This window comes from Staurois parvus, unplaced genomic scaffold, assembly GCF_062004578.1.
Source record: "Staurois parvus isolate SC_StPar_1 unplaced genomic scaffold, SC_StPar_1.0 ptg000446l, whole genome shotgun sequence".
NCBI classification, from domain to species: Eukaryota; Metazoa; Chordata; class Amphibia; order Anura; family Ranidae; genus Staurois; species Staurois parvus.
Window position 1 is genome coordinate 2,993,144 of NW_028318242.1, and position 144,179 is coordinate 3,137,322.

General features: G+C 42.9%; 2 protein-coding genes across 5 annotated transcripts; one reads left to right on the top strand and one right to left on the bottom strand.

Annotated features, from left to right (window-relative positions):
• Positions 1 to 3,120: 3,120 nt before the first annotated feature.
• LOC149453615 (F-box only protein 36-like) lies at positions 3,121 to 69,397 on the bottom strand. Of its 3 annotated transcripts, none has more exons than XM_089688135.1 (9): positions 69,349 to 69,397; positions 59,719 to 59,841; positions 51,975 to 52,153; positions 51,806 to 51,855; positions 28,216 to 28,276; positions 27,749 to 27,994; positions 24,251 to 24,359; positions 10,198 to 10,370; positions 3,121 to 3,791 (listed from the first exon to the last, which is right to left on the bottom strand). In XM_089688135.1, exons 6-9 carry the CDS (start codon positions 27,842 to 27,844, stop codon positions 3,627 to 3,629), a joined length of 543 nt encoding a protein of 180 aa, XP_089544261.1. In that variant the 5' UTR covers positions 27,845 to 27,994; positions 28,216 to 28,276; positions 51,806 to 51,855; positions 51,975 to 52,153; positions 59,719 to 59,841; positions 69,349 to 69,397; the 3' UTR covers positions 3,121 to 3,626. The 3 variants fall into 3 exon arrangements, with proteins under 3 accessions (XP_089544261.1, XP_089544259.1, XP_089544260.1); XM_089688133.1 differs by having other exon boundaries at positions 27,749 to 27,997; XM_089688134.1 differs by lacking the exons at positions 59,719 to 59,841; positions 69,349 to 69,397 and having other exon boundaries at positions 27,749 to 27,997; positions 51,975 to 52,441.
• Positions 65,067 to 78,518, top strand: CHAMP1 (chromosome alignment maintaining phosphoprotein 1). Of its 2 annotated transcripts, none has more exons than XM_089688131.1 (2): positions 65,067 to 65,126; positions 75,708 to 78,518. In XM_089688131.1, exon 2 carries the CDS (start codon positions 75,756 to 75,758, stop codon positions 77,898 to 77,900), a length of 2,145 nt encoding a protein of 714 aa, XP_089544257.1. In that variant the 5' UTR covers positions 65,067 to 65,126; positions 75,708 to 75,755; the 3' UTR covers positions 77,901 to 78,518. The 2 variants fall into 2 exon arrangements, with proteins under 2 accessions (XP_089544257.1, XP_089544258.1); XM_089688132.1 differs by having other exon boundaries at positions 65,099 to 65,185.
• Positions 78,519 to 144,179: the final 65,661 nt, after the last annotated feature.

Sequence of the window (144,179 nt, forward strand, 5' to 3'; positions counted from 1 at the left end):
TGATATTTTTCTTGGTCTTCCAGATGTTGCTTTAACTTCCACTGTTCCTGATGACTGCCATTTCTTAATTACATTCCGAACAGAGGATATTGACATCTGAAAACGTGTTGCTATCTTCTTATAGCCTTCTCCAGCTTTGTGAGCGTCAACTATTTTCAGTTTCAGGTTTCTAGACAACTGCTTAGAAGAACCCATGGTGCTGATTGTTGGGGCAAGGTCAGATGAGTCTGGGCATTTAAAACCTTTGAGATTGACATCACCTGGTCTTCCCAGACAATGATTGAGAACAATCCATGACACTGGCAGGTCTCAGCTTTGCAAAGGGTGCAGTGCATGCTACAAATTCTGCAGGGTGCCCAAACTTTTGCAGACGCCATTTTTTTGTTTTCTGTTATTTTGAAAGTGTAAATGATGGAAATAAAATCTAACTTTTGTTGACATATTGTCAGATGAGTCTGGGCATTTAAAACCTTTGAGATTGACATCACCTGGTCTTCCCAGACAATGATTGAGAACAATCCATGACACTGGCAGGTCTCAGCTTTGCAAAGGGTGCAGTGCATGCTACAAATTCTGCAGGGTGCCCAAACTTTTGCAGACGCCATTTTTTTGTTTTCTGTTATTTTGAAAGTGTAAATGATGGAAATAAAATCTAACTTTTGTTGACATATTATAAGAATGTCTAATCTGTAATTTGATGCCTTTTGGAGATTTTTCCATCTTTCCTTGGCTTCTTTATGCACATTAATACAAATTTTTAGCTGGAGTGCCCAAACTTTCGATCCCCACTGTACATCAGTAATATAAACACTGATCTTAGTGCTATTCATTTTTCTACTGATTGCACTTACAGAGAGTAAAGACATCTTTTACATAAGCAGACCCATGCAGACAACAGGATTTACAGTGCACTGTATCATTTGTACAAATATTGTTTAATGCAAATGCCATACCTGTAGGTCTTGTCTGTCATGCATGAAGCCTGTCCCAGATACTCCAAGAGTTTACATTCCTTTGTAAAAGAAAAGAAAAGCATCTCTAAGTGCAGTATTAAAAGGATTTATTGAGACACAAGAGAAAGGCTACTCACATGTAAGAGGTAATAGGCACACTCATCTGTATATGGAGGTCCAGGGCTCTGTAGTGGATGCCTTGTGACCGCTGTTATTGCCGGAGGAAGACCGAGGGAGATGGACGCTGACTGGTCACTCTGTAATGCGCAACGGCGGCGTGATTCCTGTTTTATATATATATAAAGGCTCTCATAGTCTTGCACTATGGCTTGAGAAAGGGGCGCGTATGCCCACTCATGGCACGGCACTTGCTCTGAAACGTGTTGCATTACATTGTGAACTTGCTTATGTCATCACCTTTATGTCAGACCTGTGGATATACAGAGAGTAACAGGACGGCCTCCATCTCCCTCAGTATTCCTCTGGCGATAACAGCGGTGACAAGGTATCCACTACAGAGCCCTGGACCTCCATATACAGATGGGCCTGCTGATTACCTTTTACATGGGAGTGGCCTTGCTCTTGTGTCTCAATAAATCCTTTTAATACTGCACTTAGAGGTGCTTTTCTTCTCTTTTATGTTTACACTCCAGAGTCTGCTACAGCTTTTGAACAAGCCTGCCCTAGTGCAATATTTCCACGGACAGTTATTATATGGCATTGGACTTTATAATGAGGATAATTTGATTGTTTGCGCCTTATACCTCACGTTTACATTCCTTCATCCTGGCCTATTTCCAGAACATGGTAGCCATTTTTCTGCATGGGTCAGTTTATGTAAAAAGTGAACTTAGCCTTTAATAAGCCTACCATCTTATATCTTTCTCTCACAGTATGTCTGAAATTTTACATTGAGCACAAAGTGTTTGATGCCTGTTGCATTGGATTACATTGCTGTACTTATCAAGAAATGTTAACCATCTGTTTCTGGCTAGTTGACCATCATCAGTACAGTTTATAGAAAAGTTGAGATGAGTTGGGCTTGGCTTGGAGAAACTCCACTGAACCAGTGGGAGGAACAGCCATCTTAATAGATAAGTTCACCTTTGGGAACATGTTACATGTTCCATCTGTTTTTAGGGTGGAACATGTAACATGTTCCTAATGCTGCAGCCGCTGCCTGATCTCCCCTCCCTGTGACAGCAGTATGGGGAGAAGTTCCCTGTACTAGTTGTCACTTTTTTAAAACAGCAGGGCCGTGCGTGGCTCTGCCAACACAGCTGCATCATTCATTCAGGGTGTTCTGTGAATGAATGAACTACAAGTCCCGACAGCGTTAGTGGCTATCAGCTTGTAGCTCTCAATGAACTACCACGGCGGTGTGAAGCGCTGCAATAGTTAATTGAATCTTCCTGTCAGTATATCCGCTTGCCAGTACATCCCATACAGGCAAGCGGATATACTGACAGGTCTGCAGGAGACCTGCATGGCACCAGCAATCTGCTGATCACTGGTGCAATGCTTTACAGGCTCCTGCAACCAAAAATAATAAATGCACATTTTTTACATTTGTGCAAAAAAAAGTTTCATTTATTATTTTTGGTCAAAGGGTGAAATTATCTTTTAAAGTGCATGTTTGGAAAAGACATATTTAGTACGTCTCTGGAATACATGAACATTTTTCCACTCAGCACTCCAGCATAAACACTTCACTTCATAGTATCCATGTCAATAGTAAGACAGGAACAAAATAGGAATTTTCTCCAGAGCTTAGTAAATGAGGCGAAGCTCTGCAATGGCCCATCATCAAATCGTGCAGGCAAATTTTTTTTCCCTTGTTCTTTTTTCCTTTGCTTCCTCTAAGCTCAGGGGAAAATTCCTTTCTTAATGTTGGCATTGATTCTATGGAGTGAAGAGTTTTGTGCTTATCCCACAGGTAGCATGGACACTGGGAAGTGGGTAGTTTGTGCTAGTACACAGTTGTCATTGTTGGCAATAGATGTTAGCTTGTAAGCCAAGTGTATTGGAGTGTAAATCCATTCCTGTGTGTACAGTCCCTCTTCTCTGACATTCCACTGATGCATGCAAGAAATCAGTGATTTTTAGAATCTTAGGTGATATAGATGTAATTAGTAGACAACACATTTAAAGTCATACGGCAATCTACTTGTCATTTTTCTTCCAGTTCTTTTTTCCTATTACAATAAATGACAGTGATAAGTACTACAGCAGACAGTTATATATCTGCGCCTTAGTAATGTAACTGTTGGTACAGATTTAAAGGGCACTCAGAAGTTCAAAAAGGTCTCCCAGTCACAGGAAAGCCAGGTCACGTTACCTGCAGTATATCATTACAGAGGTTGGTCATTTTCAATAATTTGTCCACATTAAATATTTGATTTCAGCTGGTAATCCCAGATGAACAATATTTTTAGATTGATCTGAATGGCTGGCTTGCATATTTCAGTTGAGCTTTACACACAAATACCAGTGCAACAGGGAAGGAAAATTAGTTTTCAGTGTCCTCATTACAAATGTCAAACTTGAGATGGGTGAGGTGATTGCACTACCTGTTCATACAGACTCAGAATGGTACATGCGGGTAAGCAGTCTTCTATTTTTATGTTTTTATAAACTGCATATGCATACAGAATATTTTCTTTGCTTGGTCTTCTAAAACAAAGTATTCCTTCTTCTGTGCATCCAGACTGGTCGACCATTTTTCGGGTTCACTTTGCTGGTCTTCACTGAAACTGAACCTTCTTTTCTTCTAACAGCACTGATATTTATCTCTGGCCCTGGTTTGATTTGTTCCCAGAATTCCTCACTGTTGCACAGCTGCATTAGAAATGTTTACAGAAAACAATAATCTGCAAGAATCCATACTTTGTATAAAGTAATATAAACATAGCATAACAAAACTATACTGTTATTGCAGGTGTTTAACCACCTTCCGCCCGCCCTATAGTACAATGACGGGCACAAGGTGGTTCTCTCATTCTGATAGGACGTCATATGACGTTCTACCATTCTCACTGCGCATGCGCAGCTCAGGGAGCGTGCAGCGCGACGATCGCCGGTGCGCTGTGTCCCTCGGACACAGCGGATCACGGAAAGAGCCGAAGATGTCGGCTCGGTCATGTGATCAGCTGTGTCCAATCACAGCTGATCACATGTAAACACGGAAATGCCGGTTATCGGCATTTCTCTCCTCTCGAGCTGTCACGCTGACAGCTCGAGAGGAGAGAAGAGCCGGTAATCGGCTTTCTGCAGAGGGGACATGTACACTGATCATCAGGGCACTGATGATCAGTGTGCCCTGATGATCAGTGTGGCCCCAGAAGTGCCACCTGTCAGTGCTCATCAGTGCCACGTGCCAGTGCCCATCAGTGCCACATATCAGTGCATACCAGTGCACATCAATACCACATATCAGTGCCCATCTGAGCTGCCTTTCAATGTCACCCATCAGTGGCAGTCAGTGCCACCTATCAATGCCAATCAGTGCCGCCTATCAGTGCCACCTATCAGTGCCAATCAGTGTCATGTATCAGTGCTGCCTTTCAGTACCCATCAGTGATGCCTGTCAATGCCCATCAGTGCAACCTACCAGTGCCTCCTCATCAGTGCCACCTATCAGTGCAGCCTATCAGTGCTCATCACTGCAGCCTCATTATCGCACATCAGTGAAGAAGAAAAATCACTTATTTACAAAATTGTATAACAAAAGCTAAGAAAAAACTTTTTTTTTCAAAATTTTCAGTGGTTTTTGGTTTCTTTAAGAAAAAATAAAAATCCCAGAGGTGATTAAATACCACCAAAAGAAAGCTCTATCTGTCTCAAAAAAATGATAAAAAATTCATATGGGTACAGTGTTGCATGACCGCGCAATTGTCATTCAAAGTGTGACAGCGCTGAAAGCTGGAAATTGGCCTGGGCAGGAAGGGGGTATAAGTGCCCTGTAGGCAAGTGGTTAATGAACCAAGAAGCCCATAAAGGGACCATTTATCAGCAAAATGTGATTTTAAGATACACTATATTGCCAAAACTATTGGGCCCCCCTCCAATAATTGGGTTCAGGTGTTCCAATCACCTCCATGGCCACAGGTGTATAAAATTAAGCATCCAGGCATGCAGACTGCTTCTACAAACATTTGTGAAAGAATGGGTCGCTCTCAGGAGATCAGTGAATTCATGAGTGGTACCGTGATAGGTTGTCACCTGTGCAATAAGTCCATCCATGAAATTTCCTTGTTACTAAATATTCCACGGTCAACTGTTAGTGGTATTATAACAAAGTGGAAGCAACTGGGAACAACAGCAACTCAACCACAAAGTGGTAGGCTACATAAAATGACAGAGTGGGGTCAGCACAAGCTGTAGCGCACAGTGCGGAGAAGTCACCAACTGTCTGCAAAGTCAATAGCTAAAGACCTCCAAACTTTGTGTGGCCTTCAGATTAGCACAACAGTGCGTAGAGAACTTCATGAAATGGGTTTCCATGGCCGAGTCTCTGCATCCAAGCCTTACATCACCAAGTGCAATGCAAAGCGTTGGATGCAGTGGCGTAAAGCACCATTGGACTCTAGAGCATTGTAGACATGTTCTCTGAAGTAATGAATCACGCTTCTCTGTCTGGCAATCCGATGGACATTTATGGGTTTGGCAGTTGCCAGGAGAACAATACTTTCCTGACTGCATTGTGCCAAGTGTAAAATTTGGTGGAGGGGGGGACTATGGTGTGGCTTCTTAGTTCCAGCGAAAAGAACTCTTAAGGCATCAGCATACCAAGACATTTTGGACAATTTCATGCTCCCAACTTTGTGAGAACAGTTTGGGGATGGCTCCTTCCTGTTCCAACATGACTGTACACCAGTGCACAAAGCAAGGTCCATAAAGACATGGATGAGCAAGTTTGGGAAGGAGGAACTTGACTGGACTGCACAAAGTCCTGACTTCAACTCGATAGAACACCTTTGGGATGAATTAGAGCGGAGACTGCGAGCCAGGCCTTCTTGTTTGACATCAGTACCTGACCTCATAAATGCTCTTCTGGAAGAATGGTCAAACCTTCCCATAGACACACTCCTAAACCTTGTGGACAGCCTTCCCAGAAGAGTTGAAGCTGTTATAGCTGCAAAGGTTGGGCCAACTCAATATTGAACCCTACGGACTAAGACTGGGATGCCATTAAAGTTCATGTGTGTGTAAAGGCAGGCCAACCAATACTTTTGGCAATATAGTGTATGTGAAAATGCATTAAATTGTATTCATTTGGTCAACATTTAGAGGTCTATGGATAAAACGTTTGCAGAATGAAAGTGACGCACATCCACTCAGCTTCAACTAAACTTGCTCTATTGTATGTTATAGAACTACAGTATCTCATATGATCAAAGTGCCATCTAGTTGCCTAAATTCCTTTTTTTCTCCAGTTTGAGGTACACAAAAATAAATACTGCATTTTGTCCACTAGATGGTGCTTTGATCATATGAGACAGTTCTAGAAAATAGAATATGGCACGTTTCATTGCAGCTGATGTGGATGTGTGTCACATTTCTTCAGGAAACTATTTCTACAGGTCATAGACCCCGTTTCTTCCAATAACAATATCCTGAAAACAAAGGGGTTGTTGTGTTTAAACTAGAAAATAAATTTAACACAAAACTGGCACTGATGCCATGGGCAAATAATCAGTTTTCACCTTTATGGAGTTTATAGAAAATTAAAAAGGAATTTTAATTGAATGACACTGCCAGTCTTTTAAACTCATTGTCTTTTCTCCAATTTTAATGCATCAATTCACAATTCTGCCCCCACCCCAACACACCCGAACCGTGATATATGAAGACATTTTAATCAAACAAGTAAAGTCACACATACTACATGTAAATGTTAGGCGGTCCTGTGTGGTGACATTAGTTGGGGTATGCTGTGGCAGACACCTTTTGCTCTGTAAGGAGGCAGAGAATATGCCAAAGAGGTGTTTCCCTGCTATAGGGGAACATGGTTCTGAGAACCCTGAAGTACTGAATATTTATTTATTTATTTCAGGTACTTATATAGAGCCGTCAATTTACGCAGCACTTTACATATATAGTGTACATTCATTCACATCAATCCCTAACCCTCAAAGGGCGTACAATCTAAGGTCCCTAACTCACATTCATACATACACATACTAGGGCCAATTTACACAGGAGCCAATTAACCTACCAGCATGTCCTTGGAGTGTGAGAGGAAACTGGAGTAACTGGAGGAAACCCACGCAGGCACAGGGAGGACATGCAAACTGAATAGAAATGATAATGCTCTGACACTGAAAGAGTGCACATTTTTTGTCTGAGAAAAAGACACAGAAGTGAAGATCATGTTATTGAAATTCATGAGTATTTTTCAGGTGAAAGTTGAGAAAACAGTTAAAGTGTACTATTATTTCTGCATCATTCAGTTGTGTGGACACCTGTTCAATAATGGCACCATAAAAGATTCCACATCATGATAGGATAGGCACTGTTACAGAAGGGGATAAAGTGGTTGCAAACCCTCAAGTATACCCAGTGAAGTGACTAGCCTCAGGTGATACACAGAGATGAAAAAAATCCTCCTACATAAGTTGGAGGACACCTATATAAATTAACATATATATTGGTAAGCTTTGGGGAAAGGCAAACACAATATAAATCCCATCAATATAATTGAGCACATACAGTTGCAAGAAAAAGTATGTGAACCCCTTAGGATTACGTGGAGTTTTGCATGAATTGGGCATAAAATGTGCTCTGAACGTCATCCAAGTCACAACAATAGAAGAACACAGTCTGCTGAACATAATACTACACAAACATTAGATGTTGCCATGGTTTAATTGCACATAACATGTAAACATTCACAGTGCAGGGAGGAAAAAGTATGCGAGGCCCTAGCTTAATGACTTCTTCCAGAGCTCATTGGAGCCAGGAGTGAGCCAACCTTGACTCCAATCAGTGTGATGATATTGGATGTGTTGCTGACAGCTGTCCTGCCCTTAAAAAACACACACCTGTTTTGGGTTTACTGGTTTCAAGAAGCACTGTCTGATGTGAACCTTGCCTCGCAGAAAAGAGCTCTCAGAAGACCTACGATCAAGAATTGTTGACTTGCATGAAGCTGGAAAGGGTTACAAAAGTATCTCCAAAAGTCTTGATGTTCATGTGTCCACGTTAAGACAGACTGTCTACAAATGGAGAAAGTTTAGCACTGTTGCTACTATCCCTAGGCGTGGTCGTCCTGTAAAAATGACTGCAAGAGCACAGCGCAGAATGCTGCATGAGGTAAAGAAGAATCCCAGAGTGTCAGCTAAAGACCTACAGAAATCTCTGGCACATGCTAACATTTTTGTTGACACATCTACAATAGGGAAAACATTAAACAAGAATGGAGTACATGGAAGGACACCACGGAGGAAGCCATTGCTGTCCAAAAAGAATATTGCAGCACGTTTGAAGTTTGCAAAAGAGCACCTGGATGTTCCACAGCACTACTGGCAAAATATACTGTGGACAGAATAAACCAAGATTGAGTTGTTTGGGAAGAACACACAACACTATGTGTGGAGAAAAAAAGGCACAGCACACCAACATCAAAACCTCATCCCCACTGTAAAACATGGCGGAGGGAGCATCATGGTTTGGGGCTGCTTTGCTGCCTCAGGGCCTGGACGGATTGTTGTCATTGATGGGAAAATGAATTCCAGAGTTTATCAAGACATTTTGCAGGAAAACGTATGACCATCTGTCCGCCAACTGAAGCTCCGCAGAGGATGCATGATGCAACAGGACAATGACCCAAAGCATACAAGTAATTCAACAAAACAATGGCTGCAACAGCACAAAATACGCCTTCTGGAGTGGCCCAGTCAGAGTCCTGACCTCATCCCGATTGAAATGCTGTGGCATGACCTTAAGAGAGCGATCCACACCAGACATCCCAAGAATATTGCTACCCTGAAACAGTTTTGTGAAGAGGAGTGGTCCAAAATTACTCCAGATCGTTGTGCAGGTCTGATCTGCAGCTACAGGAATCGTTTGGTTGAGGTTATTGCTGCCAAAGGAGGGTCAATCAGTTATTTAGTCCAAAGGTTCACATACTTTTTCCTCCCTGCACTGTGAATGTTTACATGTTATGTGCAATTAAACCATGGCAACATCTAATGTTTGTGTAGTGTTATGTTCAGCAGACTGTGTTCTTCTATTGTTGTGATTTAGATGACGTTCAGAGCACATTTTATGCCCAATTCATGCAAAACTCCACGTAATCCCAAGGGGTTCACATACTTTTTCTTGCAACTGTAGTTATTGTATATGGGTGAGAGAACATTTGCAAATAAACAGAATTTTGCAATACATTTTTTTACTTTTACCAGAAGGACTTTGGAAAACAGAGTAAAAGTGATATTAAAGGCAATTATATATATATATATATATATATATATATATATATATATATATATAAACAAGTTATACTTACCTACTGTGTATAAGAGCAGCCCCAATCCTGCTCTTCTCAGGTACCCCGCCTGCACTCCTGGCCCCTCCCTTCTGCTTAGTGCCTCCAGTGCAATGGGGGGGGGGGGTACCCAGGCAGGCTTGCTCCCAAGCCACTGCTCTGCATGTCAATTCACACACAGAGTGTCTCTCTGCCCTGCCCCCACTCATTTGCTCACTAGCTGTGATTGCCAGCTGTGGGAGCCAATGTCTCCTGCTGCTGTCTCAACCAATGAGGAGGTAGAGTCCTCAAAGAGCTAAGGCTCTTGTGTACATCGCTGGATCGCAATGGGGCTCAGGTAAGTATTAGGGGGAGTTGGCAGAGGGGAGCTGAACACAGAAGGTCTATGCATGAAGGCAAAAAAGCCTTGAGCCTTTACAACCACTTTAAGTAAATCTTACACAAGCAGAGGGTGCTGCCAACTTGCCCTAAATAAGCCTGGAACTTGCATGCAATATTCAAAATCATTTGTATACCTTGCCTGGATATGGATTTATAATCCATAAAGTTACTCATGGGGAACAAACATCAAATTCGGCAACAAGTGCACATTTTGGTGAATTCAATGTGCATGTACTCTGTTTCAGTTATACTGTACTGTGTCTTTGGGTACCTTTCAGGAAGACTTTAAAGAGTAAGCAAAATATGTGGCTGGTTACTAGAACATGATCTCTAAAAAAGACTATACTTAATACAAAACAGCTGCGGATTGCTTACCTTCTGGTATGTCTTGCATGTCTCTGACAGCTGCTTAATGTCTTGTGTATCAAGAAAGGATAAGATACGAATCTTAAGGCTATCAGGTATCCGAACAATGAAATCAAATTGCCCTCTACACAAATTCAACACATATTCCATTGTGGCTTTGCCAAAGATCTTTTCTAATGACTCTAGATGATGGAGAAAGCAAAGTGGTTAATAATTTATTGTGAAACCGAGCAATGCTTTATAGTCTAGGACTATAGTCTAGGACAGTGTTTCTCAACCTTTTTTTCATTCAAGGCACCCTTTAAAATCATGGACAGTCCCGAGGCACCCTTTATAATTATGGACAGTCTTGAGGCACCCCATTCTAAAATGTGAAAAACTATTCTAATAGTTTTATACAACACAGCAACATCCACACACGTAGGACACCCAGCATTAGAGGGGATTTATTCTTCCAAAGCAAATACACTTTTACACACTGGTACTGACTAGTATTCCAGGCTTTCTCTTCTCCCTCAGTTTTTCTCCATCACTGAGCTAATGTGACCCCAGCAATGATGGAGAGGGGCAGGGGAGTGTCAAACTAGGATTCTGTGCAGGCAGCTGACATCCTCCTTATCAACTGATGATGTAATTGGTTGTTGGGATGCCAGCAGCTAGAAGGTCGTAATGGTGCACATTGAAATCTTGTAATTTTGTGTAACTGAAAGGCAGGCTTGTTCCATCCGCTGGCTTGTATACAAGTTTTGGGCAATTTTTAGACATTTTGCAAAGGCACCTCTGAAGAAACCTCAAGGCACCCCTGAAGAAACCTCAAGGCACCCCAGAGTGTCTGGGCACCCTGGTTGAGAAAGGCTGGTCTAGGATACAGAAAATAATTCCACAAGATTTTGGAGTAAAGTTTCAAGTGAATGAAAAATGCCTTCAGCAAACCACAGTATACATATATAATGTACTGTAGTTGAGTGAAAATAATGCTAAATTCTGTTTAAATCTAAAATGGTCATATAACATTATACTTTTCATAAACAAACAACCCTCCCTTAAAATAACTTACCTTCTATGGTGCCTCTTGGTTATGATAGAATGTGTAGAAGTTTATTGCTTCTTCTCCAAATGTCATAGATGTCTTTTTATCATGCAGTGGTAAATAACTGCTGCTCAGTTCTCTGGCATTCTCAGAGGATCAGTTCTCCTCTGAATGCCTGTTTATGAAGCGGTGTAGATCGCTTCTCCTAATGAGGAGAGAAGCGATTTACAAACGCTTTGAACTCTAGAAACCGGCTGCTGTTACTCGCGAGATTACAGTAAGAGATCAGTCCAACACACAGTTAACTAAGCAGTTACTGCTGCTTCATTTGCTGCTCCCCCGATTCTCCACCTCTGGGCTGGAAAATCTGGAGGGAGAATTTTCACACAGATTGCCAGTAAAGGGTTGACATTGCTCCTTCATACACTGGCTGTTTCTGACAGATTCTCTGTGTGCTGAGATGACCAGTGAAGAACATGTTCTCCGCTGATCATCTGTTTCCTAAACCACTAGTGATCTGAGATCACCGCTGGACACTATAGTTAGGTAAATATGTGCCCTTTCAAACAAACTCAATTCCACATTCCAATGCAATGATTGTTTTAGTCTGTATGCATGTTCATGGTGATGGAGGTGGTCAGAGGTACACAGTTTCCATGTGTGCACTGTGTATATAGGTCCAGTATCTTGAGCTCAAATGCATGAATTACTTTCAAAGAATAAGACTAAAATCAACTTGATTATATGCAGAATACATTATTTGCCAGATATTGTATCCAACTAGGTAGATTTTTATCAAGGCAGATGGTAGTATTTAATAAAGAGAACTAGTCCCTGACTGAGCCCATATAAGAATATGTACTGTATATTCAGACTAAAATTTGTATAAAAGTGCAAGCTTCCCTAATAAAGATTTTTAAAGTGGTAGTACACTCCTCTGTAAATTATTTTATTTTGGGGCCCCCCAGGTAGATTATGCCATAATATGCTAGTATGCATGGCATATTAGTAAATTATGGCAGACTTACCTGTCAAACGGTGCCCTCCAGTGCTGTAGTGGGATCAGTCTGGAGTGCCCCCGGTGCTTCCATCTTTGCTCGGTCTTCCTTCCAGGTCCTGTACCTTCAGCGTTGCAATAGCACTAGCTGCGATAACATCACTCCCGCGCATGCACACAGGAGTCACATCACTGTGGCATGGATCTGGGCCGTAAATGTTTGCTGAGCTGAGCTGAGCATGCGCAGCTCAGTGTACATGACAGCCGACAAGCAGTAGGATGCATTCATGGCAGACGAAACCAATAGGGTCTTTTCTGTCATAAATACCTTGCATTTGAGCAACTTTTTGGAAATTGACTTTACTTCCACTTTAAGTGCCCCTTTATTTAGGTTTAGCTTTTCTGTCTGAGCTTGACTCACAGCTTGGGTTCACACTGATGCGGTGCGGAATTTGCAGCATTTTCTGTGCGAATTCCGCACCACATCAGAATTGCACCCCGTTCATGTAAACCACTGCGAGTGTGTATGTTGAGTTAACAACACCCCATAATCGGTCCGCAGAATGCGGTGCGATGTGCAGAATCAGATTGCATGGGTGTGAATACCCATGCTATCTGATTCTAGTGCAGACCAAAAAAAGGGTCCTGCACATTTTTGGTGCGGGTGCGGTGCTATTGGAGCCATACAAAACATATTGCTCCAATCGCACCGCACACAATTCGTATGTGATTTGCACAGGAATGTGGTGCGGTTCCTGTGCAAATCACATGTGATATGCCGCACTGCATATGTGTAAACCTGGCCTGAAAGTCATTGGTGACAGATCACATGAGGTCTGATAGTTAATGCTATGTCAACTGACAATGTGTATTATCAGCATGAGGTCAAATAGTTGACAGGGTAAAAAATAATGTTCTGTAACTTTTAATGTTCAACATCAGGTATAATCTTTATTGCCTGCTTACATTGGTCCAGTTTGGACCAAAGTAAGTATGCATATCTCATACCTAAGGGGTCGTTGGGGGTGTTGACAATTACTCTAGTAGTCAGCACTACTATAGTGATAGCTGCGATTTTCCTGATTTTGTACCATGCACCTTTCCCTCTGCACACTGACCAGAGGGGTCACTCACTTTTTTAAATTATTACAAGGTGTTCTCTGATTAGATGAGGTGGAGAGGAAGGGTAGTAGCTTCACTTACTGATATAGATGCAGTGGAATGTTTCTGTATCATTCACCAGTTGGGTTAATATTTCCAGTCAGGTTTTCACAAGATATACAGTCCGCATATCCATAGCCAGACTCACATTTAATGAAAACATAAATATGTTTTTCTAGTAATTGTTCTCATTTTGCCTTTCATTAAAGGATAAGTTCACCTTTCCACAAAAAACAATAAATGTATATAAGTACCTGTAATAAATAAATAAATACATGCATATTTTTTGTAGGTAAAGCAATGTAGGAGCCTTTAAAGCATTACACCAGCGATCAGCAGATGACTGATGCCATGCAGGTCTCCTGCAGACCTGTCAGTTTATCTGTTTCCTCATACATCCTGTATAGGGAAGCCGATATTTCTGACAGGAAAAAACATCCGCAGAGCTTGCAGTGCTGTGGTAGTTCATTGAGAACTACAAGCCGACAGCTGCTATGGCTGTCAGGACTTGTAGTCCATTCATTCACAGAACACTGTGAGTGAATGACGCGACCCCGCACAGCCGCGCTGTTCTTGAAAACTGACAGATTGTATGGGGAACCTCTCCCTGATCTTCGGGGAGGGGGGGGGGGGCAGTGGGTGGCAGGTGCAAAATTGAGAACATGTTACATGTTCCACCCTAACAACGGATGTAACATGTAAAGGTGAACTTATCCTTTAAGGAATAGTTCCGAATCTTATACAGGGAGTTGATGTTTGTTTGCTGTCCCAGACATCCTTAAATTCTGCAATGTCAGAGCAAAACATATCCTTTAGACAGCATTACTTTCTAGCTTGCTTCTGGTGAGCTGTGAACATCTTACTCCTCTCAAGAATTTCCTATTTAAGTGATGCCTTTGCACTTATATCTTGCTTGTTACACTCCTGATGTCGGCTTTATCTTCACGTTACTGATCTTTGACTTGTTCCTCAACTACATGTCCGCTTGATCTCAACCTGCAAGCACTTGTTATTGACCTTTGGCTTGTTTATTGACTATGCTTCTACTTGATCCCTAACTGCTTCATCTGCTACTGGTGGCTACTCACCTCCTGGTAGGGCAATGCTGACCTGGTACTAGCATGCAGAAAAACCTATCTCCACCATCAGGAGCTCTGGTGAAGACCAGCTAGTGCTTAGACCCTGCGCCTTAGGGGTGAGCCTGCATCACCCACCAGGGGAACCAGCTTGTGCATTTATCCTGCCGGTTTGTATGTGAACCTTTCCACTGCTATAGCTCCTGGCCTTCATGCTTGACCCCTGACCGTGACACAGCAGCTTCTGCATGGATCTTCATGTGTTTAATTCTGTCTTTATTTCCTGGAAACCTCCTTTATAAAACATCACAGTCCTCCAATCAGGGCTTCTGATCCAGTTAGCAGTGACAGGAAATACCTGTCTATAACCAACTATCTCTGTTGTAGATAACAAGCACAGCTATTTACAAATACCGACAGTATAGGGCAGCAGATTCCTACAGACATCTTTCTCATCCCTCCCCATTTGAGGAGCAAAAACTACCTAAATGTCTTCTTTATACAGAAACAAGAAAAAATGCCCATTGTGTACTACCACATCCAAGCAGTGTCAGATAATTGGGAAAGTGGCTCAATCAAGAGAATGAAAAGACACAGCAAAAATGTAGCTAATGATGTGTTGTATGGGTTGGTAATGTAACAAATTATAACTCACCACAAAAAAACAATGTAGCCAAAACTGATCAAAATTAAAATTGAAAAAATAATAATAAACTGCTATGACAGAAGCAAACATTATTACTAAATTCCAGAGGTTTAGCTTAAAACTAGACAAATAACACTGTAAATGGCCAGATCAAGGCTGCCTCCTCAGGTTCAGGCTTGAGGAACCAGCATCTGCCGCATTATAAACAAACAGAGAATGGCCCCAAGTAGCCATGTAGTGTGGTAAGTCCATTTATTAATTGTAAAAAACTCCTCTGCTGTGGAAAGCTGCTGGAACCACCAGTGAGCTGGAAGCTAGTACTAGGACTGCAGCTTCTGGTTCACTGGCGGCTCCAGTGGTTTTCCAAGGCAGAGGAGTTCTCACATCCTGCCTAACCAGCCAATCTATCCATCCATGCTCTGGACTTTTGCCATTCAGTAACATGCCCTGATCATTGTACATAAGGTTTGTTTTAAATTAAATGGCTACTTGGTGCCATTCTCTGTTTGTTTATACCTCTAAATGCCTTTTTTATCTGCAATTCTAGCAGATGGGACCTTCCCCTTTCTTTCCTGTACTAGGCTCGATCCTTAATTCTTAACAACTAATTTCTGGTTCAGCCACCCAGTTTAAGATTTGCTACTTCTACCTGGGTTGTTTTAAACTTCATGACAGCACAGAGCGGTGCCATAGATGTGTTCTGAGCTACGTAAAACATTAGCATAACTGGGAATGTTCTCAGAGTCCTTTTAAACTCTATAAAACGCTTGCGAATTGCAGGTGGTAGTGCAGCATCTCTGTAAATTCCCTCTGATATGTAAGTGATTTTATTAGTACTAGAATGCTAGAATTTCTCAATGGAGGTAGTTATAATTGTTCTGCATGCTTCTACTTCTAGCGTGTTTAAATCCACCTCCACTTTAAGCTTCTGGATTAATGAAATGTTCAACCTTTGCCCTGGACTTTTTCAGCTCAGTCACTCAAAGCCATGTTGTAACCATCATATTTTGTGATTGGCACTAGTGCTTTTTTTAATAAAAATAACTATCAGCTGCATCACTTACTGAAACTCCATACCCAAACCTTTTTCTCACAATTACAACTGTCAAAAAAGGCTTCAAGCTGCCCAGGCAGGTGCCCTAAATAATGTGTCCAACATATTTTATACCAACAAAGAGTAAACAGTTGCACATCTATTGCCACTGCATTTATCATAAACATCATGGGATTTATCTATTGCAAGTTCATGTTTGGTTTTCATTAAAGAGTAGCTACAATCATTTGAAGAAAAAGTAAAAGTCAGCAGCTATGAATTCTGTAGCTGCTGACTTTTAACCGTTTGGCACCCACCACCTCCTGGCCCTTTAACCACTTGCACTCCTGAGGATTTACCCCCCTTAATGACCAGGCCTCTTTTTGCTACTCAGCGCTGCACTAATTCAACTGATAATTGAAAATTTTGAAGAAAAACGATATTTTTTACTTTCAGCTATAACAAATATATAGTAAACTCAAGGTTAGTTATAAATTTAGACCAAAATGTATTCTGCTACATGATTTTGGTAAAAAAAATCCCAATAAGTGTATATTGATTGCTTTGTGTGGAAGTTATAGCGTCTACAAACTATGGTATAAATACTGCAATTTACGCCATTTTTTGCTATACAGCGCTGCGCTAGTTTAACGGACAATTGCGCGGTCATGTAATACGGTACATAGATGAAATTTACGTACTTTTTTCACACAAATAGAGCTTTCTTTTGGTGGTATTTGATCACCTGTGCACTTTTTATTTTTTGCGCTATAAACAAAAAAAAATTTAAAAAAAAAACAATATTTTCTCATATCGGTCATAAAAAATATCCAAAAACTAAAATTTCGTCATAAATTTAGGCCAAAATGTATTCTGCTACATGTTTTTGGTTAAAAAAAATCCCAGTAAGTGTATATTTATTGCTTTGTGTGAAAGTTATAGTGTCTACAAACTATGGTATAGATAATGGAATTTACACAGCTTTTAATTTCTGACTGTCTATCACATTTCCTGAGGTGCTAAAATACCAGGAGAGTACAAACACCCCCAAATGACCCCTTTTTGGAAAGTAGACACTCTAAGCTATCTGCTGAGAGGCATATTGAGTCCATGTAAGATTCATTTTTTTTTCCACAAGTTTCTGGAAAATAACAAAAACATTTTTTTTTTTACACAAAGTTGTCAATTAAATGATTTATTTCTCGCACAAGCCATGGTTATATGTGGAATTACAGCCCAAAATACATTCTGCTACTTCTACCGAGTGTGGGGATACCACATGTGTGACACTTTTTGGGAGCCTAGCCACAAAAAAAATAAAAACATTTTTGTCATTTTCCAAAAACTTGTGGTAAAAAAATAAATTCTTCTATTGATTCTACATGCCTCTCAGAAAATAGTTTGGGGTGTCTACTTTGCAAAAAGGGGTCATTTTGGGGGGTGGGGGTGTTTTATGCCCAGCATTAGAAGTTTATGCCACACATCACTCACTCTTCTAACCACCTGAAGATCAAGCCTTTTCTGACACTTTTTGTTCACATGAAAAAAATCTGTATTTTTTTCTAGAAAATTAATTTAAACCCCCAAACATTATATATTTTTTTAAAGCAGACACCCTAGTGAATAAAATGGTGGGTACTACAATTTTTTTTATGGCACATAGTACTCGCGCAGCGATTTTTCAAAAGCTATTTTTTTTTTAAATACACTTTTTTTTACTTTTAATGCACAAAAACACAATATATTGGCCAATTATTTGGTAGGATATAAACGATGATGGTATGCCGAGTAAATAGATACCAAACATGACATGCTTTAAAACTGCGCGTGCCCCATGCAATGGCGACACACTGCATAGTCTATTATGAATGCTGCTGCTAGACTCATACACCTTACCAACCAATCAACGACTGCTACCCCTCTCTGCCAATCCCTCCACTGGCTTCCACTAACCCAACGTATAAAATTCAAAACACTAACCACAGCTTACAAAGCCATCCACAACACTGCCCCTAGCTACATCACCAACCTCGCCCACAGATACCGCCCAAATCGCCCACTCCGCTCCTCCCATGATATCCTCCTCTCTATCTCCCTCATCACTTCTTCCCACACTCGCCTCCAGGACTTCTCCAGAGCCTCTCCCATCCTCTGGAACTCCCTACCACAGCATGTCCGGTCAGCCCCCACCCTGTCTGCCTTTAGGCGATCTTTGAAAACTCACTTCTTCAGGGAAGCCTACTCCACCTCCACCTAAGAACTGTACTTGAATCACCTCCGCCAGATCATCCCCCGCAGCTATCACCTTTTGTATCACCTCCCCTTTCCTTTAGATTGTAAGCTCCATGAGCAGGGCCCTCCTATTCCTTCTGTACTGAAATGTATTGTAATTGTACTGTCTCCCTTATATTCTAAAGCGTTGCACAAACTGTTGGCGCTATATAAATCCTGTATAATAATAATAATACATTTTTAATATCCATAGGCAACGCTTTAAAAGCTACCATTTTAGATTAACAGAGGAGGTCTAGTGTTAGAATTACTGCCCTTGAGCTGACGTTCATGGCGATACCTCACATGTATGGTACAACCGCTGTTTACATACTGGTACAAGGTGATCAGATGCTTTACCAATTTACAAATGGCGCTGTTTATATCCTGAGAAACTGAAGTGATGAAATGCTCGTAGCTTCCGAATTCTTAGACTATAGAGATGATTGGCACTACTCTGGTCTCCAATCAGCTCTACAGTATGGTCAGCTGGCAGAATCACCGGCTGCATTTTCAGGTTCCCCCAATGGCACGGGACTGCCTGAGAAGGCAGTGGAAGGCAGTAGGGGAGGGGGGGCATCATATCGCGCTGCTTGTAAAAGTAATCCTGCAGCTAATTAGCCACTAGGATTGCTTTTACATGAAAGCTGATCGCCGGCTGAAAAAAACAAAACCAGGATTATGTCTGCAGCTGTAGGCATCATCCTGGTATAACCATTCAAAGTCCAGTGATGTACCAGTACATCGCTGGTCCTTGTTGGGTGTATATGCTATGTTCTTTTTTTTTTTTTTGTATGCAGCCAGTGGACTGAATGAAAAAAAGAGAAGAAATCTCTGCCAGAAAAAGTGTGTGATATGCCCACCATTAGAATATACCGCCCTGCATCCACCCACTTCTAATGGTGGGCACACATTAGGTCACACTTTGCCACATGCGCCAGTTCCAAGATTGTACAAATGTCTAAATAGTGGCACGCTTGAATAAAAATTGTCCACGTATAAGTGGTACCCCATATGGAGAAATGATGACACCAAGTCCCAAACTATCTTGTCACTGCTCCACAAACAAGAGATCCCCTATGCTAGCATTGTGTCCACAGTAGCATTTGCGTAGGCAAGGCAGAGTAGGACTGGCCATAGAGGGATTACTTTGACGCAGTTGGCCAGCTTAAGCATGTATTGCAATATGTGTGAACTAAATATCCCTATTTATTGCATAGTCTGCTGGAAAGGGTATATACCAGTGTGCAGAGGGTCCTTCAGAATTTCTAGTGTTAATATGTGGTTACACCCCTTTAGCACCTGATGGATAAATGCATGCACTAGCTGTATGGATTTGAGCACAGGGATCTCTTGTTTCTTGGTGACTGCGGGACAATACTTGTGCTCGCTACCGCACCGGCTTGTACTGGACTTATGGGACTCGCCACGTCACCAAGTCATACTGCAGTGCTGGTATTATTATTATACAGGATTTATATAGCGCCAACAGTTTGCTCAGCGCTTTACAGTATAACGGGAGACAATACAGCAACAATACAGTTCAATACAAGAGGGTTAGGAGGGCCCTGATCTGGTAGCTTACAATCTAAGAGATATGTAAAATATCAAGATGTACTAGACCGCTGGTACTCGCCAGTTCACCAAAAGGTAGCACGGCACTAGTACTGGCACTCTGATGCATATGAGAGTCATCAAAATTTACCGACAAGTGCTAACAGAGATCAGGCCTGATTCTGCCAACACTGCGGTTTTGTGTGCAATGTATCAAGTGACAGTGACCTACTGACATTGCACTTTCTGGTTGAGAAGGGGGGTAAGCTGTTCACTGATTGGTTGCTAGAGGTTACTGCACATCATTATCACTTACTTATTGATTGCTAGAGGTTATAGCATATCATTACAACTCACTGATTGGTTGCTAGAGGCTATATAAAGAGGAGTTTCTACACTGATCACCTTAGGCAAACATGTGAATTCTGCCATTATTTACATATGAATGCCACATTGCTGCTACTATTTACATATGAAGTGTGCCGCTATTTACATATGAATGCAGGTTATTTACATATGAATGCTGACATGGTCTGCACACATGAGGGCAGAGCTGGGCAGCATAGGGCAGAGCTGGGCAGCATAAGTGATAGAACTTCACACTTAGATATCAGGACACAGAGCAGGAGGAAGACTTCAAGAGACAAGAGAAAGTATGGGGCAGTTGTTTTGGGCCCCAAAGCAATGACTGGGCCCAGGACAGCTCTCCCTTTTGCCCCTCCCTAAAGATAGCCATGACTCAGTGGGAGGATTCCCCTAACCACATTGAATGTGTAGATAGGGGAATTGGATCCTTTGTTTATATTGTGCAACCCGCTGGTTGAACAAAAAAAAAGTGATCAACATATGTGCTGCGGCTGCCTAAGTGCTAACTGGAACTGAGCAAGTTTGTAAAGCTCCTGGAAAGACAGAGAGGGGGAGGGAGACAGGTGGGGGGGGAGGGGAGAAGGGAGGGAGATGGGAAGAATTCGGTGATCACAGTGTTCTGCATTGAGCAGTGTTCACTCACCAGAGAACCAAGGTGGCTTAGGCATCATTCATACAGCCAGGTATCTATAGCTGCCAGCTGCTGTTTTTCATATTTCCCGCCCACACATCTCCTTTTTCTCAGATACAGCTGCACACTGTGGATAGGAGAGTGAGCGGGCCGGGGAGACAAGGGGGAACAGGGGAGGGAGGAGAAGCAGCAGGTCTATTCCACTTTTATTTCCTATCCCAGCAGGGAAGGGGGAGTGTGCTGGCTGGGATCAAACATACACTCGGCTTTAGCTTCAGTGGGCCCTCCCACACACAATGCCAGGGCCCAGTCACAAGTGCAAACTTTGTGACTCTGGTAGTTCCGCCACTGTTGTGCAAGAATACATTATTTTTCCCAATAATACAGAGAAAGTATTCTGCTGAGTTCCCTTTACCAGTGTTTTGTGTTATTTTGCATTTTTTGGGTGTTTATTAAGCAGGATCAAGTTACACAGATAGGAGATAACATGAGGGGGTGGTCACCCTGGAGAATGAAAGACCGAAAATTGAATGTTAAAAGCAAACAAAATTTTGTATTTTAATTAAGTATTTTTACCCGACACTCATCAACCTATTTAATGTACATTTAGTTTTTAGTTTCTAAGTTTTGTATCGAATATTCGTACAGGGGGTATGATGTACGGGTATGTCTTTCTGGAACTAGAGAGCAACCGCCCGGTTGTTTATCTACATTGGCCGGGTGTGAAGTGGATAAAGACGTCCCTTATTAGTGGACATCTTTTCCTTTTTAGAGTGATGTCCTTTGATTCTAAAGCTGGCTATACAGTTGTAGGTTTTAGAACGAAGGTTTGTAAGAATATTCGTACAAACATTCGAACTAAAACCTAATTGTAAATTCAATGGGTTGATGCGTGTCCGTCGAAAATACTTCAAAATGTTGTTTGCTTTTAACATTCAATTTTAGAATAAATGGGCTTACTGAACGAAAAACCACATACACTGTTAGAAATTTGTTTGTCAAAGAAATATTTTCCATCCTGTGCCTTCAAATTTTCTAATCACTGCGGTCAAAAATGAATGTCGATTTGACCCCACTAATGATTAGGAATTTGAGAAGATCCTAACAAGAAACATTTTGAAAAAAATTCTACTAGTGTATAGCCAGCATATGGCTGCAATATAATAGTGTCATTCAATTTGCTTCAGTCAGATTGTTTAGTACCAGTAACTGCCCTTTAGTTGTTCTCAACTCTGGCTTGGCTGCCCTAGTGGCTATTGAACCCTGGCTGATCCTGACCTCAAGTAGAGCTGAATAGAAAAGGTGCATCTAAAAGAGGACTGTTACAGGTATCAGATCATGAACATTCATGTAGACCAATCAATACACAAATTATATATTGGCAACTTTAACTTTGACTGTCCCCTATTTTTCCCAGAATGAGTGATCAAACCTGAAACTCTTTGGAAGGCAATTGTTCAAATCTCTTTTCAATGCTTCGGCTGGCACTAATCGTTATTGTAAAATAAAATGTTACTTGAGAAATAAGTGCCCAGGCATGCCTTGGCATTGTGAATTGTGCAAGGTGTTAGACCATTTGGATACAATAGACAGTAAACAAGAAGACTCTCATATTTATATAAACAATGTATGTCTGCACTTGTAAGTTATGAGTATATTCATTACAGTGCAGGGGGTTGAAATACTTTGGAAGTAGCCTGAATCATTGATGTTGTAATGTCCTGCTTTCTTCGCTGCACTATGGCAACTGATACATTACAGTTCTGTGGCTAATGTAATATACCAGGCTACATCATTTACTTGTCAAAGATGCATTGAGAGTCTGTGATGTTTGGCAATGAAATCATTATTATAACAACTTAAACCTTGACAGTGTGGTTAGTATGTCAACATTTTCCAAATATCAAAATGACGTATGAAATTCTGGCATACAGAACCAGTATCAAGGACATTTCTAAAAGTGAAACAATTATGTTTTTTTTTTACTTTTGCTTTGTACATCACTAATGCATTCTAATGTCGTAAATAACTTCAAATTGCATCCATACCATTTTAAACTATTAGCTATTAACTTTGTTCATCACCAAAAGCTCTTTTTTGAATATTTTTGGTAATTTTGTTATGGGATCCTGACTAAGGTTGAGCAAATTTGTCTGGGTTCAGTTCATGAACAGTTTTGCAAATTTTGCTATGGGTTCTAAGGGGGGGTCAATTGTAAGGCTAATAAGGCTAATAAGCAAGCTATTGCCAAACAAACAAAAGGCATGGGAAGCAGGGCATGGAAGCTATAACAATGCCAAAATTCAGTATATAAAAAAAATAAAAATAAAAAACAATATCTCTCCCCACACAGAACTGGCAACTCTCCCCAGCAGTCAAAACACACTGATGACATGGCTGCTGTGAACTAACCCATTTATTGAAAGTGACTGGGAAATTTGGGTCTTGTGACTCAGCTGATAAAGGGGAAAGGCTTTGCATTGCATTATAGGCTGTTTTTTGTTCTCATTGTCAACCTGCAAGGTTTTTGGCCAAAAGTTTGTGAACATTGTGAATCCTGGAGATTCATCATGAACTCATAATAGCAGTCAACTCAAACCTCATCCATAATCATGACTTACCCTGATTTCATGGCTAGCCCTGCCATTGCCATTCTGCTGTGCAGTAGATTGTAGTTACTGGCCACCACAGCTGCCGCAGTAGGCACGGCAATGGCAGTTGTCAGGGCTTAGCCAATCCAGAAAAGTCAGACACTGTAACAAAGTAAATCTATGTAAGAAAGGGATAAAAGGAGCCTTTCTGGCTAAAGGTAATATTAGTACACATCTTGTCATGTCTGCCCCTAGGCAGGATTTTTAAAGTTTGAATTACTGTACAGCAACATTTTAAGATGTAGCCAAGGAGAAACAAGCTACAAATCTGCGCTTTCTAGTCTTTTTACATCTAAAACTTGGTGTCAGGCAATACACAAATGCTGGAGACTAAAAGGGACCATGCACAATAATGGGACATTTATACCACAACTCCATCTAAGTTTGTCAAAAATGTTAGAAAGCAATCTGACTCTAGATGTTTATTTTCCAACATGTAGATATACATATAGACATGGAGCAATATGACTTTTACATCTGAACTAAGCTACCATGTAAACAGGTCTGGTTCCATTGAAATCTCCAATATTGGACCATAGGACACAATGTCTATGGATAGCATTATTCACAGGACAAATTAAGATTATAAACATCTGGCCTTTTTAAAACTACTACATTCACTTAGCCCTGTCCTTCTATGGCTTACTGTGCATTGTGATCATTTGCAGGAATTCACTGTGTGTTTTCTTTATTTCCCATGGCAGCATTTTTCTGTGCTCAGTTCGTACTGAAATCTTCCAGGATCTTAAGATAATCTAAGAAAAAATCAGAATGGTTGAATAACAATTGATGATTTACCTTTGTAGGCTACTATGTTACCATTAATGCAATTGGTATACTGCAGTATTAGTTATCATTTCAGAATGATGTGGGACTAAATGGTATGGTTGAGGGTGAGGCAATGTTGATGTGATCCATGGTGTAAATAATGTAAAAATGACTGTATAACATGATAGGAGTAAAACTGCAGACAAATATAGAAAACACAGTTTTGTTCATATTTGTATTCATCTGAAAAGATTCTGCAGTTTATGTGGTTTATTTATTTCAAATATGTCTTATACTACCATATTAGTAAAATGATAATGAAGCACTAGACATGTATCTAAATATGTGTATATATTACACCTGCAGTGCTATGTATTTGCATATCGGTCACAAAGTCAATAATATATAAACAAAGCATGCATATATACGGTAGTTAATAAAATACTATAACTGGTGCTTTTACATCATGCTTGAATTACTGGATGACTGCTGATAAAGTGTAAGCAGGTCAGTCAAACACTGGCCTATATCCTATGTGCCAACAGAGGAACCCTCAAGGGGGTAAGATGGATGGGAAGGTAAATATATCACACTCTATTGTAAAGTGACAAGTGCTGTCAGTGGATGCTGAGTGGAGCCATAGGAGCCAATTACCTGATATCCCCAGTGCTGCGGAGCACATACTGTTCAATGTGTTGTGGCCCCTAGGGGTCGCTTCCAGGAGGTGAGGAGGCACTCTAGCCACTTTGGGATAGTGATACACACATGTCACAGAAGCACACATTATGTTTGGAGTGAAATATAGAAGCACTACTATTGCCTAATTTGCACATCAACCTTTATGCACATTTTATTGCACTTTATTGTGAACTTTTGATCTATAGATTTATTTATTGTTTTTGCAGTTTGAGCACTTGTCACTTTACAATAGAGTGTGATACATTTACCTTCCCATCCATCTTACCCCCTTGAGGGTTCCTCTGTTGGCACATAGGATATAGGCCAGTGTTTGACTTACCTGTTTACACTTTATCCCTAGTCATCCAGTAATTCAAGCATGATGTAAAATTACCAGTTATAGTATTTTATTAACTATATATGCATGCTTTGTTTATAAATTATTGACTTTGTGACCGATATGCATATACATAGCACTGCAGGTGTAATATATACACATATTTAGATATATGTCTAGCGCTTCACCATCATTTTACTAATATTGTGTATCCTCAGGTATAAGGAGAAGGTAATAGCAGCTTACATAGATTTGTTTGGTCATATAATTACCAGTGGAGCGCAGGGGGATTATTATATATATTTGTCTTATACTACCACTCCAGATGAAATCAGGCTTGCAATGGAAATAATTATTTTGGAAGCTGTTGAAGGGGAAATCCTTAGTTGGATGTACAGCAGAGAAGGCGTTTAGGGTGGGTATTGTCAATATAGTGTTATTCACTAGCATTCCAAAAAGAAGGCAGGAGGCAGAGCATTAACTTCCCAACTGTCCCGATTTGACCGGGATAGTCAGAGATTTTTAAAAGCTGTCCCAACATGACCTTGTCCTGGGCTGCATCCTGGAAACCAAGGCCGATCACGGACACTCAGTGCTACAGGTGCCCACACACATCGCAGACAGTTTTTCACATTGGGGCACGTGAGGAGCTCAGTGTGCTGCCGGGCAGGGTCCCAGTGCCCACTTACAGAGAAGAACACATGCAGGGGACAGATCCCTACCTCCTCCCCCAAGTAACTGACCATGTAGCGCTCTCATTGGGGACTCTCTCCTACAGAGAATGTCCCTGAGGTGGAGCCTGCTGAGAAACTCCCAGTTTGATTGGGTGGAACGCAGAGGGTGTGTGGCAGGCCTGTGAGCTGATCACACCTAGCCCGCTTCTCTGGTGCAAATGTGAGGCTCAGGCTAGGAGAGAACAACACAGATGGACGAAAGTTAGTGATCTGGCAGCCCCTATGCTTCCAAGTGGAGGTGTCAGCTGAGAGAGGTCCTATCTTAAAATGGGCAGACTGATATTCTATAGTAACATAACTCCTCCAGGTGAGGAACAGCATTTTGGAAGAATATCAAAATATATTTAAAATGCCCACCTCACATACACTACAGAGACTTCCTGACTGGGGTCACCTCCTATACAGTACAGAGACTTCCCTGACTGGGGTTACCTCACATACTGTATAGAGAAGTCTATGATCGGGAGTCACCTCATACAGTACAGTCAGGGACATCTCTGTACTGTATGGGAGGTGACCACAGTCAGGGACTTCTTTGAACTGTATGGTGAGGTTTTTTTCATTGGCTAGGTAGTCAGCTTAGTGTGGGACTGTTGTTGCCTGCTATACTTTCATTTGTAATACATTTTGATATTCTTCCAAAATGCTCAAATATTTAACCTTGAAACGTATTACATTTTCTTTCATACAAATCAGTGTAAAAAATGAAAATACCTGAAACAAATAAATTAATATGTTAATGATATGCTTCTTGTAGAACTATGTCCATTTAAAATGAATGCCCCACCCCTAATTAAAGTACATGCTCTGCCTACAATGGATTTCTGGACACACAGAAAATAAATGTGTCCCTAGAACGTTTTTTGAAATGTTGGCAACTATGCATTGGTACAGAAAGTTGTATCATTACCATGCAGCCATATAATCAAAAGGATTCATAAGGATCATAAGTAATTTTGCATTATTTAAAAGTGTTTTGGTAGGTAAAATAGCTGCGTTTCAGTTACATATTTATTTGTTCACTTTGTCCTTTGAAGGTTGATGTCAGAAAGCCACACTAACATTAGTAATTCCAAAAGGCAAATATTCTCTAAAGATACGTTTGTGTTATTTACTAAAGGACATAGTATACAACAAATATCTATTCCATCTTAATAGGAACCAATTCTGACTTTGCTGTGCAAGAATCTTAATATTCTGTTTGAAATGATTCATTATTGTGCAGGCTCACATATACAAAAATAACAAAATGCCCCGTTTGATCTTTATTTGCTTTGCCTGTGATTGATTCTTCAGCAGACCTCAAAAACTGTCTTCCACCTCCCGAGTGTATGTTGTGGTCAGCTATCAGCCTTTAGGTGACCTTCTACCACCTGAGTAAAATTAATGCATCAGACAGCAAGTAGGGCTAAATAAGAGAGGAGAAAGTTCAATATTTTATCAATTAGCCTGCACAAATAGAATAATTTAATAATCAAACATTATACTTCATTGGTATTACTGCTACAAAATATCTAATTGGCTGCCATGATAAGCAGCACTTTGCACCATTTTATTGCTCATTGTAGGTCTTAATTCATTACTGAGGTTTGCTAATACATATTATAAAATGAAGTAAAGCCCTTACCTCTTTTTTTGTTATGACAAAATGATGGAAATCTTTGCTAGGAGCAGGCGCCTGGCACTGAATTTCATACAACGTGTCTTGTAGAAGAGATGCCATAGGAATATATATGTTATCTGCTGCAAATCTTTGTGGTTTATAGAGGCTTGTGCTCAATGTGTACTGAGATCTAGTACTTCAAACTCTGTTCTCTTCACGTGGTCTGGCAAACTGAAGTTGACTTGGGAGCGTTGTCTTCTTAGGTTCCGCCTGCTGAATACAAGTGCTAATCTTTTATTCACTAAGCAAAGCTTACTTTGTTTACAAAGAAACCTGCTCAGTTTCTGGCAAGGGGACAATAAATGGATATCCAGACCTTTAAATGAAAACCTAAAGACATATTAAACTTTACAATGTAACGGCTTTTAGCTTTATTGTAAATGGAGCATAATCCTTGGGCAGAAAGAATATGAATTTACATAATGACTTACTAGCACATAAGATCAGTCTTGTTTCTTGACAGGTGTATTTGTACATGCCTTTACATGATCCCTATACACAAATGAAATAAGAATTATTATTTATTTAACACATTTATATAGTGCAAATATGTTTTTCCTAGCACTTTACAAAGAACATCCAAACATTTAATTTAGTCCCTGCCCACGAAGGAGTTCACAGTTCAGGGTCAATACCGAAGTTATATAAAGGTAGAATTTTTGCTAAAGGCCATGTATAATTAAAGATTCCAGACTGCTGCCCAGCCTACCACAGAAATCCTGCCAGGTCTCCATTGTACAGTAGTTGTTCCTGCACAGTCCCTTGGTGGAATACTGTACTATTTACTTACAGGTTGCCCCGTCAGCTATACCTAGATCTGGGTGAGCAGCGGGTAGTATAGGGTGACAGTTCGTCCTGTTATTCTAGGTGATATTTGTGTTGAGTGTGAGAACTGTCTTCTCAGTTTCTCTCCCTTCAGCTCTGATGTGCATTGTGTAATTTTGGTGACTGTTCTTGTTGTAGGTATCATACTAAAGCTGGCCAGAGATGGACCCAAATTTGGTCGGTTCAACAGGGACCAGATTCATTTGGATCCGTATATGGCTGTTCCTGCTACAGAGAAGTCTCTTGAACAGGAAAATTGGAAATGTTTCACTCAATCAGCACTGCAGAAAGTCCGCAGTAGCATTGATCAGTGTAATCTGACAGAGGAGGAGTCCCCACAATCAGAATACAATAGCACAGCGGACAGGATTCCTTCATCCACCTTGAATGTGTGGATGGAAGAATCTGTTGGGTTTTTTTTATCACTTTGCTGGCTAAGCACAAAAAAAAAATCTATGCCCAGGTTAAGGCTAGTTAGTTGTTTGGGGTGGGCATGCAACAGAACAGTTGACTAGGTGGACAAAATATAAAACCAATCGGCCTGGATGGCAATTTCTGCATCACCATATTGAGAACATATTTAACAAAATTTTTATGAATCTTATGTAGTGCTATCGCCTTAAAATCCGCTTTGTATTTTGGATCTTCTGTTCGTTCTGAGCCTTTTTAGAGCCTAACTCCTGCTGACACCACCGTATACCATTGAACAGAAGGACCCCTGGCTGTAAAACACAAAATAATCACATAGTTTAACCACTAGCCTACAGGGCACGTATACCCCATCCTGCCCAGGCCAATTTCCAGCTTTCAGTGCTGTTGCACTTTGAATGACAATTGCGCGGTCATGCAATACTGTACCCATGACATTTTTATCATTTTATGTAACAGATAGAGCTTTACTTTGGCGGTTTATAATCACCTCTGGGTTTTTTTCTTTCATAAACAAACCAAAAACCACTGAAAATTTTGAAAAAAAAAGTTTTTTTCTTAGTTTTTGTTATAAAATTTTGTAAATAAGTGATTTTTCTCCTTCACTGATGTGCGCTAATGAGGCTGCAGTGATGGGCACTGATAGGCTGCACTGATGGACACTGATAGGTGGCACTGATGAGGAGGCACTGGTAGGTGGCACTGATGGACATTGACAGGCATCACTGATGGGCACTGAAAGGCAGCACTCATATATGGCACTGATAGGGGGCACTGACTGGCACTGTTAGGTGGCACAGACTGGCACTGTTAGGCGGCACTGATGCACACTGATTGGTGGCACTGATAGGCGGCACTGAGTGGCAGCACTGATAGGTGGCACTGACTGGCACTGATGGGTGACACTGAAAGGCAGCTCAGATGGGCATTGATGTGCACTGGTAGGCACTGAAATGTGGCTTTGATGTGGCACTGATGGGAACTGGCATGTGGAATGGATGAGCACTGACAGCTGGCACTGATGGACACTGACAGTTGGCACTGCTGGAACTACACAGATCATCAGTGCCCTGATGATCAGTGTACAGTGTCTTGTACGGCTCCGGCTCGAGGGCCACTGAAGGTGGGACAGCAACCACAAGAGCACGACGGGCTATGAGTGCCTGGTCAGTCCTGTAGTCTGTGCGGGAATTGCTGGCACTTCACTGGCAGATAGGATGGCTGGACCGGCTGGCAGCAGAGCAGGCTGGTAGCAGGCAGATGTCACATTTGGACTGGCTGGTGGCAGAGCAGGCTGGTAGCAGAGCAGGCAGGCAGTGGAGCAGGCTGGTAGCAGACTGTATGCAGGGTCAGACAAGCGGGGTCAGTAACAGATAAGCGGATCGGGCATGAACGGCAGGCAGAAGAATGGTCGAGTCATAAGCCAAGGTCGGTGATGGTGGGAGTAGATCAGGCAGATACAGAAGACAGAGGCGGAGTCCAAGAAGCAAACCGGGGTCAACACAGGTATCAGTCACAGGATCAGGCACAGGAATACAGGGGGGAGCTGCAGATCACACAGCAATTCACTAGTGCAGATGCTGCACCTATATAGGCCAGGGGGCACCAGAATTAGCCAATGCACATTTCCGTGCATGTACGCCCGTGCATGCACATATGTATGCGCATATGCGCACGGCCACGCACAACAGTATGAGCACCTGCAGGCCCACGTTTCACATTCGCGTGTGGCTACCAGCCTCAGCTATGCCATGGACAACATGTCCCTGACAATACTCTTGTGATGAACTAGCAAGACAAACCAACAACGTTTCAAAACAAGACATGAAAAAAGATTTAATCATTTAACTTTATCAGTCAGGAGGCAGGAACTTTGGCAAGTTTTTGTTATGAGGCAGATTCAACAGAAATGTTGCCCACCATGACTCAAGAGACTTTAGTAGGCTCTGAGGAGAGGTTACCATCTCCACATTTACCACATCGGTGGCGTCAGCAAGGGGAATCTGCAGGCTTTGAAGTGTAATCTATTGCACTAGGTATGGAGGCTTCAAGAGTCCTTTGACTAGAATAAAACACTTCCTCTGAAATTTCTCCTAGCATGTTAAAAGTTAGTCTTTTGGGTGGCTTTATGGCCATTTTTTCCTTGGGTCCAGCACAGGGATTGATTTTGTCTTCATTCTCTAAGGCCCTTTCCTTCTGCTCCAACACATTTCCTAAATCCTCCTCAGCTAAGGGCTCCAGTAGGTCCTCTATCCTGACAGAGTCTGGGAGATCTGGCTCAGGTTCAGAGGGGCTGGAGTCATTGAATCCTAAGTCTAATAATAAAAGTATGTAAAGCGAGCTCTCGGATATTAAAATTGATCAACAAATAATTTATATTAATATGCAGCAGCAAATGAACCAACATAGGATATCCTAAAAAACCCAGTAAGAACAAATATAAATGAACTAGTGCAGCGCTAAAAAATGAGCAAAACTAAAAAACATATAAAATAAAGTACACGGTGCTGTTTGCACCCAAAATAAATTAATACGAGTATGCAGTCTTAGTAAGTGTGAGATACAGTGCAGGCTTGACTCTGGAGTTCAGCAATCTCAGGTAGTTAATTCCAACTTCATAGATAGTATAAATCCTTGTGATGTGACTCCGTGCATCTATTTATAAAATGCACACTCACCAGAAGCACATAGGATATGTGCATAAAATCATCCAAATCCGTGAGGTCCCCTTTAAGTGGATCACCCAGCAAGAAGTAAGGATCCTACGTCCGGACACCTGACTCTTGTGCAGCTTTGCTTCCTCTGGGGGTCTCCAAGAGCAAATTGGCTCAAGGCAAAGCCATATATGAAAAAAATCATATAGTGTAGTACTTTTAAAATGTAATTTATTGTGGATCAATAGCCAATAATTCCAAATAATTAAATCATTCAGAAGAATAACTCAAAACATTGAAAAAATCAGTTCCAGCACACTGGTAAAAACATAAAACCATGTGGCTGTATCAGCCACTATCCAAGATGGCCGCCAGACCTCCGTACGGCTCCGGCGGTGTGATGTCACGATGTTAGGGCTCCTCCTTAATGCGTTTCATGCAATAGCACATTGTCAAAAGGGGTGTGCCTATCGTCGGATGTCGCCTATCAGTCTATTTATATAGTACAGCCGTCCGCGCATGCACAATGCGCGGGCGCCATTTTGTCTAAGTAAATCAGAAACTAAAGAGTGAAGCCGCATGCGCGGTCTCTCCTGCAGCCCAGGACTGACACACAACTGATCGTGAGTCAGATTAAATCCTGCAGCTGGACTTAGGAAATTAATCAAACGGCAGAAAAAACTCCAGCTGGACTCAATGTGCAATACCATTAGAGTGCAACATACTGGTAGAGCAGGGGTCAAATTATAAGCCATATGAATAAAGAATATTATATATATTGGTGAAAGACTATTCATTGTGACATATAGGTAAATAACTAGAAAAAAGGTGGAATGATCAAATATTTGTTATGACTATATTACATTTATGTAAAAAGATTACTAATCTAGAACAAATAATAAAAATATAAATAATAAAATAAATTGAACCATAAATGTCAAAAATTAGTAAATTACTACAAAAAAAGTGATAGTATAATACATATATAAAAGGTTACCACCTATGCTTAAAAATCAAGTTAAAATTGGAATATAATTCACTTAGGAGAAAAAGAAAAAATTATAAAAAATATAATAAAATAAAAAATAAAAATGTATATATTAATGGTTAAGATTCCAAAAAGGGAAGAAAAAATAAATAAACATAGTCATGTCATAATAAATACTCATCCTCCCTATCATATACAGGATATGAAATCTGCTCCTACAGATGCATATGAGAATAAAATAGGGGTGATAAATAGAATAACTCTAAAACATTTAAAAAAACACACAATCATACAGTGGGGCAAAAAAGTATTTAGTCAGCCACCAATTGTGCAAGTTCTCCCACTTAAAAAGATGAGAGGCCTGTAATTGGCATCATAGGTAGACCTCAACTATGAGAGACAAAATGAGAAAAAAAAATCCAGACAATCACATTGGCTGATTTGGAAAGAATTTATTTGCAAATTATGGTGGAAAATAAGTATTTGGTCACCTACAAACAAGCAAGATTTCTGGCTCTCACAGACCTGTATCTTCTTCTTTAAGAGGCTCCTCTGTCCTGCACTCATTACCTGTATCAATGGCACCTGTTTGAACTTGTTATCAGTATAAAAGACACCTGTCCACAACCTCAAACAGTCACACTCCAAACTCCACTATGGTGAAGACCAAAGAGTTGCATCCAAAGAACACCATACCTGCTGTGAAGCATGGGGGTGGCAACATCATGCTTTGGGGCTGTTTCTCTGCAAAGGAACCAGGACGACTGATCCATGTACAGGACAGAATGAATGGGGCCATGTATCGTGAGATTTTGAGTGCAAACCTCCTTCCATCAGCAAGGGCATTGAAGATGAAACATGGCTGGGTCTTCGAACATGACAATGATCCCAAACATACCGCCCGGGCAACGAAGGAGTGGCTTCATAAGAAGCATTTCAAGGTCCTGGAGTGGCCTAACCAGTCTCCAGATCTCAACCCCATAGAAAACCTTTGGAGGGAGTTGAAAGACCGTGTTGCCCAGTGACAGCCCCAAAACATCACTGCTCTAGAGGAGATCTGCATGGAGGAATGGGCCAACATACCAGCAACAGTGTGTGCCAACCTTGTGAAGACTTACAGGAAACGTTTGACCTCTGTCATTGCCAACAAAGGATATATAACAAAGTATTGAGGTGAACTTTTGATATTGACCAAATACTTATTTTCCACCATAATTTGCAAATAAATTCTTTCCAAATCAGCCAATGTGATTGTCTGGATTTTTTTTCTCATGTTGTCTCTCATAGTTGAGGTCTACCTATGATGCCAATTACAGGCCTCTCTCATCTTTTTAAGTGGGAGAACTTGCACAATTGGTGGCTGACTAAATACTTTGTTGCCCCACTGTATATTATATAAAGGTAGTAAACATGTATGAGTAAAACCCCATTATAAATTAATAAAATGCAGTATAGCATAATAATAGCTGATAATACCTTTAAAGCAAAAGCAAAAAATATATATTTAAAGCAAAAAAATATAAATAAGTCCACCCAGGACAAATAGTAACATGTCGCTGCATCATAAAAAATGAATCACCAGGGTATTATATAAAAGGGTTGTGGGCGTATGTTATTATAAGCATAGTTAACTGTTATCTATGAAACAGTTGATTTCTAGATCTCTGTTTAACCTGTGTGGTTTCAGTGATTGAATCTCAAAGATCCACTTTGTTTCTAACTGTGAAACTGCTTTGCATCTATTTACTCCTCTCCAGTGACATTTGTGGGAATAGATATGATTAAACATAATCATATCTATTCCCATAAATTTCAGGGAGGAGGGGTCTCTATTATGAAAGTGCCTATAGTGCTTCGATAAAGAATGCTCCTTATAGCCTCTCTAAATGCTATAAATATGCTCTCTGAGCCTGTCCCTTAATCTACATATTGCTTGTGGCACGGACACTCTAGTAAATAGACAACATATCTACTATTGCAGGAAATAAATTGTGAGATATTGTAGCTCTTCACGGTGGAATGGGATATAAAAGCTTCACTTTCAAACTTCCTACTTCCATTATATTTACAGATCGTGCACTTGTTGCAAGGGTGGTAGCCTTTAATATCAGCAAAAAGTGTTGTAGCAGCCGGAGGATCTATAATATTAGGTGCTATCCTTGTTCTGAGTGACATAGCAACGTAATTTCTGGCCTATCAGGGAGTAATCCAGATAGAATGGGGTCTGATTTGAGTATCCCCCAGTTTTTATAAATTGTTTTCTTCACTTCCCTATGCTGTATCGAAAAATTCATTACAAATGGACAAAATTGGTTAACCCTTTCTTTTCTTGGTTGGGATAGCATCATCTCTCTATTCATATATGAAACCTCCTGCGCTGTTTGGTCTAAGGATATCTTAGTGTAACCTTTTTCTCCGAATCTACTCTTAAGGATCTCTGCTTGTGAGAAGTATGTATTGAGATCATCACAATTTCGTCTAATCCTCATGAACTGTCCTTTCGGAATATTCGACAGCCATTGAGGATGGTGACAACTATTAATCGGAATATAACTATTCCTATCAGTTGTTTTAAAGAACGATTTTGTAGCTATCCTAGTCCCTTGATTTATCAAAGTTAGGTAAAAAAATTGATCTCTTTAGTACTATAGGTATATGTGAGAGATATGTTCTGAAAGTTGTTACTTAACCCCTTCACGCCGGATCGTCCTGGCGTGAAGAGGAGTTCCTGCACCGGGAGGTGGGCGGGACGGGGGTGTGGCTTAGTGTCATGTGGCCGCCATGACGTCTCGTCACGGCCGGTCACATGATCGGGAAAGGTCCCGATCGAAAGAGCGGACCGGGACCTTTCCGTGAGTACCTCACATGTGTGCTGCACATATATTTTTTTCTACATGAACGCAAATGTAAGGCCTAGACGCCGGGAGGCCGCACATTTGCATGCGGCCGGCATGAAGGGGTTAAAGTACCAAAAAATGTCAGTAAAGCATTTTCCTCCCCACACCAGATCAGGAGGATATCGTCAATGTACCTTTTATAAAACAATAACTCTGGCCATTCCCTAGCATAAATCACATCCTCTTCCCATTTCGCCATAAAGAGGTTTGCCAAGCTGGGGGCAAATTTTGCCCCCATAGCTACGCCTTTAGTTTGCAAGTAGAATGTTTTGTTAAACCAAAAATAATTTTTAGTCATTGCAAATTCTAGTAAATCCAATATGAACTCATTATGTGCAGGAGTAATGCTCACATCTGTGTCCAAATAAAATTTAGCTGCTTCCATTCAGTCCCTGTGATCAATATTGCTGTAAAGTGAGGCAACATCAGCCGTCACTAAAAACATATTAGTATTAGTGGTAAAATCTTAAATCTCATTTAAAACTTGTTTAGTATCTTTAAGATACGCTGGAGTTATGGACACTATAGGCTGTAAAAAGAAGTCAATATACTCCCCTATATGTGAGCACAAAGAGCCTATCCCACTCACTATGGGTCTACCAGGTGGATGAGTATTGTTCTTGTGTATTTTTGGAAGGCAGTAAAAGATAGGAAGCCTTGGAGCAGAAGGGCATAAAAACTCCTTTTCCTTCTTGCTAATGTTCGATTTATCATATCCTGATTTGATTAGTTGTTTTAAATCCTGTTTAAACGGAATTATACGGTCCCTAGGGAGAATCGAGTAGGTGTCATTATCGCTCAAAATTCTAAGTGCCTCAATTATATAATCAATTTTATTAAGTACCACCACTCCACCTCCCTTATCCGTTGGTCTAATTACTAGATCTTTCTTTTCTAGAAGGGATTCGGTGCCCATCTTAATCTCATACTGTCCCCTAGGATTCCTTACTTTTAAGGTATCCAGATCCCCAAGAACCATATCCTTAAAACACTAAAAACACTAATATGGGAGTATGGTTGTGGTGCAGGGTTAAAAAGGGAGGCATTCTTAAGGTTAGGTTGTTTTGAGCAGTGTAGTAGCATCACCTGTGCTTCTGTATCCAACAAAGCTCTGGTGCACACTCCTACTTGAATGGAGACTACCAATGAGGGACCTACCAACTCATCTGGAAGTCTATCTGGGCAAGGCTCTGCGCTTCAGACCTGAGCTTTTCCTGACTGAGTAGTTTGCTTTTTTGAGAGATTTTTTCTGGAGTTTTCAGAGTGTTGTGTATCAGCCCCATGTTTAAAAGCCAGCCAATGGAGTTAGAAAGTGGATTGTCTCTAGAGGACAGCAATTAGGAGATGTCTGAGTAGTTTTGTCCTCCTAAGTCTATGTCCCTTGAGAAATGGAGCTCACAGTTTCCTTCCAGCCCTCAGCTGACTCCTTCACTGAAGCCCCCTGAAGTTTCTCGCCGGCTTTTTGCGGAAACAGCCTCTTTAGGGCTATTATTACTTCTGCCGTAAGGTTGGCTGTGGGGTTTTTTGGGGCTATTGTGCCCAAAAGTGTTCTGGTTCTCTACATTGGAAGCAACACCTAATGAGCCTGGCGCCAGGCTCCACTTTAATAGCAATTAATGCCAACACTGTCTGTCCCATCTCTGACATAGCTTTCTGCATGGTGGCATGAGCCTCCATGACTTGCCCTATTGTGTTTTGAACTTCACCAAAGGACTGCTGAATCATGGCTTGATCTAGCTGGGACAATGGTCTTCAGGGATTCCCAACCGAACAGAAGTAGTTTGGGTGACACTGGAGGAGGTTCGTAACCTGGTTCCTTGCTGGGCATCAGCCTTCCTAGCTTTGGCAGCAATCAGGGCTTCTTCTTCATGTACAATCTTTAAAAGTTTTGAATATGTCACAGAGCCATAATGGTAACTGACCCTGAGCATTTTGGGATGAAGTGGTTGGGCCCCCTTCTGTACTTGGGCCCTAAGGGCCTTGCCGGCGCATTCCACTCTCACACTTCCTTACACAATTACCTGATGTAGGATCTTATTAGCCTCTGGACATATTCAGCCAACTTCTAATTCTTGCATTGGTACGTATGCTCAAACAAGTACGTCAATTCCTTGCAATTTTCAACCCTACGGAACACTTCTGGTAAGGCCTCAAGACACTCGTGGGCTGTACACCCTGGCTTGTCTTGCTGCAGGTTTCACACAATGTCAGAAGTAGGAGTTCGCAAAATTTCCACTACTCTTTGCCTTTTTACGGCATCGGCTACTTTACATTCTTCTATGGCCTGTATAGCCTGGTCAAGCCAAGTGTCAAAGTCATACTCTTGGAGGGGGGTGAGCATCTTTCCAGGAAAAAAAATCTCAATTTTTGTTAGTTATAATTGGTGGTCACAATTCAGCCAAACTGGTGGCAGGTATTCCCCCAGTTGCGTCAGCTAAAGTAGAGGGTTCAGGGTCAGGTATGCCCCTTTCGGTACCCCCGATGGTAGCATCTAGGGGACCAGGCCGCAGAATCTGCGAAACAACTTTCAGATAGATGGATAGTCTCACCTTCTAGCAGGAGAGGGATCCCTTTCTTCCATGAAGCAAGTTCCTTTAAATCTGAGACAGATTCGAGGTAGTATTACTGCCTGCAAGAACACACGTGCAGCAGTAAGAGTCCTGCGTTCAGAGCAATGGAGGGGGGACACTGAAACAGTAGGTCACAGTACTGAAATGGGCCAGAAAATCTGTGTGTCAAAGTGGTAAACTGTGAAACTGTGATGTAAGGTATACTAAACTGAAGCACCTGAAAACAGAATAATCTTTTGTAACTGGAGACAGTTTGGATTGTGGAATCCTCTCACCCGATCTGTAGTCTAAATAGAGTGGAGAACGGTCCTGCATTAGTGTCTTGCACACGTCCTCACCCTCACACAGTCTCTTTCCTTCCTCCCCTGGCAGTTCCCGGGCTCCAGATTATATAGGCTCCCACCCCTTTTGCCAACTCTTCTGGGAAATGTAGTCTGCTTTCAGCCTGTCCGGGTACAGCAGTCCTGCCATCAGCACACAAGTTCACCAATGCTTTACTATACTCAAGTCTGTTATAACTAAACTGCGGAACACCGCCATCTTGTAGTCAATCAACATCCTGCAAACAGTAACAGCTCAGTGTGTTACACTTATATATGAGTACATCAATTCTAATTGACCTTGAGAATACTAAATTGTTGAAAAGGCAGAAACCCTCCCGAATGAGGACATGGACAGCAATAACAACCTAATATTTAACCCTTCCATACAAAAAAAAATGTTATTGCATTCTTTGCCCCACTATAGAGATACTGCTCACTTTTTGTCTGGGTGACCACACAGAGAGTGGAGGGTAAGGCTCTACAATGGGGACACATACAACAATATAAACTTGACAGGCATAATACCATTTCTTTTCTCATAAAAGCTAAAAGCTGTGGCTGTAATGCATTGTTTTTCCATAAAGCAATTACTCCCCTTGCTTAAACTTACCTCTTATTTTCTCCCCAGCCATCCCTTTTACCCACGTCTCAGGCAGGCACCCAGTGCTGCATCATGGTTGAAAGGCAGGAGAATAGCATACTCCCAAATACATAGATGTATTTAGCTTAGCTTAACTTAAGCAGTGAGTGCAAGAAAATAGTGTGGTAAGTATCACAGTAGATAGGGAGTGCAGATGAGAAGTGCTGAGAATATGAGGGGGCCATTCAGACAGATATGGGGTGGAAGACATGAAAATGAATACGGCAGAACAGAATAGGAAACATCAGATTACACTTTCCTAGTGTCCATCAGATACATTTGGGGGAAGGAAATTCCCTTATCTGCATCTGAACTTGTCTGCTTAATGCAGTGGCAACACTGAAGATGAGGAAATGGAAGTGCACAGTCAAAGGTGTTGTGAATAGGTGCTCTCTAATTGCATGCTGTAAAAATTAAGATTTTTTTCTGGAAAGATGCCCATCCCCCCTGGAGAAGACGAATTTGACACTTGGATTGACCAGACTATACAGACCATAGAGGAATGGAAAGTAGCAGACGCCGTAAAAAGGCAGAGTAGTGGAAAGTTTGCAGACTCCTACTTCTGACATTGTGTGAAACCTGAAGCGAGACAAGCCAGGGTGAATTGACATACTTGTTTTTTCCTCCCCCACGTGCCTCTTCCCCTGATTTCTCTATCAAGATTGATGGCACAACTATCTGCCACCGCATGCCAAGGTTCTAGGTATAATCCTGGACTCTGAACTATACTTTCGGCCCCATGTCCAATTACTGTCCAAATCTTGCTGCCTCAACCTCCGCAAAATCTCCAAAATACGCCCCTTCCTAACAAATGATATCACAAAGCTTCTAGTTCACTCCCTGGTCATCTCTCACCTCGACTACTGCAACTCCCTCCTCATGGGATTACCTTATATATACATAGGCTAGCCCCCCTTCAGTCCACCATAAATGCTGCTGCCAGGCTCATCCACCTTACCAACTGTTTAGGGTCTGCTACTCCTCTCTGCCAATCCCTCCACTGGCTTCCGCTCACCCAAAGAATTAAATTCAAAATAACAACTTACAAAGCCATCCACAACTCCACGTAGCCCCAGTTACATCACTAACCTAGTCTCTAAATACCAACCTAATCATTCTCTTTGTTCCTCCGAAGACCTCCTACTTTCTAGCTCCCTTGTAACCTCCTACCATGCTCACCTCCAGGACTTTTCCTGAGCCTCTCCTATCCTATGGAACTCCATACCCCAATCTGTCCGACTATCTCCTACTCTGTTTGCTTTTAGAGGTTCCCTGAAAACCCTCCTTTTCAGAGAAGCCTATTCTGCCCCCATCTAACAACTGGAGTTTTATTTTCTCCATAAGCTCATCCCCCACAGCTATTACCTTTTGTATCACTTGACCCTACCTCTTAGATTGTAAGCTTTAACGAGCAGGGCCCTCTGATTGCTCCTGCATTGAACTGTATTGTACCAGTACTGTCTGCCCTCATGTTGTAAAGCGCTGCACAAACTGTTGGTGCTATATAAATTCTGTATAATAATTACAATAATAATGAGTGTCTTTGTATAGTTACAAATTGTTCTCTGCATGTGTGCCTGGTATAATGAACAAAAAAACAAAAACCAGGGGTAAAGGACCCCTAGGTAAATATATATGAATATATTGTGCATTTAAGCTGGCAATACAGGGACGCCTTTCTGGGGTTAGAATGGCCATACTTGCAGTCTACATATAGTAAAGTTTACTTTACATGGTGCCAGAATTTCTACCATATATGGATTAGTACATCCACATTATACCTCGGTGGCGGACTTTGTCATGAAGAAGCCTATCCGCATGTCAATGTATATTGTCCTTAAGAGGCACCATCCAGGCCTGTTGAATTACTACCTATATTTTTAATTATACTAGAGGAACAACTTCATTCTATTGTTATTGGGGACTTATTTATTATTGATGGACTTGATACAGCTACCTTCAATTTACTCTACATCTCCTTATGGATTCGTGTCATTATGTGATATATAGGATATAGCTGTTATGTTCATCCACATGATTCATGCATTTTCTCTGTATCCTATTGTCTTACAGCTCCTCTTGGTATCTGTTCTTCTCTATGGACTACATGCATTAACTACAGGCCTATCATCTCTCCATTTGGTGTTGGGGCTATTGCACAAACGGTGTCACCCCGAACAATCATGTCATTCCTTCCTTCATTATCTCTCTTGGTGGTGGTGAGGTTCTCTTGTCTACCTTAGCCTATCTGGCTAAGTGTCAATCTTTATCAGTACTTTTGTACTGCAATAAATGTTTTGATCATTTTCTAATCAGAAGCCCCAGTTTGTCCTCATTTGGACCCTCTTTACCTAGGGGTCCTTTACGCCTAGTTTTTGTTTTTTTGTTCATTAGCCTTGGTTGGGTCCTGAGGACACCACATAGATGTATCCATGTGAGTCGGCCTAAGTTATTGGGGTTACCATTACATTTCACATGATTTATATGGATTTACCACCCCCCTCCTTTTTTCTTTTTTGATTTTTTCCATACAGTTAGTACCACTTGAATCCTGGTTTATTTTATTTTTTTCTATGTGTGCCTGGTATGCCTTTGTGCTGTGAGTATGTAATTATGTAAGCACAGAAATCTGTATATACTCTTTTTGCTGTGTGCTGTCATTGGGGATTGAACATAGCCATTACTTTCTGTAAACTCCAGTTAGGACACAGAATGACAACAAAGGGGAAGAAGAGCAGACACACAGAATTAAAATATAACACTAAAGTTACATCACAGTATGTATGTTGGGCGAGTGTAACGATGTCAAGGAGAGCACAGAGACAGAAGTGGTGCATAAGCCATGACAGTGTAAACTCGATTGTTTGCAGGAAGCTTCCAGCACTGCTGACAGCAGTTTCATAAGATAAGTGTTGGTGGAGTACTAGGCTAATAGAAGGACATAGTGAAGTACAATCTCCAGCTATAAGTGGCAGCTCTGTATCATAGGAGGAATCCCTATACCATTGAGTACTCCAAAAAAGAGTGCAGAGAATATAAATATATTTGTCAAACGCACTTTGCACAAACCAGAATTATGTATAAATACATAGCTAAAACACACAGACATATATACTGTGTATATATATATATATATATATATATATATATATATATATATATATATATATATAGTGTATGTATATATATATCTTATGCCATCTAAAAAATAAAATTACTTTTAAAAAACCTTTTTCAGGACAAGGTCTTCTGGCATCCAGGCCGAAGATGCCAAAGTGAAGAGCATTACTAGACTATCGAACTGACATCCCTGCACTGCAGATTCCACCCCCCCCCCCCCCATTGTAATCACCAGAGCTCTGCTGTCACTTTGACAGCTGGTCTGAGCAGGCAGCTGTCACACTGATTGCGGAGCTCCATTGATTACACTGGAAGAGCCTCGCTCTCCCTGTACAACCCTCTGGTGATTGGGTAGTTGAGTTTGAAGAGAGAAGGGGCTCTTCTGCCTTGGGCTAGCCCTGGTACGTAGTTGGGTAAAATAGAAAGTAGCCATAAGGAAAAACATAATTAAAATGAACAGTTGTGTTTAAAAGCATATTTTTGTTATTACCACTGAGTTTCTCTTTATTTACTGTGTAAAAACATTATTATTTATTAATGTTTATCTATTTATTTAAAGCTTTTGCTTATAGAGCTGTTTTTTGCATATAATCATTTTAGGCCTGAAGATTAGTTACAATGTCAGAGAGTATATATTTTCTCAAAGCAGAGACCCTGAACAATAAAATGCATTTTCTATATCACATGTGGTTTCTTTTCTTCTTTGCCTATGCTAACTATATTGTAACTTGGAAGCAACTTTGGAATGCTGGGATGGTGTTTTTTCAAGGCAAGGAGTGAGGGCAATAGGATAGAAGCACCATAATAGCATACCTCCCAACAGTCCCAGAGTCCCACTTTCCTGTGTACAGGGGCTGAGCCACACAAAGGCACTGCCCTTGTACATTGTGCTCAAGTTGTTTGCATATGCAAATGATGTGTTTAAGGAGGGAAGGGGCCTGCAATGTGGGGTTGTTTGTACTAGGGGTCTATAATAAGGGGTGATCTGTACTGGGGGTCTGTACTGAAGGCTTTTATATTGAGGGGGTGGGCTGGGGGTCTCTAAAGGAGAGGAGGTCTCTACTGAGGGGGTGGGGTCTTTACTGAGGGTGAGGGGGTCTATATGGAAGAGGGGATCTCTACTGAGGGGGTGGTCTGGGAGTTGGGTTGGTATGAGAAGGGGGTCTGTAATGAGGGTTGGCTGGAAGGGGGGTCTGCACAGGAGGGGGAGTCTGAACTGAGGGGGAGGGCTGAAAAGAGGGTCTGTGCTGAGGGGGAGGTTTAGGGCTCTGGGGGAAAATTTGTACTGGGGATATGAAAATCAGAGCTGTTGGGGGGTATCTATTTGGTAATATGGATTTGAGGGGGTTGTACTGGAAGGAGGAGGGAATTTTTGGTTGTACTGTAAATTAGCCTTTGCAGTACATGTTGCAGTATTCATCATAAAGGTCAGTGTCAAATTGTGTTTTTTACATATTGTATTTCATGCCAAATGTGTTTAGCGTAGTGTGTTGTTTTTCACTGTATTCTATGCAAGAGCTTTTGGGTTTGCCAGTGAATCTATAAACCACATCCATATGATCACGCCCACTTTCTACTGGCCATGCCCACCTACTAGGTGTACCATATTTCTTGCCTTTGCACATTGCCCCTCTTTGTTGAGAAGTTGTGAGGTGTGTAATAGTTGTGACAGCAACTCGGATGTGTCTCTGGAGTTGCAGCTGACAGTCTCAAATCGTTTCTAGGACCAGCGGGGGGGGAGACCAGGAGGCTGGTGCATTCTGAAATCTGCTTACATCTTTATTTTGCCACTTAAGCACAACACACAAATAAAAGCAATGCTGGCTGAGTACCAATGAATAAGTGAACAAAAGAAGAAGAAACACAAGGTAGGAAGGGTAGAGGAACCCACACAGTGGAATGGATTCTTTCACATAACCACAAGGCAAATAAAGCTTCAAAGAAGCAGAAGACTTACAGGGCCTTTCAACAGAAACAATTCCAGGTGGCTTTGGCAAAGTATGTGACTTAAAGATAAACAGGTTTTGATTGGCTGCTGGAACCTACAGCTTGCTGCACATGGATCTGAAGACTGTGCTGCATTGCATGCTGGAACCATCTATGAACATCTTACTCTCTTGAATACAGTAAAATGTATTCTGATAACTGCATGGGTAATATATGTAACAATAGTATTCAGTGCTTGAATCTGTTATATTTACAATTTTTCTCTACACTTACAAGCATACTGAGTGTTCAAGAATGGGGACTGGGGATGAGCCATAAAAGGACTTAATAATTTGAGCACTACCTTAAGGCCTCGTGCACACAGGACGTTAAAAAAAACTCTCCTAGAAGCTGTCCTCCTGGCAGCAGTGTTTTTGCAGAAAAAACGCCTGATGCTTGTAAAAGTGTCAAACACTTTTACAAATGTTTAGGCATGTTTACATGCATCAGCGCTTGGGCATTAATTAATTTCATTGGCCATGATAATGATAACTTATTCTCGCCATTGAAATGAATCAACGCTCAAGCTCTAAACGTGTTTAGCATTTAGATGCGTTTAACCGCATTTAGTCGCGTCAAGCGTGATTCCTACCAAAACACTGCTGCTCCTGGGTGCACTGGCCCTGGGTTTTTTTGCCTGCTGGTAAACGCTACTGCTACTAAAAACTTCTAAAATTCACAACATAACATAAATGGCCGTTTGGAAGCAGTAAAAAAAATGCCTGATGCCACAAAAAGTGGCTGCAAAAACGCCCTGTGTGCATGAGGCCTTACACATATAAACAGCATACATTTATCAGAATATGTTTTTTGTGGTAAATTTACAACTTCAGATGCTGCCATGCATGCTCATGCAGTCTTTGTGGTGGCCACCTAAATGGACCTGAAAGTGCACACCCTACACTTGCATAGCACACTCTCTACATTCGTTATCTCATAAAAATGTTAAATTCCCTGACTGAGCCAAATCCCCCTTCATCTATGCCCCAGCTTTAAGTGCATGTAGCGCTACCTCCATAGGAGCTTCTAGAAAGATGCCCAGGGCCATTTTCCCCTCAGCCAGGCACTTGTCACTCCTTCCTTTGGCTCAATGAACAGTACCGGGGTATTCTGTTTGATGTTGTTATTTTTGGGTAACCTGGATGGGGATAGGGAATTGAGCAGGATACTCCAAAACTATGTACAAACAGGAGGACACTTTCCCTTCTTTAGAAATATGAGCCACATCATTGCACAAGTAAAGGGAGATGAATAAATTAACCTTCCCTACTGCACAGTCCAAGCAAAGTCCTTTCACTAAGAATTAAATAGCCCTTCAGGACATTGGACACTATGTCCCCTTTAAACACAGTTGACTTGTCTGTACTCACAAATGTCTTCAGACTATTGGTTGCCTCTTTCCAATACCTTCCAGACACTTTCTCTGTGTAATACCAGACTAAATCCACAGACGACAGGCCCCTTAGTCAGCTCCAGTAACTTCCAGCAAAAAGCACCGCCCCTCCCCCAGCTTGCCCATCTGGAACCATGAAAAACTGCACATACATGATAGAATTACCTGGGGGGCAATCAACCCCCCCCCCCCCCCACCTTAGGCTGTGATCTCCTCCTCCTTCTTTTCTAGCTCCCAAAGTGTTCTGTTTTGTATATTTTATAATATTATTCAAATTAAAATAGTCTTGGTGCCTTTTTCCTTGCATGTTGCTGCTCCCTGCTCTTGAGAGTGTGCTTAAGAGAGATTTTTTTACCCCTTGGTGGTAACTGAGAAAGAGTATCCCCTGTGGAGGGCGCAGACACTGACCACCAAGGAAGATGCAGACACTGACCACCAAGGAGGGCTACAGACACTGACCACCGAGGAGGGGCATAGACCAACTCAGCTTTTGCACCTATATCTCATTTACCAGAGCAATTTTCACATTTATTCTATAAGCATATTCTGTGATAACTCACTTTAAAGACATTTTTGTAGAGTTCTACAAGATGGCGCCCGGAGCGGCCGCATGAGCGCCAGCTCCGGCGCCCCCGCACTCCATCCGCTGCCATCCGCCACCACCCGGGCCCCTGAGCTGCCGCCGAGGTCCCCACCAACACCCTGAAGGGGCCCTGGACACTCCGTCCCTCCGGCGGAGCTCCGGCGGGTCGAAGCGGGTTGAGGCCTACCACGGCACCCGAAGCCGCGGTGTTTCCTGCCGGCCGTGGCCGGAATCGCGGCGAGGATCGCAGCCACAGCAGGACGCCTCCACTCCACAGGGGAAGCTGCCACCATCCCTACCGGCCCTACTGACACCCAGGAGGGGTCCGCCGCCATCCTGATGTTCCGGGACACCAGGTATTCAATCAGGGGCACCCACTACCCACCAGGGAGCCCAGCCGCCATCACACCGCTAGCCACCAGGGACTCAAACAGGGGCACCCACTACCCACCAGGGACTGCAAACCACCAGGGACCTTAGGCTACTATCCCACCAGGGATCGCAAGCCCACCATCCCACCAGGGATCGCTAACCCACCACCCCACCTGGGATCGCAAGCCCACCACCCCACCAGCGACCGTAAGCCCACCACCCTGCCCTCCGGCGTGCTGTCCCTCCGGCGACTCGCGGCCTACCACAACTCCTGAAGCCGCGGCCTTTCCTACCGGCCGCGGCAGACCACGGAGGACTGCGAACCGCGGAGGACCGAGAATCGTCACGAGACGCCCCGCTCTGGGCTCCGCAGATAGAAGGAAGCAGCAACCACCCCCACTGGCACGGAGAGGGTAAGCCGCCATGGGCCCCGAGTGGGTAAACCACCGCTACCACATCTGCTCCCCACCGTGCTCCACTCAGCTGTGCCCCTGCCATCGCATAGCCCTGAGCCCCGCTCCATCTGGCGGAGGCGCCCACCAACGCCTAGCCCACTCCACCTCCGGACATCGGCCCACACCACCTCCAGACGTCAGCCTACACCACCTCCTGCCGCCGGGCCTCTAGCACCTCCTGCCGCCGGACCTCTAGCACCTTCTGACGCCGGGCCTTCAGCACCCCTGATGCCGAGCCTTCAGCTCCTCCTGATGCCAGGCCTTCAGCTCCTCCTGACTCCGGGCCCTCAACACCTCCCGACGCCGGGCCCTCAACACCTCCTGACGCCGTGCCCTCAACACCTCCCGACGCCGAGCCCTGAACGCCTCCCGACGACAGGCCTCCAGCACCCCCTGACGCCGGGCCTACAACACCTCCAAACACCGCGCCCCACGGCTTGTCCAGTCGCCGAACCACTGTACCCACCGACGCCATGCCACAACACCCACGGACGCCGGCCTACAGCACCCACAGACTTCAGCCAGCTGCGGACCCAGCCGCCCACCACTCCCACTCCCCTCCCACGATTGGACACTGATGAACTCTGACACGGCACAACGGACTCTCCCCATCCTCACGTCCTGACTGAAACCTCTCTCCTCCCCGACCAGCACTCCGCTCACCCTAGCATGCCACCTGCACTCCTCCTCCTCCTCTCCTCCATTCCCAAACTTGCCTCCCTCTACCCCCCTACTCCCCCACAACAGCTCCACATTGCACCCTCACTTCTTCCTTCTCCCCTCTACGGCTCTCACCACCTCCTCCTGATACTCCACTCCCCCGCCGACCCACATGCTACCACCAACAGACCCACACGCTCCTGCGCATCCCGTTCCCATGCCACCTTCCTCACCCTTCTCCTAACCGCCGGAGACATCTCCCCGAACCCTGGCCCCCCACCTCCCCCTCTCGGCACCCCCCTGCTCCCGCCAGCCACCGCAACCCCCTCAACCTCATATCTGTCCCCCTCCTCCCCACATCCACCCCTCCTCTCTGTTGCACTCCTGAACGCCCGCTCGGTTTGCAACAAGCTCACCGCCATCCACAACCTCTTTGTCTCCCACTCCCTCAACCTCCTAGCGGTCACTGAAACCTGGATCCAAGCCACTGACTCCACCTCCCCTGCAGCACTATCCTATGGAGGCCTCATCTGGACCCACTCACCCAGACCGAGCGGCCGCAGAGGCGGTGGGGTCGGCATACTCCTGTTACCGCTGAGCACCTTCCAGGTCCTCCCTAACCCCCCCTCCCTATCCTTCTCCTCCTTCGAGGCCCACTGCATCCGGCTCTTCTCTCCCACCCCCCTGAGGATTGCGGTAATCTATCGGCCTCCTGGTTCCGCATCCCTCTTTCTAGACGACTTTGCCGCCTGGCTTCCCTTCTTCCTCTCCTCCGAGCTACCGACCATCATCCTAGGGGACTTCAACATCCCCATCAACGCCATCAGCCCGGCTACTTCCCAACTCCTCCTCCTAACCTCCTCCTTCGCGCTCACACAGCACACACAGTCCTCCACCCACATCAATGGAAACACCCTGGACCTCGTTTTCACCCACTTCTGCACCCCCCACGACTTCACTAGCACCCCCTTCCCCCTCTCTGACCACCACCTCCTCACATTCTCCATCTCCCCCTCCCTTAACCCCCCCCCCCCCCCAAAGCGTCTAACCATCACCCGCAACCTCCGCAATCTGAACCCGACCCATCTCCACCCGGCAGCTGACCGTCTATATGACAGTATCCTCCCTCTGTCATGCCCTGACCTGGCCACTACTGTGTACGATGACTCACTGTCGGCAGCCCGCGACTCCCTGGCACCCCTACCCACACGTCACACCAGACCCCGACCGCTTCAACCCTGGCAATACGAAATGTCTCAAACGACGCAGTCGCGCGCTGGAGCGCTTATGGCGCAAAACCAGATCCCCTCGCGAGTTCTCCCTCTACAAAGCCGCCTTCCTCACCTACACCACCTCCCTCCACGCCGCCAAGCAAGCTTATTTCGTAACCCTTATCAACACCCTCTCCACCTGTCCTCGCCGGCTCTTCTCCACTTTCAAATCCCTGCTTTCTCCCCCCCCCCACCTCCACTCAGCATCTCACTCACCACCCACGAGATTGCTAATAATTTCCAAAACAAGATTGACGCAATCCGTAAGGACATTGTCAACTCACATTCTACCTCTCCACCCAGCCCCCCGCCCTCCATCAACTCCTCAACCCTCCCCTCCTCCGACTTCATAGCCGCACTACCCCCCCCTAAGCCTAACGCCCCGCACACTATCACCTCCCCAACGCTCCGTTCCTTCAGCCCAGCTACCCCTGAGGAGGTCTCTAAGTTTTTCACTGAAGCCCGCCTCACCACCTGCCCCCTGGACCCTATCCCCTCACAGCTCCTCCAGTCACCCCCCTTCTCCATCATTCGCTCCCTCACCCACATCTTCAATCTCTCCCTCTCCACTGGCACTTTCCCCTCCCCTCTAAAGCACGCGCACATCACCCCCATACTCAAAAAATCCTCCCTTGACCCCACTGGCCTGAACAACCTTAGACCCATCTCCCTGCTACCATTCACTTCCAAGCTCCTTGAGCGCCTGGCCTACAATTGCCTAAGCGCCCACCTCACTGATAACAACCTTCTTGATCCTCTACAGTCTGGCTTCCATCCCCTACACTCCAGCAAAACCGCCCTACTTAAAATCACCAACGACCTGCTAACCGCCAAAGCTAATGGCCATTACTCTGTCCTCCTGCTCCTTGACCTCTCCGTGGCCTTCGACACTGTCGACCACCCTCTCCTCCTTGCTAAACTGCACTCCCTTGGCATCAGGGACACTGCTCTCTCCTGGTTCTCCTCCTACCTATCCCAACGCTCCTTCAGCGTCACCTATAACACTGCCACCTCCCCCTATCTGTCGGAGTCTCCCAAGGCTCTGTCCTCGGACCCCTCCTCTTCTCCATCTACACCACCTCCCTTGGCAAACTAATACACTCCCACGGCTTCAATAACCACCTCTATGCCGACGACACACAAATTTACCTCTCCACCCCCCACCTCACCCCCTCACTCTCCGCCCGCATCGCCCACCTCCTGAACGACATATCAGACTGGATGTCGCACCATTTCCTCAAATTAAACCTGTCCAAAACCGAACTCCTGGTCTTCCCCCCACCCCACGCCCCCCCCCATCCTCTCCATCACTACTAACAACGCCACCATCACTCCCACCCCACATGCCAAAGTCCTGGGTGTCACCCTGGACTCAAACCTTTCCTTCCTACCTCACGTCCAATTACTATCAAGATCATGCAGGCTCCACCTCCGCAACATCTCCAAGATACGTACATTCCTCACCCTAGACACTACTAAACAACTCGTACACTCCCTCATCATCTCACGCCTGGACTACTGCAACTCCCTTCTCACTGGTCTACCCAAACAAACGCTATCCCCACTCCAGTCGATCCTGAACTCAGCGGCGAGACTCATCCACCTCACCAACCGCTCCACATCCGCCACCCTCCTCTGCCAATCCCTTCACTGGTTCCCTATTGCCCAGCGCATCAAATTCAAACTGCTAACTCTGACCTACAAAGCCATTCTGTCAGGGATCCGGCTATTACCAGAGATGTGTGGACCGACACAGGGAAACGCAGACTACAGGTATAGTATAAAAGAATACAATTTATTAAAGGCTAAACAATACATAAACGCAGTGCAAGGCTAAACATAAACACAGTGCAAACAAACCAAACCTCCAACAGATAATAATATGTACAACACCAAACGTAGTCAGGCGGGCCGGGTCGATAGCAAACGGACAGACCAGGTACAAGGAGCAGGCGGAAGAGTGGTCAGGAATAGCCGAGGTCGGTACAGGCAGAGTTCGTGCAGAGTCAGGATCAAAGCAAAGTCAGGATCAGGCAGGAAGCAGACAGGATGCAGGTACAGGGGCTCATGGGAACAATACACCAAGGCACTGACTGCAGGCCTGGCCATTCCTTAAATACACCTCCTGCAATCAGCCTCAGGTGATGGCTTGATTGCAGGAGTGAGCTTCTGGCTGCTGAGAGCACCCGCTGGCCAGCCCTGGTACTGCAGCCCACACGGCAGGTGAGTCCCACCACCAGTGGTGAATCCATTCCTGACACATTCACAACGCCGCCCCAAACTACCTAAGCGACCTGATACCCAAATACTATCCTACTCGTGCCCTTCGCTCCTCACAGGACCTCCTACTCTCTAGCTCCCTGGTCTCTTCCTCAAACGCCCGATTGCAGGATTTCTCCAGGACTTCCCCCATCCTCTGGAACTCCCTACCCCAATCCATCCGCCTGTCACCTACCCTCCTCACCTTCAGGCGCACCCTGAAAACCCACCTCTTCAGGAAAGCCTACCCCACTCTCACCTAACAACTGACCTTCTCCACTCCTCTCACCACTCCATCCCCCACAGCCATTTCCTCCTGTACCACTTTCCCCTCCCTCCTAGATTGTAAGCTCGAAAGAGCAGGGCCCTCTAACCCCTCGTGTATTGTATTGTTTCTGTCTTGTCTCATGTTCTGTCCACCTTGCTACTGTACAGCGCTGAGCAAACCCTTTGGCGCTATATAAATACTGTATAATAATAATAATTTTTGGATGACATTTTTTTCATTTTCTGTGCAATCTATAGACAAAAAAGTAAAAAACAAAACAATGGAGCATTCACTGGGAGTCTTACCAGGTCGACAATACAACACCCACCTGTGTTGGTTCCAAGTTGTGAGGATTACCAAATGCTCTTCATCTCATTTCTGTGTAGCAAACAAAACATTACATTGAAGGAGATACATAGATCAGGATACATTGATCCTGCGGATCCACCAGAGAATTCACTGCTTCTGTTAGAAAATCCCTTAACCTGGATACAAACCTGTCTAATTTGGTTGTTGAACCTTGAGGTCAGGAATTCATCATCTAGCATTCCTCACTTGAAACAACAAAGTGACCACTCCCTGGAGCAGGAAGCTGAAGATCTGGTGGCATTCTCCATGGACTAGAACAAGGACATTCATAGTTTTGATGTTGGCACGCGAACTGGGGCAATGACACCTAGGCAGAGAAGACCCAAATTACTAAATTGTGTGCGGACACAGAAATGACAGAAAATGGAAATCAAGAAGAAGACAGAACTGAATCTCCATTTAGTAGCCCTTGGAACCCATTTCCTGAACCACAGCATTGGAGACACAAAATGTGTGCACAAACGTAAAAGGTTAACAAGTGTCCCCCACTCTGAAACATTGGGGTGCACCTTTATGCAGAGGAAAGCTGATCTGACAATTTTTCAGACTGACAAGACTTGCAGGTGGACATTGAACCAACCTATGAGGGTCTCAATAAGAATGTAGAGGGTGTAAACTAAAGGAACCTTTCCTAAAAATTAGAGAATTGACAACTGTCAGTCTGTGCCATAGGCTGCTTCCCCAACTGAAAAGAGTGCTTTTACTGCTCGTAGGATCCTAGACAAATAGTATCTAGAATCGATCTGAAGAGATATTGTCCCTTAAAGACCATGTATGAGAAACATCTCTTACACAAGAATTGTGCAACCTGGCACTGGTGTCTATATATATAACCAATGATATGAGATCCAAGCAAGATCAAAACTGGAATGTTTTTAACAGACCCTCACAGCTGAAAGTAAAAGCTACAGCCAATGTCCATGCATACTATCATTGGATCAATCACAACAGTGGAGAGATCTCCTAAAAGGGAATTTAGAATGTGTTTTTCAAATTTTCTAAAGAGAGTACAGACTATAGAAAAGACTTTGTGACATGAGTATAGAACAACTGAGACAAGCAATAGAACTGGGAGCAGAAACTGTTGATTCCATTAGCTGAAGGGTAGAGAAAAGGAGAAAACAACTTCTTTTTTTTGGGCATAATAGCCTAAAACTGAAATAAATCTGAAAATTATCAAAAACATTTTTTTCTCTAGAGAGGCCATAGAAACCACATTTAAGCCACAGAGGAATCCCCACTAAGCAGGGATCTCTAGCATGCCTATTAGATTTAGCAGGGGAGGGAGAAAACAAATGTTATTGAACTGAGTTTTGGGGCAGGCAGCCCATACATTGTTTTTTTTCCCGACATTTGAAGTAGATGGGGGAATCACTCCCACGGAGCTACTTCCCCACTGTCAGAATACACTGAACAGTGCTGCTGGCTACAGTACAATTACTATATAGCCAATCTAATTTATTGTTATTAAAAAACACCTTTCCCTTTTAATCTGTAATTTTCTGTAAAATTCAATGCAATATGGTAACTTGGAAGACTTCTGTACACAGTTGGTGTACAGAACGTCTCCAGAAATGTCATTACAATGATACCTTGGTTCACGAACGCTTCTGTTCATGAACAACTCGGCTCATGAACCAATGAGTTCACAAAAATTTGCTTTGGTTGACGAACACGAGCTGCGGCCATCTTCCCTGCTCTGACATGTGGTCATGGCTTTTTGTAGGCGAAATCGCGGTCACAGACAGACACTGAAAGTATACTGTGAAGACACTTACAGTACTGAGAAGTTTTTTGGTGTGCTTTTTAGCACATACTGTACTGTACTGTACATCCCTGTGCACACTTGTGTTAAAGCTTTTTTGTGTGCTTTTTAGCACATAATGTACCAAGCAAGCATGGAGGTAAGGAGAAAGTGCGGAGCGGTAATGAAGGTGACAAGAATGTGTAGAGAAAGCATGTTGTTGAAAAGAAAATGCAGAGTGGTAATGAAGGTGACCAGAATGTGCATAGTGGTAATGAAGGTGACAAGAACATTCAGAGCGGTAATGAAGATGACAAGAACATTCAGAGCGGTAATAAAGGTGACAGAATGTGCAGAGCAAGCATGGTGGTAAAAAGAATGTGCAGAGTGGTAATGAAGGTGACAAGAACATGCAGAGCGGTAATGAAGGTGACAAGAATGTGCAGAGCGGTAAAGAAGGTGAACAGAATGTGCAGAGCAGTAATGAAGGTGACAAAAAATGTGCAGAGCGGTAATGAAGGTGAGAAGAATGTGCAGAGCAAGTATGGTGGTAAAAAGAATGTGCAGAGCAGTAATGAAGGTGACAGAATGTGAGAGCAAGCATGGTGGTAAAAAGAATGTGCAGAGCAGTATTGAAGGTGACAGAATGTGCAGTGCAAGCATGGTGGTAAAAAGAATGTGCAGCGCTATAAAGAAAGTGACAAGAATGTGCAGAGTGGTAATGAAGGTGACAAGAACATGCAGAGCGGTAATGAAGGTGAGAAGAACGTGCAGAGTGGTAATGAAGGTGACCAGAACATGCAGAGCGGTAATGAAGGTGACAAGAATGTGCAGAGCAGTAAAGAAGGTGAACAGAACATGCAGAGCGGTAATGAAGTTGACAAAAAATGTACAGAGCATAATGAAAGCGAGAAGAACGTGCAGAGCGGTAATGAAGGTGACAAGAATGTGCAGAGCAAGCATGGTGGTAAACAGAAAGTGTAGAGTGGAAATGAAGAAAATAACCATTGAGTTGAAGAAGGAAATTTTAGAAAAGCATCACCGTGGTATTCCTGTGGCCTCAGAGTACAAGATGGAGAAGTCGACAATCTCCACTATTTTGAAATAGAAAGCTGCCATCAGAGGAGCTGATGTGGCAAAAGGAGCAACAATGGTAACCAAGCAGAGGACGCAAGTGCAGGAAGAGGTGGAAAACCTTTTGTTAGTGTGGTTGTAGGAGAAACAGCTGACAGGTGATAGCGTTAGTGAAGCTATGATCTGTGAAAAAGACAGGAAATTGCACAGTGATTTACAGCAAAAAAACCCGTAGAGGGTGGTTTGAAAAATTCCACAAGAGAAGTAGCACCCACAGTGTGACAAGACATGTTGAGGCTTCGAGTTCTGACAGCGCTGCTGCAGCAGCCTACAAGAATTTGCGGAATTCATGAAGGCAGAAGGATACGTCGCTCAACAAGTGTTCAGCTATGATGAAACAGGGCTCTTCTGGATAAAGATGCTGAACAGAACCTATATCACACAGAAGGAAAAGGCACTGCCGGGGCACAAGCCCATGAAGGAGATCTCCCCAATGTCCTTATGGAGGGGGACTCTCCCTCCGAACAATAACCACCTCCCACCCACCTTCCTGTCCTCCACGCCAGAAGTCGTCTCAAGCAACATTAGTGTTCTCTCTCTTCATACTGTACTGTACTTTCTTTCATATTTTTGTGGTTCAAAAACAAACAAAAAAAAGGTCAGAACGGATTAACCTTATTTACATTGAAGCTTATGGGAATATTTGATTCGGTTCGCGACCACATTTGTAGGGGTCAGAACGAATTAACCTGATTTACATTGAACCCTATGGGAAAATTTACCTCGATTCGCGATCAATTCGTTCGAGTCACGGAACGAATTAAGTTTGTGAACGGAGGTATTTGAATAAGCTCAATTGGGGTGAAACGTCATCAGAATACGTGGCTTAGTGTAGGGACTGTACTGGAAGTCAGCTACATTAAATAAACCTAATAGGATGAGTTTTTTTGGTGTGAGGTTCTGTATTTTACTCTTCCTACATTTGCTAAACTGAAAAAGTTCTTTATTAATCATCACCCAGAACAGTGGAAAAGCTAGTTTTGGGACCTAGAGTGGTGCAATTTCTTTGATCTGTTAAACTCTTAGGCTAGATTCACGCTTAGCTGAGCGTTTTCAGGTGTTTTTTCAAGCATTTTTTGCATTGTTCAAGCATTTTCAAGGGTTTTTGTGCAAGATTTACAAAGATTATAGTTGTTTTTTCAGGCATTTTTTCAACTAAAAGGTGTCAAGTGCCGCTGAAAAAGAAATGAAGAGCTGCTGTTTGAGTAGAAAATCGTGCAACAAAATGCTTGAAAAAAAGCTCATGTCGCATTTTTCAAGGTGTTTGGATTCAAGTCTATGGGAACAAAAACGCTCAAATCTGCCTGGAAAGTAGCTTGTACTTTTTTTTCAAATGTGAACAGGGGCCATTGAAATGAATGGGACTTTGTTTGTTGAGCGTTTTTGAGCACAAGTGTGAACCAGGTTTTACAGTGAACCATTAAAATGTTTTAAGGGTCCATGTACACTGGGCATACAAAATGCTGCTTATACAGGCATTATGTGTTTTTTTCCTTCAGCCAGTAGAACAGTGGTTCTTAAACTGGGTTCGATCGAACCCCAGGGGTTCGGTGAGTCAGTCTCGCGGGTTCGGCGGAGGTGAAGACCCACACCCAACTCATATGATTCGTGATGACATGCCCCGCTTGTCCATCATTGGCTGCAGGTGGTCACGCAACATCGCTTAGCCCAGTGGTCGGCAAGCCGCGGCTCGCGAGCCACATACGGCTCTTTACACGCTTTAATGCGGCTCTTGTGTGCCGGGCGCCCGCTCCCCTCCCTCCTCTCGGGCGGCAGGGACTCTGCAGCGTGATCCAAAAAAAAAACCAGCCAGGGCAGCGCGCTCAAATGTAATGATTGGCCAGTCTCGCTGCCACTCACATCCTGATAGCCAGTGATTGGCTGTCAGGATGTGTGTAGGCGGGGCAGCGTGATGAACGTGAGAGGAGCTAGGCTCCTCTCACAGTCCGCCCTGAAGACCGGAACGGCGCGGGAATACGGCGAGAGGAACGCGCGGAGCAAAGGTAAGTGAATTGACACAGGGGGGACTTGGCTTACTACTTGCTACTTACTTACTACTACTATATAAGGGATGAATTAATATGGGGGATGAATTACTATAGGGGGGATGAATTACTATATGGGGATGAATTACTATGGGGGATGAATTACTATATGGGGGATGAATTACTATATGGGGGATGTATTACTATATGGGGGATGTATTACTATGGGGGATGAATTACTATATGGGGGATGAATTACTACGGGGGATGAATTACTATATGGGGGATGAATTACTATATGGGGGATGAATTACTATATGGGGGATGAATTAATATGGGGGGTGAATTACTATATGGGGGGGATGAATTACTATGGGGGATGAATTACTATATGGGGGATGAATTACTATATGGGGGATGAATTACTATATGGGGGATGTATTACTATGGGGGATGAATTACTATATGGGGGATGAATTACTATATGGGGGATGAATTACTATGGGGGATGAATTACTATGGGGGATGAATTACTATGGGGGATGAATTACTATATGGGGGATGAATTACTATGGGGGATGAATTACTATATGGGGGATGTATTACTATGGGGGATGAATTACTATATGGGGGATGAATTACTATATGGGGGATGAATTACTATGGGGGATGAATTACTATGGGGGATGAATTACTATATGGGGGATGAATTACTATGAGGGATGAATTACTATGGGGGATGAATTACTATATGGGGGATGAATTACTATGGGGGATGAATTACTATATGGGGGATGAATTACTATGGGGGATGAATTACTATATGGGGGATGAATTACTATATGGGGGATGAATTACTATGGGGGGTGAATTACTATATGGGGGATGAATTACTATGGGGGATGAATTACTATATGGGGGATGAATTACTATAGGGGGGGTGAATTACTATGGGGGATGAATTACTATATGGGGGATGAATTACTATATGGGGGATGAATTACTATGGGGGATGAATTACTATAAAACAGTGGTTCTTAACCTGGGTTCGATCGAACCCCAGGGGTTCAGTGAGTCAGTCTCGCGGGTTCGGCAGAGGTGAAGACCCACACCCGACTCATATGATTCGTGCAGTAAATATTCATTATTATGTTTTTGTTTTTGTGTGAAAATCATGTTTTAATGGTTTTGCTCTTTGTTCTTAACGGTTTTGTTCATTTTGTGCACCTATGTATAAATATATACCTATGTTTTGAATTTTAGAAATCATATTTTATTTTTCCAATTAACAAGGGTTCGGTGAATGCGCATATGAAACTGGTGGGGTTCAGTACCTCCAACAAGGTTAAGAACCACTGCAGTAGAAGCAGCTCTTAGTTAGTCTATGTGTCCATGCAACATTAGGGAATTTTTAGGCATATTTAGAGAAGCCTGTTTAGAGGCAGGAGAAAAAACCTCAACAGAATCTCATTTTTGAGAGGATCTTTTGGGCAGAAAAAATGCTTAATGCTCATAAACGCACATTAAACGGCATTATTTCTGCCCCTAGTGTGCATGGACCCTTAGTGTAAGCAGTGTAAATACCAGCGTTTGACTTAGTATCAGCCTTTAGAAGTCACTGTAGAGCAGAGCTTAGACGGGAGGGAGAAACAGCACAAGGCGCAAATCAGAAGTGCTGCAATTCAAAAACTGTGTTGATAGGAGGAGACAGCAGATTGATAAAGGGATGAGCTCATTGGTGTGCGGCTTCTCATTTCACTGTCCAGTCGCAAGATAGGGAAGGAGAAGAGACCTACAAGTGAAATTAGCTGCAACAGAGAAAGATCAGGTTCCCTGCCATGCCAAGTAGGTCTATGCTGAGTGGCATAGCTGCATTAATCGTAGGACTGGATGGATAGAAATACAAATGCTTTAGCAAGTAAAACAGCTTTCACTTAAGTATTTTAGCTTTGTATGTAGCTGTCTGCCTTGAGTTCAGCTTTAGACCTCCTTCACATAGCCAGGTTGGTGTGTCCAGGCTTAGACATCTGTCCTAAACTGCAGTTAATTGCTCTATGTGCGGCTACATACGATCAGCGGCATCCGCTGTCAGCACGTCATTAGTTTAAACGGGCTGAGCAGCTGCTGCTGATTGCATAACCCGGTCATTCCAGCAGCAAGAATCTACAGATTCTTTCTGCAGGAATCCAGCAGCCGCACCAACCCTACTGCTTTCAACTGGTATACCAGGATGATGCCTGCAGCTTGTTTTTTTTCTGCCGGCAGCCAGCTTTTTTTTTTTTTAAAGCCATTCTAGCGGCTAGTTAGCTGCTGGACTGCATTTACAGGTGGTGGGAAGGGTCGCCATCTTCCCCCCACACCCACCGGTGCTTCTCTGGGTTCTCTGTCCGACTGGAAGGTTCTGATGATCTCTACGGTAAAGGAAGCCAGAAGTGACAAGCATTTTCATCACTTCCAGTTTCTCTGGATGTAAACAGCACCATTTGCAAAATAGAAAAGCATCTGATCACACTGATCATGGTGTGATCAAAAGCTTTTAAAGGCAGAGGAGACATCTGGGGTCTAATAGACCCCAGATCTCTCCATAAAGAGTTCCTGTCACTGCCTATAGCTATCACAATAGACGTTTACATTCCTTTTGAAAGCAATGAAAGTGATAGAAAAAAATTAAAGAAACAGTGTAAAAATTTAAAAAAATTAAAATAAAAAATGTTTTTTTACAGCAGTTCCAACCCCTCATGATCGCGTGCAAAAGCGAATGCATGCGTTGGTCCCACACTCCTATGTAAATTTGATGTGATGTATTGCTGCGAATGTCAGAGCGAGAACAATAGTTCTAGCACCAGATCTCCTCTGTAACTCTCCACTGGTAACCTGTAAAAGCTTTTAACCTCCCTGGAGGTATTCCCGAGTGTAGCTCGGGGTAAAGTTTCAGCACCACAAGCGGTAACCCTGAGCTACACTCGGGAATACCATGCAGCACTGCTACAGGATCTCTTCTTCACTTACCTTCTCCTGCGCTCCCACGATGTCCTTTCTGCAGTTTCTCCGGCAATGTCCTCCGGCCGATGTCAGCATCTGTCTTCTGGGTTCCGTTCCCTGCGACGTCGGGACGTACAGGGGACGAAACGGCTGGAAATTTAAAAATGTGAAAAAGTGACATTCACTAAATACACTAAAATCACATAGTAAAACATTACTGTATCAAACCATTTCACATACATTTTGTCCCTAGTGCTTTGTCCTGTGCCCTGCCTGCATTTTTACTGTTCTTTCTGCCTGGAAACTGAGAAAAGTCCATGGCGTCCAAAAAGTGTCCCTTTAGGTCAAAATCGGTTTTAGACCAGCTACAGAACAGCGATAGTAAATCAGAACCACTTGCAGAATTGAGTGATGATTCATGGAGAAATTCGTCATCAGACACTGAAAACAATTTTGCGACTTTGCTCAGTGATGTGCGAACTTGGCACTCTATTTCAAATTTCAGTGTTTTTGGTTTGATTATATTATTGAATTAAATTTATTATTATATTATTTTTTTGATTATTTATTAAAATATAATTTATGATTTTGTGTTTAAAATTTTAACATATCGGGGATGTTTACTAGACTCTTGTTCGGACAGATTTCAGTGAGTTATTCCTAAAAATGACAGGCCTACAATAAAAAAAATACATATTTCCATGCAAAAAATGTACCGCTTTGAGCACAGAAATACTGACATAATCAGACCGCTAGGCAGGTTAAAGCATTGCCTTTGGAGATTTTAAGTACAGTATTTTGGCGCCATTCTGCAAGCAAGCGCAATTTTAAAGCATGACATTTTAGTTATCTATTTACTACCGTAACACCATCTTTTATATTTTACTAAACAATTGGGTATTATATTGTGTTTTTGTGTATTAAAGGTCATTAAATTGTATCAAAAAACTGCTATGTGAATACTGTGTGACATAAAAATATTCTCCCTCTCTAAAAAAATATATATATTGGGGTTGGACTTCTGATTACACTCCGCCCCCCCTCCCCTTCTCCTTTTTTTTTTCTGTGCTCTGGTGTTGTAGCTCCATATATAAGTGGAAGGCCAACTCTGTTGGTGAAAGAAGAGACCCTGCTTTTTCTGTGATTGGGCATCCTCTTACAGTAGTCTGAAACATTCTGGTCCACTTCCCTTAAAGCAGAGCTCCACCCAAAAGAGGAAGTTCTGTTTTAAGCCTTTGTCCCCCGCTCCCCATTAAGGATTGGCACCTTTGGGGAGCGGGTATCCGAATTTGACAGGTACCCGCTCCCACATCCGCTGCGATCATCTAGGAGATCAGAAGCGGAAGTTGTCTTCCCCTCCCTCCCCGTAGTCTTCTGGGACACGTGACAGAAGACTATGGGGCCATTCACAAAGCGCAGTGTGTTTTGCGCAAGCGCAGTGGGCACCCGGCTGTGGGGCCGTCATCTCTCCCAGGTGCTGAAGATGTTGGCACCTGGGAGAGATGACTGCCGGTGAAACCAGCTGTGGTGAGGACACCGCTGGACTGAGGGACTGCTAAGTGTCTGTATTTTAAAAGTCAGCAGCTACAGATTTTGTAGCTGCTGACTTTTATTTTTTTTTCAGCTGGAACAACGCTTTAAAGTGTTACTAAACCCAGGCCTCTGCATTCACTATATATTGTCACCCACAGTACACACAACATGGAAATGCAATTATTTTAGTAAATATAAACTGCTAAATACCTTTTCTCATCAGCAGTTAGAGCAGTCTTGTGACTTCTATCAGTGTCCAGCTGAGCACTGGTTAAAGCTTGTAGGAGAAGTTTTCATTCTCCTTTGACTGTCCTATAAGGCTGCATGAGCCCTGAACCTCTCACTGGACAGTGTGGATTGGCCCTGTGCTGATCACATACACTCTCCCAAGAAAAAAAAACCCTCTCTAGCCATACACACTAAACTGAGCATGTGCAGTGACTCCTAGAGCTACTATTAGCAGATGGATTGGGGACAGAAGAGGAGAAGGATCAGAGAAGTCAGGATCAAACAGCCTTTTTACACAATGCAGAGGATTAACCCCTTAGGTTCCACAGTGAATATAATAAGCATAATTCACTGCCAGGGGCGGACTAACAACTCATGGGGCCCGTGTCCTTGCCCAAACTCAAAAAAGCCTATGAAAAAGGTACCAGGGGCATCTCATGGGGCCCCCTACTGACCCCGGGCCCTTGGGCAGTGCCTGAGTTTCAAAATGGTCAGACCACCCCTGTTCACTGCATATACAGACTGATTTTACTGTTGTGGGCTTAGGAACACTGTAACTCTGGTGTTATGTCCTGGAGAAACTATTTGTCTTGGCCTTTTCTTTTAGTACCGTATTTTCCGGCATATAAGACGACTTTTTGACCCTTGAAAATCTTCTCAAAAGTTGGGGGTCGCCTTATACGCCGGTATACTTCAGGACGGCACTTTTTAGGGGGGCGGCGTGGTGCCGCTGCCGTCCCCCCCTTCCGAAGGAAGGGACACTAAGTACAGGGGTGGGCAGAGAGCTGCTGTCTCTTACCTGGCTCCCACGACGATCCATCCAGGAAGCGCTGCTGATTCAGTCACTCCGGCCACTCTGTCACTCCTCTCGCTCAGCTCCACCTCCTCACCGGTGATTGGCCACCAGAACTGTAGCTCAGGAAAGGCACACAGGCGGCCAATCACGGGTGAGGAGGCGGAGCCAAGCGGACCCGCGAAAATCGAGTGAGGGAGCAGCCGGTAAGTGGGCAGTGCAGAGGTGCTGCTGCAACCACATATGCTGGCTGCAGCAGCACCATACTGGAACAGGGGTCAGCAAGTGTCATTGATGTCAGTGGGAGGAATAGTGTCCCATCATTGGTGTCACTGACACCAATGATGGGGCACTATTCCTCCCACTGACACCAATGATGGGGCATGATTCTTTCCACTGACACCAATGATGGGGCACTATTCCTCCCACTGACACCAACGATGGGGCACTATTCCTCCCCCCACTGACACCAACGATGGGGCACTATTCCTCCCACTGACGGGGTACTATTCCTCCCACTGACACCAACGATGGGGCACTATTCCTCTCCCCACTGACGGGGTACTATTCCTCCCACTGACACCAATGATGGGGCACGATTCTTCCCACTGACACCAATGATGGGGTGCTATTCCTCCCACTGACACCAATGATGGGGCACGATTTGTTGCTCTGACACCAATGATGGGGCACGATTCCTCCACTGACACCAATGATGGGGCACTATTCCTCCCCCCACTGACACCAACGATGGGGCACTATTCCTCCCACTGACGGGGTACTATTCCTCCCACTGACACCAACGATGGGGCACTATTCCTCTCCCCACTGACGGGGTACTATTCCTCCCACTGACACCAATGATGGGGCACGATTCTTCCCACTGACACCAATGATGGGGTGCTATTCCTCCCACTGACACCAATGATGGGGCACGATTCTTCACTCTGACACCAATGATGGGGCACGATTCCTCGCTCTGACACCAATGATGGGGCATGATTCCTCCCACTGACACCAATGATGGGACACTATTCCTCCCACTGATACCAATGATGGGACACTATTCCTCCCACTGACACCAATGATGGGGCACTATTCCTCCCACTGACACCAATGATGGGGGCACTATTCCTCCCACTGACACCAATGATGGGGCACGATTCTTCCCACTGACACCAATGATGGGGCACTATTCCTCCCACTGACACCAATGATGGGGCACTATTCCTCCCACTGACACCAATGATGGGGCACGATTCTTCCCACTGACACCAATGATGGGGCACTATTCCTCCCACTGACACCAATGATGGGGCACTATTCCTCCCACTGACACCAATGATGGGGCACTATTCCTCCCACTGACACCAATGATGGGGCACTATTCCTCCCACTGACACCAATGATGGGGCACTATTCCTCCCACTGACACCAATGATGGGGCACTATTCCTCCCACTGACACCAATGATGGGGCACTATTCCTCCCACTGACACCAATGATGGGGCACTATTCCTCCCACTGACACCAATGATGGGGCACTATTCCTCCCACTGACACCAATGATGGGGCACTATTCCTCCCACTGACACCAATGATGGGGCACTATTCCTCCCACTGACACCAATGATGGGGCACTATTCCTCCCACTGACACCAATGATGGGGCACTATTCCTCCCACTGACACCAATGATGGGGCACTATTCCTCCCACTGACACCAATGATGGGGCACTATTCCTCCCACTGACACCAATGATGGGGCACTATTCCTCCCACTGACACCAATGATGGGGCACTATTCCCCCCACTGACACCAATGATGGGGCACTATTCCTCCCACTGACACCAATGATGGGGCACTATTCCTCCCACTGACACCAATGATGGGACACTATTCCTCCCACTGACACCAATGACGGGGCACTATTCCTCCCACTGACACCAATGATGGGGCACTATTCCTCCCACTGACACCAATGATGGGGCATGATTCTTCCCACTGACACCAATGATGGGGCATGATTCTTCCCACTGGTGTGCATTGGAAGAGGGGTAGTCTTATACAGCGAGTATAGCCCAAACCCTATATTTTAACAGGAAAAGTAGGGGGTCGTCTTATACGCTGGAAAATACGGTACCCCTGGGGACATACGGATTAATTCTGTTTATGTACTTACGCTGTATGGTGATGGTGTATTCTTTCATAAAACTAAAATAATTTTATATATATATAAAGTAATTTTCCACCAAAAAAAAACTATTTCAATATGTAAGGCTACCTTCACACTGATCTGCAGCAAAAATTCATACGTGTTTTTGCCGCATTTGAGGTGCATTTTTAACATGACGTGTAACTCAAAAAACACACCAAAAATGCAGCGTGGGTGTATTTTTGTTGCGTTTTCCATTTTTTTTTACCGAATCAAAAATGCAGCACTTTGTAAAACGCACCTGACGCTCAACAGATCAATGTGAAGGAAGGTATACACAGTCATGCGTTTTTCTCCCGCTTTTTTTTTAAGGCAAAACCGGAAGACAGAGCAGCCTAAACAAAAGGGAGCAGTAAAAAGCCGGGTCTGTAAGTGGTTAACCTTTCTTCTCAATGAATACAAACTTGGCTAAACCATTCCTACACATACAAAATGGTAGTGTAGCGTGCAGAAAGCAGCTTTTTATTGTACCACAAACTTTCCTTCAAACGGAGTAACTAAACCGCGAATAAACTTTCTTACTACAAGGTCCGCCTGCGTACAAAACGCACACGACGAATGCCTGAGCCAGCGTGATGACGTAAATGCTTGCTTTTGATTTGTCTCGCGTCTCGTCGCCTGCATAGTGATGTAAGGCCGAGGGGTGGCGCTTGGTGAAGTGTGCAGGTGAGCGCGGTAACATGTCTCGTAGGGCACTGTTGTGAGTGAAGCCTGCAGGGAGCGAGGTGTGTGTATACGATTGTGGGGTGCTAGGTGTGCGCCGTGTCGGGTCATGTGACTGCAGTGTAGCGGGATGCTTATTATCACTGCGCGGTCGGGAGCAGCTCTACGAGTGTGCGCCGTTCTTGAGCGGCCACTGCCTAGCTGAGCATTGTGTGGGTGCTGCTGGAGAAGTCGGCCCTTTGGGGTAGTGCGGAGGGCACAGTTATATGGTGCGGAAAGGAAAACAAAAGCACACAGCGCGGTGAGCAGGCTTTGGTGGGCGTGGCCTGGTCCAAGTTGGCGCTTGTAACGTGCTCAGTGTGCAGGGTAGAGCTGTGCCCTCCTCTGAAGGTGTCCGCACTATTCCTCTACTACTTCTAACTACTACAGTGACCGGGGATCAGGACTTCTCTGTGCTCCTGGTGAACACAAGTGTGCAGGGTAGAGCTGTGTCCGCACTATTCCTCTACTACAGTGACCGGGGATCAGGACTTCTCTGTGCTCCTGGTGAACACAAGTGTGCAGGGTAGAGCTGTGTCCGCACTATTCCTCTACTACAGTGACCGGGGATCAGGACTTCTCTGTGCTCCTGGTGAACACAAGTGTGCAGGGTAGAGCTCTGTGCTCCTGGTGAACACAAGTGTGCAGGGTAGAGCTGTGTCCGCACTATTCCTCTACTACAGTGACCGGGGATCAGGACTTCTCTGTGCTCCTGGTGAACACAAGTGTGCAGGGTAGAGCTGTGTCCGCACTATTCCTCTACTACAGTGACCGGGGATCAGGACTTCTCTGTGCTCCTGGTGAACACAAGTGTGCAGGGTAGAGCTCTGTGCTCCTGGTGAACACAAGTGTGCAGGGTAGAGCTGTGTCGGCACTATTCCTCTACTACAGTGACCGGGGATCAGGACTTCTCTGTGCTCCTGGTGAACACAAGTGTGCAGGGTAGAGCTGTGTCCGCACTATTCCTCTACTACAGTGACCGGGGATCAGGACTTCTCTGTGCTCCTGGTGAACACAAGTGTGCAGGGTAGAGCTCTGTGCTCCTGGTGAACACAAGTGTGCAGGGTAGAGCTGTGTCCGCACTATTCCTCTACTACAGTGACCGGGGATCAGGACTTCTCTGTGCTCCTGGTGAACACAAGTGTGCAGGGTAGAGCTGTGTCCGCACTATTCCTCTACTACAGTGACCGGGGATCAGGACTTCTCTGTGCTCCTGGTGAACACAAGTGTGCAGGGTAGAGCTCTGTGCTCCTGGTGAACACAAGTGTGCAGGGTAGAGCTGTGTCGGCACTATTCCTCTACTACAGTGACCGGGGATCAGGACTTCTCTGTGCTCCTGGTGAACACAAGTGTGCAGGGTAGAGCTGTGTCCGCACTATTCCTCTACTACAGTGACCGGGGATCAGGACTTCTCTGTGCTCCTGGTGAACACAAGTGTGCAGGGTAGAGCTCTGTGCTCCTGGTGAACACAAGTGTGCAGGGTAGAGCTCTGTGCTCCTGGTGAACACAAGTGTGCAGGGTAGAGCTCTGTGCTCCTGGTGAACACAAGTGTGCAGGGTAGAGCTCTGTGCTCCTGGTGAACACAAGTGTGCAGGGTAGAGCTGTGTCCGCACTATTCCTCTACTACAGTGACCGGGGATCAGGACTTCTCTGTGCTCCTGGTGAACACAAGTGTGCAGGGTAGAGCTGTGTCCGCACTATTCCTCTACTACAGTGACCGGGGATCAGGACTTCTCTGTGCTCCTGGTGAACACAAGTGTGCAGGGTAGAGCTCTGTGCTCCTGGTGAACACAAGTGTGCAGGGTAGAGCTCTGTGCTCCTGGTGAACACAAGTGTGCAGGGTAGAGCTCTGTGCTCCTGGTGAACACAAGTGTGCAGGGTAGAGCTCTGTGCTCCTGGTGAACACAAGTGTGCAGGGTAGAGCTCTGTGCTCCTGGTGAACACAAGTGTGCAGGGTAGAGCTCTGTGCTCCTGGTGAACACAAGTGTGCAGGGTAGAGCTGTGTCCGCACTATTCCTCTACTACAGTGACCGGGGATCATGGCTTCTCTGCTCCTTGTGAACAGAAGTGTGCAGGGTAGAGCTGTGTCCTCCTCTGAGGGTTTCCGCACTATTCCTATACTACTTCTTACTACTACAGTGACCGGGGATGAGGACTTCTCTGTGCTCCTGGTGAACACAAGTGTGCAGGCATTGTGTTTCTGCTGCACATTTTTCATGTTCTAGAAAATTGTATTAAAATAGAAGTCGAGTCTTAATTGGCTAAATTTAAACAAACAGTTGGGGTAATAATGCCCAGTAGAGTTGCATTCCCCCCCCCCCAACCACTTGCCTACCAGGCACTTTTACCCCTTCGTGCCCATGCCAATTTTCACCTTTCAACTCTCATGCTTTGACAATTGCAATCATGTAACACTGTACCCATATGAAATTTATATAATTTTTTTTTTCACACAAAAAGCTTTGTTTTGGTGGTATTTAATCACCACTGGGGGTTTTTATTGCACTAAAAAAAAGAAAAAAATTAAAGAAAAAAGTTTGACTTAGTTTCTATTATAGAATTTTGCAAACAGGTGATTGTTCTTCACTGATGTGCGCTGATGAGGCTGCACTGATAGTCAGCACTGATGGGGCGGCCTGGATAGGACGCACTGATGGGGTGGCATGGATAGGCAGGGCTGAAGTAAAAAAAATACAAAAATGTGAAAAAAAAAAAAACATTGAGAATTTTTAAAAAATTTTAACTACTTGCCAACTGCTTACCCGCATTTTGCGGGTGAGCAGCGGCTCTTGGCAAAGCGATGTAATCTTGGGTCGCTTCCTGTTTTGGCGTGTGAACGCATCTGCACCCCCCGCTGCCACTGTCGGTCCAGGGAGAGAAGAAAGAACACAGCACCATGTAAAAGCACTACATTTTCAACTCCCATTACCACATTTAATCCTTAGACCGCCCCTATTAACCCTTTAATCATCCCGTCACCCAACCAGTGCCATTAGTACAGTGTCAGCATTTAGAATTTTCACTGATCACTCTTTTACTGCCAATAGCGACATCAGATAGGGTCAGCTGACGGTAATATCCCGTACACTATTGCACTCATGCTATAGGTCACTGATCACCCCCATTACTAGTATAGTGTTTGTACGGATCAATATATTGACCACGAATAGAACTATACTAATGCCTCCCTTGTATAGTGTCCCCAAAAACGCAGTGTTAGCAGGATCAGCCCCATTCACTGCCAGCACTAGCGTTTAGCCCCTCCACTGTTTTTCATGGAAGATTTGTATCAATTGATTGTGTGCCAAGGCAATTTATACACACAATACATGGCTGCCCACCTAAATTCAGCTCTTGCCAGACAATTTGTATGGAAATCTATCATGGTCTCTGAATTTAAAACTCTTTTGGGCCTAACCCTCAATATGGACAAAAAAGAATGAATTGCAGTCATATTGGTCCACAGAAACGGTTCATCTTATGCCTATGTTCTCTGCTGGTTTATATATATATATATATATATATATATATATATATATATATATATATATTACACACACAGGGGCGGACTGACCATTTGGAAACTCAGGCTCTGCCCGAGGGCCTGGGGTCAGTAGGGGGCCCCATGAGATGCCCCTGGTACCTTTTTCATAGGCTTTTTTGAGTTTGGACAAGGACACAGGAGCCCCATGATCCACTATTGCCCAGGGGCCCGATGAGTTGTCAGTCCGCCCCTGTATGTGTATATATATATATATATATATATATATCTGCCCAACATGGACCAGCAATGTACAGGCATCATCCTGGTGTAATTTTTTTTTCAGCTGGTGGTCGGCTTTCATGTAAAAACAATCCCAGTGGTCAATTAGCTGCTGAATTGTTTTTACGAGCAGCGGAAGGGACCCTCCCCCCTATAACTTTCACACAAAAAATGACAGTAAAATTATGATTCTAGTAAAGCATTGAAATTGTTTTTTCAATTTTGCGCTTTTTTCAATGTAAAATGTGTAAAAATATAAACAAATACATTTTAATTCTTAATTTATAAAATGGAAATTAACAAAAATCTGCAGGAAAATAATAATTAAATGGAGGAGAATAAGGAGTTAATTAGGGCAGATTAGCATAACTTCCCAGTTAATAAGGGGTTAATCCAAGGAACATTTAATTTATAAACGCAAACCTTTTACTTGACAGGGTGCTTTTGACTGACATCTGCAGATAGAATTTCATCCCTTTTGATCTGTAGATGAATAAACAGATACAAAATGTTCCTTTATCTTTCTGTTTTTAGCTGCTGAGCAATGTTCTTGATAAACAGTCAGGTTGTTGTTTTTTTTTTTGTTTTGTTTTTGACAGCTCCAATTGTTAGGACCAATTCTTTTGTTTACATTTCAGCTGTCAGCAGGGGTACACCAAGCCCCCCTCTTCCCCCCGCCGTAAACCACTTGCCCTCCTGAGGATTTATCCCCCCCCCCGCGTTCCTGACCAGACCATTTTTGCTGCGTTACTTTAGCTGACAATTACACAGTCATGCAACGCTGTATCCAAAATTAAATTTGCGTCCTTTTTTTCCTACAAATTGAGCTATCTTTCGGCGGTATTTGGTCGCATGCCTGTGCAGTTTTTTTATTTTTTGCACTATTAAAAAAAAAAAAAAGTGACAATTTTCAGACAAAAAGCAATATTTTTGACTTTTTGCTATTAAACGTATGTCCAGTAAAAAAATTTTTTAATCAAATTGCATCATACATTTACACCAGAATGCATTTTGCTACATGTCTTTGCTAAAAAAAACAAATCCCAGTACGTGTAAATTGGTTTACGTGAAAGTTATAGCGTTTACAAATGGTGGTATATATTTGGGATGTTTTTAAAATTATTTTTACTAGTAATAGTGGCGATCAGCGACTTATAGCAGGACTGCGGCAGACATTCTGACACTGGGGGGGAACTGACTTGGTGTTACTGACATCCCCAGTGACACCAATACAGTGTTCAGTGCTAGAAAAAAAAAAAAGCACTGACACTGTACTAATGGCACTGGGCAAGAAGGGGTTAACTGTGTGCTGGGAGTGTCTTACTAGGGGGCGGTGTCAGTGTGTTTCACTGTAAGCACACGACTTTGGATGGCTGTGCACTGTCATCCAAAGCAGTGTGCCTGAGCTTACAGGGAGAACTGTTGTTATTAAACAAAACAGTTCTTCTTTCTGTCAGAGATACTCGGAAATCACTGGGCGCCAGCGAGTAATCACCGGCCAGGACCCGGTGATTCACGGCGGCATGTGTAGGGCTCGTGCCCCCCTACCCGGAAATGCAAAATCAAGTGTGTATGTATATATGTGATTTTGCGCACCCAAGCTGCCCTGTAGCAGTATTTCTGCTATAGGGTGGTCGGGAAGTGGTTAAGAATGTGGCGCCCTGTTCTTTAAAATCGGTAATTGCCGGCTTTTTTTTTTAAGGTATCTGTTTTCAGGCAGGTATCTGAGCATTTGCACGAGTATCGAAACTCATGCAAATGCTTAGTATGGGCACCGATATCGGTATTGGTGCAACCATACTTTTGGAAGAGTTCATTAGTTTGAAATTTGTGTGGACTCTCTTGTTCATATACACATATTCAGTTTCATTATTAAACAGTATGCGTGGATTCTTCATGGCAGGGAACCAAGACCTGAAGGTTGGAAAGTTGGCGTATGTTACCATTGTATATTAACTGATGGTAAATGTGTGTAGTCTACAGGATTGCTGATGGGGTATTATAGGAGCTGATGGTGGATTGGTTTCTTATCGTGGAGGGATGTGGAATAGCAATGGCATGTGTAATAAAGGCATGGGAAGGGAGTGACTGGAAGGAAGTGATTTTAAAGTAAGATGTTGGTGACAGAATGCCAAGGATAGCTACTTGTAGAATGTGGAAAAGAGAGCTTAAGGAGCAGAAAATGTCAATGGGAGCAGATCATTACTGGCAGGGTGGAGAGAGAGGGCAGCATGATCAGTTTGTGGTTGTAAGGGGTAGAGCACAACTGCTGTCCTCCATCCTCAAACTCCACTTGAGTAAAGTAGGGGTGTATCTCACTGAACCTGCCAACACACTTTGAGGCACGGGGAGGTTAGGTATGCTTGGCAATAATGGAAAGAGGGTTGACTTCAGGTACTTCTAAAGCACCATCCATTTACACAGCGCTGTATATATATATATATATATATATATATATATATTGTACATTCACATCAGTCCCTAACCCTCAAGGGGCATACAATCTAAGGTCCCTAACTTACTTTCATACATACACAGGCCAATTTAGACAGGAGCCAATTCACCTACCAGCATGTCTTTGGAGTGTGGGAGGAAACCCACACAGGCACAAGGAGAACATGAAAACTCCAGGAAGGTGATGCTGTGGGTGGGATTTGAACCAACAACCCTAGTACTGCCAGGTGGAAGTGATATTTTATGAGCAGAGAAGTGATGCAAGCTACTGAAGCATGAAAAGTGGAACACAAAATCTTCCACTAAGAGGAAGCGTTATCAGCCTTTGAAGAGGATAGTGTTTTGGTCGGTCCGTCTTCCTGCGTATTCTGCTGCTATGCGATTAGCCAGCCCAATAATTTGAATAGGCTGCAAATCACACCAGAACACACAGAAAGCAGTGCATGCACTATTGAAAAACACACTGCACCAAATCACGTGGTACTTCGGTACCATGCAGTCTGATGCCTGCACATGCACCGTGTTTGTGATTTGCAGTTGGAGTGCCGTTAATGTATCGGCATGTGCAGCAGATCATAAAGGCAGTGCATTTTGAACGTGGTGCAGGAAATGCGCATGGAACATGTCGTTCCCGCACTGCATTCTCATGTTAACTGGCCCTTTGACCAACAAATCTAGATGGACTTGACTAAGAAATTGTTAGCTGAACTCCAGCTAACACATCATAAGCATGTACAGTAAAAAGTTTTTTTTTTTTTTACAAAAAAGTTTTACATGAATGAATAAAAGCTGACCATTGTGTAAGTACCTTTTGTCAATGTTAAATGGTTTCTCAACCTCTTAACTGCTACTTTGTCTGAACAGATTAGCCTAGTAAAGCAAGTTGACAATAACACTTAGTGGCTGAATCATCAAGTGAAAATAAAGGAAAAAAGAAAACTAATGCAGCTAGCACATCTACAGTTGTGTCCAAAATTATTCAACCCCCAATGCTGTAAAGGGGTTTAGGGACTATAGTGTACATTTGGAATTGTATTCAGAATCAAATCCTACAAGGACGTTGTAACTACCCAAATGCAACTAAAATGACATCAATTGTTTATGTAATACAGTAGTAAATGGTTCTTATGTGGTTTCTTCATTGCCACAATTATTCAACCCCTTAAAGACTACCACTCTGAAGAACAGAGGTTCATACAGGTGCTTTCCATCAGGTATTGAAAACACCTGTGGATGTCACCGAGCAGCAATCAAGCATAATAAGCACCAATTAGGCAGCTTTAAAATGACTGTGATACTCAGCTCCTTCTAGACATTTACTGGTGTGGTTACAAACATGGTGAAGGCAAGAGAATGGTCCAGGAAGACAAGAGAAGAGGTGATTTCTCTTCACAGGAAGGGCAATGGCTATAAGAAGATTGCAAAGATGTTAAACATACCAAGAGACACCTTAGGAAGCATCATTCGCAAATTCAAGGCAAAGGGCACTGTTGAAACGCTACCTGGTCGTGGCAGAAAGAAGATGCTGACTTCGACTGCTGTGCGCTACCTGAAGCGTAGAGTGGAGAGAAGTCCCCGTGTGACTGCTGAGGAACTGAGAAAAGATTTGTCAGATGTGGGTACAGAAGTTTCAGCCCAGACAATAAGACGCACACTGCGTAATGAAGGCCTCCGTGCCAGAACTCCCAGGCGTACCCCCTTGCTGTCTCCAAAGAATAAGAAGAGTCGACTGCAGTATGCCAAAAGCCATGTGGACAAACCACAAAAGTTGTGGGATAGTGTTCTGTGGACTGATGAAACAAAATTAGAACTGTTTGGGCCCATGGATCAACGCTATGTTTGGAGGAGGAAGAACAAGGCCTATGATGAAAAGAACACCTTGCCTACTGTGAAGCATGGTGGAGGGTCAATCATGCTTTGGGGCTGTTTTGCTTCTGCAGGTACAGGGAAGCTTCAGCGTGTGCAAGGTACCATGAATTCTCTTCAGTACCAGGAGATATTGGATGGAAACGTGATGCAGTCCGTCACACACCTGAGGCTTGGGAGACGTTGGACCTTTCAACAGGACAATGATCCCAAGCATACCTCCAAGTCCACTAGAGCATGGTTGCAGAGGAAAGGCTGGAACATTTTGGAGTGGCCATCGCAGTCACCAGACTTAAATCCGATTGAGAACCTCTGGTGGGACTTAAAGAAAGCAGTTGCAGTGCGCAAGCCTAAGAATGTGACTGAACTGGAGGCCTTTGCCCATGAAGAATGGGCGAAGATACCCGTAGATCGCTGCAAGACACTTGTGTCAAGCTATGCTTCACGTTTAAAAGCTGTTATAACTGTAAAAGGATGCTGTACTAAGTACTAAGATTGAATGTCACTTGGGGGTTGAATAAAACTGATAATGCTGTGAGCACAGAAAAGACATTTGTGGTTATTTCATTATAACTGTTATGTTATATTTGTCTGACCTACAAGTGCCTCTTTAATGTAAATGTAAGCAAGATGACTGAATGATCAAAAGCAATGTCAAACTGGCCAAAACACTCAATTTCAGTGGGGGTTGAATAATTTTGGACACAACTGTAATAATTGATGAGCTGCAATTTTAATAATTTTTTGTTTTGGGGTTTAATACCAGTTTAAATCGTTTACTAAACAATCTGCAGGTATGTTTTTAGGGGAATTGTGATGAATACATGTTTTTTTTTTTTTGTTTTTGATTTTTTTTGCGGCAGTTAATCTGCAATAAAATCTGCAGTGGGTTTGTTTAATCTCCTATATTCTCTACTATAGAAATCGGGAAGCCCAAGTGAACAGTTTTCGAAATGCTTGAAAACAGCAAGGTAGTCTTTATGCTAAAGGGGTGGGGGGGAGGCTGTTCTGAGCAGCAGTGGTTGTTCTTTTTGTGAGTACCAGTGGCAGGCCGACTTAAAGTGGTAACTCCATAAATGCCTGGAATGGAGCTGTTTATCAATTACCTGCACATGTGTGGTACCATTCACTTTTAAAACAAACTTGTGCAGTGGGTGGTAAGCAGGCCGTAATGATGGTTGTTTCAGGTAAATGCTGCCATTGTGCTATATGCTGGGTGTCCAGTGTGCTCCTGTACCTTTTAAGGAGAGGTGGGCTCCCTTGGGTCCATCTGCCTTTGGTCCATTAAATAAATTGTGCGTCTACAATGGGGGCTCTTAAAATTGGAGAGTTAGGAACTACAGAATACTGGGGTGCTATGACTAGGCTCTGTAGCTTATGCATGTGTTTGCAAATGTGTGCTAACTAAACCCCTGTGTTTAACGCATACTGTTAGGTTAATTCGGTTTGTCTGCTGGCTGGCAAGCTGAGCTGGGAATTTTTCTCTTTTGTTGTTTGACAAGTGTCGCCCTTCCATCTGCTCCTTGCTGTGAAGGCCAGTTATAGACTAGGGTAGTGGCCATTTTTTGTTCAGGTAAATGTACCAATCTAAATGCAGAGTTGGGGGTTATTCTCTATAGCCAAGCTGACACATGGGGGGGGGTGGGGGTTATTTACTAAAACCGGAGAGTGCAAAATCTGGTGCAAGTGTGCATAAAAACCAATTCGCTTCCAGGTTTATTACCAAATCTTAATTGAACAAGCTGAAGTTAGAAGCTAATTGGCTACCATGCACAACTTTGGCAGGGCCAAATGTGGCCCTTTGCTTTCATTGAGCCCCACTGATACCAACAATGGGGCATAATTCCTACCACTGACACCAATGAAGGGGGAAAATTCCTGCTAATGACACAAATGGTGGGAGACTATTCCTTCCAATGACACTAATGGTGGGTCACAAATTCTCCCAATGAGAATAACAATGGGGCCCAATGACATTAATGATGGGGCACAATTCCTCCCAATGTCACCAATGATGGGGCACAATTCCCACTGACACCAAAAACGGGGCATTTTTTTTTTTCCCCTACTGATGTCAGGACCTTTTATATTCCTGATACCCATAGTCTGGCCCCCGTAAAGTCTGAAGGAGCTTTAAACTGGACCTTTGTTTGGAGACCCCTGATGTACAGCTTTACCAGATTTTGAGTAGTCCACTTTTAGTAAATCTCTCCCATGGCAACTAGTTTACAGGATGCCAGACAAGACATACACTGCCCAGGCTGCAGCAGAAGGGGGTTGGTTCTTTTTAATCTGTGGTCTGTATTTTTATTGGAAAATATGAGGGAAGGGAATACAGAGTTCTAAAAAGTGAACTTGTTCTTCACTTGTCAGTGAAATCAAGCTATTATAAATGCACAAATGTAACCTTAAATTAAATTAAAACCAAAGGTTTTAAATTTCTTTTTTCTGTTTTTTTTCAGATGCTTACAGATATTTACAAGACTAGATATTGCTGGTGACAAATAATAATGGAGGTCCTAGAAAATCAGTTGGACTGTACTCGTTGCAGTTTTCATGGAAGTGACTACAAAAGTACACAAATTCATATGGGAACCATTCACCCAGAGTTCTGTGAGGAAATTAATACTGGTGGCTTAGGAAAACTAGTGTTTTACCAGAAAAGTGCACGATTGTTCCATTGCCATCGTTGCTTTTTCACAAACAAGATGTTTGCCAATGTGTATTATCATATATTAAATCAGCATACAGTGGCAGAAAAATGGAGCAATGAAGCAAAGCCCATTGTTGAGCCTAAGTCAGAACCAGCTTCAGAAATAGACTCGGAGAAGAATGATTCAGAAAGTTTGGAAAGTGAAGATGATAAATATGTGGATGAGCAAGATCAAAGCAAGACAAACGAAGCTGTAAAGAATGAAGAGAATGATACACTTACCTCTTGGCCAGAGAAAGCACTAAATAGGGATTACCCAGATAATTCTGACAGTGATTTTAAAAGCAGCAGCATAGAGAAGGTTAGTGAGATCTCTGCAGAGACTAAAGACAAGGAGTCTTGTAGTGAGCTTGATTTACCAGAGTCTGAATCCAGCAATAATAGCAGTAATGAAAGAAAACCAAGCTCTGTGATGGCTAAAGTTGGGATTGAATTTTCAGATAATGATGCAGCATCATCTCCATCAAAGGACATACCAGAATTTTCAGATGATGACGATGGACCCACTTTACCAGGTGGCATACCACATTTTTCAGAAGATGAGGAAACTGCACCTCAGGCAAAGGAGGCTGAGTCCTCTTCAGAAGATGAGCCTGTACCTGACCAGTCAAGGGGGATTGAGGACATTTCTGAGGATGAGATGCCACCTGAAGAAAAGCCTACAGATAACATGTCTGAAGATGAAGCTGCTCCAGCTCCGTCAAAGGATCATGAAAATTCTTCTGAGGAGGAAGAAAATGCATCTGCTGCAGGAAAAGAAATGGACTTTACTGAAGATGAAGAGGAGGATGCTCCAGCTCCTTCAAAAGACATAATGGAATTTTCGGAAGAGGAGGAGGAAGAAACCACTACAATACCTAAGAATGCCATGGACTTCTCAGATGAAGAAGAAACTGCAAATGCAACAAAAAATATAATGGAGTTCTCAGATGGGGAGGAAAGCACAAATGTATCAAAACATGTAATGGAATTTTCTGAAGAAGGAACATCAGGTTTGTCAAAGGACATTATGGAGTTTTCGGAAGAAGAGAACACTCTAGCAATATCAAAGGGTATTATGGAGTTTTCTGATGAGGAAGATGCTTATTTTCCTTCTAAAGATATGCCTAAATACTTGGAGGGCAATACAACTCCCACTCAGTTAAAAGACTCGGATGAGGCTACTACTTCTGTAGTGAAAGGGTCATCACCCTTTTCAGAAGATGATGAAATTCCTGATGAGGGCACATCTGGTGATCAGAAGGACATTGCAGATACCTCTACAAAAATAAATATTCCTGCACGCTTGCCTGGAGTTTTGCATTTTTCAGAGTACAAAGCTACACCATGGTCTAAGGATAGACTTGAAACTATAAACACCAAAGACATTTCTCTAACTGTTCATGACACCATTGATGCATCAGATGATAAAGATGAAGAAATATTGAAACATGTTAAACGTGTAAAGGGTAGGTTTCATTGCTTGTTATGTCATTGCCGGCCTTTGAAAAGGGGGCCCATTCTACACCATCTGATCACCAGACATAATATGCCAAGTCCATTTATATGCAAAACCTGTGGAAAAACATTTGTAATGGAGACACACTTGAAGAACCATCTTACATCTCACACTAAAGGCTTGTATAAATGTCACAGATGCAGTTTTCAGACTGACCATCCAAGGGGTTTCAAAAAACATCAAACACACTGTGATAATCGCCACAAAGAAGAAGCCATGAAGCCAGCTGACGCCATGAAGCCAGCTGACGCCATGAAGCCAGCTGACGCCATGAAGCCAGCTGACGCCATGAAGCCAGCTGACGCCATGAAGCCAGCTGACGCCATGAAGCCAGCTGACGCCATGAAGCCAGAAGACGCCATGAAGCCAGAAGACGCCATTAAACCATTAGACTTCAGTGATCTTCATGAGGATGACAAACGGAAGATTGACTGTAACCTATAACAGCTCTTATGAAGTAAAATGTTTGTGAGTTCAAATGGAAGCTGCCTTTTTTATGACTCCTGGGCTGCATGCTATATTTGGGGTTCAAAATTTAATCTATTGAGCCTTATTCCTAGTGACAGTACTGCCAGGGAGCAGCACTGGGAGTGTGGAGGCTTCAGATGGATATTTTACTTTGTGGCAGATTTTTTTTCTAGTGTACAATAGAAATAATCTATTCTACGCTAGGAACTGTCGATCCCTGGAGAGCTATATAGTGAATTGTAGGTTTTTATTTTGTCATTCCTTGGTGCGGTTGACTCAGCTGGTTAAAGTGCCACTGAAAAGAAAATGACTTCTGTCTTTGTTGGTGGTGACAATTTTAGCAGTGTATGAACTTCATCAAAGGAGTTGCATAAATAGTGCTGCAGCTCTTGGGTACCGTCTGTATATTGTATGCTGCTTTCCTAGTGAATTATTAGCTTTCTGCTAGTGTGTTGTTTTTTGGTTTTACTCACTACTAATGTGTTTTTGTTTTGTTTTTTTGTTAAATAACTTATGTAATTCTGTTTTGTATATGATCTTATTGTTTAAGAACTGTGATTGTGACAGTATCCTAAAGTTGCATTATTTAATGCAGCCATTTGCCTTGGTCTTTATTTCTTAAATTCACACATCCCCCTAGGCAATATGCAGATGGAGCCTTAGTGTCAGTGGTTTCTAGGTCGGACCAAAAAAAAAAAACAAAATGCATACTATTGCTTGCCTGCACTATGGGCACAAAGAACAAATATGTAGAGTCACTGCAACTGTCAGGAGTGGGAGGAGTTATTGTATAGTTGTGTGTTTTTTGTTTTGTTTTTTTGGTGGGTAATGGTAATGGCGTAAAATATAAGTTTAAAAAAAAATTTGTGCCAGTTTTCAGGATATTTCCATTAACATTTACCACCAAATGTAAGCCCAGTCTGTGCTGGAAAAAAAAACAAGGTACAGTCCACCTGGATACACTTAAGTGGTTGTGATGATACAGTGCTCAGCATAAATGAGTACACCCCTTTGAAAAGTAAGATTTTATTCAATATCTCCATGAACACAAGAACAATTTCCAAAATTTTGACACAACGGAGTTTTATAGAACATTTGTTTAGCTCATTACGTGAATGTAAGGTTAATAATTTAACTTGGATTACAAAATCTTCAGTTTTACTCAAATGAATTGATGCAAAAATGAATACACCCCACAACAAAAACTACTCAATCTAGTATTTTGTATGACATCCATGATTTTTAAGGACAGCACCAAGTCTTCTAGGCATGGAATGAACACGTTAGTGACATATTGCAACATCTATCTTTTTATATTCTTAAAGAACAACCTCTTTTAGACCCTGGATGGTGGATGGTGAGTGATGCTCAACTTGTCTCTTCAGAATTCCTCATAGGTGATTGAGATCAGATAAGGAGACATACTTGGCTACTGAATCACTTTCACCCTGTTCTTCAGAAATGTAACCGTGGCCTTAGATGTGTGTTTTGGATCATTGCCATGTTGAAAAAGTGCGTGACAACCAAGGCCCAAAGTGATGGTAGCGTCTTTACCTTCAATATATAGCACTACATCTGTGAATTCATGATACCATCAATGAAATGCAGCTCCCCGACAGCAGCACTCATGCAGCCCCACAGAAGAACATTGCCGCCACAATGTTTCACTGTAAGCACCATGCATTTTTCTTTGTACTCCTCACCTTTGTGACTCCATACAGTTTTGAAACCATCAGTTCCAAAAACATTTTATCTTGGTCTCATCACTCCAGAGTACAGAGTCCCAGTAGATGTCTTCTTTGCGGCATGGGCCCTGGCAAATTCTAGGTGGACTTTTTTGTGTATGGGCTTTAGGAGAGGCTTCCTTCATGGACGACACCCATGCATGCCATTCCTCTGCAATGTACGCCGTATTGTGTCATGGGAAACAATCACCCCAGTTTGACTTTTTACCTCTTTAGCTAACTGCAGTGAACTTGCATGGTGATTTTTCTTCAACCTTTCTCATCAGCAGATGCTCCTGCTGAGGTGTTAACTTCAGTGGATGGCCTGGATGTCTCTGTGGGATGGTTGCAGTTTCAGCTTTAACTTTTTGTATCAGTTTTGCTACAGTATTCTGACTGATAACTAAAGCTTTGCTGATCTTGTAGCCTTCACCTTTCTTGTGTAAAAAAATTTTTCTTTCTCAAGCCTTGTGACATTTCTGTTCCAGGTGGTGCTATTGCTGACAGTATGAAATGCAAAGGGGTTTTCTTTAAGTAACACCCTTTTATAATTAACTGTCTGCTCGACACCTGTTTAATGAATAATTAGACTCACCTGTAGTTGAATTCTTGTCAACTAGGATTTTATTGTCTAAAATTTCGCTTTGCGCCTAAGACTCTCATTGGGGTGTATTCATTTTTGCAACATGGTCTTGAATGAATTTGTTAGGAAAAATACTTTGTGAAAATTAAAAAAATCATGTTTGCAATCAATGTGTCCCATAGAAAATGTTGATTCTGAAATGATAGTAAAGGTTTTCTAACAAATCTGTTGGGGTGTACTTGTTTATGCTGAGCACTGTATGTACAGTTATATTACCAAATGTCAAACTTGAAAAATTGGGTCTGGGAATTTTAGCTTTGTTTTTACCCTGGTCATGAAAGGGTTAACTAGGGTTGCCAGTTTCTTTGTCTGGCTTACTTGGTCTATATTCCTGGATCAGATCAACTTGGTACTGACACTGCTTTATGTTTAGGGTACAGTTGGAACAGTGTTAGGAATTGTTTCTCTCACTTCCAGAGTCAAGATTTTAGGCATACAGAGATTTGTGCCACTAGGAAGTGAAATTATGGGTATCAGACACAGAACCCACAAACCAGGACTTGTTGACTCTCAAACTGCAGTTAGTAACATGCAGTGGGTGGGATTATGCTGCACATAAATTCAGTGTCTTACAGAAGTGAGTACATTTCTCACATTTCTGTAATTATATCTTTTCATGTGATAACACTGAAGAAATGACACTGCTACAATGTAAAGTAGTGAGTGTACAGCTTGTATAACAGTGTAAATTTGCTGTCCTCTCAAAATAACTCAACACACAGCCATTAATGTCTAAACCGCTGGCAACAAAAGTGAGTACACCCCTAAGTGAAAACGTCCAAATTGGGCCCATTTAGCCATTTCCCCTCCCTGGTGTCATGTGACTTGTTAGTGTTACAAGGTCGCAGGTGTGTTAAATGTGGTTTTATCGCTCTCACTCTCTCATATTGGTCACTGGAAGTTCAACATGGCACCTCATGGCAAAGAACTCTCTGAGGATCTGAAAAAAAGAATTGCTGCTCTACATAAAGATGGCCTAGGCTATAAGAAGATTGCCAAGACCCTGAAACTGAGCTGCAGCACGGTGGCCAAGATCATATAGCGGTCTTGGACAGGTTCCACTAAGGACAGGCCTCGCCATGGTCGACCAAAGTTGAGTGCACGTGCTCAGTGTCATATCCAGAGGTTGTCTTTGGGAAATGGACGTATGAGTGCTGCCAGCATTGCTGCAGAGGTTGAAGGGGTGGGGCTCAGCCTGTCAGTGCTCAGACCATTTTCCTCACATTTCATCAAATTGGTATGCATGGCTGTTGTCCCAGAAGGAAACCTCTTCTAAAGATAACGCACAAGAAAGCCCGCAAACAGTTTGCTGAAGACAAACAGACTAAGGACATGGATTACTGGAACCATGTCCTGCGGTTGATGAGACCATAATAAACTTATTTGGTTCAGATGGTCTCAAGCGCGTGTTGCGGCAACCAGGTGAGGAGTACAAAGACAAGCGTGTCTTGCCTAAAGTCAAGCATGGTGGTGGGAGTGTCATGGTCTGGGGCTACATAAGTGCTGCCGGCACTGGGGAGATACAGTTCATTGAGGGAACCATGAATGCCAACATGTACTGTGAGATACTGAAGCAGAGCATGATCCCTTCCCTTCGGAGACTGGGCCGCAGGGCAGTATTCCAACATAACGACCCCAAGCACACCTCCAAGATGACCAGTGCCTTGCTAAAAAAAGCTGAGGGTAAAGGTGATGGACTGACCAAGCATGTCTCCAGACCTAAACCCTATTAAGCATCTGTGGGGCATCCTCAAACAAAAGGTGGAGGAGCGCAAGGTCTCTAACATCCACCAGCTCGGTGATGTTGTCATGGAGGAGTGAAAGAGGGTTCAGTGGCGACCTGTGAAGCTCTGGTGAACTCCATGCCCAAGAGGGTTAAGGCAGCTCTGGAAAATAATGGTGCCCACACAATATTGACACTTTGGGCCCAATTTGGACATTTTCACTTAGGGGTATACTCACTTTTGTTGCCAGCGGTTTAGACATTAATGGCTGTGTTGAGTTTTTTTGAGGGGACAGCAAATTTACACACTTATACAAGCTGTACACTCACTACTTTACATTGTAGCAAAGTGTCATTTCTTTAGTGTTGTCACATGAAAAGATAGAATAAAATATTTACAAAAATGTGAGGGGGGAACTTGCTTCTGTGAGATACTGTACATAATTTTTTTTTTTTATATACTGTCCCTTCGTAAAGTATTTAGACCCCCTTCACTTTTTTCAATTTTGTTATGTTGCAGCCTGATACTACAATTTTTGAAATGTCTGAATTTTTAAAAAGAAAAACTGAAATATCACATGTACTTTAAGTACTTAGACCCTTTTTACTCAGTACTTTGTAGAAGCTCCTTTAGCAGCAATTGCAGCCTCGGGTCTTTTTGGGTATGAGGCAACAAGCTTTGCACACCTGAATTGGTGGATTTTCTACCATTCTTCTTTGCAAATTCTCTCAAACTCAGTCAGGTTCTATGGGGACTGTCAGTGGACAGCCATTTTCGGGGCTCTCCAGAGATGTCCAATAGCATTTAGGTCTAGGACATTCACAGAGTTGTCCCTAAGCCACTCCTGTGTTTTGGCTGTGTGCTTCAGATGGTTCCCATGTTGGAAGGCAAACCTTCAGCCCAGTCAGAGGTCATGAGCACCGTGGAACAGGTTTACATTGGGGATATCTTTTGTGCTTTGCTCCATTCAGCTTTCCCTCAACCCTGATCAGTCTCCCACTCCCTGCTGCTAAAAAAAAAAAAAAAAAAAAAAAAAAAACAAACTCCCACACCATGCTGCTGCAACCACCATGCTTCACTGTTGCATTTGCTATTGGGCAGGTGATAAGTGGTGTCTGGTTTGTGTCTAGCCACTCTGCCATAAAGCTCAGATTGATTGTTCCATCACCACACTATCTGGAGCTCAGTCAGAGTGCTCATTGAGTTCTTAGTCACTACTCTTTCTAAGGCCCTTCTCCCAAGTTTGGCCAGGTGAGCAGCTCTTGGAAGAGTCCTGGTTGTGCCAAACTTCTGCCATTTGAGAATTCTGGAGGCTGCTGTCCCTCCAGTGTAGCAGAATGTTTTTGTTATCTTCCCCAGATCTGTTCCTTGTAATCTTTTTTCTAGTGTATGGCCACCATAGCTACCTATATGCTATGGTGCAAGAGAAATTAAAGTTCTGGCTTATTCTATAATATTCCTTTTGGGCTGGTTGAAATGTTATTGGCTACTGTGCAGGACTTCTGTTGGCATCTAGTTTGGAGTGGATCACTGATGAGGAGTCAGTCTTCTCTTATTGGGTAGATGAGAGCCCAGCACTGAATACTGTGTAGCTGGAGTATGAAGGTGAGTGAGAGGATAAGTATGCTGCCCTTTCAGCCAGGGTGATGGATGTTTGAGAGTTGTGTTTTTTTTTTTTTGTTTTTTTGGGCAAAGGTGTTCTAACCGTTTTTAGGCTTGTCCATAGAGACACAGTGAAGAAACCACTGTCACTAAATCATCCAATTTTAAGCATGTAGTCTCGTATGTGTTCCTAGTGTGTGCTGATCTAGGCTGTACTTTGGACTAGTGTTTCTCAACCCTTTTCCAATCAAGGCACCCTTTAAAGTTATGGACAATCTTTAGGCACACCACTTTAAAATGTAAAAAATGAACTAAAACTTTCACAATGCAACAAAATCCACACATGTAGAACACCCAACATTAGTGGTGATTTATACTTCCAAACAACTACAGCATTGCAAACTGGTAGTTCAATGTTTCTCTTCTCCTTCAGTTTTTCTCCCTTACTCACGTAATGTGGCCTAAGTGCTGACTGCATAAATGAGGGAAAGGGGAGAGGCAAACAAGGATTCTGTTCAAGTGCCTGACTATCTTCTTAACAACCAATGACATCATCAGCTAGGCTGGCAGTGGCTGTAAGGTGTGTGTAGATAAAAGGCAGGTTTGATCCACCTACTGGCTTGCTTACTTTTTTGGGCAATTTTTAAGTATTTTGCCAAGGCAACGCTGCAGAAACCTGAAGGCACCCTGGTTGAAAAAGGCTGCTATAGACTCTGAAGACTGAAAAGCTTGCTGCTGAGAACAGGGCAGTAGTGCAGCTGGTTTTTGCAGACACCAGCACACTGCAAAGGTTTTCTCCATTTAATTTTTTTAAGTGTTTTTTACATAAAAAAGTGTTCATAAGAAAAACTCTCATCCTTTCTCTCTTCCAGTAGTGTCACAATGGTCAGGGTTGTTAAATATAGTTACAACAATTTCAAATGCATAATTGTATGTACAAAGTTGCTCATATAAAAATGACAGCAATAAAGATAATGTAATGGAATCTGTGATTCCCAGTAGTTATATAGCTTTCAGGTAGGCCATGTCACTGTAATTTAAGGAAACTGCCAGGAAATTACCCTGTTGTTGCTATGTGACTACAGTAGGAGTATTGAGGAACATGGAATTTGACAAAGGGTTTGCCATTACAGTACCACAGCTCCCTTCTATTTTATACATGTGCTTGTCAACAGCCTATTTACAATACATGTACAGTAAGTTGAGGGGATGCTAAATCCCCTAATCGGTAAATTGACCTACTTGCTAGATTGTGAAGACAGCCTACCAGAGCCCTTTCACTTCAAACCACTTCTATCTTCCATCTATTCCCTGAGGATCTAGTGAGGATGATGCCTGCCATCATCAGTGGACCTTCCTGCGTCTCACCTCAGCAACAAGGTGCTTGGGAAAGTTGATTGATGTTGCTAGAACCATGTTTGGTTTTCCTTTTTATTTTTTGTTTTTATCCTTATCTCCAAATAGCATGGAGGCTTTGTAAGTGTACAGTATCTAAATATTAGTTTTACACACATAAAAGGATTTCTATGATCACATGGGGTTGTGATAGGGATAAGTGAATTTAGAATTCAAGACTCATACTGTGTTATTCAAATCCAAATTCCAAAGAGTGATTACAAAGCCAATGGGGGAAGATTTACTAAAAGTAGTGCACACAGAATCTTTTACAATGTACATGGTAACCAATCAGCTTCTAACTTCAGTGTGTTCAATTAAGCTTTGTCGTTAAAAACCTTGAAACTGCTTACTATGAACAGCTGCACCAGATTCTGTATGCACCAGATTTAGTAACCAATGTGTTTTAGGGGATACAGCTCTACTCCGTAAAAGACAATACAAAAAAATTATATAGATTGTAATGCATGATTCTGAAAACTGGGGTGTATGATTGGATACCAGAAAGGGTGGATAGAAACAAAGTTATTAAATTTATATAATCAATTAAGTATAAAATCAAGCACCTAGGCATGCAGACTGCTTCTACAAACATTTATGAAAGAATGGGTCACTCTCAAGAGCTCAGCGAATTCAAGTGTGGTACCGTGATAGGTTGTCACCTGTGCAATAAGTCCATCTGTGAAATTTTCTTGCATTGAAAGATTACATAGTGGATGCAACTGAGAACAGCAACTCCGCCACCAAGTGGTAGGCCACGTAAAATGGCAGAGCGGGGTCTGTGCATGCTGAAGTGCGCAGAAGTCACCAACTGTCTGCAGAGTCAATAGCTAAAGACCTCCAAACTTCGTATGGCCTTCAGGTTAGCACAACTGCGCAATGAGCTTCATGGAATGGGTTTCTATGGCTGAATCAAAACCTTACATCAAGTGCAATGCAAAGTGTTGGATGCAGTGGTGTAAAGCATAACGCCACTGGACTCTAGAGCAGTGGAGACATGTCCTCTTGAGTGATGAATCACAATTCTCTGGCAGTCTGATGGACATGTCTGGGTTTGGTGGTTGCTAGGAGAACAGTACTTGTCTGACTGCATTACACCAAGTGTAAAGTTTGGAAAGGGGATTATGGTGTGGGGTGAGATGGAAGTGTAGCTTGTAGCTTCTACCAGTCTAGGAGCTAGAGGTTGGAGGCTTTTTCCAGATATTCTGTACACTTACTGGAAAACACCTGATAAACTTTATACCTTTCACGTGTTTTGCGGTATGATACCCAATTGAGGAGGCTGTTTCACAGTTGATCTGGCAATGTATCTTCTTAATAAAGCTGAAAATTATCCCTGTAGATGGGGGTCAGCAAAATGTCGCTGCTTTGCCAACCCCAGCTTAGGTGCCACTCCTTCCCCCCTCCCCCCCCCAGCCTCCACCACTCTCATCCTCAGGGCAGAGCAGAGGGTGGGAGGCAGCACAGCTCAGGATGGAGGGTGGGAGCTGGCCAAGTTAACTTTTTATGTTAACCAGCAGGTGCATGGTTGCTAGAACACAGGGCAATGCTATCAACCAAGCACCAATTTGTAAATATGGGGGGTGCATATCCAAGGTTGCACTGAGGCTGGTTCTGCAGTCGCTGAACTCTGCTTCTGCCCTGGAGATCTGCATCTTTTCAGCACATTCCACCCTCTGGTTACCCTTGCACAGGCTCCTACACCCCCCTCTGACACTCCGAGTGCCTTGGAATGGCCCTCTGGCTCTATCTCCTAGATTGTAAGCTCGCAAGAGCAGGGCCCTCGTGTATCGCATTGTATTGTTATTGTACTGTCGCATGTTCTGTCCCCCTTTGTAATGTACAGCACTGAGTGAACTGTTGGCGCTTTATAAATCCTGTATAATGATAATAATAGGCCCTTGAACCCCTTGTGTATTGTATTGTTTCTGTCTTGTCTCATGTTCTGTCCCCCTTGCTACTGTACAGCGCTGAGCAAACCCTTTGGCGCTATATAAATACTGTATGATAATAATCTCTCGGTAAGCAGAAGGGGAGGGTAGTGCACATTCCTCTAGAGTACAACATAGAGTTGGCAGTATCACAGGGCTGCTCTTCCTCTAATACCTGTCGCCCTACAGGCGCCCAAGCTTTTCCTATTGCTTCCCACTAACCGCTGCTCTCCGCTGCCTGGGGATGTCCAAGGGCAGGCTGTCAGCACCACAAAAAGGGGCAGAGGCCACTTGTTATTGGGGGGGGGGGATAATATTGTAAAACAAATTATAAAAAACACTGACACCATTCACTGCCCTACTGACACTGTCCACTTTTTAAGGTCGGCTAAGTTTATATTAGTTTATACCCATCTACCCCTGCTGTAGAGAATGCACCAGTGTTTTAAGAACTCTATTGATAAACAACTGGAGACGTTCTCTAAAACATTGTTTTCCCTGACAGGCCCTGCCATAGCTGTGATACTAGTCTTTCAAATTTTAAGGGACTGAACTAAACTCATGGCAAGGATCCATCTTTTCTCCACCCTAATTCTCTATTTGTGAAGCTCTTCCAGTTCATATTGGCTGCCTTGCACTACTTTATAGATTGAGTAGAGGATGTTGCAGAGCCATGTAAAAAGCTTTTACTGCATGTGCGCTCTGAAGGTGAATGTTTTTGAAGGTTTCAAAAGCAGCTCCATCAAGGATCCTACTGGGGGTGAGCAATAGTCTACCCCAGCAAAAAAAAGCCTAAACCTCTTAGGCGATCGCGGTGGGAGTGGGTACCTGTCAGATTCAGGTACCCGCTTCCCCCCCCCATGCCCCAAAAGTGCTAAACCTTAATGTGGAGCCGGGGACAAAGGCTTACAGCAAAACTTCTGCTTTTGGGTGGAGTTCCGTTTTAAGGAAAAAAAAACCTATTCCTGCTTAAATGACAACTGCCAGCCTGCTTCTGTATAAGGCATTAGGTCCCCTGCAAATGTCATACAAGATGTATATCTTTGATAGAGTCTAGTATGAATATTGAGGAAGACCCCAGATTGAGCCCCCATCAAAATCTATATGGGACCCTTTTCCAGGTATGCAGCCTGGCTGTCCAGAAAAGAGAGGACAGCAAACATGCCCCTCCCTCCTGAACCATATCAGGCCACATACCCTTAACATTAAGAGGGTACCTTTCAGTGAGAGTGGGCACAAAACCTCTATGTTGATAGGGACAAGAGCCTCATCCATACATTCCTGACCTGTTGGATGTGAACTGCAGGGGGGAATTATTGGAAACTGGAGATCCCCTTTTAAAATAAGGTTCCCTATATATCCAGCCCTCACCTGTATGTGAATGAGTATGGGGTACATTCAGTGAGGAACAGAAGTATTTAAACACCCTGCGATTTTGCAAGTTCTCCCACTTAGAAATCATGGAGGGGTCTGAAATTCACATTGTAGGTGCATTCCCACTCTGACAGACAGAATTAACAAAAAAATTATTCAGGAAATCACATTGTATGATTTTTAAAGAATTTATGTCTTGCACTGCTGAACATAAGTATTTGAACAACTGAGAAAATCAGTATTAATATTTGGTACAGAAGCCTTTGTTTGCAATTACAGAGGTCAGACGTTTCCTGTAGTTCTTGACCAGGTTTGCACACACTGCAACAGGGATTTTGGCCCACTCCACACAGATCTCCTCTAGCTCTGTCAGGTTTCGGGGCTGTTGCTGAGCAACATGGAGTTTCAGCTCCCTCCAAAGATGTTCTATTGGATTTAGGTCTGGAGACTGGCTAGGCCACTCCAGAACCTTAATATGCTTCTTACGGAGACCCTCCTTGGTTATCCTGGCTGTGTGCTTTGGGTCGTTGTCATGTTGGAAGACCCAGCCACGACCCATCTTCAATGCTCTGACTGAGGGAAGGAGGTTGTTGCTCAAAATCTCACAATAAATGGCCCCATTCATCCTCTCCTTAATACAATGCAGTCGTCCTGTCCCCTTTGCAGAAAAGCACCCCCAAATCATGATGTTACCAGCCCCATGCTTCACAGTAGGGATGGTGTTCTTGGGATGAAACTCATCCTTCTTTTTCCTTCAAACACGAGGAGAGAAGTTTAGACCAAAAAGTTCTACTTTGGTCTCATCTGACGACATGACTTTCTCCTATGCCTCCTCTGGATCATCCAGATGGTCATTGGCAAACTTCAGACGGGCCTGGACATGTGATGACTTGAGCAGGGGAACCTTCCGTGCAATGCATGATTTGAAACCATGACGGCGTAGTGTCCTATCGACAGTGAGCTTTGAAACTGTGGTCCCAGCTCTCTTCATGTCATTGACCAGCTCCTCCCTTGTATTTCTGGGATGATTCCTCACCTTTCTTATCATCAGTGATACCCCACGAGGTGAGATCTTGCATGGAGCCCCAGTCCAAGGGAGACTGACGGTCGTCTTTAGCCTCTTCCATTTTCTAACAATTGCTCCAACAGTTAATCTATTTTCACCAAGCTGCTTGGCAATTGCCCCGTAGCCCTTTCCAGCCTTGTGGAGGTCCACAATTTTGTCTCTGGTGTCTTTTGACAGCACATGTCTTGCCCATGGTAGTAGTTGGCATCTGACTGACTGTGGGGTGGACAGGAGTCTTTAAAGAGCTCAGACAGGTGCTACTAAGTTAGATTAATGAGTGGAGTAGAGGTGGACTTTTTAAAGGCACAGTAACATGTCTTTGAGAGCAAGAATTCTTGCTGTTTCTTAGGTGTTCAAATACTTATGTTCAGCAGTGCAAGACAAATAAATTCTTTAAAAACCATACAATGTGATTTCCTGAATTTTTTTTTTTACTTCTGTCTCTCAGATTGGGAATGCACCTACAAAATGAATTTCAGACCCCCTCCATGATTTCTAAGTGGGAGAACTTGCAAAATCGCAGGGTGTTCAAATACTTCTGTTCCTCTCTGTAGTACCTCTTGTTATTCATTTACAAAAAAAATTAAATAGTAAACATACAGTCATCACAGTAAAAGTTCTTTGTTACATAAAACACATTGTTCCTAATGTAAATTCAATATCAATCACATTACCCAGAGATAGAGTCTTTATAAATCACAACGCTGACATGATGACCCCTGCCACGATGATCGTGTCACAAATTGACAGCTCCATGTCTGGCTGCTGAATGTGAGTAAACTGGCGGAGAATGCTGACATTGACCAAATATGACTATATTTGGCCAGTGACGTCACCTGGGAGGCATGCCAGCTTGTTTACGATTTTAAACAAACTGGCAGGAGCTCAAAAGCTAAACAAATGGCTTTCAGCTGAAGCAGCCAGAGGTTTGGGTGGGTGAACTGGACAAATCTGCCCATTTAGTGTGCCTGTTCAGCAAATTGCCAACAGCTTGGGTCAAAGTCATGATCTACCCTAACCTAAAGTTTCCTAGTTATCAGCATGTTGCAGCCTGTATCAGCATTTTTGTAAAATTATTGGAAGTTTGTACTAAATTATTTATATGATATCACTTTTATTATTATTTTTATTAATATTAAAGGTTAATTACAGGAATTGTATATTTTTACAGTTACAGTACACTGATCCAACTTGGACCAATGTAACTGTACACTCACCAGCAACTTTATTAGGTACATCTTGCTAGTGCCACTAGCTACAAAAAATAGAGCTACTAATACTACAAAAAATAGAGCATGCTGAGTAATGCAAAAAGACTTAGTAAATGTAGCATTTCCCCCCGCAGGAGCTGCTGGTGATGATGGGTTCTCTGTTCTGCCACAAGTTCATAAACTCCTTGTTTCCCACTGACACACCTGGTTGTGGTTTTAAATATGCTCACAACCATGTGACTTAAGATAGTATACCTGGGCTTTATATCCACACACAGAGTAAGCCACTGACAAATGAAAGATGGATTAATTGATGTATTATATCAAGGCAGTTAAACAGTGTGTAATTTAGCAAGCAGCAACAGAACATTTTCAGAGCTGCAAAAACTAGATAAAGTAAACATTGGACTATAACAGGCTGATTTAGCTTAACTGCAGTACTGTTAAATCAAGTTTTCACTGATGCAACCAGTAACTGGTGGAGCCAAAATCAGCTAACACAATAATGGTGATCCTGGGTGCATCCTGTGCTTGCAACCCCTTTACTGGGTGAGTTCACAATGCCTAATAAGGATACCCCAGAAGTTAAATAAAGTACAAGGTGCCTGATTCATCAATAGCAGCTTGCTTTCACTGGGGCCCTTCTGTAGATGGTGCACTATCCCTTTAGGAATGCAGCTGATGGGTGACAGATGAGCTGCTAGGTAAGAGCAGTTTCTATAGTATTAACTGTGTGGGGCAAGAGTTTAGGAGGTATAGTTCAGCTCACCACTTCTGGCAGGAGGAAGGGCTGGCCCCATGCACTTGGCTGTCAGCTGTTCTAGAAGTCCCTGTTCTCACAAATGAATCCTCTCTGGATCTCCTTTACTGTAGGTTCTCTAGACAAAGGGTCCCTTCAGTTTTGAGTTCCATACAGCAGGATAAGTCTCGAAGTCTTAGTCCTTTGGCCCCTGGTGTGTGCGCAGACAACCTAGTGATGGGTCTGCACTGTTCCACGTCCCCACATACAGGAAGCTTGCAGTCCTCCTCTGTAGGACTCCCCTAAGGTAGGGCACAGACCCTGACAGTTGGTCTGCACCCTTTGCTGTCCTTTCTGCAAAAGGCCTCTCAGTATTTATATACATTGAACTTAAACAGCTGGCTTTGCATCCCATTAAGTATGAATAAAAATGTAATTAGAGTTCCAGCCTAAACTTAAATAAGCTTTGTGATGAATGCGGATGTCAGACCCCAGCCCTTCTCACCAATTTATGACAAGTGACTGGCCAATCTCACACCATGCTGTCACTTATGTAACAATGCCACTCTCAGCTGCACCCTGCATAAAGATTTTCTAGCTAGGGGGACCACAATCTAGGTGCCAGCAGCCTGAGAACGATTGTCACTGGTTTAAGTTAATTAAGCAGTTCAACCTTTTAATTGCCTTCACCACCTTTTTACCAAAACTCATAACCTTAATAATAACTGATTTTAGAATAAACGTGTACAACACGCACTGTCACCACAAACGGGTATGTTCAGAGATTTATACTACAGTAGCACTTCTTCAAGAGAAAGGGATTCTTTTAGTTAGCATTAAAAGCTTTAGAGGCAAGTTCAACACTTTTCCAAATAAGGTTTAATAATGAAAAGGTCCAAATAGTGCAAATAGAATATTTACAGAAAAAAAGTGTTACCGGAAAACAAAGACATTAAAGCAACAGAGAAACCATAAGTAGTTGAAAATTAAGAATGCTTGCAAATCCCTTAGTTTTAGCAGAGTCCAATTGATCAAGCAAAATGGTAGAGTGGCTCAAGTGCAGTTAGGTGTTCCTTGGTTAAAACGAGAGCTATCAAAAGGTCCTGACATTCCCTTTTTCTGTGGTATCAAAGGGGTGTTGACAGAGACCATCTGACCAATCTCGGTTAGGAGGTGATGGCTTGGGGGTCACCACATTTACGACCAAGTCCCAAATACAGTTTTCTTATAAGTATTCACAGTTCTAAATACTGTTTACAGTCTGCTAACATGCAGATTATTCTCCAACATGAAGTTAGCTATAAAATTGGTATAGATATGACAGGTCTCGGATATCTGTTTCTCATCGGAGGGGTGTGGAGGTCTAATCCATTCTGGTACCTCCTAGCATAGGAGTGTTTGGGTTCAAGATGCTACAAATTAACTGAAGGAGGAAAATATATCCTTACTGTGGCTGTGCTGTTTGTATTTCATGAGATGAAATATGCTGAAGTTTAAGAGTCTTGGCTGCCAACCGTTCTAGTACAAATGTGGATTGGCTATTCCCTTCAGCTGAGCTATTTACGACTGGATATTTTTAAATTCTCTAGATTGCTCAGGTTTGGAGGGTGACCGTTTTATTAGGGTTTCCAGGCTGAAATTGTGGATTGGGTAATGTGGAGGTCTGGGTGCCCAATCAAGCATGTTCCTCCCCCTTTCTCCAAGCCTATGCAGACTAACCTGTGTGTACAAAAAGATGCATATACTTAGCTATTTTCAGCTTGCTCCAGACCTGGCTCCCCTGTGTCAGCCAGCGGTGGCTACAGGGGAGAGGAGGGAGTGCAAACAATGGCTGGAACATGGGAGCCTATGGGTGATGCCACAGCTCCAGGCTTTGTCGAGTGCTATCTCTTTCCTCCTGGAGTCACCGCTGGCTGACACAGGGGATTTGTGACTGGAATGGAGTGGGCTAAAAATGGGTACGTAAAAACAGCTTAGCAAAGGTATTAGGATGAGAAGCAGAAATTTTTAATAACAGCTACGTTTAGGCTGGAATTTTACTTTATTTGCCCTTACAAATCAATTGGATATATCTGTCATATCACAATTACTCATACTGTCTACAGCAGGGGTAGGCAACCTTAAAGAGGTGGGGATTTGCCGGAACAACATGGGAGATCACTGGGCAGTGTGGGCCAGGGTCACCTCCTCACACTGGATTTAAAACTCTAAATTCCGTACTACTGTGTCACAATCGTGTGCTTTGCGTGGCAATCATGGGTATAAATCAGGTGGTGAGGCAACATATCGCATCCTTCCCACCTGTCAAACACACTTGGATCGCTTTGCAGAGGAGTAGTAGTGTCTGCTGCACTTGTGAATGAGCCCTTAGTTACATCCCGCAGCGGCCCTCTTAGGGCTTGTTCATATGTAAAATTGGGGGGTGGTTTTCCTGACGCCAATCCCTACACCCTTTAGTTGCTGAGGCAGCAGCTAAAGGTATACACATGCCACAGCAGGAATTAAACCCCCTGTTGCTTTTGGTGGGTGCTACTGCCTGTCAGTCCAGACCGATTCAAGTAAATGGGGCCTCTGCAAGTGTCCCACAACTGCATGCTTCTGAGGGGTCCAAGGGGTTAAAGCAGGTGGTGAGAAAGGATCACAAAGCTACCTGTTTAACCCCTTGTTTGATATACTGCACAAGGTTGCAGGGCATTTTCAAAGTGGCCTCATTCACTTGAATGGGTCATGTTTGGCAGATGCTACACTGGGATTGCCATCTCATCCCTTTAAAACTGAACACATTAATTACACAGGTTCTGTGGCTGATTAAGGTGGTAATTAAACTCAGTGCCTTATCTGCAATAAATTAGCCTCAGAACCTGTGTAATTAATGTGTTCAGTTTTATAGGGGTGAGGTAGCAACCCTATGCTACACCCACCAACCATGACAGGGCGTAGGAGCCAGCACTACAGAAGACACCGCAAGTTATGCTGCTCTTGCTCCCTACTACAGCTCCAACTTTACAAGTAGTCCCTCTGCATTACACACTTGTTTGATGCTCTGGGATGGTGGGTCAGCAAGCCCTGACCGCAATCTACCAGTCACCTGGCCACAATCTACTGGTTACTGACCCCCGGTCTACTGGTTACTGACCCCCGGTCTACAGGATCACCAGAACAGCTCTAATTATTCATTAGCCAGTTAGAAAAAGGAGTTCCTGGGAGAAATTGGTACATTGTTAAAAGTCCTCATTGAAGACTTGATGCCTCTCAGTACTGCTTTGGTCAAATACCTGCCGTTGAGGACATGCTTACAGTTGCCATAATACACCTACAAAACTGATCTCTATAATGTAGGTGTTACAATCGCCAAAATTGCTTTTAACTGAACTGTAGAGATATGTGAGAATACAAGTTTGGTTGCCATTCTACTTAGAAAAAAAAAACTCTATTTCAAAAAATATTTTATTTATAACCATTTTTGGTGAATGCTGAGGGATTGCATCATTTACTGACTTCCAGTATGTCTGAGAAACAATTTCTGCACTCATTACTGACCACCTTACTGAATTATTATGGCAAGGGATTTTTGAGGTTACTACTTTGCTTTTAATTCTGCAGACTGCATTTGTTTTGCAACAGATGCATGGCAAAAACATCTGCGGTACGGACTGAAGCTTAGGTTTCACAGCTGATACAGTAGTTGTTCGTAGGTTCACGTCAGGTTTACATCAGGTTCAGGACAGGATTAGCTCAGGATCTTACTTTGTTCACACATATGCGATTTAGAAACGGTTCCCATAGAAGTCAATAACCTGTAATCTGCATCTGAACCGGACCACACTGCTCAGAAATCGGACATGACTGTTTTTAAAACCGCACTGAATCCGCACTGCCAGTGCACTGGACATATGTGAACAGGCACCATAGGAAGCAATGTTATTTCACGTCATACAGATTGGATGCTGTTCCAACCGCATCCAATCCACATATTTGTGAACGGGCACTAAATGGTCATTAAGGTATCACTAAACTGTAAGTCCATACAAGATGTGCTACAAAGAAGAAAGTAAATTTCTTTATTGTTTGCAAAAAAATTTACAATATTTACATTTTGGACTAGCTTATAAAGTTTTTTTTTTATATAGAAAGGATAGGTGCTAAAAGCTGACCTGTATTCAATACATACTGTATAATAAATTTACGTAGGTTCACTGAGCTCTGAGCTGGTGTATACAAGGTCCCAGTTATAAATAGGTATACAAAAAAAAATTGCAAAATTTGAAAGATACAATTCTGTATTGTAATCCTAGCATAGACTGAACCCCCGCCCCCTTCCTCCACCTCACAGAAGTATAAGAAATTTACAATGGAGTGTCAGGAATGACTTTTTGTATATAGTCGTTACAGTGGTCTTGATTGGACTAATGTAAGTATGCATATTCCATACCGGTGTCAGAGTGCTGTGGAAGCTGCTGCTAGTAGAGTGAACCTTGCTGACTTTCAGATCTCAAGTCAAGTGGCTGCCTTGCTGCAAACTAACCATGAGAAGTTACTTGTATGTTGTAACGTAGGTGCATTGTCTAGATGCCTTGGGGTGATATTCAAAGTGAATGGCACAGCAATGTATTGTACCATGATATGCATTTTACTAATGCTCATTAGCGCATGGCAGTGGTGTGAACAGGCCCTTTAACAAACTTTAACATTTTTAAGGCATTCTACACTTTCAAAAGTTTTTGTTGTTTTTTACTAGGTATTAGCATAGTTATATTCCCTGTGTTGTTTGTCCTACCTTGTAATGATGGGTTCACACGTTGTGGCAGCAGCTTGTAGTGCCATGGCTGATTGATTCCTTGCGTCCATGTCTTCATTCACCTAGCTTGTCCCTATTCACTAGAGCAGTGGTCTCCAAACTACGGCCCGGGGGCCAGATGTGGCTCTTTGCTTGCCTTTATCCCTTGACGCACTATTTCATTCACCAAAAATGGTGCACAGTTCCTGCCAATGACACCAACAATGGGGCCCAATGACACTAATGATGGAGAACAATTCCTACCAATGATGGAGCACAATTCCTCCCAATGATACCAATAATGGAGCACTATTCCTCCTAATGATATCAATGATGGGGCACAGTTCCTACCCATGACACCAACAATGGGGCCCAATGACTTATGATGGGGCACAATTCCTACCAATGATGGTGATGATGGGGCACAATTCCTCCCAATGATTTTCTCTACTATAGATTATATTGTGCATACAGTGCAATAAATGACACCATAAAACCAAAGGAGCCATGCACACCTTATGTAGGAGAAAAACATGAGGTGCAGGTAAGAAGATTGAGTTAACCTTTTCCAGAAAATAGCTTAGGCAGTCAATGGGAACGAGCAGATATTAAAATCTGTGCAGCTTTGTAGAATGATCATTCATTTTATTGTTTTACCTGTTGGCTAACCCCCACGTCCTGACTTGTTAATAGGATGTGAAAACCATTAGATGCCCACTCCCAGCATTGCAGGAGTGAAAACCAACAATTTTCAAGACTTAGCAACAAGGCAGGACTTGAGGGTTGCAAATAAGCATTTTTTTTTTTTTTAGCCAGGCTTCTGAGATTAAAAATAGCCTACAAGTAAAACAATAAAGCCAATGATTATTTTACGAAGCGGCACCGATTTTTCATATCTACAGGGGTCCCTTGACTGCATAGGCTATTTTTGGAAAAGGTAAACTTATTAACTTGTGTTTTTCACCTGCATAAGATTTGCATTGATCATAGGGTTTCATGCATCATTTGTTGCAGTGCACGCATAATCTTGATTGCATGGGCTATTTTCTGGGAAAAGTTCTTACTCTTTGGGTTGATTACTGCCAACTCTTTTTTGACCAGTGGGTGGTGCCATTGATGCAGAATTCAAATTATTGTTACAATTTTCATCTTTACGTATTTTACTTCTTTATAAAAATTAGCAGTGTACAAGTACCACCTGACATGTATAAATGTATTTCACATACACCTTGTGTATAGGTGTTTTTAAAGCAATCATATCTATTATTATAGTTTAAATTCTAAATCAGGTGTTGTGTACATTCATTTCAAGTCCTTTTTGTACATAACACTGAAATGTGGTGTCTTGTGAGCTACTATGGTGTATATTACATGACTTAAAATAATACCAATGCTGTGTAGTAAAATCAAATAAAATTATCATAAAATGGTGTAAATAAATAAATGAAAATTAGTGGTTCGCTTACACTCTACACATACTCATACCATTGTGTGATAGAAAATGAAATAAGAAATAGTGTCGTGCTCCACTTCCAATTGCAAAAAAAGTATAAATAAATAACAATCCAGCTTTACAAATGTGCATAACGATATCTCTGCAATTATATTATTGCTACAAACATGTCCTTATTAAATCCTTGACTTTGACACTTCTTCCAGTGCTGCGATACAAAATAATTAACTGTGCAGTTCACCAATCATAAGAAACATTTGTACACCTTGACCGGTTGTGCTCTTACCTGATGTATATGACCAAACCGTTAAGGGAGGTCATAAAAGACTTGTGTCCCTTTAATGGGGCTAAGTGGTAAATGGATGTGATGATCCCTCTTCCCCTGGGATGGATGGATGGATGAACGTTGGTTGGTGTCTCTATATCTGCATGTGGTGCCAGGACAAGGGGTGGGCAGGAGGGGTGGCTCCCCTGGGCGCAGTGGTATCATGTGAGGTTGGGGTGCTGCATGGAGAGTTCCTACCTACAAGCAGATAGGAGTAGTGACAGCAGCTTCACTACTCCGGTCAGCTTAGAGCTGTATGAGACAACCTAGATCTCGAACAAAGAGCTGGGAGGATGTGCGGATTGGGATCTCTATCTCCTTCAGATCTTCCTCCTGCCACTGCACCAGGACTGACGGATCGCCAATGTGCAATGTTTGTTTACCCGCCCCCATCTCCTCCCAGCAAAGAATGTGGGTAGGGGGAGGGTAAGCAAACGCCAACCCATGATGGCCCATGTGACCTTTGGTTTAACTAGTAGTGAGCATATAAAAGGGGGAGCAGACATTTGGTCAGTTGGCTCTGAGGAAGAGGCAAGTCCTCAAAACGCGTCAGCATATGGATGTCTACACTCCCTATTGTGGACTGTTACTCAGCGCAGTGTTGACCCAGCTGTTCTTTTATGATGTGCCTTGACTTTATTGTCGTTTGTGAGTACAGCACCCACTTTATTTCTTATTAAACATTTTTTATGGTAATGCACTAGGCCTGTGCGCCCTCTGCTTGTTCTTTCCTCATTCAGTATATTTGGATTCCCCCGGTCTATTTGAGGGCAGCAAGGTGTGCATGTTCCAGGACATTCTTAGTGTGGTTGTAGCCTGCATCGTGTCCATCCCCAAGCGCAGGAGCATTTGTGTTTGCTGGTTCTTTGTCCCCAAACTGAGGCCCAGGGGCCAGATGTGGCCCTTGGCTTGCTTTTATCTGGCCCTTGGGCACTATTTCTCCCAATGAAATTAACAATAGGGCATAAATTCTGCCACTGACACCAACAATGGGGCACTATTCCTCTCATTGACAAAAATGATAGGGCACTATTCCTCCCACCGACACCAATGATGGGGCATGATTTATCCCACTCACACCAATGATGGTGCACTATTCTTTCTAATGACACCAATGATGGGGCACTATTCCTCTCACTTACATCAATGATGGGGCACTATTCTTTCAAAAGACACAAATAATGGGGCTAATATTTGTCTCGCAGACACTAATGATGGGCCATGGTTAACGATGCCAGGATATTTTCTACTTGCCACAGTCCAGCCCCTGTAAAGTCTGAATGATAATAAACTGGCCCTTTATTTAGGAAGGTTGGAGACCCCTCAGTTTACCTGAAGCTCCATTCTGCAATCCTTCCATCCCTGCTTCTGAGACCAGCATTTTGGAAAGATTAAAGCAGCTTTCAGAGCAAGCAAAATTGCTGAAAGTGGAACTAAAGCTGCTCACTTCTGCAACATCTGCAAGGTTCCTGTGCCAACAACATCTCCCTTCTCGGTGATGGACCAACAGCTGTCTTGATTGGTCAGTGCAGGAAGATCACAACACCCGCACATGTGAATGAGTTCATTAATCCTTGCATACAGACTCAGTGCCAAACAGGTACCCTGAGCTGCGCATCATGAGGCAATATTCCTCCCACTGACACCAATGATGGGCACTATTCTTTCTAAAGACACCAATAATGGGGCTAATTTTCCTCTCACAAACACCAATGATGGGGCATGGTTAACGATGCCAGGACATTTTCTACCCCCTGCTATAGCATTTAACCCTGGTATAATATTTTCCTGCTGGAGGCCTGTCAAAACTGTTAAGTCATCTTCCCCTAGGCTCCTCCTCAACTCTGACATATCAAGATGAAGAGGAGTCTGAAAGGAAGGACATCTCACCGACATCTGCCAAGCTGCATCTGAGGTCTGTGTGCTTGAGGGAGAGAAGAACTGCACTGGGGACACAACGGGGGGCAGAGTAGCAAACACTTGTGCTGGGGATAACAGTATTTGAGCTAGGAGGGGGGAGAAGGAGAAGATTAGTGTTAGGATGGGGGAGTTTGGGGGGATATGTGCGAGGAGGTGGGATTGAAGGGTAGCAGTGATGTAAGATTTGTTTTAGGAGGCAAAAATGAGGGAGGATGTAGGGGGGTTTGTGCCCCCCCCCCTCCACAGAGAGAGACCCTGACACCGACCAAAACCCCCTCCCCCACGAAGATTGCCTGACATTGACCAACAACACCCCAGCCCCCCCACCCAAGAAGAGAGCCTTCCACTACCAGCACCCCCCCATACACTGGCAACCCCCCACCCCAGCGAGAGAGAAGACACTCACCTTCACAGCTCTGGACAGCCCCCGGAACAAGAGTCAGGCTCTGTATACACCATCAAGCAGCCCGCAGCCTCTCTCAGATCCCACCTGGTCCCCATGCTGTGTGTGTCTTTTCTTCCATCCCTTCTTTAGGGGGTGGCGCTGCCCACCTGAAAAATGCCGCTGCCCCCCTGAAATATGCCGCCCTAGGCAAATGCCTTGTTTGCCTTGTGGTAAATACGCTCCTGGGTTTGTGCTGGGTGAGGGAAGAGAGAGCATCAGAGCTAGGAGGGGGACAAAAATTTGTGCTGGATTGGGGATTTCAGTGTATGTGTGTGTGTGTGGGGGGGTTGGTTAAGTGTGCAGATTAGCATTACTTAGTGGCATATTTATAAAGCCGTGACTATGACATTCACCAAAAATTCACTGTCAGTAAATCTTGCAGCTGTATTAAATGAATTAAAAGTCACATCCACTGTGCATAAATATGCCTTTTTTTTGTCTGCTCCTCTCTCTATTATTTTCACTCATAAATTAAAATAGAAGGTGTTGAGAACTACAGACAATTTCTTAATCATTAATTAAGAGATACAGGGTCAGAGCTTTTTTTGAGACATATGGGTTATACTGATACCTACAGGAGAATTGGAGATTGGCAAGCAGAATGTGGTTAGTTGGCTAGATATAACCCCTCCTTCTCTCAACATTCTTCAGGTTCTTGCTAGTGTACCTAGGAGAATTGATGTCTTTTCTCCTCAGAGGCAAAGAATTCACTTTTTCCTTTTTATCAAGCTATTTTGTTTTTCTTTAAACTGCGGAGCTAGAAGGGCTCCTATTGCCTTTTTCCAGATTGCCTTATCCAGAGACAGAGGGGGATCATCAGAGCTGTGTGTTATTACTGAGCTGGAGATCGGCAGAGCTAGGGGTTGCTACTGAGCAGAGAATCATCAGAGCTGGGGGTTGCTACTGAGCTGAGGATCAGCAGAGCTGGGGGTTGCTACTGAGCTGAGGATCAGCAGAGCTGTGGGTTGCTACTGAGCAGAGAATCATCAGAGCTGGCAGTTGCTACTGAGCTGAGGATCAGCTGAGCTGAAGGTTGCTACTGAGTGGAGGATCAGTAAAGCTGAGGGTTGCTAATGAGAGGAGGATCAGCAAAGCTGGGGTTACTGCTGAATGAGGGTACTAATAAGCTGGGGATCTGACGAACAGGGGTACTAATGAGCTGGGGATCTGCTGAGTAGGGGTATTACTGAGCCCCTTTATAACAAATAGAAAGTCAACACACACAGGGCATTTGCCAAACTTCACTAAAGCTTCAAAAAAGCATCACTAAAGCATCAAAAACCCATTTAAAAAAAAGCATGTTGAAGCAGTAGGCGATTTATTGTGTGTTAAAGTCAAAACAAGTGTAAATGAGACCTTACAGTGAACCCCTCTTATTTGCTCCCTTTTGGTCTGTCAAATATACCATTTGAAACATTTTGTTATATTTGTTTGATAAGTGTAAAAAAAAAAAAACTTGTCAGAAATTTAGAGCTACCCTGTGCCATATAGTCCTTCCTCTGCCAAATAGCCCTCCTAGTTCTTATTGTGGACTACAGAATTCTAAGCCTATATGTTGTAGAGATCTGAGAGTGGGAGTGGTTGAGTGGTTTAACAAAAGTCACTGGGAGGGCTAACACTGTTCAGTTAACAAAAATGCTGAGAGTTGTCAACCCACAACAGGACCTAGCAGCATATTACATTTCTGGTTGATGAACAGGTATTTTTCTATACTTGCAGGGTCTAAATTGTACCCATGAGAAATTGTACATGCATTTCAGAGGTGTACTGCAGATGTTTTTTCCTTGACATAGGTTTTAATCTTCATTCTGTTACCTACTTGAGTACAATGGTTTAGAGGGGAATAAATGCACACACATTGGTTTTTACACCTGCATCTATTGTACACTGGTTTCTATATCTACAAGGCAGTAATTACAGAGTTGAGCCTAGGTTACATTGGGGAAGGGGGGTTGTAATTCCATGCTGCTGAGAGATTTAATTACTTGTTGACAATCGTCTCATTAGCAGAACAAGGATTCCAGTGTGCAAATAAGTGGTTAAATCTCTCAGTAGCAAAAGATTAAAACTATCCATGTGACCTTAGCCAGGGATTTTTTCATGACCTTCTATTCTGTTGAATGCTTCCCTAGATGAGCATTTTCTTTGAATTTTAACAGTGTGCCCTCCACTTCTTTGTTACACTGAAGCAATCATTGAAACTGCTTAATAAAGCTGGATTCATCAATATCGCTGACGACAGTCAATTTTGACCAATCAAAAGGTAAAGATTATCAAAACAAATGCTATAAAGACAATGGGGCTGATTTACTAAAACTGGAGAGTGTAAAATCTGGTGCAGCTCTGCACAGAGACCGATTCAAATGAATGGGTGGCCGTGCACGCACAAACACAGCATTCAAAAAATGCAAAAGTATGAACCTATGATGATTGAACAATTGAAGTTGAAGTTAGAAGCTGCACAGCCGCACCAGATTTTGCACTTTCCAGTTTTAGTAAATCAAACAGAATGTGGTTAGAATTGTGTCCATTCCACACTAGACCCTATTTGATAATTCAAATATACATACAGTAGATGGCATGGTAACACATAAAGTACATAGCAACAAATTGGAAAATACTATTCATTGCTGTGCCTTTGATTATTATTATTATAATATTGTACAGAATGTATTTAGCGCCAAACGTTTGTGCAGCGCTTTACAATATGGAGGAAAACAGTACAGTTACAAGTGAATACAGAAGGAATCAGATAGCCCTACTTATTAGAGCTTACAATCAAAAAGGGGAGGGTCAAGTGATACAAAAAGTAATAACTGTGGAATAATATGATTGGTCGATCTGTATTACTGCCCACAACTGGTCCTGTCATGTGTTATTTAAAAGGCCACAATGAAGTTAGTTTTCAGTGCCAGAAACAAAGAAAACTTAAAGTGGAGGCAAAAAAAATGAAAATTTATGAACAGGCAGGCTCTTTTTTGCAGAAGAGACATGCAATACACATACCTGCATGTTCACCATCCCCTGCAGAATGTACCCTGTGCAGCTCCGTTTATATTCCAGCCCACGGCCAGTGTGCAGGGATTTATTATTTAGTTATTTCAGGTACTTATTTAGCACCATCAATCTAGGGTCCCTAACTCCCATTCATACATACACATACTAGGGCCAATTTAGACAAGAGCTAATTAACCTACCAGCATGTCTTTGGAGTGTGGGAGGAAACTGGAGTACCCGGATGAAACCCACACATGCACAGGGAGAAGATGCAAACTCCAGGCAGGTGGTGATGTGGTTGTGATTTGAACCAAGGACCCTAGTACTGCCAGGTGGAAGTGCTAACCATTTAGCCACTGTGCTGCCCGGTGTGATGTGTACTTCCGTGCATGCATGGAAATGACATCATTCTGCTCTGGCCAATCAAACTGGCCGAAGACTGGAACACAGAAGAACCTGCCAGCACCTGCAGAAGATGCCAGAGCCAGGGAAGGATCTCATGAGCATCAGGCCATTGGAGCTTAGATGTGTATGTATGACTTTAGTTCTGCTTTAAGTTTTTATTACCTGATCGATGTGCGCTTCAATCAAAACAATTGGATTTGCAAACAATGGAATAGTCATAATTTCCCTTCCAGTTCATTTAAACTTCTGTTCAATCTTATTCAGTCAAACTGAGTCAATTCGCCAGGACAGAAATTTATTGCTCATTTTGTATCCATTGGTGGCGCAGAGATTCTTTGGTCTTTAGTTTGATTGTACTTCGGTTGTTCTTATTATGAGTTTGCATGGTGGAAACTGAGATACACTCAATAACTTATATAATATATATATATATACACTTGTGTTCAAAATAATAGCAGTCAGACATCACTAACCTGATCAATCACTGTTTTTGGTAGAAATTATATTTCTACATGGCAAATAATTTACTAGCAGGTCTAGTAGAGTAATAGAAATCCAACAGACCCAACAGTCATGACATGCTTTCTGCTGATTCTGTGTAATTGAATCACTAATTGAAAGGGGCATGTTCAAAATAATAGCAGTGTGGAGTTTTATTAGTGAGGTCATTCATTCTTTGAAAAACAGGTGGCAATTATTGCCCTTATTTAAGGAAGGAAGGCAGCAAATGTTGTACATGCTTGTTAAAGTGCATTTCTCTCTGAAATTCTGAGGAAAATGGGTAGTTCCAGACATTGTTCAGAAGAACAGTGTACCTTGATTAAAAAGTTGATTGGAGAGGGGAAAACATATAAAGAAGTGCAGAAAATGATAGGCTGCTCAGCTACAATGATCGCAAATGCTTACAAATGGCAACCAAAACCTGAAAGACGTGGAAGAAAGTGAAAAACTACCATTCGAATGGATAGAAGAATAGCCAAAATGGCAAGGACTCAGCCAACAATCAGCTCCAGGAAGATCAAAGAAGGTCTAAAGTTCCCTGTGAGTACTGTTACAATCAGAAGACGCCTATGTGAAGCCAAGCGATCTGCAAGAAGCCCCCACAAAGTCCCACTGTTGAAAAAAAGACGTGCTGAAGAGGTTACAATTTGCCAAAGAGCACATTGACTGGCCTAAAGAGAAATGGCGCAACATTTTGTGGACTGATGAAAGTAAGATTGTTCTTTTTGGGTCTAGTGGCCAGAGACAGTTTGTCAGACGACCCCCAAACACTGAATTCAAGCCACAGTACACTGTGAAGACAGTGAAGCATGGTTGCGCAAGCATCATGATATGGGGATGTTTCTCATACTACTGTGTTGGGCCTATTTATCGCATACCAGGGATCATGGATCAGTTTGAATACATCAGAATACTTGAAGAGGTCATGCTGCCTTATGCTGAAGAGGAAATGCCCTTGAAATGGGTGTTCCAACAAGACAACGACCCCAAACACACCAGTAAACGTGCAACATCTTGGCTCCAGACCAACAAGATTGACGTTATGGAGTGGCCAGCCCAATCCCCGGATTTTAATCAAATAGTAAACTTGTGGAGTGACATCAAAAATGCAGTTTCTGAGGCAAAACCAAGAAATAGAGAAGAACTGTGGAATGTAGTCCAATCATCCTGGGCTGGAATACCTGTTCACAGGTGGCAGAAGTTGGTTGACTCCATGCAGTGAATGTTTGAGTTTGTAAAGAAGAATACAAACACTGCTATTTTTTTGAACAGTCTAATATTCACTTTTCTTCAATTTGTTTAGAGGAACAACACAAATTTGATATATTTTTCCCCATGTTTTGATTTAGAATAGAAGGTGTAGTGTTCCCAATGCATTTGTGTGTATGGAAATAAAAGCTGTTAGAAGGATTTTGAGCTTTATTCACTTTTTCCAACACACTGCTATTATTTTGAACACAACTGTACATACACACTATATTGCCAAAAGTATTGGGACACCCCTCCAAATCATTGGATTCAGGTGTTCCAATCACCTCCATCACCTCCATGGCCACAGGTGTATAAAATCAAGCACCTAGGCATACAGACTGCTTCTACAAACATTTGTGAAAGAATGGGTAGCTCTCAGGAGATCAGTGAATTCAAGCGTGGTACCGTGATAGGTTGCCACCTGTGCAATAAGTCCATCCATAAGTGAAATTTCCTTGCTACTAAATATTCCATGGTCAACTGTTAGTGGTATTATAACAAAGTGGAAGCAACTGGGAACATCAGCAACTCAGCCACCAAGTGGTAGGCAACGCAAAATGACAAAGAGGGGCCAGGGCATGTAGAAGTGCCCAGTGCACAGAAGTGCAATGGACTGCTTCATGGAATGGGTTTCCATGACCAACCAGCAGCATGCAAGCCTTACATCACCAAGTGCAATGCAAAGTGTCGGATGCAGTGGTGTAAAGCACACCGCCACTGGACTCTAGAGCAGTGGAGTTATGTTCTCTGGAGTGACGAATCATGCTTTTCTGTGTGGCAATTTAATGGACTTGTCTGGGTTTGGCGGTTGCCAGGAGAAGGGTACTTGCCTGACTGCATTGTGCCAAGTGTAAAGTTTTTTCAGGCGTTGAGCTTGGCCCCTTGGTTCCAGTGAAGGAACTATTAAGGTGTAAGCATACCAAGACATTTTGGAGAATTTCATGCTCCCAACTTTGTGGGAACAGTTTGGGGATGTCCCCTTCCTGTTCCAACATAACTACACACCAGTGCACAAAGCAAGGTCCATAAAGACATGGATGAGCAAGTTTGGGGTGGAGGAACTTGACTGACCTGCACAGAGCCCTGACCTCAACCCGATAGAACACCTTTGGGATGAATTAGAGCAGAAACTCTGAGCCAGGCCTTCTCGTCTGACACCAATGCCTAAACTCACAAATGCACTTCTGGAAGAATGGTCAAACATTCCCATAGACACACTCCTGAACCTTGTGGACAGCCTTCCTAGAAGAGTTGAAGCTGTTATAGCTGCAAAGGGTGGGCCAACTCAATATTGAACCCTACGGATGAAGACTGGGGTGCCAGTAAATTTCATGTACGTGTAAAGGCAGGCGTCTCGAAACTTTTGGCAATATAGTGTGTGTGTGTGTGTGTGTGTGTGTGTATATATGTTTGTGTGTATATATATATATATTTTTTATTATTTTTTTTTTTTTTTTATTTATTTATTTGTAACACTTTTTTATATCACTAACTTATGATTGTATCTTCCAGCTATCAAAATCCACTTCTGTGTAGCATATAGATCGATTAGGTAGTTGACTATTGATTGATTATTCATACCGAGAGAGATCAATCAGATAATAATTCAATACTCTACCAAAGTGTGTATGGTGATCATTATGTATGCAAACAAAAAAAAGAGTATTGGTGTGGCACAAGCAGGAAGAAAAGATTTCTGCACACTCTGCAGGATAGGATCACTTACAGTAAAGGTATTTTACATACTGTATTTTGTTTCCCAGGTTACTAAACTCATTTTTACAAGGGACAGCTGCGGTGTAGGAGTATAAATTATTTCACCTGACGGGTCTGTACAGTTTTTTGGGAAATAAGAGAACAGGAAGGAATGTAAGCAGAAGCATGAGGAGTCATGCTTTCCAGTGAGATTCAGCATGCAGACGTGTCCTGCAGATAAGACACATCCTTTCTCTATAACAGGTGAGGCCAGCTTGGGCTTGTCATTACTCTGGTGGGGCTCCTGGCAAATATAACACAGCTTTCCCTGCTGACTCATGTCTCTCTACTAGGTAGACCTTGCCTATTATTTGCTTAACGATGTTTAAGCCAAATGTGACCTGTGGAAATATACTGGGACGCAGAAAAGAAAGTAACTAGTAAAGCCCTGTGAGATGGCATTGGAGTTATATGAAAAGAATGACAAAATATTTTACACAGAAGTAAGAAGTCACAACTGCAGATAGTGTATGCTTTCTAATTGAATGACTGATTTTAATTTCAGTAGTGAGCTCCCAATGTAGTTGCACAGATATGTGTCTAGCTCAGCATGAAGTGCAGAACTCTGAGGCAGCACAATCTATTAGATTGTAAGCTCTTATGAGTAGGGCCCTCTTAACCTTTATTGTATTATAACTGTATTGTCTCCCTTTATATTGTAAAGAGCTGTGCAAACTGTTGGCACTATATAAATCCTGTATAATAATAATAACACATCTTCAATGCACATTTGCTACAGTGTACCACAATACATGCAAATGCGCGCATGCAAATGTGGTAAAAAATGGTGCATGTCTGTTTTTTAGACATTTTGGTGCATTGCCAGCTTATTCATTTGATTGGGCCTTCTTAAAACATTAAAGCGGAGTTCCACTCACCCAAAAAATAAAAGTCAGCAGCCACAAAAACTGTTTTGCACTCACATTGCAAACGTCTTGTCTCCAGCTTTTTTACCGCATGCTATGGGTGCACTGCATCCACCCATAGCATGACCTGATGCAGTACACCCATAGCATGTGGTAAAAAAGCTGGAGACAAGACGTTTGCAATGTGAGTGCAAATCTTGTTAATTTAAATGCTCATTTAATAAACCGGTTACGCTACGGAGGGTCTCTGCTTGTATTTTATTATGACCCTGGGAGGAGCTGGCTGCTAGTTTGGTGAAGGCTGGAGACGCTTACCATCAGTGAGGGGAATCCTGAGAGGAGTCTGTTATTACAGGATCGGTTGATCCCTAAAGCGAGCTGGCCCTGTTGGGATCTAAGTAAGGAGGTGAGGGGGCATTTCAGATATTGGAGGATTGGCACTTGTGAATCACGTACACAGCACGATATTTGCATGAGAGTGAAGTGGGAGGACCACTATAAGCATCGTGTATTTTGGAATTTTTTGAACTAATTATTGGCTCACAGTTGATGTGCACTATTGTGTGTTTTTTCACAGTATTGAATTATGGTTTTACATTTCACTATGTGCACTGGATATTCCCTATGAGAGGGAATTCACGATTTCTTTATGTAAATTTCCCCGGTGTGCATAATAAGGGGACTGTTTAGCATGTATTAAGTTTATTTATGTATTTTAATCACCTATTCACTTATTTTTAGTTTTGTTAGCGCCACACTGTTTATTTAATTGTATCAGGTTACATTGCCATCTAAAGGTTGGCGGGGTATACAGTATTAGGCAACAAGTGAACATGTTGTTCATATGGCTGATTTGTTAAAAGCAGAAACATTGGTCATTTCAGTTTGTTGTGTATGGGCTGTGTAGCTCCAGACCGGTCAGGGATGGCCAGGTGCGTGTGGATGGCCAGATGCGTGTATGTCGCTTACCTGGGGATTAGATGGCATCAGGACGGAGTATGGGAAGAAGACAAGCCAGTGGAGACAGTGTGATGCTTTGGGCAATGTGCTGCTGGGAAGCCTTGGTCCTACCATTCATGTAGATGGTACTTTCACGCATACCACCTACCTAAACATTGTTACTGACTAAGTACATCCCTTCATGTTTTCCCTGATGGCTGTGGTCTCTTTCAGCAGGATAATGCACCCTACACATGGCACAAATGGTTCAAGAATGGTTTGAGGAACAAAACAATATGTTTGAGGTGTTGACATGGCCTCCAAATTCTCCAGATCTCAGTGCAATTGAACATCTGTGGGAAGTGCTGAAAAAACAAGTCCAATCCATGGAGGCCCTACCTCTCAATTTGCAGAACATAAAGGATCTGCTACGATGGCTTGGTGCCAGATGCCACAGCGTACTTTCTGAGGTTTAGTGGAGTCCATGCCTCAAATAGGTCAAAGCAGTTTTGGCGGCAAAAGGAGGACCTACTCAATATTAGGTGGGTGTTCAAAATTTTAGCACTACCCCCTTAGGGGTTGCTGATGAATTTGGGTCCCTTTATAACTTGAGCCTTGAAATAAAGGAAATCAACACCAAGAAGATGTGGTTGTCTGTGTCAGGCTCACTGAGATTAATACGATGTGTCGGATCACAGAGCTGATGTAGGCTATGTGACAAATGCACACATAACACATTCAGTTTAAATAGAGAAACCTCAACTACATCTGGGGCACATTGCCAAGGGATGGGGAATTTCCTAGCCACTAATGAAGTAAGACAAAAATTATGGTTTGATATGCAAATATGGGAAGGTTTGGTAAATAGTCTGAATTATGTCCAAAAAAGTCTTCCTTCAATTATTATTATTATTATTATACAGTAATTATAAAGCGCCAATAGTTCGCTCAGCGCTGTACATTACAAAGGGGGACAGAACAATACCAATACAATGCAAAACATGAGGGGATTGAGGGCCCTGCTCTTTCGAGCTTACAATCTAGGAATTGGGGAGAAATAACGGTCAATATGACATGGGACCAGCCCATCCTTTCTCACCTGAAAGGTATAAAAACAGATGGGAACTCAAAAACAAAAAACATGTAAGGCAGAACTTCACATGTCTAATATTAAAGTGATACTAAACGCAGGGCCCTGCATTCACTATATCTGGTCTCCCACAGTACACACAACATGAAAATGCAATTATTTTAGTAAATTTAAACTGCTAAATACCTTTTCTAATCAGCAGTTAGAGCAGTCTTGTGACTTCAGCAGAGCACTGGTTAATGATTGTAGGAGGAGTTTTCCTTCTGCTCTAGGAGGATGTGAAACCCTTGACCCTCTGTCTGGACAGTGCTGATTGTCCCTGTGCTGATCACATGCACTCTCCCAAGCAAAAAAAACCTCTCTGGCAATACACACCAAAGTGAGCATGTGCATGTGACTATAGATTCAGTCTGTATCAGGTGGTCATTTCAACAAGTGAAGGGGCAGAGAAAACAGGATCAAACAGCCTTTTTACACAATGCAGAGGATTAACCCCTTAGGTTCCACAGTGAGTATAACAAGCATGCTTTACTGCATATACAGACTGATTTTACTGTTGTGGGTTTAGTAACACTTTAATATGATCTGACTCCATCTTGCATGCTTGTATGGTATGTTGTAAGCTTCACCTCAACGCTGAGTATGCTGATTCTTAGTCTTTTAATTCCTTGCCTATATTATAGTTAAAGCTGGGGCCATGTCCTCTGCCTCAGATTCCCTGTTTCAGTGTGGCTCCTTTCTCTTGCAGAATTATCTGGAGCCACTCTTGCATGCAGGGACTAGAGTTATGTCTCATTGCACTGTGTGCATCAAAAGAAATACACAACCCTTGAATGGCAAGGCACTCCTCTGCTCCTCCCACCTCCTCCACCCCCTTCCTTCTCCAAGCTAGACTGCACTGTCCACTGCTAACTACTTATGAAGACCAGAAGTTCAGGGAAGCAGTGCTGAGAGCATAGACGTCATCATGCAAGTGCAGAGGTAAGAATTTAAAAAAATAGTTTACTGGGGAATGTTTATTTTATTATGCCCAGCGTGTTATGGTAAAAAATGTTGAGGGTTTAATACTAATTTAAAGTTGACATATTTTCCACATATACCTAAAACTAAATCTATGAAAAGAGTATATATTCCTTTTATGGTCATACAGTATGCAGCATGGTCAGTAGGCACTATTCTATAACATCTCAGAATCATGAGATCACTCTTAACTTTACACACAGACTGGAAGGATGCTTCTTTCAACCGGTTCTGTGAATATTTTATATATATAGACAACTATAAGGATTCTGCAGTGTGTAAATAGAATAATGATAATGAACCACAAATCTCTCTCTTACAGAGATATTAGGGTTCCTATACAGAAGTTGAAATATAACAGAGGCAGACCTAATCTGCTTCAGTAACAACTAAATAGATAGCAGCCTTGTTAATCTGGATCATTACTCACAGAATCCCCATACAGTTCTCCCCAGATACATAGCACATGGCAGGCTGGCACCCTCTGCCTGATACTTCTTGGAAAACAACTATATAACATCCTGGGGTTTCTTGACCTCCTTGTAGGGGCAGGAAGCACACCCAGGGCCTTGTCTGTAATGGGACCTCTATGGTAGTAGCTGTATATGGATGTTAACAAACCACAACTAGTGTATAAAATAACAGTTCCCTACACAAATAAAAATCAGTGAGACTTACCATAACTTTGGACAGTAGCCTAGAACACATGGAATTTATAAAAAAGAAAGAAAGAAATGGGGGGGAAAGGGGAAATAGCGCATGACACGTACAGTATACATTTCTGTGTGTGCAGCATATAAAGTCCACAGCAGCCAGTTATGTGCCAGTGATGTGAGAAAACACAACAAACAAAGCATTGTTTTGTGGCCCTCGAATGCACATTTATCAGCACTGTCTTGTAGACCTCTAATGTGTCCTGTGCGTTTAAGGAATTTTTAGTTAAAACTATCCTATTAAAAGGCTTTAAAATCATGAATAGACCAGAAAAACAGTTTTAGCTTTTTACTTGTCATAGGAGTGTAGCTTTTATGTAACCTGCATTGGGAATCATGCTGTGCTAGTGTATGCGGCCCCTTTGTTTAAAAATGTGGGTCATTGAGGATCAGAGAGCCACATTGACTATGTGTTTGTGCCTTTTTTTTTTCTTTCTTTTTTTTTTTTGTTTAATGTTTGGATGCAAGGAGATCCTGATCCAGTTGATATTTTTTGAAAAACAAAAAGTAAAAAACAGCCTGTGGTTCACCGTAATATTTTAACCAGACCCTTATCCAGGGCATGTAATCTTGGTGATCAAGAAAGGGAGGACAGCAAACACTGCTATCACTAAATGACAAATTCCCAGCTGCGGTAAAAACACTGGGAATTCGGGGTGATGTCATTGATGCAGTATTCCAGTCAGGAAATTTAAACTACAACAGGTGAGAATTTGTCAGTTAATGGTGGGGGTGCGGTGTGTACAGATGTGCAGCTTAATTTAATCAGTGGTGTGCACAGATTCCAGGCTGCTGTAGTACCATTGGGAATCCCAGACGACAACATTGACCAAATTTGGTTAATGATGTCACCTGGGATTCCCTGCAGTAAATTTAAATTACTGCAGCCAGATATCCGTCATTTAGTGGTGGGAGTGTAGAGTGTACAGATCAGCAGGGGACAGGTCATTGTGAATGACATGGATTACCTTCCTGGATTACTTCTTTGACAGATATATCACTGGACACCATGACTGATTTTGGATTTACTTCTGGGAAAAAATGTTATATTTTATTTTAAAAGCCAGTAAGTGTTTTACTTTAACTTGAGCTCCACAAGGTTTTACCCCCTTCAGGACTAAAGCATTTTAAGCTATTCAGCACTGCATTACTTTACTTGGTAATTGCCTGGTCATGCAACAATGTACCCAAATGAAATTTAAGTCATTTTTTCATACAAATAGAGTTTTCTTTTGGTGGTATTTGATCACCACTGGGTTTTTTTTAAATAAAATGTACTACATAAACAAAACAAAACTGACAAAAACAATATTTTCTACTTTCTGTTATAAAAAATATCCAATAAACTCAAATTTCATCATGCATTTAGGCCAAAATGTATCCTGCTACATGTCTTTGGTAAAAATAAACATCTCAATAAATGTATATTAATTGGTTTGTGTGAAAGTTTTATAGCATCTACAAGCTACGGTATATATACTGGAACTTACACAGCCTTTACTTTCTGACTGCCTATCAATTTCTTTAAGTGCTAAAATGCAAGGGCAGTACACCCCCCCCCCAATGGCCCCTTTTTGGAAAGTGGACACCCCAAAGAATTTGCTGAGAGGCCTGTAAGCCCATGGATGATTTTATTTTTGTCACAAGCTTTAAAAAAATGACAAAATGTTTTTCCTTTTATTACACAAAATGGTCACTTTAATGAGATATTTCTCAAACATGCCATGGGATATGTGGAATTACACTCCAAAACACATTCTGCTACTTCTCCTGAGTATGGGGAGACTTTTTGGGAGCCTAGCCATGTACGGGGCCAAAAACAAATGACCACCTTCAAGCTTTCAAAGGACGGAATTTCCTCATTTCAGTCCCTGACTTCCTATCGGTTTCAGAGGCCCTGAAATGCCAGGATAGCACAACCCTCCATAATAACTCCTTTTTGGAATGTAGTTACCCCAAGCTATTTGCTGAGAGGTATGTTGAGTCCATTGAAGATTTTATTTTGTTTTAGCATTTGCCCTGGATTCCAACAGTCCAATATTTCACACAAACCACATAGGCATAGAACGTACTGTATCTGAGAAATGATCAGAGAGGACTCTGGTACAGGTGTCATTGTAGTCATGGGTATCTTGGAAGTTATAGGCATGGAGTGAAGGCTGGAAGAATCCTCAAATGGGGCTTTGGTACCATGGAACCCTGAAAGCTAAATTTTACCAGCTGATTTGCAGATGAGTAAGAGCCAGTGTTTTGATTCCCTATGGAAAAGTTCATGCCACAGCTTCCAACCATGTTCAGAATTTTAAAGTGGAGAAATTTAGCAGGGAACCCCAACCTCTGTACAATTTGAGCGTACTTTCTTGCTGCCAGTTGTGACTGCTCTTCACTATCAAACAATTAAACCTCCTGAGTAATGCTAGCTTGCTTGTATATCAGAAAGAAAGCTCACATTTTGTTTCATTAAGACTAAGCAAGCAGGATTTTCTCAGCATGCCAACCCACAGTGCTCTGGGAATCCTTTGTGTGGTATTAGGAAGCAAAATGATCAATTAAAAATGAATGAACTCAAGTCAATAAAGTTTAATTTTAAAACAACACATGAAGGCGACTTTTGCCAACTTTCTAAATACACTAGCTGCCTGGTTGTCGCTACCAGCAGTTCTTGGCATCACTGACCTAGTACAATCATGCTGCAAGTGAAGTTAGAACAAAGTCACAAATAGCTTCACATGCTTTATCCCTGTTAGGGACTCAAGTTCAAATATTGTTGGGTGGTGACTTCCCTTTTAGCACTGCATTTTCCTTGGTCCAGTATGTTATTATATCACACCCCATTATTTGGCTTTACATTTCACAGAAACCACCTGCGCAGAATGTACTGTATCTGAGAAATGATGCAAAAGGACTATACTACAGGAGTCATTGGAGTCATGGGATTTATAGGCATGGGGCTAAAGCTGGAAGCATTCTGAAAAGAATCTCTGTTTTCACAGAGGGTGTACGGATGTAGGAGGCCAGACATACCTAGGCAAATTCTACTATCCCCCAATTCTGAGAGGTTGCTCTTTTCTTCATGAGGAGTTAGATCATTGGGCAGATAGCTCAGGTCATCTGCAGAAAAACCTTAGGACTGGTTCATATCAGATCTATAAGATGTTTCAGGGATTGTTTGGATATTTAGGTCATTATAAGGAGTCATTGGTGTGTACGTTGGAGGAGTAGAGTGATGGACATCCTGAGTGGAGGAAGTGCAAGAATTAGAGAAGACCATGAAAAAGAAAACACAACACACACACAATTTACCAATTTAAAAAAATAAAGCCAACAACAATTGTTCAAATAAAAAATAATAAATTAAAACGTCTTATCTTAACCTCTTCAAAACTGTGAACTTCTGACATTTCTCTCATACATATAAAAATCTGCAATTTTTTTTTGCTATAAAATTACTTGGCATCCCCAAACATTATATATATTTTTTACGTAGAGGCCCTAGGGAATAAGATGGTGGATGTTGAAATTTTTTATGTAACATATTTGCATAGCAGTTTTTCAAGCACAAATTTTTGGGGAAAAAATATGCTTTTGTTGAATTTCAGTGAACACAATATAATACCCATTTTTTTTGTAAAATACAAGAGATGATGTTACGCTAAGTGTATAGATATCTAACATTTCAAGCTTTAAAATTGTGCACATCCATGGAATGGTGACAAACAATAATAAATTAATTTATTAATAAGCAACACTTTAAAAGCCTTTACAGGTTATCAGTTTAGAGTTACACAGGATGTCCAGTGCTAGAACTATTGCTCTCACTCTGAGGTCCACAGTGATACCTCACATATGTGATGCGATCACCGTTTACATATGGGTGTGGGACCTACATGTGAATTTGCATTTGTGCGTGAGCATGTGGGGATAGGGGCGCTTTAAATTTTTTTCATTTTATTATTTCAATTTTTTTTTTTTTTTACAAACTATACCTTTGATCTTTTTTTGGATCAACTTTTTTGCTATCACAAGGGATAAACAACATTCCTTGCGATAGTATGGGCCATGACAGGTCCTCTTTTTGGAGAAGTATAGGGCCTGTTAAACTCTATATTTCTCCTCTGGCCTGCAAAGCAGCCGATCTAACCAAGATCGTTTTGATTGCTTGCTTTACAAACTTGTAACAGCTTGTAAACAAATAAACTGAAATACTCATTGCTTTTGGTTTCTGCTGTTACAGGAGGAGGGGGCGGATGGGGATTTTCTTCCACTCTTCACAGTGATTGCAATCAGAATGGTCGCATAGTTTCCCTGATGGAACGGGAGTGCCTGGTAAAGGTGGCGGGCAGCGGCTGACCTCCTTCCACCACTTGTAAAAGTGAGCAAGCGGCTGTAATACCAGGATCATGACTGTAGCTGCAGACATGATCCTGGTATAACCACCTCGATATGAGGTCATATATATATATGTATGGTGGAATTGATGAACTTTGACATGAAAGAGCTGGAACCACTCCTATCTTTTAGGACTTGTTCACACAGGCTTCAATGTGCACAAGACTGTTGCTCTTCCCACCCCCCCAAGTATTTTCAAGGTGTTCAACAAACTTGAAACAGCTTTTCTTTGAGGCCTTAAAAGAAATTCTAGATTTGTTTTTAACAAACCTAAAGTGGAGCTTAAACCTACAGTTTGGGGTTGTTACCCTTAACTGTTTAATAACAGTTAATGAACATATATTACACTTTGATAATAATGCTACCAAAATTAGATTTCCTCTAGCATTGCTCTTTCTTGCTGAAGGCCACAATTTTGTTGATGCCCAGAGCAGTCACTTCCTTACTGGAAACAATCTTCCTCTACTTGGTCTCAAAAACTAGGTCACCTTCTAGGTTTTAGATCCAAGGAAGTTGCCTTCTTGAAAAATATAAGATGCAGAGCCAGCAAATCCTCCTCCTGATAAATGTATTTTATGAACTACTTGCCAACCGCAGATAGCCGAATGACAGCTACACTGCGGCCGGCCAGTTGTGGGAGGGCGTCATATGATGTCCTCCCAGAACGCGCTCTCCTGCGCACCCCCTGGGGCGCGCACCCAGCAATCTTCATGATCGCTGTGTCCTACGGACACAGCTGATCATGTGATGTGGTAAAAGGCCAATCACAGCGGCCTTTTACTACGTGATCAGCCATGTCCAATGACACGCTGATCACCGGGAAATGCAATTGCCGGTTCTCGGCTGCACTTTCCTCACGCTGTCAGAGCATGAGGAAAGTACTGCCGAGAACCAGCAGTTGTCAGAGCAGGGATCGGCACCGACCATCAGGGCACTGATGATCAGTGCCCTGATGATCGGTGCCCAGCAGCGCCACCCACCAGTTCCGCCCACCTGTGCCCAGCAGTGCGCCCACCTGTGCTCAGTAGTGCACCCACCTGTGCCACCCAGCAGTGCCACCCACCTGTGCCCAGAAGTGCCACCCACCTGTGCCCAGAAGTGCCACCCACCTGTGCCCACCCACCTGTGCCCACCAGTGCCACCCACCTGTGGGCACCAGTGCCACCCACCTGTTCCCATCAGTGCAGCCCAGCAGTGCTGCCAGTCAGTGCCCAGCGGTTGTGCCAGTCAGTGCCCAGCAGTTGCGCCAGTCAATGCCTAGCAGTGCCGCTAGTCAGAGCCCAGCAGTGATGCCAGTCAGTGCCACCTATCAGTGCTGTCTATCAGTGTCATCTATCAGTACCGCCTATCCGTGACAACTCATTAGTGCTGCCTATCAGTGCCGCCTATTAGTGCCACCTCATTAGTGCTCCCTATCAGTGCCCATCAGTGCTGCCTATCAGTGCCCATCAGTGCGCCTATTAGTGGCCATCAGTGCTGCCTCATCAACGCACATCAGTGAAGGAGAAAAATGACCTGTTTGAAAAATGTTATAACAGAAACAAAGAAACTTTTTTTTTTTCAAATTTTTTGCACTTTTGTTGCTTATAGCGCAAAAAGTAAAGTGCCCAGCGGCGATTAAATACCACCAAAAGAAAGCTCTATTTGTGAGAAAAAAATTATAAAATCTTGCATGATCGCGCAATTGCTGAAAGCTGAAAATTGGCCTGGTAAAGAAGGGGGTATAAGTGCCCGGTAGGCAAGTGGTTAATAAAGGATACAATGTGCCTAATACAGCAGCTTACGCATTTTGGTAAGAAACATTATTCATGGCTATGAATCTTATACTTTTATGCTGTTACAAGTGCCAGGAAGACACTGTGAGCTTTGGAGCACCATTGGCCTGCCTCCAGAGGGAATTAATCCAGGTGTATATCTTTTTCTATAAGTTGCCTTCTTTTCCTATGTTTGATCTTCAGATGCCATTGTGCTGCACTTGTGATCAGCTGTGACACAGTCATTTGTGGGCTTGGCAGTTCAGTTGAGAGGCAACATTATCAGTCAAGGAATGCATTTTTTTTGCAATTTTGGGAAACTCTTAAATCTGTGGGTTTAGTTATACCTTAATGGTTCCCCAGAACAGTGACATTCTAGGCATGCAATGAGTGATAACTATCACAATTGTTTCTGCTCTCAAGCAAGCTATCTAGTCATTAGATTGCTTGTTTTTAAAACTGGTCACATGTACAGCCCCATGGCAATGGCAGATCAAACAGAGGCCACTATGACAGCTTCATTGGCTATAAAAGATAGGAGGGTTTAGTTCCACTTTAACTAAGCTGCTTAGCTTGCTTTATACACTGCTTTTATACACCGTAAAGCCCATACAAACAAAACGTATTGCTGTGTCCTAATGTGGGAGACTTTTCTTCACTTCATTAGTGGGTGTCAAGAGTCTGCAGAAACCATAGTGAGCAGGGGCAGACTGACAACTCAAGGGGCCCCCGGGCAATAGGGGATCATGGGGCCCCTGTGTCCTTGCCCAAACTCAAAAAAGCCTATGAAAAAGGTACCAGGGGCATCTCATGGGGCCCCCTACTGACCCCGGACCCTCGGGCAGTGCCCGAGTTTCAAAATGGTCAGTCCGCCCCTGATAGTGAGTACCTGATACCTATTGCAGATAAAGGACTCTTCAAGATCTTTTTGTGTGACTCTGGGGCAAGTAATGGAGGTCTTTCTCCAATAGGTGTAGGAAAATCAGGTGGGATCTGGGAAGTCTCCTTGTGATCAGCAGTTATAAGATAAAGAATGTCCCATAAGTATGGTAGACCAGCTGTCAAGCGTTTGTGGTAAAGAGCCTTGTAGATCACCAAGTCAGGGTTCCCCAGGGTGCAGAATCTAAGCCCCAGCCTGCTTCTTCACCAGAGCCCCTGGAACCAGGTCACGTCACCTAGGTACGCCCAGCTGAGGATGCATAGACCACTCGTGTGTGCAGAGTACAAACAGCAGGAAACAAAAGGAAATCCTGAAGACAAGCCGAGGTCAGGACAGGTAGCAAACAAGCACAGATAGTGAACAAAGCCAGGTCAGTACGCAAGTGGTCAGACACAGGCTACACAAGTACAATGAACAGGCACTCAGAGAACTGTGCTGTTGCTCAGGCAATGTGTGCTAGACTGAGCATGTCTTTTATAGGCAAGCAAACTAGGAGGCTGGCCAGCAAGTGATGTAAGGGAAGGAAATAAAACCCACAGAATAGAAGGCGACACCCATAGGTGAGCACAGCCAAACCACACGTGTGGAAGGAATCAGGGTAGAAAAAGCAATACAACAAAGAGGTAAGAATACACATGCAAGAAACTGCAGGCTAACTTGTGACGCCAGCACTCTGTTCAAAATGGATGTGTAAAGAGAAGCAGTAATCAAGGATTTAAGATAATGAGCTAATTTGAGGATTTGCAGTGGACCTAAAGAAGAGAAATGTAGTTTATGCAACATCTTGTCAGTTATCCAGGTAGTGTTTCAGAACGTGTATAGTGTGACATAAATGTACAGATTTGAGTAGATAAGATGTGATCTGTAGAAAATATGACAATGTAGATTTAGCATTCCATGTTATAATAATTAAAGATGTATTCAGTCATAGGTATTCAGAGACATATGGTCATCCATTAGCATCTGAAAAGACAGAGCTTCCTCAGGCTGAAGTGACACCTGGGTGTCAATAGGATTTTGTCACCTATATGTAATCAGACTTTGCCACCTTCTTGAAGTTTGAAAGAAGAACTCCAGACAAGTTGGCTTCATGACACAGCGGGAGACCAGAGGGGCTCCGATGTGTCTGGGGAGCCCTGACAAATATACACAGATCAAAGGAGTAGATTTCATCTGTCATAAAAGCTAAAATATTAGTAGAGATGAAAATACTTCCTTCTGATTGGACACTCTGTAGGCTACATCTGCATGTAAAAACCGTATTTGTGGCCTATGTAGAATGCCAGAAAATGCAGAAAATTATTATGTGGTACCGGACCGCGACAGCTGAACAGTGATTGGTACTCTTGTGATTGGAATGATGCGCTGGTGTCGGAAATTAAATCTCTGACTTGGTGATTCAAGCCGTTCCTGGTCCAATCGACTTTGGGCAGTTCAGCACCCAGAACGTCCTGTGGGCTGGTACGGGAACACCCCCCAGGGTTGATTGGCCAAGGACTGATGTCCAGCCCCTGTCCATATTCCCATAAATTGAGGATCTGGGGTATGGACGTTGTGATTCGTATGAAGCTAGTTTGATCGACTAACGGATTGCTGACTTTCCCTGACTTGCTCCAGTCACAGGATAAATCTTGGTAAAAGTTTATTTCTGTTTTTTATTCCCTTTTATTGTATAGTGAATAGTCAATTGTGTGTCTTCCTGTATTTTTTGTATTTTCTGTAACTTTTTATACTTTGTACATATTTTATGCACTGCCCACTTTCGGGATATTAAATCTTAAAATTAATAAGTGACTTCTGGGTACTTAAGCGGGCTCATATCTCTGGAGAGATTAGATTGTATTGTATTGTATTTTATTGTCTTTAAATGCTCGGTCAAGTTCATTGCCTATCTGTATGCAATTGCACTGTGTGTCGTGCAGATTGTAAAGGTAGCAGATGTGCCAGATGGAGATCTGTGTGTGTGTGGTGTCCCAACAGACCGTTCTGCAGATAAACTGTTGGGTGGTGGCAAGCTACCGTTTGTGGTGTGTCTGGTGTGGGGGTGTGTGGACAGTGGAAGAGTGATTAACACCGGGGTTCTGGCTTGTAGGATAGCTGGAGGAATCCTAGAAGGGTGTGTGATTGCTAGGCTGCTCCTCAACCCTAGTTAGTGCATCAGATTGTATGTAAGATTTGTATCTGCCAGTGTGTGGTCGGCCGGCTGGATTGGAGAGGAGTCTCCCTCCAGTGGTAGCTAAGAGGTAGGGCAGGCTGTGAAAGTGTGTCACAGCCGGTCTTATATACTTTATATATTAGAAGTTAAGTCCCCCTTATTCCCTCTTACCCCAAATCAAGGCTGCACGTGCATGCCTTGGTTAGCTAGTTGCTGTGGGCGTGTGCGTGTGGGTTGGATCCGTGACATATAGCATGACAGCAGACTATTGGTTTCTGTAGCAGAACAGATAGAATGATTGTCCTGTGATCCAGAAGGGAAATTAGGGTTCCCTAGGATATGGAAGAGAGGGGATGGGAACATACCGGTGGTGGTGTGTGTCTGTGTGTTAGGAGCTAGAAAAACGGGGCAAAAAGCATCAGGAGGCACGGTTTGCAGAGTATCACTGACTGAGGCGGTCTAACACCCTACACTCTGGCTAGGACGGGAGTGCGGCGTTCTCCATGTTACAGATTCTGTCACTGAACGCCAGCACCCCTATTTCTGAGGACAATGGGGATTCAACTTTTCCTCATGTGTAGAACTTTTCTCCAAGCTTTATTCTTGGTTACATATAATGCACAGTGTTTGTCCATGATGTTAGGGGATGCAGAAGTTTTTGATTTTAGAAAAATAAGTAGGTTGTTGCACAGCAGCAATACAGTGATGGTTGGAGTTTTTTCCTGCAATGCTTTGGATCCAGGAAAGAAAGCAAATTTTTGGAATGGTAAAATCAAATCAGAAAGAGAACATTTCAGTCCAGCACACATGGATTGAGGGATATTGCCACCAAATCTGTAGGCTGGTCCCCCTTCTTTCCTATGCTCCTCCAGCTTACGTCCAGCATGTCAGGAAATGTAGTTTAAAGGAAGCTGCCAACTTCTTCTGTTCAAAACACAGCAATAAAAACCCAACAGGAATTCTAATCTTTTCCCACTTCACCTGAAACAGATTTTGGTGGGATTTACACTTCATGCTTCTATTCACAGGGGAGTTTAGCCAAATTGCAAATTCCGGCTGCAAAAATCTACTGATTCCTGAAGTTGGGATTGGCAGCTGATAGTAGCAGTACTACTTTGTGTGAACAGTTACAAATAGCCATGGCCACCAACAGCTTGTCATTGCATTGTATAAGCTTGGTGGCCACTGCTATTGACACACAGCTGTGAATCCCAGCCACAGATATCAGATTCTTTCCATTGGGATTTGCAGCCTTGGATAAATGGCCATGCGAATGGAACCTATGACCTCCTTTACACCCTGAGCCTATATACCATAGATTTTACAATGTTCTTACAGAATTACATGCTAACTAGTAGGAAAGATCTAGCACTAGGGAACACAAACTGCTGTAAGGGCTGGTTCACACTGGAATGTGGTGAGGCATGCTCAGGTGCCATTAAATGTTAATGGCATTCCAATGCATCTTGCAAACACAGATATTTGTGGCCACCACAGTAACATGAGCAGGGGCGGACTGACAACTCATGAGGCCCCTGGGCAATAAGAGATAATGGGGCCCCCTGTGTCTCCGCCTACACTCAAGCCAAGGCCACACCCACACAACACCCCACCTACATATTGCAGCTCAGCTGCATAGAAGGGGTATTAAAAATAATCTAAAAATAATAAATCAACATTGTGGGGTCCCCCCTCCATTCATACCAAGCCCTTCGGTCTAGTATGGGGTTTGAGGGGAACCCCCAAGCCAAAATTTAAAAAAAATGGCATGGGGTCCCCCCAAGATCCATACCAGACCCTTATCCGAGCATGCAGCCCAGCATATATGATATGATATGAACCATATCTGGCCACATGCCCTCAACATGGTGGGGTGCTTTGGGGGGTTTCCCCCCAAAGCACCTTGTAACCATTTTGATGGGGACAAGGGCCTCTTCCCCACAACCCTGGCCTGTGGTTGTGGGGGTCTGCGGGCAGGGGGCTTATCAGAATCTGGAACCCCCTTTAGCAAGGGGGCCCCCAGATCTCCCCCATGTGAATGAGTATGGGGTACATGGTACCGCTACCAGGGGCGGACTGACCATTTGAGCACTCGTGAACTGCCCAAGGGCCTGGGGTCAGTAGGGGGCCCCATGAAATGCCCCTGGTACCTTTTATAGGCTTTTTTGGGTTTGCTTTGAGTGTGGGCAAGGACACAGGGGCCCCATGACCCCTTGTTGCCCGGGGGCCCCATGAGTTGTCAGTCCACCCCTGACCGCTACCCTTTCACAAAATAAAAGAGTAGTGTGAAAAAAGACAGGATACAGTCTTTGACAAGTCCTTTTTTAAAAGAAGAAAAATAAAAGAATGTCCTCTGAAGTAGTTTCAATGTCAATCACGATGCCCACCGCCGCTACCCGTTAAAAAAAAAAAGGCTCCGCTCCCGACGCTGGCTCCTGGCCATCTGACTGCTCGGCTGGCTTGACAGTTCTTAAATATGTAAGGAGCGGGGCCACCCAGTGACATCACGCATGTGGCCCCACCTCCTTGTGACATCATTGACCCAGCATGCCCCGGTTGATGATGCCACAAGGGGCGGGGTCACACATGTGATGTCCCTGGGTGGCCCCGCCCCTTACATATTTAAGAACTGTCAAGCCACCAGAGCAGTCAGATGGCCGGGAGCCAGCGTTGGGAGCGGAGCATTTTTTTTTTGGGTAGCGGCGGGCATCGTGATTGACATTAGATCTGCTTCGGGGGGCATTCTTTTATTTTCTTCTTTTAATAAAGGACTTGTCAAAGACTGTCTCCGGTCTTTTTTCACACTACACTTTTTTTTTGTGAATGGGTAGCAGTACCATGTACCCCATACTCATTCACATGGCGGGGGTTGGGGGCCCCCTTGCTAATTGGCAATTCTTTTTTTTACATTTAGCTGTCAGTGAGGAACCCCGCTGACAGCTGAAACATTAATGCATGGTTTTCACTACTAAAATACCGCATGACTTGATAGAATAACTCATGCGGTATTTTAGTAGCGTTTTTTGTGAATTCAAACTTTTTTTTAACAAAATGTTATGCGGTATCCTACCGCATACTCGGATGCAGTAAGATACCACTTAGTGAATTGTGTCTAGTGAGCCTCTCACCAGGTCCCCTACTGACCCCAGGTCCGCCCCTGACCATGAGGTCTGGTGCAGCACGATTTGAAAACTGGCACTTGTTCCAGTATGTTTTGCAGCCCTTTGAAACTAATGGTCTGTCCTAACTGGAATTGGAGGAACCACATGTGAATTTTAACTGTGGAACTGTGGATTAAAGCAAACAGTTTAATTGTGTTGCAGTCAGGCTGTCTGCAGGGAAAGAACTTTTTTTTTGTAGAGCTACCCCCAAAGGACCCCGTGGTTATGATGGGTCCTCTGTTACTGGTCTCGACCTGCTCAAAAACCTCAGCCCTTCTGACACACCAGGCTGAGTACATAAATACACAATATCACAGCAAAATTCCAGACAGTAGCACCAGTACCCAACTATGATGCTCAATTTAAAGAACACAAGCACCAAGCCTATTAGTAAAAAAAAACCTAATTTATTGTCATCAAATAAAGTTGGTAATCGCAGGCACAGAAAAAATAATGGTAATAATACACTTAGCAGAATATTTTTCAATAGGGACGAAGTATAAGGTGATACTTGCCATCAAGAACAGCATAAACAGTATTAGTGCAACCTGAAATGCAGCATTAAACAGCAAAGTACTTGAAATATAAACCACTGGTGCTATACTGTCAGAGTGCATTAACGGTGGCTATGCTAGGCCTAAAAACATCTGTTAAGCACTGACAGGAGTTGAGAGGTCAAGAATGGGTACTGAGAGTTATGTGGGATTTGCGGGCAAATTGCATGACAGTGGCTGTCTTTGAGATGGTTCCTCTGCTGGCTATACATTGGGGCCCATTAAGAAGTTTTGGTGTGGAAAATGTGAAACAGGATTCCAGACTAGTGTTTTCTGAGCTGAGAAAGCTGTGGATTTGTCTTTCTCTGGATTCTGCAGCTCTGGATTGGAACATTCAATCCTGTGTCTGGCTTTTGCTAGACACCTGCAATCTGGATGTGTGCACAGGTGTGAGGTGTCATTATATACTCATTGAAGGGTCAAAGGATCCAGCTGAAAACCAAGAGACAGAGCTCTCAGGTCCAGGAGTCTGGTCAGCTCCTATTGGGGTGTCGGGAGAACCCCAATCCATAGACGGCCAGATGGAAAGCAATGGTTGTAGCATTTAGCCCTTGTTCACATATCTCCTCTGAAATCTGGGGGGATAAAAAATACCACTGGTTTAACCCTTTCGCTGCCAGACCCATTTTTGCATTTATTTTTTTTTGCATACATTTAAAAAAAATTTAGGCAGGGTGCATGTCCGGCTGGCTCTGTGGATGGTAGCTTCCTGCTAGAGCTCCTCTGCTTCTCCAGCTACCTTAGTGGCAACACACCGACAATCAGGGAGATAGCTAGCCCAGTTAGCCTGGTGCAGTCTCCTCATCATCCAGGCTACATACCCCAACATTGGAAATCACCTAGTCAGCCAAAAAGCTGACTGACTTCTACCCGGCTCGGGGATTGAGTGGCCAAGATGGCGCCAGTGGTGCTTGAAACGGCCCTTCAGAACATAATGAGGGTCAAAGCTCCTACATACCAGACCCCAGACTCTTCGTTCCCTTGTATGATTGTGACCCTGGTGAGTCCTCTCCTCCTCTATCCTCATCCTCACGCAGCCCAGTGAAATCCAAGCCCAGGATGGAAGAATCCTCCTATACATTGACAGAACAAGCATCTCTCCCTTCCCCTATGTCTGCCTTACAGCTGCAGTCTGCCAAAGAAACTTTCCCTGCCACTGATCAACCAGTGTCTGAGCTGACCAAGAAAAACATGCTTTTATCTTTGAGACAGACTCTGCTGCATAATGATTTATCAGCAGTGATAGCTCTAATATCTAACACTGTACAAGAACATGAGCAAAGCAAAATGTTCACGGCTCATAATGAAATAGTGGACGCTCACATAGAACACAAAACAGAGCTGCAGCAATTAAAACTCAAATCAACAGACTTGAAAGACCACTCAAGAAGGAATAACATTAAATTCCATTCGGTCAATCCAGATGCATTGGTTCCTTACCTTCAACAATTAATGAATCATCTCCTCCCATCACTTACTGATCTAGAAATAGTCATCGACAGAGCTCACAGAATCCCCAAACCGGCTTTTTTGCCCGCATCAGTCCCTAGAGATGTATTGGTATAAATACACTTTTACCATATCCAGGAGAAACTTATGTCTGTGGCAAGGAACCATTCGGAACTTCCAGCCTCACATACAGGTATTACATTGTATATTGACTTATCCAAAGCAACGTTGCTCAATAGAAAGAAGCTGATCTCCATCACTAAGGCCCTTTGCAATAATGTCTTGGATACCAGTGGGGGTTCCCCACTAAACTCACAATCCAAAAAAATGTTAGGCCTGAAGGTTAAATATATTTTCTGAAAGCAGACTCCCTAGAAAATAAAATAGCAGTAGTTCCAATTTCTTATGTCACACAATATTAGTGCAAATGTTTACAAAAAGTGCAAGTAAAAATACATTAAATTTAATTTTAGGATCTAATTTTAGTTTTATACATCACTTCCTGGGTTTTTTTAACAGGAAGAGGAAATCTGTGAATGAATATTTGCTGATCTCCCTTCTATCCGGTGGCACCCACAATGCTGGTCCCGGGTCTGCCGATGGATGTACCCTGAAAACATGGCGCAGGTGCACAAAGAGGGCAGCAAGGGAGGTTGGGTGAAACCTTGCCAGATTTACACACACTCCCAGAGGCAGCAATGTTTGTAAAACCCCCCAAAGCCACCAATGTATAGTCCTCAATAGAAGCTGAACGGTGACACTATGACAGTCTGCCTGTGCTTGAATCCTTGAAAACACCTTTATCCAGTAATAAAGATTTATGTTTACTTTGGAGGCGTCCTAGTAAAACCATGTCCCCAGAACAGGAAGTGATAAAAATCTTTGAAACGGCCACAGAGAGCAGTAAAAAGTTAGGGTTTCTTTCATGCTATAAAACTAAATAATTTAATATTTCAGGAGTCTAAACATCAGTATGAAAACCAGACAATTAGCATTTTAGAAGGATGGGCTAATGTACATGTGCACATGTTAACCTCTGCCTGACATTTGGTGCTGGGATACATCTCACCACTGTGGTCTGAATATTTTGGACCAACTAGATAGCACCAATAACCTCCCCAAAACAACGTTGTCCCAGGATTCACCCCCTTGAAAGTGGTAAATCTTTATTACACTCATGTTTTATTTTTTAAAGAGATTTTAAAGAACAATGGTGATTTGTAGACTGTAGTAACCCATTGCATTCAGATTCAATTTCTGCTGTTTAAAAAAACCCAATAAAGTATGATGCGGATTGGTTGCTTTGGGTTACTGCCCTTAGCTTTTTTAAAATAGCTGTTATCTGTGTTTTTAATCCTTGTGATAGCAGGATTATTATTTCATTTCACACAGAGCTCAAAAGCTATGCAGCTAATCCTTCTCCTCTGGCATTATATCTTTCTGCAGCACAAACTATGAGATCAGCAATGCACATTTGAGAACCAGACAATGGCCAGGAATAGATAAGTGTAAATCATGCGCAAGAATTTATCCCTCCATGACAATCATTTTTATGAGCTCTGAGCTAGTAAATGACGTTCTCCAGTATTAACACTTTCCAACATTGTTCGGTCAGGCAGTATTGTCTAGGAAGAGTCAGCTATGAAAATTGGCAAAACTTCTACAGGGTGTTATGACAGGCATACCAATTGGCTTTGTGTTACAGGACTGGGTGGCGTAGATCATTTCCTCCTGTTCTGAAATCTTTCTTTATTTGAAGTGTACCTTTCTTCCTCTGAATAACATCTATAAGCAGGGGCGGACTGACAACTCATGGGGCCACCGGGGAATAGGGTACCTGGCTGGTATTTCAATGGCTGGGCTGGTAAACTGGCTTAAGCTGCTGTGTTTAACTGATTACTAGCAAATGGAAAACCTCAATTGGCATGTAAGGGACTCAGAGTGAAAACATGCAGTGTTAAATGTTAAAGAAAAATATTTCTATACTATATTATATTTAATATATGGCAAAGGATTCCCAAACTACTCAGAACCTTGTTTTGAGGCTTGCTTTGTCTGGTTTACACTTTATTATTATTATATAGGATTTACATAACTCAAAACTAAACACAGCCTGAAATAATCAAAAATCAATCCTACGTGTCAATTATAATTTCAAACCTACACACCAAATGGCCACGTGGATAAAATGTAACCTTTATTTCAATCATATAAAAGTATGCTTCAATGTACTGTACATTCCTAGAGGGTGAGGTAAACACAGATATTACACTTGTTATGAGTGCCTCAAAATTAACATATATCTATTTGAATGTTGATTTATACAGCACACAAATAGCTATCCAGAGCAGAGACCTTTCTATATATTAAGGCCAATTAGCCATCTGATCATGAAAGATATAGATGGCAGCTATCTCTGTTCACTTAGCCCACCATGATGCCCATAATTGCACAATATTTTCAGTCTTGCTCATAATGTAAAACTATCTCTCTAATGGTACAAAGAGACCCATCTGTCTAAGATTTGTAATGTGGGTACACTCATTCATTTGGACACAACACCCCACTAATGGACAAGCCCCATATTCAACTCGTCTGAAAAAATACCTCTCTGATTCAACACACCAGTAAAATGGCCATTTTCCCTTCCCTTGACTGTTTTTTTCTTTTGCCCACCACTTTATAATTTTTTCACCTCTGACAAAGCTCCAATTCTAGGGAGCCAAACATGTAAGGGTTTATTGCTCTTTTGGGAGCACTTTTCCTTTTTGGGGGTCACATGATTTATAGTTTTTCCTACCCCATTTTTTCCTCTTTTGGGGTGAGATATATCCATGTCTGTTAAGACACTGGTATTGAATCAGGGAGATATTTCTGCAGATATGTTGAATATGGGGATCATCTATTAGTGGGGTGTTGTGTCCACATGGATATGTGTACCTGCATTACATATCTCAGACAGACGGATCTCTTTAGACCATTAGAGAGATGGCTTTACATTCTGTGTGAGACATAAATTATTGTGCAAATATGGGCATCATGGTAGGGTAATTGAACGGAGATAGCCTCCATCTATATCTTTCATGACCGGATGGCTAATTGGCCATTATATATAGAAAGATCACTGCTCTGGATAGCTATTTGTCTGTTGTATAAATCAAGATTCATGTAGATATGGTAATTTTGAGGCACTCATAGCGAGTGTAATATCTCTGCGTTTACCTCACCCTATAGGAATTTACATTTATGGTCATAAAACATACTTTTATATGATTAAAATACCGGTTAAACTTTATCCAGGTGGCCATTTGGTGTGTAGGGACATGCAACCATCCAGGGTTAAGAGGGTCCTGCTCATAAGAAGAGCTTACAATTGAATAAGGTGGGGCAAGTGGTACAAAGGTCAATAACTGTGGGGGATGAGCTGATGAGAGTTAAAAGTTCAGTTCCTAGTTAGAGGTATGATAGGCTTCCCTGATGAGATGGATTTTCATGGATTACCTAAAGGCGGCCAGAGTAGGAGATAGCTGGGCAGATTGAGGTAGATAGTTTCAGTGAATGGGAGAGGCTCTGGAGAAATCCTAGAGGTGAGCATGGTAAGAGGAGACAAGAGGGCTTGAGAGCAGGAGGTCTTGGGAGGAGTGGAGAGGATGGTTTGTGTGAGACAAGATTGGTGATTGGCAAGGTAGGCCTATTAGAAGGAAGTTGCAATAGTCAAGGTGAGATATGAATGGAAGTGAATGAGTAGCTTGGTGGTCTCATTAGTTAAAATGGGGCACATTTTGGAGATGTTAAGGAGGGGAAGTCTACAAGCTTTTGACAGTGATTAAATGTTTGGGCAGAAAGGACAGGTCAGAGTCCAGGATTACACCTAGTACACTGGTGTGAGGGGAGGTACTGATAGTTATATGTATTGATCTTGAAGTCATGAAGGAGGGCACATGCTGAGGCAGGGGAATAATACCAGCTCAACTGGAGAAAAATTTAGTTTGAGGAAGTGGTGCGACATCCATGTTGATACGTCAGTTAATAGGTTAGTAATGCGAGAGGAAACTGAAAGAGTGAGGTGAGGAGTAGAAAAATGGATTTGGGTGTCATCAGCAAAGAGATGGTATCCAAGAAAGGAGTGTAGAAAGAGAAGAGAAGGGGTTCAAAAACAAAACCTTGGGTGACCCCTACAGAAAAAGGAGTTAATAGGAGGAGACAGAGTTATTGGTAACACTAAAGGAGTGCTGTGATAGAAGGGTGGAGATCCAGGAAAGAGCAGAAACTTGGAGGCTGAAGGAGTGGAGTTTATTGAGAAGGTGTGGGTGGTCAACAGTATCTAAGGCCACATAGAGGTCTTGTAGTAAGAATATGGAGTAGTGGCTGTGGTTTTAGCAGTTAGGCAATTTTTACTGAATTTTAGTAGGGCAGTTTCTGTAGAGTGCTCCGAGCGAAAAGCCAGACTGTAAGGGGTCAAGAAGGTTATTTTCAGTGAGGTAGGAGTTCAGATGGTTGTAGACTAAAATTTAGAGGTGAATGGGAGCAGGAGGATAAATCTGAAGTTGTTCAGGTTGGTGTGGTCCAGTGAGGTCATTTTAAGCATGGTGATGATCTGTGTATGCTTTAGAGGGGAAGGGAAGGTGCCAGTAGATAAGGTGATATTGAAGATGTGGGTGAGAGAGCAGAGGATAAAGAAGAGGGTGAGCATAGTAGTTACAACTGAACAGGTTAGGTGAGCATCTGAGAAAAGTTTGATAACCTCTTTGTTAGTAGCTCAAAAGAGGAAAGTGGTGAATACTTTGTTAGAGTATGTTAAGTGGATATCTGCAAATTGCATCAGTCTTGTTTTTTAAGTGATTGGCAATCTCTTGGGAAGTGAGTGAGTTAGTGGGTAGAGGGGGTGGGAGACAAAGCAGAGAGTTAGGCCGGATTCACACAGCAACGTTGATCTGCCAAAGCCATAGCAGCTGTCTGTTCCTAGATGCGGTAGAGGGCAGTGTGGTGCGCAATTCAACTCATCACACAACTCCCTTTTTTATTGCTTTGTTCAACTTTATTTGAAATGTACAAAATGTACACTTCATTCTTTGCAATGTATAGCAGCCAGATGTGCTGCGCTGCTGTACATTGCCATGTAATTCGGCGCTGTGTGCTGCGTTGTCTGTGTTGCAGTGTTGTTGGGACACATAGGAAACAATTGTTTCCTGTGTGTCCTTGCAGTGACAGACGTTTTACAATGTAGTAAAGCATCTGTCACCGCACACTTTGTGAATTCGCCCTTAATAGTAGAGAAGGACTGGATGACAATGTATTAAAATAGGATAATCATAAGAGTGAAAAAGTAAGTTGGTTTGGCAGCATGGAGGCAGGAATTGTATTTTAAGAGGGCAGATTTGCATAGCGTGAAGTCCTGCAGCGATTTGGTTTTACGCCACAGTTACCTTAATAAAAACAGTCAAGGTAATTTTCTAATACTTTCACATGCATATGTAAATTTAGGCTTGAGCTTTTAAGTTCTGTAAACAGACTTTCTTTAATTTAATTCCATCTGCGAGCTGACTAATCAGATAAAAGATTGTACACCCCTAGAAAATTATTTCAGTTCAAGTTCAAGCGTTTCCAACGAAGATTACTGTTAATGCTACAGCACTCAGTACAAAGACATTTTAGACAAGAGTGCACGTCCAACCTTGTAGCAACAGTTTAGGGAACATCCTTTTCTGTTTCAGTATGATTCTGCCCCTGTGTATCAATCCAGGTCCAAAAAGAATGCAATGCACTTATATTTACATCATGCTGGTTCAGTGCAAACCTTTTGTACCAGTCCAACCAGTACAGTGTTGCTTTTTACACATGCACACTGGTCTCTGCTCCATGTTCTAGTCTTCACAGCTTGTGCTGACAGATAAGACCATTAATTACCCCATAAGAGCCCCTTTACCTATCTAATCTGTGGGCCTTAACTGTCCCGCTATCGATCAAGAGTGCTGACAGTGGCTCTTGTGTGAGTGATTCCTGCAATTGTGAAAATGTTGTTTCTATTTAAAGTGTTACTAAACCCAGGACCCTGCATTCACTATATCTGGTCTCCCACAGTACACAGAACATGGAAATGTAAAATACCTTTTCTCATCAGCAGTTAGAGCAGTCCTGTAACTTCTATCAGTGTTCAGAAGAGCACTGGTTAAAGCATGTCAGAGGAGTTTTTTTTTGCTCTAGGAGGATTCAGAACCCCTGACCTCTGTCTGGACAGTGCTAATTGGCCCTGTCCTGATCACATGCACTCTCCCAAGAAAAACTGCACACCAAACTGAAAATGTGCTCAGTCTCCACAAGATATGTCTTATCAGAAGATAAGATGGGGACACTGGAAGAAGGGGAGGATCAGAGAAGTCAGGATAAAACAGCCTTTTTACACAATGCAGAGGATTAACCCCTTAGGTTCCACAGTGAGTATATCAAGCATGCTTTTATGCATATACAGACCGATCTTACTGTTGTGGGTTTAGTAACTTCTTGGTAAATCCTAATTAGTTGGTAATAACACATGCCTTCCTTTTTTCCAGTATGTATTAATTTCCAGCATTTTTTTATTTTACTGTTCATATCTAAACATTTTTTTCCATTTAATTAATTCTGTTTTACAATGACTATTGTAATGAAAACACAATGATTTACACAACACAACAGCTGGTTTCCTATGGTCCAAAAGGTGCCAAAGCAGTTAGGAGTACAGTATGTAAGTGGTAATACGGTTCTTTGTCAATCCCTGAGTTGGAGGGCTTTGGCTGAATCTGAAAATACTTGCTAACACCAGCAGGAATTACAGTCACTGCTTGTAAAACCTAAATTCTGTTTAGTGTAAGGAAATTTTTAAAAATTCTGTTGCTCTGGGCATCTTTTAAAATCTGTACTCCATTTTACACAAATCCTGCCTAAGAGAGATACACCAAAATTTATACTATTGCCTTTATTATCCAGAACACTGTGGTTATGTCCCTCTTTGGTTGGGCCCTAAATTTTACTGACATCACAGTTAAGCCCCACCGGCTGAGAATCAACTGCCCAATGAGAAAGACTCAGTAGCCAAATAAGGCAATCTCATTTGAAATGAGGATGTCAGAGCTTCACCCCTCTAAAGTACCCCAACCTGGAAAAGAATATTCGAGGAGACTCAGAAACCTTATCCTTCCTTACTGTCCTCTCTCTTACTCTATCTTCTCCATTTTTTCTACCTACTTCTTTAACCTCTCCTCCCTCCTGCTCTTTCACGTTATCTTAAGTTTCATGACTTCCTCCTTTACTTATCCCTTTGCTACAAAAATCTTTTTATACCAGGTTTTTCATAACCAGGTTTGCTTAGTGAAACTCCAACCTGTTGTGTCTTGTTGACCAATAACCCTGTCTGAGGCTTAGCCTCCTCATACCTGTACTCTTCCGTCTACAGGTAGCACAGTCTTACTGAGTTTGGAACACACAAAGAAATACACATGGTTTCAAACTGCAAATTTTCTGCTGTCTCCAATTCTCAGTTGACTTGTATATGTTGTTCTTTGTAACGTTGCTGAAACTCAACAAAAAAATTACTGAAAGTGAAATGGAAATGGCAGGGGCTTAACAATGGGAAAGTAGGTCTAAAATAATACAGTAAAACTAAACCAAAGAGGTGTACAAGACAGACGTTTCTGGTTAATAAAGCTGATAGCATTCTTTGAGGAGAATTTACGGGAGCAGTTGTGCATGGCAACCAGTCAGCTTCTATCTTTTATTTTCAAAGATTCAACGAACAAGCTGAGACTAGAAACTAATTGGTTACTGTGCACAGTTGCTACAGATTCTGTCTGCTCAAGTTTTAGTAGATTTCCCTCATTATGTTGTGTCTGCTCTTTGGCATTGTGTTTCAAAATGGAATGCAGGGTCTCTATAAACTATAACTAATATAAGAAAAGCATTTAATGTGATTTAAAATATCTGAAGGAAGAACATTTCATAGCAACCAGCCAGGTCCTCCTTCTCGGCTTCCTGTAGAAAAGCAGTTTATGTATGTTTTCCAAACCATAGGCCTCAAGCATACATCTTTCATATTAGTTACAGGTGCAATGTTAGTAACTCAGTCTCTTGTTATATCTTGTCTCAACTGTTCAAACCACCTCCTTGTTGGTCTACCTTTGCATAGGTTATCCCAGCTTCAGTCCATTATTAATGTTGCTACTAGACTCTTCAAACTTACCAACCATTCAGTGTCTGCTGCCGCAACAATAACTCCAGTGGATTCTGCCTGCCCAATGGATGACATTCAGAATACTAACAACAACATACAAAACCATCCACCACTCTGCCCCAAGTTACACCACTAACTTAATCGCAAAGTATCACCCAAACCATCTTCTTCACCTCTTTCCAAGTCCTCCTGCTCTCTACCTCCCATGTCACCTTCTTCTATACTTACCTCCAAGACTTCTCCAGAGCCTTTCCCTTTTTCTGGAACTACCTACCCCAATTTGTCTAGTTATCGTTGACTGTCTGCTTTTAGACGATCTTCTTTTTAAGAAGGCCTATCGCACCTCCCTCAATTAAACTGTATATTTTTCTTTCTCCATCAGCTCATTCGTCAATTATTACTGGATAAAATGAAAACAAACAGGGTGCACCAGCCTAGTGCATTACCTTAAAAAACATTAATTAAAGTGATAAAAGTAGGTATTGTACTCACAAATGACAATAATGTCAAAGGCACATCATGAAACAACAGCTCTGTCCAATTACCATTTGTATTACTTGACCCTCCCTTTTAGACTTAGAAAGTGCAAACGGCCTAATTGCCTTAAATAAATATATCTAACCTACATCAACCAAAATCAAAGATGGAAATCTTTGCTAGTATCATGACTGGTGTCTTCTGACAATCTTTTTATTCAAAACTGAACCTAGAGTTTTATAACTTGGAAAACCATAAAATTACTGTTTATAGGTTTAAACAGTCTGGTTAGCCACACCTTGAACAGATGTACTACTAGATCACAGCATTTTTTTGTGAAAGCAATACGTTGTTTTGGTCTAAACATATGAATCAGCAATGTGGAAAAACACACATGCCCTGCCTGTTATAGGACTTATCAAAGAAATGCCCTTTAAACCTTTCACTGCCAGAGCATTTTTTGCACACATGTTTAAAACAAAATTTTAGGCCTGAAGATTGCATAAATCCCCAAAACATCATATATTTTCTGAAAGCAGACACCCTAGAAAATAAAAGTGGTAGTTCCAATTTTGTATGCCATATGATATTACTGAAAAGGTCTAGAAAACACCAAATTTCAGTAAAAAAATACATTAAAGTTCATTTTAGGGCACACAAACGCAATAAATTACCCAATTTTTGGCAAAATCTAAAAGATGAGATTGCACCAAGTAAATAGATACCCAACATGTTAAACCTTAAATTTGCATTCATCCATGAAATGGCGAAAAGCTTCACTAACCTATATTTACTATAGGCAACATGTTAAAAAGCCCCTTCTAGGTCATCGGTTTAATGTTACGGAGGAGGTCTGGTGCTAGAAATATTGCTGTCACTCTGGCATGTGCAGCAATATGTAACATGTATATCATAATCAATGTTTTCATGTGTAGGTGCCCCTGGCACTTCCATACGTATATGTGGGCAGGGGAGGGCTCCAATATTTTTTTGTGGGGGACTTCATATGCTTGGGTGTAACTTAGATTTTTTACAATTTAGAAATTTTTTTTACTAAACTTTATTTTTTATCACATAGGGGACAAAAAGTCCCCTATGTGATGATTTTTGGTGACAGGTTCTCTTTAATGAGGTTCCTGTTGTCTAAAAGATGCTGGATGTCTCCTGTGTGCTCCACTGAATGTAATGCAATGCAGATCACATTGCATTATATCCTTTCCTGGCCATAATGGCTGGGGAAACTGACCTCGGTATCTGAAAGTGTTTTACAAGTCGCTTCTGCGTCAACAAAAAGAAGGGTAGGAGAGTGGACTTATGTAAAACCCCCTCGCTGTCTGGTCTGTACAATGTATGGACTTGACAGTGAAAGGGTTAAACTGACTTTCCCCCCTCCTTCACAGAAAATCACATTTGCATGCATCTTTGCATGAATCTTACATTCATTAGTGTTACTAAACCCAGGACCCTGCATTCACTATATCTAGTCTTCCACAGTACACAGAACAGGGAAATGCAATTATTTTAGTAAATATAAACTGCTAAATACCTTTTCTCATCAGTAGTTAGAACAGTCTTGTGACTTCTATCAGTGTATGGCCGAGCACCAGTTAATCTTGTTGGAGGAGTTTTCATTCTCCTCTGACTGTCCTATGAGGCTGCATGATCCCTGACCCTCTGCTCAGACAGCGCTGATTGGCCTGTGCTGATCACATGCATCCTCCCCCCCCAAAAAAAAATCTCTAGCAATACACACCAAACAGAGCATGTGCAGGCTTGCCACTGCTGCTCTGTACTATGGCAGATGGATTGGGGACAGTAAAAGATGGGGAGGATCAGAAAAGGCTTTTATTGTAGGCTTTGGGTAGACAGACGCTTTTTATTTGTATATCAGTATTTTACCACTCGGTGTGCTTACAAGGGTAGCAGCCTGAGCAGGCCATTCTAAACTGCTCTTTATCTGGCCACACATGGAAGCTGCTCCTGGGAATCCTAAGCATTCCAGTGGCAGTTGGGACATGTAATGCACGTAACATGTTTAGTGTATTTCCCTGGGCCTTCCTGCTTTAACATAGTAATTAAGCTCAACTATCCTGCAAATAAACGTCTCTTCTGTCACTTGTGACTTCCTTATTTTAGTTTCTGTAGATAGTTCATGGTCACGAGAAAAGATAAGGACACACATCAATACAAGTATCCCTATGAATAATGTAACCTGAGGGAGACCCATTGCAGCCAAAAGGCAATATATGGATCTTGGCTTCCTATTTTTCTCCATTGTTTCTCCCAGTGAGAATGGTCCAGTCACAGGCAGAATGCTGTATCTAACAACAGCTGCATTAAAGTAACATTAAACCCTCTTTGTTTTTAGCTAGTGCATTGAGTGCAATAAAATAAACATTCCCCAGAAAACCATTTGTTAAAATTCTTACCATAGCATTTGCAGTTTACACCTTGCAATGCTGCTCGCTTCTGCGCTCTCAGTGATGCTCTCCTGAAAATACGTATTTTACAGGAAAAAGTTTACAGTGGATTGTGCAGTCTCCAGTCAGTCTGTTAGCTTGGAGAAGGGAGGGGGAGGAAGAGGGAGGAGCAGAGGAATGCCTTGACATCCTAGGCCAGTGGTGGGAAACCTTTTTTTTCAACTGAGCCAAATCTCGCCAAAACCACAATTGAAATGTATTTTGAGAGCCACATTTTTAAAACTGAAAATACATCCCCCATATAGTAATTCATCCCCCATAGTAATTCATCCCCCATATAGTAATTCATCCCCCCTATAGTAATTCATCCCCCATATAGTAATTCATCCCCCTTAGTAATTCATACCCCATATAGTAATTCATCCCCCATAGTAATTCATCCCCCATAGTAATTCATCCCCCATAGTAATTCATCCCCCATATAGTAATTCACCCCCCATAGTAATTCATCCCCCATAGTAATTCATCCCCCATATAGTAATTCACCCCCCATAGTAATTCATCCCCCATAGTAATTCATCCCCCATAGTAATTCATCCCCCATATAGTAATTCATCCCCCATAGTAATTCATCCCCCATATAGTAATTCATCCCCCATAGTAATTCATCCCCCATATAGTAATTCATCCCCCATAGTAATTCATCCCCCATATAGTAATTCATCCCCCATAGTAATTCATCCCCCATATAGTAATTCATCCCCCATAGTAATTCATCCCCCATATAGTAATTCATCCCCCATAGTAATTCATCCCCCATATAGTAATTCATCCCCCCTATAGTAATTCATCCCCCATATAGTAATTCATCCCCCATAGTAATTCATCCCCCATATAGTAATTCACCCCCCATAGTAATTCATCCCCCATAGTAATTCATCCCCCATAGTAATTCATCCCCCATATAGTAATTCATCCCCCATAGTAATTCATCCCCCATATAGTAATTCATCCCCCATAGTAATTCATCCCCCATAGTAATTCATCCCCCATATAGTAATTCATCCCCCATAGTAATTCATCCCCCATATAGTAATTCATCCCCCCTATACTAATTCATCCCCCATAGTAATTCATCCCCCATATAGTAATTCATCCCCCCTATAGTAATTCATCCCCCATATAGTAATTCATCCCCCCATAGTAATTCATCCCCCATATAGTAATTCATCTCCCATATAGTAATTCATCCCCCATAGTAATTCATCCCCCATATAGTAATTCATCCCCCCTATAGTAATTCATCCCCCATATAGTAATTCATCCCCCCTATAGTAATTCATCCCCCATATAGTAATTCATCCCCCCATAGTAATTCATCCCCCATATAGTAATTCATCCCCCATATAGTAATTCATCCCCCATAGTAATTCATCCCTTCTATAGTAATTCATCCCCCCTATAGTAATTCATTCCCCATATTGTGTCAATTCACTTACCTTTGCTCCGCGAGTTCCTCACGCCGTGTTCCCGCGCCGTTCCGGTCTTCATGGCGGACTGTGAGAGGAGAGGAGTTCGTCACGCTGCCCCGCCTACATCCTGACAGCCAATGTTTGCCACGCTCCGCGGGCCGGATTAAAGGGTCCGCCGGGCCGTATGTGGGCCGTAGTTTGCCCATTGCTGGGCTAGCTGCAGAGTCCTGACTTTTGGGGCGGCCGCCCGAGAGGAGGGAGGGGAGCGGGCGCCCGGCACACAGAAGAGCCACATTAATGTGTGTAAAGAGCCGCGGCTTGCCGACCACTGTCCTAGGCTATGGGGTTGTGTATTTCTATTGATGCACACAACACTAGTCCATGAATGGAAAAAGAATGGAGCCACCCTGAGACAAGAAACCTGAGGCAGTGTGATGGCACCATCTTAAACTGGAACATAGGCAAGGCTTAGGGCCAGTTCACACTACATGCGTTTTAGTGTCCTTTTTTTTCCGCATCCAAAACGCACAGAAAGTAGGTTGTCAATGTCATAGTTCACATCAGTGCTTGCAGTTCCAGTGCATTCCGGTTGCAGAAAAAATGTAGAACATGCTGCATTGTTCCTGCACAGAGCTGTACAAGAACGTGGTAAAAAGCATAAAAAACGCACTGGAACGTGTGAAAAATGCATCAAACTGCACCGGAACATGCCAAAAATGTGCATGTAGAAACATATCCAGAAGGCATTGGGACTGTATTTCTATGGTGTGAACCTGCCCTAAGAGATGAAGAAGCTGCATATTCAATGAGTTAATCAGCTGCTGAAAGTGCTTAAAAAAACTGAGGAGTTAATATTACTATAAATACTCGGCCATTTCTTACTCATTGTGAATGAGGCTTTTGTAAAGCAATAATAAAGTCAGCAGACCTACCCATACAAAGCATGTCCAAGCTGTGGGGCAATTAAAATATACTGCCCATTTCACCTGAATACATCTAGTGTCAACACCTAGAGCAGGGGTCTCCAAACTTTCTAAACAAAGGGACAGTTTATTATCATTCAGACTTTACAGGGGCCAGACTGTGGCAAGTAGAAGTGGAAAATGTCCTGGCATCGTTAACCATGCCCCATCATTGGTATCTGCGAGAGGAATATTAGCCCTATTATTGATGTATTTAGAAAGAATAGTGCCCCATCATTGTCGTCAGTGGGAGGAATAGTGCATCATCATTGGTGTCATTAGAGAAAATAGTGCACCATCATTGGTGTCATTAGAAAGAGTAGTGCACCATCATTGGTGTCAGTGGGAGAAATTGTGCCCCATCATTGGTGTCGGTGGGAGGAATAGTGCCCCATCATTGGTGTCATTAGAAAGAATATTGCACCATAATTGGTGTCTTTAGAGAAAATAGTGCACCATCATTGGTGTCATTAGAAAGAATAGTGCACCATTATTGGTGTCAGTGGGAGAGATTGTGCCCCATCATTGATATCAGTGGGAGGAATCGTGCCCCATCATTGATATCAGTGGGAGGAATAGTGCCCCATCATTGGTGTCAGTGGGAGGAATAGTGCCCCATCATTGGTGTCAGTGGGAGGAATAGTGCCCCATCATTGGTGTCAGTGGGAGGAATAGTGCCCCATCATTGATATCAGTGGGAGGAATAGTGCCCCATCATTGGTGTCAGTGGGAGGAATAGTACCCCATCATTGATATCAGTGGGAGGAATAGTGCCCCATCATTGGTGTCAGTGAGAGAAATAGTGCTCCATCATTTTCCTCAATGGGAGGAGTAGTGCCCCATTGTTGGTGTCAGTGGCAGAATTTATGTCCCATTTTTAATTTCATTGGGAGGAATAGTGCTCCAAGGGCCAGATAAAAGCAAGCTAAGGGTCGCATGAGGCCCCCGGGCCACATTTTGGAGACCACTGACCTAGAGGAGTAGGGCAGAGTGCCATCCTACACTGCTATCAGTTCAGTTGAGGAGCCAGAGTGGGAAAGCCGTTCACTGTACTCTATCCCTCAAACAAAAATGAACAGTCTTTGCAGTGGTAGCAGTAAGAAACATTTGGCCGAATGGTATTGGCAGGCAGGGTGGCAATCTGAAACAGCACTATATACAAAACAGGATTGCTGAAAATCAGCAGTCAGATGGAGATTATTCTAGGAGCCACTTTGTTAATATACATGATCCAGATAGTGTCAGATCTAACTATGCCAGGCAGAAAGCTCTGGAAAAAAGGATGCCAAAAGATCATACAGTGAAGATTTATGAAAAGCATATTAAGGGACTAAAATTTGTATAATTAAAAAAAAACACAAAGCATTTTTTTAAAGTAGAAAATGTTATAATACCAATGCTACACTTTAAAATATTGCTTCTTCTATTAAACACACACATAGACCTTAAAGCAGGCCTGGCATCCGATGGGCATTTTCATGTTAAGCGAATGCATTCTAAACAATGTGTAAGTATATGGAGCCAGGTACTGCCACAAAGTAAAGACTAATTGTTTATATCAACCACCTCGGGACAGCAAGTCTCAGCATATCTGCACATCATGTTCCCATTGACTTTCATTGTCCCCTCCTGATTGGCTCAGACTGGGTGCCAAGGGGAGAAGTGTGTTAAAGAGAAGGATCATGGGTATGTAGTTTCATCAGCTCCAGTTGGGACTTATCTCTGCTGGAGAAGAAACTACAGCTCCCAGGGGTCTCTGCAGCTGCAGAGGAGGGGAGAGTAAAGCATTTTACAAAGCTGCCCAGAAAAATTGGTGCCCTTGGCACCAGACCAGAGAGAGAGACAGAAGTGAGGACAGAGTGCAAACTCTGTAGCACTTGTGTGCCTGCACAGCTTGTTTCTCATTGGCTCCGAGACACAGTGTGGCATTGTCCCTCTGCTTCCAGCTGTATCTGGGGCGCGGAGCCTCCAGTCAACCTTCATTTGTTCCAGAGGTGCACAACGGAGCAACCGGTCCACTTTTGGTTGTTCCAGAGGTGCACAACGGAGCAACCGGTCCACTTTTGGTTGTTCCAGAGGTGCACAACGGAGCAACCGGTCCACTTTTGGTTGTTCCAGAGGTGCACAACGGAGCCGCCGGTCCACCTTTGGTTGTTGCAGAGGTGCACAACGGAGCCGCCGGTGCACCTATTGTTGTTCCAGAGGCACAGAGTGCAATCACTGGCCTATGTCCCTGTGGTCCAAAGACACAGATCTGGGTGCAGGTTGGTCTTGGATGTGCAGAACAGCTAAGTGGGCTAGCCAGAGGTCATCACATCAGCGCATGAGGTGCCCCTCCACCGCCACAACCTACTGCTGAAGTGAAGGAGTTGGTTCAAGGATTGTTAAACCATTCTTTACCCTGATTAGCAGACACTGATACTTTAGTCAACTACTGTTTAACTCTACCACCCAGCCTGACCTGACAATTTGCAAAACCACTGATTTAACGTTGCAAAACTATCCCTTTTGATTCAGTTCCATTATATTGATACCCCTTTGTTCTCTCCCTTCCCCCCTTTCACCTTGAACTTGCTATATCTCTACAACTGACTTCAGTTTTCTGGATAAAGCCCATACAGTTCCTTCTGCTCAAGTTGCCTATTGACTCTAATCAGGCGAGGATCACTGAGTTCCAATAGTCATGCACCCCCGTAAGGGCCCCTACCAAGCCAGCAAGGCATAAGGGTTGTCCTCCTTACCACTCAAGCCCTACTCTCTTATTGGGAATTGGCTATCGGGTATATTGTAAAGTCCTGCAGGCAGGCTTGAACGTAGCTAGGTCACTCTGAAGGGAACTTGATGGTGACATAGATTAAAGGGGTCTTGCTACTACATTACAGCTGCCATTACTGCACCCTTTGTGCCCGTGTTACAGTTTACGCTAGCGTGAATAATTGGTAAAAATCCTGGCCTGGTTATCCTCTGCCTTTAATATATTGCCATATTTAGCATAGTATGACTCTGTACAGTGTTAGAGGTATTGCATTATTTTGCTCTCTTATTGTGGTGTTTTATCCATGTGCAAGTTGTCTGATGATAATAGAATCACAGCTTTACTTAAAGGATAAGTTCACCTTTGGGAACATGTTACGTGTTCCACCCTAAAAACAGGTGGAACATGTAACATGTTCCTAATGCTGCAGCCACTGCCCGATCTCCAAGCCCCCTCTTGACAGAAGTATGGGGAGAGTTCTCCATACTAGCTGTCACTTTTTAAAAACAGCGCTGCAGTTTTCTGTGAAAGAATGAACTACAAGTCCCAAGAGTCTTAGCAGCTATCGGCTTGTAGTTCTCAATGAACTACCACGGCACTGTGGAATGCCGTGGTAGTTCACTGAATCTTTCTGTCAGTATTTCTGCTCACCCGTACATCCCGTACGGGCAAGCAGACATACTGACAGGTCTGCAGAAGACCTGCATGGCACCAACGATCTGTTGATTTCTGGTGGAATTCTTTACTGGAGGAGAAGAGCCAAGATTTCAGTGCGAGAGTCAAATCCAAACAAAAAAAAGAGAAGGCGTTCTCTCGACCATCACAGCTAAACGGCTATTCTTATGGAGAAGAAAAGTTAGATAGTGAGATGACTACCAAGTCCAAGCTATCCACACCCTATACTTCAAATGGCTGGAAGGCTAGCCCAGGTGGTACAGACACAGAAGGAGATGCAACATTGGTGACTGGTCACTTTGAGTTCCAATTTAGTTTGAAATACAGGCATGGGTAACCGAGATATGGATGCTTTCTCTCATAGATCACATTGAAGCAGTAACATTACGGATGACTGGATGCAGCTGACATCAGAAGCGGTGCAAGCCCTGTGGCAAGGAGTAGGATACTGAGCTAAGGGAGCTAAGGAAAGCTGGATATGCTGCTTGTAGACAACCCAAAAGAAGCCAAGAAAGTTCACAGGGAATGGGAGCGACTTTAGTTGAGGGACAGGGTGGTCTACCGAAGGGGCCCCTTGGATAGTCCTGAAGACAGATGGTAGTTCTTACTACCCAAAAACACAGGAGAACAGTACTCAGAGCATTGCATGATGAATATGGCCTTTTAGAGTCTGAACGGGCTTTCAGGATCATTCTTGACTGCTTTTACTTGCACTGTATGAGGGCCAGTGTGGAGAATTTCTGTCAATCTTGTCTGAGATTAAGTCAAAGAAATACTTTGCCAACCAGGGTCACTCCAATGGGACACCTGCAGAGTCAGGGGCCAACGGAGCTGGTGTGCATTGCCTTCCTGTGCTTGGAGTTGGACTTGAGTGGGCGGAGCAATATGTTGGTGATTACTGACCAGTTCGCTCAATATGCTCAGGCATTCCCCACTAAAGATCAACTGTAACCATGGTACTGGTGGAGGAATTATTTGTTCATTATAGATTGCCCCAAAGCATCCATTCAGACCAAGGGA

What these genes read in the sequence shown, in the direction of transcription:
- LOC149453615 (XM_089688135.1), bottom strand. Translation starts at nt 27,844, where the DNA reads ATGGCATCTCTTCTACAAGACACGTTGTATGAAATTCAGTGCCAGGCG. An exon ending in TTGTCATAACAAAAAAAGAG is followed by an intron (nt 24,360 to 27,748) that starts GTAAGGGCTTTA and finishes ATTTTTTCTTAG; the next exon opens with ATTATCTTAAGATCCTGGAA. An exon ending in GCAAATGATCACAATGCACA is followed by an intron (nt 10,371 to 24,250) that starts GTAAGCCATAGA and finishes TCCATCATCTAG; the next exon opens with AGTCATTAGAAAAGATCTTT.
- CHAMP1 (XM_089688131.1), top strand. Translation starts at nt 75,756, where the DNA reads ATGGAGGTCCTAGAAAATCAGTTGGACTGTACTCGTTGCAGTTTTCAT.